We start from the raw sequence: 132,445 nt of genomic DNA, 5'->3' as shown, positions 1-132,445 counted from the left end.
AAATATGTGTCCCACTTTCCGATGAGGAAACTGAGGCACAGAGAAATAAAGTCATCTATTTCAAGCCATGAAACTGGTAGGTGGTGGAGTCATATTTAAAGTCTGGTCTGCCTGATTTCAGAGCTTGCCTTCTTAACCCCCATGTGGGAGATTTGCAAAGGTGGTGGCACATTCGCTTGGATGCCTGGTGATGAGATCCTCACAATATAACAGCATCTCCCCAGGTTTCTGGGCTCTTGAGGGTGTCACCAGGACTAAGACTGGACCTGTGGTCCTACCTGTTGGATGGATGGACTGAAGAGATAGGACATGGCAGGGAGAGGGGAGGCAAGACTGGGCCATGGATTGGAACAGATGCTGGATGGATGGATGGATGGATGGATGGACGGACGGATGGATGTGTGGGTGGATATGTGGATGGATGGGTGATGTATAGATGGATAGTTGATCAGGGAGGGAAGTCAACCTCACCTAGCTTTGCCTCTAATTTCTGGCTATGGAAATAGATGCTACTTCTTTTCTGTGTGTGTGGTCCTTGGACTGGAAGCATCAGCTTCACCTTGGAACTTGTCAGAAATGCCCATTGTCTGAACTACAGAATCAGCAATTCTGGGGGTAGAATCCAGCAATTCATGTGTTAACAAGACTTCCAGCTGAATCCAATGGCCATTAAAGTTTGAGAACCCCTGATAGAGTGTAATCATTAAGACCAGGGGAATCTCGGGGACTGCGGCTCAGACACTGGTATCTTGAGAGTTCCCCAGGAAATTGTAAAGCAAGCAAAACCCGTGAACCACTAGATTGGCTGGAGGGAAAATCTCAGTTTATATAAGTGAAGCAACTGCATCATCTGAATTTAGAATTTGCAGGCAGGGTTTGGGCAGGACTGGGGAGGCCAGGTGGGCAGTGGCCAGGAGGCGACAGATGGGAGACTGAATGTGAGAGAGAAACAGAAAGAAGGCTAGAGCAGGGAGCCTAGAAGTCTTTTGGAAAGAGACTCCTGGACTGGTAAATCCTCAGAGCCTGTGGAGTTGGTGGTGTGTGCGTGGGGGGAGTTTCCCTGAGTCCAGGCCCTATTTTCCTTGTAAGGGGCACCAAGTAAAGGGGCAGATGTTTTTGAAGAAATTGGAGCATGATGGAGGCCTTTCTTGGAATCTTAGGGGAGACATGGAGGGTTTGGGGGCTTCCAGGACAAAGATGATAGGTTTGCATGAATTGTCCCAAAACACACCATAGTAAATAGGGATAACAGTGGTACATAAAATGTGCAAAATGCTTTATACCTGTGATTATAGAGACTGCTAATGACGACCTTCTCCAGTATTGTTCCCCTTTTCCTGTTGATGAATTGAGGTTTCATTGCAACCATCAAGTCACCCTTGACCTCTCTCTCTTTCCTTCTTTTTCTCCCTTTGTCTCTGTTGCTCTGTCTGTCTCTCTCCCATACATTCATCAGCAAATCCCACTGGCTGTACTTTCAAAATGTTTCCAAATTCACCCACTTCTTTTTTTTTTTTAAGATTTTATTTATTTATTTGACAGACAGAGATCACAAGTAGGCAGAGAGGCAGGCAGAGAGAGGGGAGGAAGCAGGCTCCCTGCTGAGCAGAGGGCCCGATGTGGGGCTCGATCCCAGGACGCCGGGATCATGACCCGAGCCAAAAGCAGAGGCTTTAACCCACTGAGCCACCCAGGCGCCCCCAAATTCACCCACTTCTGATCCTCTTCTCACCCCCATCCTGGCCTGTCTGTGGTCACCTCCTGCCCAGACAATCACAGCACCCCCATCCCTGATCCCCACCATCCCGTCTGTGACTGTCTACATGCAGCCATAGATTATGTACCCTCTGTTCAAATCACCTGTTAAGCCTAACAAAGCCTTCTAACCTCATCTCCCTGTTCACCCCCCTTCTCTACCAGATGGCCTCATTGCTGTCTCTTGAATAAGCCCCTTTCTCCCTGTATGTACCAAGGCTCTTAGTTGCAAACAACAGGATCCACACTGGCTAGTTTTAGCAAAGACAAGTGATAAGAATATTGAGAGGTTCATGGATTCTTGGGGAGGGCAGGGAGACAGATTATGAAGGTAATAACCTAGGATAATCCCTAACTGCTCCATGAGTCTGGGAAGAAAAGTCCCATCCCTGCTGCTTAGAACCTCTGATAGTCATGACCAGACTCTAGAAGCATCCTTCACAACCTCCCCAAAGAACTAGAGGCTTCTTTTGCAGGGGCCACCAGATGACTGCTCTCCACTTTTGTGGCCACCTCCTCTTGTGGCTCACTTTTTTTTTTTTTAAGAACAAAACCCAGATTTGAGGAGGAGCAAGATGATGGAGGGGTAGAAGACCTAATATCATTGGGTCCCAGGAGTTCAGCTAGATAGTTATCAAACCATTCTGAACACCTACATATTCAACAGGAGATCAAATAAGAGCAGCAATTCTTTTTTAAAAATTTTTATTTATTTTTAAAAATTTCTTTTCAGTGTTCCAGAATTCATTGTTTATGCACCACACCCAGTGCTCCATGCAATACGTGCCCTCCATAATACCCACCACCAGCCTCCCCCAACCTCCAACCTCCACCCCTCCAAAACCCTCAGATTGTTTTTCAGAGTCCACAGTCTCTCATGGGTCATCTCCCTCTCCAATTTCCCCCAACTCCCTTCTCTCTGTCACCCCATATCCTCCATGTTATTTCTTATGCTCCACAAATAAGCGAAACCATATGATAATTGACTCTCTCTGCTTGACTTATTTCACTCAGCATAATCTTTTCCAGTCCTGTCCATGTTGCTACAAAAGTTGGGTAATCATCCTTCCTGATGGAAGCATAATACTCCATAGTATATAGGGACCACATCTTCCTTATCTATTTGTCTGTTGAAGGGCATCTTGGTTCTTTTCACAGTTTGGTGACTATGGCCATTGCTGCTATGAACATTGGGGTACTGATGGTCCTTCTTTTCACTACATCTGCATCTTTGGGGTAAATACCCAGTAGTGCAATGAGCAGCAATTCTAGGAGCAGAAAATCGACCACTTTCCAGAAGGTAGGATGTGCAGAGAAGTGAATCTGAGGCAACATAGGGGATGATAGACCACTGGGGGAGTGGCGGGCTCCCCACAAGTGGTGGAGCAGTGGAGCACAAAATCAGAACTTTTACAAGTCTGCTTCACTGAGGGATGTTGCTCCAGAGGCTAAGCAGGAGATGGAGCCCTCATGGGGACAGTGTGGTATCAGGACCCACAGGGTCACAGAAGGATTTGGGGTATCTGTGGGTGGCAGAGCTCCCAGGTATCAGAACCGGGAAGGCTGCTGCAGAGACAGAACTGAGGAGTGAGCTCTCAGCTTGGGTTTATCTTAAACTGTGATCCGAGGCACAGTTGGACCACTGCTCTTCGAGCAGGGACTGCACAACTGGCAGATCCAGGAAACTCACCTTCATCCTCTGGGAGGAGCAGTGGTGGCAGGAATCTTCTGGGTTTGGAGACTCCAAACAGGGTGGTGTGCCAGAGACAGAAATGCTAGGTCACAGGCCAGGTAAGCTCAGAGCATGGTGGGAGACCAAGGAGATGGGAGGGATTGATGGCTTTTCTCTGAGGGCGTACTGAGGAGTGGGGCCAAGCTCTTGGCTCCTATGGAGACAGCGAGGCCACCATTTTCATTCCTGTACTCCAGAGCTCTATGGAAAGTGTTCAGGGAACAAAAGCTTCCAAGAGCTAACCCGAGCAGATTACTTAGCACGGCCCCTGGCAAGGGTGGTGCAATTCCACCTTGGACAAAGACATTTGAGAATCACTGTAGCAGGCCCCTCATGCAGAATATCAGCAAGAACATCCAGTCAAGACCAAGTTCACCAATCAATAAGAACTGCAAAATCTCAGAAATATGGGAATACAGCATATGAAATTCATAGCTTTCCCCCCATTATTCTTCAGTCTTTCAAAGTTAAATTTTTTAATTTTTATTTTTTCTTATTCTATTTAAAATTTTTTTCCTCTTTCCTATTTTAACTTTTAACTATTTATCTTATCAATACCTTTAAAAAAATCTTTTAAAATTTTCATTGTTATACTCATATCCTATCCCTTCATTGTAATTAGCCTTATTTTTTGTATACATACAGGTTTTTCTTTCCTTAAAATTTTGGGATACAGTTTCTTCTTCTAACAAATAAAAAATGTACCTTAAATCAAGTGCATGGCTTTGTTCTAGTCTCCAGCATGATCACATTCTTTCCTTTTTTTTTCTTTTTTCAACCAACTTCTTATTAATTCCTTTTTTAGAATCTTTTAAAATTATCATCTTTACACTCATATTCCACCCCTTCATAGTGTTTACCCTTATTTGCGTGTATATATATATATATATATATATATATATATATATATAAGTTTTTCTTTCTTTCTTTTTTTTAAAGATTTTATTTATTTATTTGACAGACAGATATCACAAGTAGGCAGAGAGGCGGGGGGGGGGGAGCAGGCTCCCCACTGAGCAGAGAGCCCGATGTGGGTCTTGATCCCAGGATCCTGAGATCGTGACCAGAGCTGAAGGCAGAGGCTTAACATGCTGAGTCACCCAGGTGCCCCTCTTTTTTTCATTCTTTAAAATTTTGGGAGGCTGTTTCTTCTAACAGACCAAAATACACCCAAAATCAAGTGTGTGGTTCTATTCTATTCACCAGTCTATTATATACATATATATTTTTTTTTTCCTCCTTTTTTCTCTTCCAAGGTCTCTTCCGATTTGGTTAGTGTATATTTTTCAGGGGCCATTGTTACCCTTTTAGCATTTTATTCTCTGATTCATCTATTCTTATCTGAATAAAATGACAAGGCAGAAAACTCACCTCAAAAAAAAAGAACAAGAGGGGCGCCTGGGTGGCTCAGTGGGTTAAAGCCTCTGCCTTTAGCTCAGGTCATGGTCCCAGGGTCCTGGGATTGAGCCCCGCATTGGGCTCTCTGCTTGGCAGGGGACCTGCTTCCTCCTCTCTCTCTGCCTGCCTCTCTGCCTACCTGTGATCTCAGTCTGTCAAATAAAAAAAAATAAAAAAAAAAAGAATAAGAGGCAGTAATGAAGGCTAGGGACCTAATCAATATGGACGTTAGTAAGATGTCAGATCTAGAGTTCAGAATGATGATTATCAAGGTGCTAGCTGGGCTCAAAAAAAGCATGGAAGATACTAGAGAATCCCTTTCTGGAGAAATAAAATCCCTTTCTGGGAAATAGAAGAACTAAAATCTAACCAAGTTGAAATAAAAAAGTCTATTAATGAAGTACAATAAAAAATAGAGGCTCTTACTGCTAGGATAAATGAGGCAGAAGAGAGAATTAGTGATATAGAAGACTAAATGATGGAGAATAAAGAAGCTGAGAAAAAAGAGAGATAAACAACTACTGGACCAAAAGGAGAGAATTCAAGAGATAAGTGACACTATAAGACAAAACAATATTAGAATAATTGGGATCCTAGAAGAAGAAAGAGAGAGAGAGGGGCAGAAGGTATAGAGGAACAAAGTATAGCAGAGAATTTCCCTAATTTGGCAAAGGGAACAAGCATCAAAATCCAGGAGGCACAGAGAACCTCCCTCAAAATCAATAAAAGTAGGTCCAAAAAATAGTAAAACTTAAAGTCTCAGTGACAAAGAGAAAAATCCTGAAAATACCTTGGGACAAGAGGTCTTAAACATACAATGGTAGAAATATTAGATTGGCAGCAGACTTATCCACAGAGACTTGGCAGGTCAGAAAGGACTGGCATGATATATTCAGAGCACTAAATGAGAAAAATATGCAGCCAAGAATACTATATCCAGCTAGGTTGTCATTAAAAATAGAAGGAGAGATAAAAACCTTCCAGGACAAACAAAAACTGAAAGAATTTGCAAACACCAAACCAGCCCTACTGGAAATATTGAAAGGGGTCCTCTAAGCAAAGAGAGAGCCTAAAAGTAACAGACCTGAGACAATATACAGTAACAGTCGATACAATGACACTAAATTCATATCATTCAATAGCTACCCTGAATGTTAATGGGCTAAATGCCCCAATCAAAAGGCAAAGGGTATCAGAATGGATAAAAAACAAGACCCATTGATATGATGTCTGCAAGAAACTCATTTTAGACCCAAAGACACCTCCATATTTAAAGTGAGGGAGTGGAAAACAATTTACCATGCTAATGGACATCAAAAGAAAGCTGGGGTGGCAATCCTTATATCAAATAACTTAGATTTTAAGCCAAAGACTATAATAAGAGATGAGGAAGGACACTATATCATACTTAAAGGGTCTGTCCAACAAAAATATCTAACAATTTTCAATATCTATGCCCCTAAATGGGAGCAGTCAATTATATAAACCAATTAATAACAAAATCAAAGAAACATATCAACAAGAATACAATAATAGTAGGAGACTTTAACAATGCCCTTGATGAAATGGACAGATCATCTAAACAAAAGATCAACAAGGAAATAAAGACTTTAAATGACACACTGGAACAGATGGACATCACAGATATATTCAGAACATTCCAACCCAAAGCAACAGAATACACATTCTTTTCTAGTGCACATGGAACATTCTCCAGAATAGATCACATCCTGGGTCACAAATCAGGTCTCACCTGGTACTAAAAGACTGGGATCATTCCCTGCATATTTTAAGACCACAATGCTCTGAAACTAGAACTCAACCACAAGAGGAAAGTTGTAAAGAACTCAGATACAAGGAGGCCAAAGAGCATCCTACTAAAGAATGAATGGGTCAACCAGGAAATTAAAGAAGAATTTAAAAATTCATGGAAACAAATGAAAATGAAAACACAACCATTCAAAATCCTTGGGACACAGCAAAGGCAGTCCTGAGAGGGAAGTATATAGCAATACAAGCTTTTCTCAAGAAACAAGAAAGGTCTCAAGTACACAACCTAACCCTACACCTAAAGGAGCTGGAGAAAGAACAGCAAAGAAAGCCTAAACCCACCAGGAGAAGAGAAATATCAGAAGAGAAAGATCAGAGCAGAAATCAATGAAATAGAACCAAAAGAACAATAGAACAAATCAATGAAACTAGGAGCTGGTTCTTTAAAAGAATTAGTGAGATTGATAAACCCCTGGCCATACTTATCAAAAAGAAAAGAGGAAGGACCCAAATTAATAAAATCATGAATGAAAGAGGAGAGATCACAACCAACACCAAAGAAATACAAACAGTTATAAGAACATATTATATGTTATATGCCAGAAAATTTGACAATCTGGAAGAAATGATGCATTCCCAGAGACATATAAACTACTAAAACTGAACCAGGAAGAAATAGAAAAGCTGAACAGACCCATAACCAGTAAGGAGATTGAAGCAGTCATCAAAAATCTCCCAAAAAACAAGAGCCCAGGGCCAGACAACTTCCCAGGGGAATCTACCAAACATTTAAAGAAGAATTAATACTTATTCTTCTGAAACTGTTCCAAAAAATAGAAATTTAAGGAAAACTGTCAAACTCATTTTATGAGGCCAGCATTACCTTGATCCCCAAACCAAAGAAAGACCCCATCAAAAAGAATTACAGACCACTTTTCCTGATGAACACAGATGCAAAAATTATCACCAAAACACTAGCCAATAGGATCCAACAGTACATTAAAAGGATTATTTACCATGACCAAGTGGGATTTATTCCTGGGCTGCAAGGTTGGTTCAACATCCATAAATCAATCAATGTGATATAATATATTAATAAAAGAAAGAATATGAGCCATTGATACTCTTAATAGATGCTGAAAAAGAATGACAAAGTACAGCATCCTTTCTTGATTAAAACTCTTCATGGTGTTGGGATAGAGGTTACATACCTCAATATCAGAAAATCCATCTATGAAAAACCCACAGCGAATATCATTCTCAATGGTAAAAAACGGAGAGCTTTTCCCCTAAGGTCAGGAACACAGCAGGGCCTAAAATTTATATGGATCCAGAAAAGACCCCAAATAGCCAGAGGAATGTTGAAAAGAAAACCAAAGTTGGCAGCATCACAATTCCAGTCTTCAAGCTCCATTACAAAGCTGTAATCATCAAGACAGTATGGTACTGGCACAAAAATAGACAAATAGATTAATGGAATAGAATAGAGAGCCCAAAATGGACCTTCAACTCTATGGTCAACTAATTTTTGACAAAGCAGGAAAGAATTCCAATGGAAAAAGGACATTCTCTTCAACAAACGGTGTTGGGAAAATTGGATAACCACATGCAGAAGAATGAAACTGGACCATTTCCTTACACCACACACAAAAATAGACTCAAAATAGACGAAAGACCTCAATGTGAGACAGGAATCCATCCAAATCCTTGAAGAGAACACAGGCAGCAACCTCTTCGACCTCAGCTGCAGCAACTTCTTCCTAGAAACATCGCCAAAGGCAAGGGAAGCAAGGGCAAAAATGAACTACTGGGACTTCATCCAGATCAAAAACTTTTGCACAGTAAAGGAAACAGTCAACAAAACTGAAAGACAACTGACAGAATGGGAGAAATATTTGCAAATGACATATCAGATAAAGAATTAGTATTCAAAATCTACAAATAACTTATCAAACTCAACATGCAAAGAACAAATAATCCAATGAAGAAATGGGCAGAAGACATGAACAGACATTTCTGCAAAAAAGGCATCTAAATGGCCAACAGACGCATGAAAAAGTGCTCCACATCACTTGGCATCAGGGAAATACAAATCAAAACCACAGTGAGATACCACCGCACAGCAGTCAGAATGGCTAAAATTAACAATCAAGAAACAACAGATGTTGCCGAGGATGTGGAGAAAGGGGAACCCTCCTACACTGTTGGTGGGAATGCAAGCTGGTGCAGCCACTCTGGGAAACAGCATGGAGGTTCCTCAAAAAGTTGAAAATAGAGCTACCCTATGACCCTGCAATTGCACTACTGGGTATTTACCCTAAAGATACAAACGTAGTGATCCTAAGGGGCACGTGTACCCCAATGTTTATAGCAGCAATGTCCACAACAGCCAAATTATGGAAAGAACCCAGATGTCCAACAACATATGAATGGACAAAGAACATGTGGCATATATATACAATGGAATACTATGCAGCCATCAAAACCCCCTGAAATCTTGCCATTTGCAATGACATGGATGGAACTAGAAGGTATTATGCTAAGTGAAATACATCAATCAGAGAAAGACAATTATCAATTATCATATGATCTCTCTGATATGAGGAATTTGAGAGGCAAGGTTTGGGGTCATGGGGGGTAGGGAGGGAAAAAATGAAACAAGAATGGGACCAGAGAGGGAGACAAACTTTAAGAGACTCTTAATCCCAGGAAATAAACTGAGGGTTGCTGGGGGGTGGAAGGGGAGGGATAGGGTGGCTGGGATACAGACATTGGGGAGGGTATGTGCTATGGTGAGTGCTATGAATTGTGTAAGACTAATGATTCACAGACCTGTACCCCGAAGCAAATAATACAGTATATGTTAATAAAAAAATTACTAAAATCCTAAAAAAAAGAACAAAACCCAACATTCACTGAGTATTTATTATCTACCAGCTACTGTTAGTGACTTCATTTAATTCTTACATTCACTACTTTAAGTAGGTACTATTATCATTCCAATTTTACAGAAGAGGAAACCAAGGATCTTCAAGGTGAGACAACTCAGTCAAGGTGAAACCATTTGTTTTAATTTTTTTAAAATTTTATTTATTTATTTATTTATTTAGAGCATGAGCAGGGGTCAGGGGAGAGGGTAAGGGGAAAGGGAGAGAAAGAATCTCAAGTAGACCCCACACTGAGCACGGAGCCTGAGGTAGGGCTCAGTTTATGAAACCTGAGATCAAGACCTGTGCTGAAATCAAGAGTCACACACCTAACTGATTTAGCCACCCAGGCAGCCCACGGTCAAAAGATTTGTAAGTGGCAAAGCCAGTCTTCAGACTCTAGTTTGTCTCCTGCATCTCATTCTCCCTAGCTCTACCTGACACTGTAGTACGTGTTTTTCAGTAACCACTTTATCAAGATATAATGCACATACCATATAATTCACCCATTTCTAGTGTACAATTCCATGGATTTTAATATACTCACAGAGTTGTGAAGCCATCAATTTGAGAACATTTTAGAACATTTCATCAACCCCTGAAGAAATCCCATATGCTTTAGCCTTCACTCCTCATTTCCTCCCAGCCCCCTCTCCCTACACAGCCCTAGGCAACCACTAATTTACTTTCATCTCTATTCTAGACGTTTCATACAAATAGAATCATATAGTATGTCTGTATCTGGCTTCTTTGACTTAGTATAATGTTTTCAAAGTTCATGTTGTAATGTATCAGTACTTCATTATGTCTGATTCTGTATTCCATCCTATGGATATACCACATTTTGTTTATCCATCCATATGTTATTTGGTGGACTTTTGGGTTGTTTCCACTCATTGGCTATTATGGATAATGCTGCCATGAACATTTGTTCAAGTTCTTATGTGGGTATATGTTTTCATTTCTCTTGGGTACTGTGGCTCATTTTTGAACCCAAGCTTTTGGGGATGTCCCTGATTGGTGCAGTCCAGGTCACACGTCTATAGAAATTCTTCTTAAGATACAGAGAATCTGGGAGTGTGAATTTTTGGCTCACACTCATAATGAGGTGAGGTGAGCTCACCCCTGGGTGAGCCTTGAGGAAGGCTCAGACTCATAATGTGGCAAATTACCAAAGTCTGGGAGAGCATTTGTGTAGGCTTTAAGTTTATTGATTCTTGGCTCCAAATTCCCTCTTTTTGCTTGCTCTTTGATAATGGAGCTGGGCCTTGGTATTTCTCCTTGGCCAGCCAGGAAGTTGTTCAGCCTGGCTTGTAGAGGGGGCTGGAGGGGCAGTGGAGGAGAAAGGGGCTCTCTTTCTTCGTTCTAGTTGCTAGGGTTCTTTTCTCTTCACTGTCTGGTCCCCTGTGGTTTCTCCAGGCCACGTTTCTGCCAGGAACAGCTTTCTCCGGCTTCCATGTGCTTCTCTCTTGACTTGGGTGGCAGTAGGGTATCTGGGAGCCTCAGGCAGGATAGGCTGTGCCCTGAAAGGTCACTGGTTTCACACTCTCCCCTCAGCCCCAAGCATATGTGTGCTGGGGAATGAGATGGGATGGGGTGAGGGCTGTGGAATGGCTGTCTAATGACCCAATCCTAATCCCATACACCTGGCCTGGAGCTGCCTTGGCCACACCACACACAGAAGAAGTATGCCAGACCCTGCTGATGGTGTCCCCTTTCATTCCCAGCTCCATCAGCACTTTCACAGTCCCCAACTCCCTGTACAGCCTCTCACCAGCCTTGGCTTGTGTGCTCCCTGAGTGCGGTTCTGCCCCCATGATGACTGTTGACCAGCTCTGACCCTGGTGGCCCAGAGTACTCTCCACCATCCAGTGGTAGAGGCCTGAACCCCTCTTCAGTTTGTCCTTCCTTGTGTACTCCTTCTCTGACCTAGGGTACGCTTCAGAATTCTCATTCCATCTTTATAGTCACTCTCTTACCATCGAGCCCCACATTGGGCTCTATCTCATTACCTTGAGACCATGACCTGAGCCAAAATCAAGAGTCAGATGCCTAAACGACTGAGCCACCCAGGCACCCCAATGCCTGGCATTTTATTTTATTTTATTTTATTTTTTTAAAGATTTTATTTATTTATTTGACAGAAAGAGATCACAAGTAGGCAGAGAGGCAGGCAGAGAGAGAAGAGGAAGCAGGCTCCCCGCCGAGCAGAGAGCCCGACGTGGGGCTCGATCCCAGGACCCTGAGATCATGACCTGAGCCGAAGGCAGAGGCTTTAACCCACTGAGCCACCCAGGCGCCCCTGCCTGGCATTTTAAATAATAATTTCAAGTTGTATTTCCAACAGAGACTAGTAGCTATTTTTTCTACCTTTATGTAGATTTCTTAAACTTTTTTTTCCCGTATCTTTATTAAGTGTGTCAGTCAAGTTTCTACCAGAATCAGTAGAATCTATCTATCTATCTATCTATCATCTATCTATTATGTAGAGATTATTGTATTCCAAGTAATTGGCTCAGACAGGCAGTGATGCTGTAGTCCACAGGCAGAATTTCTTTTCCTGCAGGGAAGAATTCTCACCCTCCTCCACTCCACCACTTAGTTTTGCTCTTAATGCCTTTCAGCTGATCAGATGGGCTCACTTGCATTATTGCAGATAATCTCCTAGACTAACTGATTGCAGACTTTAATGACATCTACAAAATAGTTTCAGAGAAACACCTAAATTAATGCTTAATTGAATAACTGGAAACTATAGCCAAGTTGATTATAATTTACATACAATGAACTGTACACATTTAAAATGTATTGTTGCATCTTGGCATCTATAGACACCTGTCCACTCCCTTCCCCAGACATCAAGAGATCTGCTTTCCATCATTATACGTTAGCTTGCATTTTCCAGGATTTAATAACAGGTATTTGTGGATGAATGGATGATTCCCGGTGAAGTGAAGTAACTTGCAAAACTCATACAGCTAGGAAGTGGTCATGCCAAGATCCACACCCGCACCTGCAGGTTCCTCAACTCCGCAGCCTGTCTCCACTGCCTCCCCCATGCAGGAATCTCCTGGGGGCGGAGAATGTCAGCTCCTTGAGGGCAGGGACTGTCTGATCCTCTGATTTCTTTCTTTGTTTTTTTAAAGACTTTATTTATTTATTTGACAAAGACAGAGAGAGAGAGAGCACAAGCAGGGAGAGCAGCAGGCAGAGGCAGAGAGAGAAGCAGGCTCTCCGCTGAGCAGGGAGCCCAATTCGGGGCTTGATCCCAGGACCCTGAGATCACAACCTGAGCCAAAGGCAGGTGCTTAACTGCCTGAGCCCCCCGCCCTTCTGATTTCATTCTTTCCTCTCCTTAGCTTCCTCTGGGACCTACAGGACATGGCACTTTAATAAGTGGTTGATGAATTTAATTGTCTCTTCTCTGTACGTTTCCTCACGTCCCTTCCTATGTCTCTGCCTGTTTCAGTTCTCTACTGATACATAGCAAATGACCCCAACACTCTGGATAAAAACAAGAGTGACTTATTACTTCTCAAGGTTCTAAGAGTCAGCTGAGCCGTTTTTCTCCTGTACTCACTCACTCACCAGGCTGTTGTCAGCTGGTGGGCTGGGTGCTGGGGTCAGCTGGGATGCTCATCTGGGTGGGTCTTTCTCTCATGGAGGTCTTTCACCATTCAGTAGTCCAGATTGGGCTTTCTTGCAAGGTGACAAGAATATTTCCGACACACAAGCCCTTGGCAAGCTTCTGTGTTAATGCTCCAATGGCCAGAGCCAGTCATGTGGCCAAGTCACGGTCAGTGTGGGAGGAGACCATACAGGGGCGTCAGGGTGGTGCGGTTGCCGCTCAGGTCAGTCCACTGCCCTGCCCTGGGGCTCCCCCTTGTTTATGGAGTAGAATACTTTGCTCTAAGAGAAAGGACTGAGGCCCCCGATGGCCTGCTACCTGTTAGCCGCGTGACCTTGGCCAGGAGACTCAGCTGTGCCATGCCTCAGTGTTCACGCCTGTAAAATGGGTTAATGTTCATCCCTTCCACAGAAATTAGATAAGTTCATGCAGGCAAAATTCTTAAATCAATGCCTGGCTCCTAGACAGCCCTCGATAAACATTGCCGCTGTTATGCTGTCCCCATCCCTTCCGGCTGGCATGCTAGTGTCCACGGGAGCTATTGTATCAGCTGTGAATTATACTTGACTGTTAGAACAGAGACCACCTGTAAGATAGAGGTCTGTTTCTCTCCCACGTGAGACAAATCCAGAGGCGGGGCTAGTAGTTCAGCCCCACAGGCTTGTAAGGGATGCAGTGGCTTTCAGCCACCTGCTCAGCCCATTTACAGGTTATCACTGCGGCTCCAGGAGCCTGAGGCACATTCAAAGCAACAATTACATCGGAGGAGTAAAGGGGATGACGGGCACCTGCCAGATGACTAGTCCCTTTAGGAAACTTTTCCGGAAGTCCCGCCCCATGGCTAGAGGGTTGGGTTTTTTGTTTGTTTTTCTCTTTCTTTTTCTTTTCTTTTTTTGGTCTTAGCTATCCTAACTGCAAGGAAAGCTGGTTGATATCTTTTAGCTGGGCGCTAAATTGCCACCTGCAATTAAATGGGTGTTCTGTTACTAAATAAGTGGAGAACGGATACAGCCTGGGCCACTAGGAGTCTTTACCACACACCCCTGGCTCGATGGTGGCTCGACGGTGAGGGAGCCAGTGTGAGTAGACCAAATGGCAGGTCGATACGCCCTTCCCACTAGAATGTCAGCTCTAGGAAAGTAAGGATCTTTGTGTTTTGTTCACTACTCCTTAGTCATACCACCAGTAAGGCCTGGTACACAGCAGGCACTCGGCAATGCTGAACAAATGGACCTCTGGCTAAGACCCCCGAGGAGCAGAAAAAAAACTTACAATTGTTTGAAACACAGTAGAGGTTGTTGTTTTTTTTTAAAGATTTTATTTATTTATTTGACAGACGGAGAGCACAAGTAGGCAGAGAAGCAGGCAGAGAGAGAGGAAGAGAAGCAGGCTTGCTCCTAAGCAGAGAGCCCAATGCGGGGGATCGATCCAAGGACTCTGGGATCATGACCTGAGCCAAAGGCAGAGGCTTTAACCCACTGAGCCACCCAGGCACCCCCATGGTAGAGGTTTTAAAAGGAAATACTTATTGGGGTGCCTGGGTGGCTCAGTGGGTGGAACCTCTGCCTTCAACCCCACGTGGTCGTCAGGGCTCTCTGCCCAGCAGGGAGCCTGCTTCCCCTCTCTGTCTCTGTCTGCCTACTAGTGACCTCTGTCTCTGTCAAATATATACATAAATAAAATCTTAAAAAAAAATAAAAGGAAATACTTATTGATTTGCCTCTAATATTTTATTTTGAAATTTTGCACTCTTACAGAAAAGTGATAATAGCAGGTACAGAGATGTTCCTAAGCCCTTCCCCTAGATTCACCAGTGTTAACCTTTTACCTCCCTGGGGCACCTGGGTGGCTCAGTCGGTTAAGCCTCTGCCTTCTGCTCAGGTCATGATCTCGGGGTCCTGGGGTCGAGCCCTGCATCGGGCTCATTGCTTGGCAGGGAGCCTGCTTCTCCCTCTGTCGGCCACTCCCCCTGCTTATACTCTGTCTCTCTGACAAATAAATTAAAAAAAAAAAACAGCTAACCAAGCCACTTTACCTTCCTTTGTCTCTCTCTCCCACTCGAAAGCAATTGCAGCTATCACAGTACTCTACACCTCATTGCCTCCTGTGAATCTCCTCAAATCAAGGACATTTTCTGACACGAATCACAGTGCTCCAAAATTTCAACATTACGGTAACAGGACAACACTATATTATTTAGTATGCACTCCATATGCAAACTTATCCAGTGATACCCATAATATTTTTGTCCTTTAAAACTATTTACAGTTTCAAATCCAGGATCCAATCCAATCAAGGACCATGCAGATGTTGATGACACGTCTCTTTCTGTCCTTTTTTTTTTTTAAAAAGATTTTATTTATTTATTTGACAGACAGAGATCACAAGTAGACAGAGAGGCAGGCAGAGAGAGAGAGGGAAGCAGGCTCCCTGCCGAGCAGAGAGCCCGATGTGGGACTCGATCCCAGGACCCCGAGATCACGACCTGAGCCGAAGGCAGCGGCTTAACCCACTGAGCCACCCAGGCGCCCCTCTTTCTGTCCTTTGATCAGGAGCCGTTCCAAAGCCTTTCTGTTTTGTTTTATTCTCTTACGACATTGACGTTTTTGAAAAGTCCAAAGCTGGTTGTTATACAAAAAATTTTGGCTTGGATTTGTCTGATTGTTTCTTCATGATTTAAATTCAGGTTAAATGTTTTTGGCAAGAATAATTCAGAGATGGCGCTGTGTCCACGAGGAACATGATTTCGGTTTGTCTCCTTTTTGGTGACTGGGTTAAGACGAAATCTGGCAGGTTTCGCCCTTGTAAAGACTTCGTTTCTTTCTTCTAATTAATACGTCATCTGTGGGATGCTACTGGAGACTGTGTGAACATCTTTTTGCCTCAAAATCTTTTCGCCCAAAGGATGAAAATTGATTGGTGATCTTTATTTGAATGAATTATTCCATTGGTGGTCCAAAATGCCTTGAAGAGTTTGAAATACCAGTGATGGTTCAAACAGAAACAACCCGGATTTTCATGGAGAGAAAAATTTTCAGCTCTCTGGAGTCCTTCGACAACAATGTAGAAATAAATTTCTCTTGCTTTTTTTTTTTTCTTGAATTGGTTTTGTAGCTAGATTCCCCCACATCCTGAATCTATTTGTCCATCTGTCTCTGTCCCCTTCCTCCCTTCCTTATTCCTATTTTCCCCTCCCCTGACTCAGAATTCCTTGGAAAGACTAGCCAAGAGTTGCTATATTTTAGTGTTTGGGGAAGTCATTAAACTTAAGTGACCGATGAAGCTTTGGGGCCATAGACAGGCAATGAGGATATGATGACGCGGGTGATAGTGAACGTTTACTGAGCACGGATGACGTGCTGAGAATGATTCTAAGTGGTTTATAGATATTAAGTACCTATATTTTCAACAACCTTATGAGCTAGGCACTATTTTTATCTACCTTATTTCAGAGGAAAGTGAGGTACTGAAAAGGGAGATGATTTGATCAAAGACACATATACCTAGTAAGTGGCAGATCTGGGACCTGAATCCAAGTGATCTCACGCCAGGTTATCTTTCCCACTCTCTTTAACTTTAACAAAGAGACTTTGCAAAGAGAAAGACTTTGAAGTGGCTAACAGATATCTTGCAAAAAGACCGATATTTGTATCAGTCAGGGTTCATTTGTAGGAGGAATAAACCCCGGTAGCTATTCTAAACAAAAAGGGTTCGTAGTAAGATTCAGGCACTTACTGTGATGGTTAATTTTATGTCAGCTTGGCTGGGCCATGGTGCCCAGACATTTGGCCAAATGTGATTCTGGATGTTTCTGAGAGGGCGTTTTTGGATGAGATTAACATTTACATCCATTGACTTTTGAGTAGAGCAGATTGTTCTCCATAACCTGGGTAGGCCTCATTTAAAGGCCCCAAGAGAACAAAAGATGCCCCCCACCCCCGCCGCCCCGCGAGCAAGAGAAAAATTTCCCAGCAGTTTTTTAGACTTGAACTGCAACCTTGTCTCTTCCCAGGGTAGCCAGTTTTCCAGTTCACCATGCAGATTTTGGATTTGCCAGTTTCCATATGTGAGCTGATTCCTTAAAAAAAAAAATCTCTAAGGGCGCTTGGGTGGCTCAGTGGGTGGAGCCTCTGCATTCGGCTCAGGTCCTGATCCCGGGCTCCTGGGATCCAGCCCCGCATTGGGCTCTCTGCTCAGCAGGGAGCCTGCTTTCCCCTCCTCTCTCTCTGCCTGCTTCTCTGCCTACTTGTGATTTCTCTCTCTCTGTCAGATAAATAAATGAAATCTTTTTTTTTTAAGATTTTATTTACTTATTTGACAGAGATTACAAGTAGACAGAGAGGCAGGCAGGGGGCGGGGGGAGCAGGCTCCCTGCTGAGCAGAGAACCCGATGCGGGCCTCAATCCCAGGACCCCTGGATCATGACCTGAGCAGAAGGCAGAGACTTTAACTGAGCCACCCAGGCGCCCCAAATAAATGAAATCTTAAAAAAAAAAAAAAACAAAAAACACCTCTCTTCATATATATATATATATATATATGTATGTATGTACCATATACATATCACAATAATATATGATAATTATATATATTAATACCTCTATATCTATAGATCACCTATTGGTTCTATTTCTCTGGCAAACCCTAATACGCTTATAAAATCACTCAAAGGCCTGGAGGAGAAAGCTGTAGGCTTGGCGTCCAGGAATGACCTTCTGGCAAATTCTGCAGAGTTTGCCCACCAGAGAGCTCCTACTTCTCCCACAACCAGGGAATTCAGGAGACTGTTGTGGGATTATTGAATTCAGGAGCAAATTGGGAGGACTGATTGTTCATCTATAGTCTCAGCTCCAAGCTCATTTGTCTCTGCTCTGTGTGTGCTCCGTGCTCCATGATTGTAGGGCTGAAAACCGACACACTGCATTTTCCTGAACTCTTTGCCATCTTCTGATTAAGTTCTGCCAAGGAGAGGGGCGCCTGAGTGGCTCAGTGGGTTAAAGCCTCTGCCTTCGGCTCAGGTCATGATCCCAGGGTCCTGGGATTGAGCCCCACATCGGGCTCTCTGCTCAGCAGGGAGCCTGCTTCCTCCTCTCTCTCTGCCTGCCTCTCTGCCTACTTGTGATCTCATCCTGTCAAATAAATAAATAAATAAAATCTTAAAAAAAAAAAAAAAGTTCTGCCAAGGAGAGAAGAAGGGAACAGCAACTTTCTTCTTGCTTCTAGCTCAGATCAGCATCCTTACAATAGCAGCCTGTCGTCGCTAGGGTTCCTAAAAAGAAGGCCAGGGTTGCCCTCAGGATGGATACCTGTGGAAGGGAGGGGGAATGTAGCAGGATTGGGCAGGGGAGACATGGAGCTGTGATATATTCCCAACAAAGACAGCCCCCCGACCCTGCGGCAGCTGTGGATGGTTTTTCAGAATTGTCTTGAGTTGGGATGAGCAACTGGGGTCTTTAGACCCCCACATTTATCAGTCGTTGGATACAGGCTGCCTGTGGAAGGAGGTGTGAATTTAGGCAAAACAGTTTTCTTTAACTCAGGCAATTCCCAAAGACATTGACAGACAAGCCCTCCTGGCACCTGGAGAAGTTCTTCATTCTTGAATGGTGTTCTGGGTCATTTATCATAACACCCACTGCACGGTGGAACACTCTAGCTCCAGCTGTAATACTGCAGCGGTCCCAGTACTAGCTGCTCTGTAGCTCCTAAAACACACTGGTAGTCCAATATGCTGTGTGCCATGGATGGTCAGAGAACCAGCTCCAAGTTCTCTCCTCTGAGCCTAGGCACCTGTAGCAGGGAGCTCCCTTCAGAAGTTGGAGCAAGAGTGGCCATCGTGCCTCCTTGGAGGTTTGCAGGTTCCAGCACAAGGTATCGATAGTCTGAGAACCCATCCAGTGGGGACTTGTCGCAAAGATCCTGGATTCTGGGAGCACCATCTGTCTTTGTTCCTTCAATCCTAGAGGTGAGAGCTGTTTTATTCCATTGCTGATATTTGGGTTACTCTGGTGTTCTTTTTTTTTTTTTTCTCAGTCAGCTTTCCAAACACCTGTGCGACCAAATCTCTGAATTTAAACGCTGTTACTTGAAATACCTAGAGTAGTTCTATTTTCCTGACTGAAACCTGATGAGTAACACTGCTCCAGTTAAAAGAAAATGTGGGATCATGAGGTTATCACCGGAACTGTTGACTTCAAGAGTGTGCCCTGTGGTTGGGACTCCGCGGTTATGAACTTGTCCCAGGGCTTCTTGACATCTGTGAATCTTGAAACTGGGGATGCTGCCGTGGAACAAAATGAAAACAGCGGGAAGAAGGCCTGCACACCACTTCTCATGCTCTCTCTCTTTCTCTCAAATAAAGAAATAAAATCTTAAGCAAACAAAACAAAAAAAATAGGCTGCTAGATTTGGGGTGCCTGGCTGGTTCTGTCAGTGGAGCATGTAACTCTTAATTTCAGGTGAGTTTAAGCCCCACACTGGGCTTGCAGCCTGCTTAAAATTTAAAAATTAATAAATAAACTGCTAAATTTATGTGGTGGTTTGTTAGGGCACCAATAGGAAACTAATAGAATAAGAGAAAAAGACTCTCAGATAGGCATTAACCCTGCCGGATGATTTCTGTGTTTGTCACCATCTGCCTGCAGGGGAGAAGCCAGCCCAGCTTGAGAGGTTCCTGGGACTGAGGCAGGCCAAGCCCGGACATGCCCTGGCAGTCTGATCAGGCTTCCATCCCTATTTTGCCTTTTCCAGGATGTCCAGAGTAGAGTCGTAGAGTGTCTGTGACCCTTTTCTGACTTATTTTGAGAGTGCTTAATAAACAAGAAAGGGCAGGAGGGAAGTTACCATGCAGCAGAGGAAACTTTAGAAGGTGATGGATATGTTTATTATTTTGACCGTGGTGAGGGTTTCACAGATGTATTCATAGGTCAAAATTGATTAAATTGCAAACTTACGTTATAAATATCTGCAGTTTATTCTATGTCCGTGATACCTTGGTAAAACCATATAGGAAAAATAGACAAGGCTAAGGCATGAAAAGAGAAACCATAGATGGGGAGAAAATATTTGCCAGACAAGGATCTGATAATGGCCTTTCATCTGGAATATATTTTTTAAAACTTGCAACTCAGTAGTAAGACAAATGAGCCAATAAAAATGGGCAAAAATGTGGAACAGACAGTTCCCCAAGGGGAATATGTGGGTTGCAAAGAAGGAGATGAAACCATGCTTGTCATCGTTAGTCATTAGGGAAATGCAAATTAAAATCACAATGAGATTAAAGAGGGCACGTGATATGATGAGGGCTGGGTGTTAGACTGAACCAATGAATTATTGAACATTCTATCAAAAACTAGTGATGTACTATATCTTGGCTAATTGAATTAAAAAACAGAAAAAGGTTAAAAAATAAATAAAAAATAAAAAGGAATTCCCAACATTAAAGAAATAAATAAATAAAAATAAAATCACAATGAGAAAAAAATAAAAAGGAAATCACCATGAGATACCATTACTCACCCAGATGAATGACTGAAATCAGAAAGACTGAAAATACCAAGTGCTGGAGAGTTCAAAATCAACAAAACTCAGTGAGGGCTGGACCTGGGTTCTCTTGGTCATCACTGTGTCCCACTGTCACACAGGTCAGGGCCTAGCATAGAGCAGGTACTTGGTAAATGTTTACTGAATAAACGAATGAAGTACTTTGAGAGGATTTTTTTAAAAGTAAGTTCTATACCCAATGTGGGGTTTGAACCCACAACCCTGAGATCAAGAGCCATACCCTTTACTGCCTAAGCCTGCCAGGTGCCCCAAGAAGACATTTCTTGATGATGACTAGAGTCCCAGGGCAACTGGCTGCTCTCTTCTGGGGATCCTCCAAGATAATGTCCCAGCTCGGGGGTGATGACTTCATAATAGTTGTTGTTGTTGTTGTTGTTTTTTAAGATGATTTATTTGAGAGATAGAGTGAGAGAGAGAGATCATGAGCCAGAGGAGGGAAAAACTAGCAGGAGAAGCAGACTCCCCAATGAGCAGGGAGCCCACTTTGGGGATTGATCCCAGGACCCTGGGATCATGACCTGAGCCAAAGGGAGACGCCCAACCGACAGACCCACCCAGGCGCCCCGTACAATAGTTGTTACATTCCTTCATTCATTAATCATACTTTCCTGACATCTACAGAGTCCAGGCTTTGGCCCTTGATCCTGGAATCAAATGTGGCCCACCATCCCAGCCCTCTGACAGCTCAGAGGCCACATTAACAAAGAGCCCACACATGGGGTGAGTGTCATGTGCAAAGCGTGGAGGAAGAAAAGCAAGGAGTGACTTACGGATGGGTCCCGTGAAGGCTTCTCAGAGGAAGAGCTGATCTTGTTAAATCTCAATGGATGAAGGAGAATTTCCAAAGCTCCCCAAGGACAAGGTCTTATCAATACACCCCTTTTTTTTTCCCCCTTTTACATGCCTGCCGCCTGCAGGGGTGAGAAGGCTAAACTCCCATTTCTCAGACTCCCCTGCAACCAGGATCTGCCTTACATTTGGGTTTGTCCAATCAGAGGCACGCATACGGGATGTGAAAGAATGGCGGGCGTGAGGCGGAAACTACTCTTCTCCCTGCTCCACCATCATGGAAGGGTTGGCTTTTCTGGGGTGGTCTTTCTGATCAAAGCCATTTCCTTTTTTTTTTTTTTTTTAAACATTGTATTCATCTATTTGACACAGAGAGAGGAAGAGAGAGAGAGAGCACAAGCAAGGGGAGTGGCAGGCCGAGAGAGAGAAGCAGGTCCCTGGTGAGCAGGGATCCCAATGCTGGGCTTGATGCCAGAACGCTGGCACTATGACCTGAGCTGCAGGCAGATGCTTAACCGACTGACCCACTCAGGCGCCCCTGATCATAGCCATTTCCTGAGGGCGGTTGTCCATCACTGGGACAGATTCCCAGTTGTGTTGCCTTCCTGAACATGGCAGTGGAAGCCAATTCCTAATTAAGCAGGCAAGGTCCTGATCAAAGAGAAGAAGTCAGCCCTTGAAAAACCTGTCTATGGTTTGGCTCCTGAAATTGTACCAGGATGGTCAACACAGAATCTGTTTGAAGATCTTTTTCTTTAATCTGACGTAGAAAGAGAGTGCGAGAGAGAGCGAGAGAGAGAACACAAGCAGGAGTGGGAGAGCCGAGCAGGGAGCCTGATGCGGGGCTTGATCCCAGGACTCTGAGATTATGATCCAAGCTGAAGGCAGACGCTTAACAAATGAGCCACCCAGGAGCCCCAGCACAGAATCTATTTGTTCTGATATTTTTGTTAGCCATTTAACATCTGATAATAAGGCCCTTTCTGCCACAATTAACTAGCCTCGGTCCTGGTCTCTGTAAGGAAAGGTGTGAGATCGTTATGGCTATTTAGCAAATCCCCCACAAACTTTGTGGTGTCAAATAGAAATTTATTCTCTCGGGACACCTGGGTGGCTCAGTGGGTTAAGCCACTGCCTTCAGCTCAGGTCATGATCTCAGCGTCCTAGGATTGAGCCCTGCATCGGGCTCTCTGCTCGGCGGGGAGCCTGCGTTTCCCCCCTCCTCTCTCTGCCTGCCTCTCTGCCTACTTGTGATCTCTTTGTCAAATAAATAAATAAAATCTTAAAAAAAAAAAAGAAATTTATTCTCTCACAGCTCTGGCAACCAGAAGCTCGCCATCAATATCACTGGGCCAAAATCAAGGTGTGCTCCCTCCGCAAAGGCTCCAGGGGAGATTCCGCCTTGCCTCTTCCAGCCTCTAGGGGCTACCAGTCTTCCATGGCTTGTGGCCACATCACTCCCATCTCTGCCTCTGTGGTCATATCACCTCCTCTCTCTCTCTCTTTCTTTCTCTCTCTCTCTTTTTTTTTAAAGATTTTTAAAAAAGTAATCTCTACACCCCAGTGTGGGGCTCAAACTCACCACCCTGAGATCAGGAGTCGAGGCTCCACCGACTGAGCCAGCCAGGCGCCCCGTCTCCTCCGCTTTTGTGTGGGTAATCTCTCAGTGTATCGCACTTACAAGACACTTGCTATGGCATTTAACTCCCCCCGCCCCCTCATCCAGAGTAATCTCATCTCTTCTTTAATTTAATCACATTCAGGAAGACTTCCCCACCCCAGTAAGGTCACATTTCATTTTTTAGCCTGTCACATGGAACAATGTAGGACCTTTCTTAGAGCACCTGTTTCGCCTCAAGCCAGATTCCCCTCATCATCCACCCGAACTGGATCATCATGAAACACTTTGTCTCTTTCTTCCTCTAGATTCACTCTCTGCTCTGTCCTAGGTCTCAGAATCTGGATTGCACCAACGAGGACTCCCTTCCCTTCTGTCTTCCAGCCGGAGTTGGCCATAACCACTCCCTCCCATGTCCCTTCCAGTTTGGGAATGGTAAGTTTGCGGCCATTGGCTGGGCCTGGGACTCTCCCTTTGTTGGTTACCCTTAACCACGCCCTGTCTCTGATCATTGCTGCTTAAGTAAGTCCCTTCCCTCATTTGACTGTGACATGGGTGTGCTACAGGGATCCTGGTTGACACACAGTCACATAGTCATGCCTACTCTGATCCCTAGCAAGAGGAATGGGACTCCCATGATTGGTTTTAGGTCAATCAGATTCGGCCAAGAATAACGTGGGGGAGGGGATCTGCCAAAAAGACACGAGAAATATTTTGTCAGGCTGGGAACAACTCTGTCTCCTTTATCCATTTTGGAGCTAGGACCCTGAGATAATGCTTCCTCCTTGTTTGGCAGTTTATATGTTAAAGCTTTTCTTAAAGTAATGGTACATTGATTAAGTATGGAGTCCTTACTTGTGCCAGGGACTGGCAGCTGACATGACTTAATGTTTTTAATTCCCACAATCAACTGGTGAAGAAAGATATTGGGACTATTTTATCCATTGGAAACTAAGAGTTGAAGTGACTTGCCCAAGGTCACACAGCAACTTGGTGAGCAGACTTGAGATTCTAAGATCACTCTGAACTCAGAGTTCATTAAAAAAAAAAAAAAAGATTTATTTATTTATTTGAAAGAGAGAGAAGGGAAGGGGCAGAGGGAGAGAGCCTTTTTTTTAAAGATTTTATTTATTTATTTGACAGAGATCACAAGTAGGCAGAGGCAGACAGAGAGAGAGAGAGAGAGGGGGAAGGAGGCTTTCCGCGGAGCAGAGAGCCCGATGTGGGGCTTGATCCCAGGACTCTGGGATCATGACCTGAGCCAAAGGCAGAGGCTTTAACCCACTGAGCCACCCAGGCGCCCCGGAGGGAGAGAGTCTTAAGCAGACTCCACACTGAGGGCTCAGAGCCCTACCTGGGGCTTGATCTCACGATTCTGAGATCACACCCTGAGTTAAACCAAGAGTCTGACGCTTAACCAACTGTGCCATCCAGGCACCCCAGAGTTCACATTTTTAACCACTACGATCATACTATCTTCTTTATCATACTGGAGACACTTCTACCTATCAGGTCGAGTACTCATTGCTTTGCATATATTATTTTGAATCCACAAAACGTATGAATACATCTCACCATCTTTTCTGCCCCGCTGAGATCTAACTCATCATCACAGCACACCTAGACTCCCTTATCCACTCCTAGGCATGCCAATCCCCTCTCCTCTTACAAGGCCAGAATGTTAGACGCATACATTGGAACAGCGGCTTCCTTGCTCAAAAACCCTGCCGGGACTCGCTGTGTATCCTCCAGGAAATCCAAGTGCTTTGAAGATCTCACAGACGCCGTAGGACCTGGCCCTTGTCTACCTGGCTAACCTTGCTCCCAGCATGGAGCTCTGGACTCCAGTGCTAGCCTCCTCTTTGCTCCTCCAACTGACGACCAGCTCCTTCCCCAGTCTGGAGCTCCTTGAGGATAGGGGCTGCAGCACAGTACCCCAATACATGGCAAATAACTGACAACCAGGAAACAGCATCCACGCAGAATGAGTGTGTAACTGAATGGGTGGATATTGACAAATGCATCTTTAGAAGAAAAGTATCACTAGGCTATTTTCAGATGAAGAACCTAGAAGTCAGAAAAGGCTAGTATGTTACTGAAAGTAACTTGGCAAATAAATGTCCCATCTGGGTATCAGATTCAGGTTGGCCTTCCTCCTCTTCACACCACCTCCAAATGATTGCTCCCAGCTAGTCAGTGTAACACCATTTAATAAGTGAAAATAAACACCTCAGTGGGGAATGGGTGAAAACACAGGTACACAGGGCATACAGACAGGAGGACACATAAATAGCAGGATCCAAAAAATATCACAACAAGGGGGAACTCTGACGTTTGTGATCCCCCAATCCCTCAAGAAATGAGACCAGCTTGGGTGGGGAGATAAAAGATTCAGATTCATAGAATCTTTTTTTTTTTTTTTTAAGTAAGTGCCACACCCAGCGTGGGGCCCAATAGAACTCATGACCCTAAGATCAAGACCTGAGCTGAGATAAAGAGTGAGAGGAGGCTTAACCCACGGAGCCACCCAGGCGCCTGAAATTCCCAAATTCACAGAATCTCAAAGGAGGTGTTGAAGGTTCAGATCAGAGGTCCAGCCCCGTTATGGTGAGAGAACCCAGGACAATGGCATGAGTAAGACTGTCTCTGGGTACTTGGCAGAAGGGGGTGGGGGGTAGGGAAGCAAAAGACTGTCAGTGGCCAAAGTGGACCGAGGTTTGAAGTTTCTTCCTGAACAACCTTGTAAAGATAATAAGGCAATGCATCCCGCGGAAATATCGCTGCACCCCGGGGGAACTCGGTCTGGTCTTGCGAAAAACACCCGCCCCTCTGGCCCTCAGGGCAGGTGGGTAGAGGTCCGGCCAACGCACGCTGAGTCCCCGGAGCCTCAGTGCCCACTGGCTGAGACACCCGCCTGCCAGGGGGCCAGCAGAAGGCAGCCCCCCGCAGCCGGCCGCCTGCAGACCCGCGGGTCCCAGGTAAAGCCGCCGCGGGGATCAGAGACAAGGCCCCGAGTTCGCCACCAGCTTCAGGTCCCACGTGAGCAGGCGCAGGAGGTTGAAGATGACGCTGGCTTCGTGGCACCAAGGCGAGTCCTGGAACCCGGGAAGGAGGCGGAGCCGGGCTGAACCAGGAATTCCCTTTCGGGCAAAGTCCCCTCCAAAGTCCCCTCACCGCTCAGAGTCGGAGCTCCCAGCCCGCCTCCACCTCCCACGGTCCTCCCTGCGGTCTAACTGCCCCACCGCCTGCTCCACTCACAGCTCTCCGTGTTGGGGGACGCCTCCTCGGTGGCCGCAGGGACTTCCTCCACGAGCCCGGCCGGACCAGCTCGAGCTGCAGGGGGGACACGAGGGCCATGGAGACGGCGAAGAAGCGAGTGTCCCGGCCACTCGGCCCGCGACCCTCCCAGCCACAGACCAAAGCCCGGATCGGGGGACACCGACACCACGCGAATCGTGGCTGCGGAACAGACCCGCCAAGCGGGTGGGCCTGGGCTGGAGGCCGGGGGCGCAGAGAGAGCTGGGAGGACCCGAGGGGCCGGGGGCGCGGACGGCACTCACGCAGGCCCCCACGTCCCGTCGCGCGGCCGCCAGCAGCTCCAGGGTCGGGCCGGTGCCGGGGAACCGATCAGGGCTCGGCAAGCGGCTCAGCACCGCCTGGGCGTCCGCCAGGTCCCGGACCACAACGCGGAGGCGCGCGCACGACTGCGCGGGGAGCGGACGCCAGTTAGCGAGGCCGTGCCCCCTACCCGCGCCGTCCCCCATCCCCCGCGACGGCTCGCCCCCCTCACCCAGGGCCGCGGACGATCCCTCCTGGGGCGGAACGAGCAGTTGCGCGGCCTCCAGCTCAGCGTCTCCTCCTCCTGGGGGACAAGGGCCGGCGTGAGGCTGGGCCTCCTCGCCAGGCCCCCGAAGCGCTGCGGCGGCGGGGATTCTTGCACGTAGAACGCGCCTGGCCGGGACGGTTGTGCGGATTGTGCACGGAACCGCGCCGCTCTTCGCAAGGCGCGAACGCTGGCTGAAGGCACCCCGCGACGCTTGGCCTCGCGCAGCCAGTCCTTTGGTCCGACGTGGAGCCCAGCCCGCCTGCAGGGGGCGCCCTCGGGGCACTGGCCCAGAGGCCGGGTCGGTGCTCCCGCCCGCTCCCCGCGGCGGCCCGCAACATCTGCTGCTCAGAGTCCTGGCCCGAGATCCGAGCAGCCCTGCGGGGCGCTAGCACGCTAGAGCGCCAGGGCCGTCGCACACCGGGACCAGCGGCTGGGGCCCGGCGGGCCCTCGGGCTCGGGGGACCGGGTGGGGACGTCTGGGCATCACTCACGTAGCGGTCCCTCAGCGCCTTGACGGCCGCCAGCGCCCTGGGGTCCAGCGAGCGGTAGTGGGACAGGAGGCAGCGCCGGGGCGTCGCCACGCCGGGGTCCGCCGCCTCGCCCGCGGTCACCAAGACCCACAGCGCCACGGCCATGGCGGCTCCGCCCCTCCGCCCCATCTCTGCTCCTGCAGAAAGCGACGGACGGCAGACAAGACGCCCAGCCCCTGCCTCTGCTGGGCCTCGCACACCGACTGATGCTCAGAGCTCGGGCGCCTAGCACACGCGGTGGCGGTGGCCGTGGCGGTGGCGGTGGCGGGAGAGACCAGGAGCCCGGAGACCCCCTCTCTGCGTCGGCCTCTCTGCGCTCGCCGCTCCCCTGCGAAGTGCCCTGGGTGCCTCCCTGGTGCGGCAGCGGGACGGGCCTCCCACTGGCCCCGGCGTGGTGCCCACCTCCGACAGCGGTGCCTGCGCCCTCCATGGCGGCTTTATGTGTGCGGCGGAGACCCGGTGAGCCATCGGGCTTTCCCGCATCATCCGGTTAAGCTTTCCGAACGTCAGCGCTGGCGGCAGGCCGGGTGGGATGCCTGCCATGGGGCGAGGACTTTACCCACGCGGGGTACCGTGCCAGCCCTGACTCTGCCCCAAAGTCTGCCACCAGTTCTGGTCTCCGTCCCATTCCGTATCTCATCTTCTTGTCATAGCCTAGGGGTCCTCATCTCCGTTGTATATATGTTATAGAACTGTATAAACGGCTGTGTAACAATCAGCCATTGTATAGGCTTACTGTGTCCTAGATCCTGTTTTAAGACATCCATACATAGGGACGCTTGGGTGGCTCAGTGGATTAAAGCCTCTGCCCTCGGCTCTGGTCATGATCCCAGGATCCTGGGATGGAGCCCCACATCGGGCTCTCTGCTCAGTGGGGAGCCTGCTTCTCTCTCTCTCTGCCTGCCTCTCTGCCTACTTGTGATCTCTGTCTGTCAAATAAATAAATAAAATCTAAAAAAAAAAAAAAAGAAAGAAATCCATACACAGGTGTCACCTTTTTGGAGAGAGATTTTATTTATTTATTTGAGATAGAGAGAGAGCATGAGTGGGAGGCAGAGGGAGAGGGAGAAGCAGGCTCCCTGCTGATCAAGCAGTCCGATGCAGGACTCCATTTGGGGACCCTGGGATCACGACCTGAGTGGAAGGCAGACGCTTAACTGAGTGAGCCACCCAGGCACCCCAAGGTGTTACTTTTAATTCCTCAAAAAGCACTCAGCAAAGGATGTCTCATTATTACCCCCGTTTTGTAGATCGGAAAACTGAGGCACAGAAAAGTGAAGGAACTTTTCCAAGGTAGGCAGTACCTGACAGAGGCCGTATTTGAACCTACACAATGTCCAGCCCCAAGGCTTTCTCTCTAAGCCAGTAACTGCCCCTGCATATCTGATTCAGTTTCTCCTCTCTCTCCATCTCCATTCACCTGGTTCCATTCCTTCTTCTGCGCTCTGTAGAGGCCTCTCTTGGCTCTTGTTCCTGTTTCTGTCTCTGATTTTGTCTAGCTCCATATTTATCTCATTCCTTTTTCTAGCAATCATCCAGCCCGGGACTCCTCTGTCTGTCTGTCTGTCTGTCTGTCTCAACCTCCTTGTTTTAGTTTAAAAATAAAATCTACTTCACCTTGGAACCACTGTTAAAAAAAAAAATCTACTACTTTTTCTGATAGCAATAGTAATACCAGTTCATGGAAAATACAGAAATGCATAAAGGAGAAAAAAAATACTTTTTTTTTTGTTTGTTTTCTCCCCTCAGCCTAACTCTGGACCCATGTTTCCAACGTGTAGCTATTTGATATCTGTTTATTTGTGCATATGTTTCCTGATTACCAAAGTAGCACATTTGAAGATTCAGTCAATGCAAAAACACTGGACTTGGTGAGTTAAAGGAGGTCTTTAATCCCACTTCCTGGAAGTGATTCTTTTTAACAATTAGCAACAATTCCATGTGCTATCTCCCCTCCTTGTTAAACACCCCCCACTTTTTTTTTCTTTCTAGAAATCATTTCTCCTAAACTGAAACCAGGCTGTACATGGTTTGGTAGCTTGTTTTTTTTTTTATGTCTTACCATTATCTCTCATTTGCATTTCTCCACATCTTTAATGCTACTGTACCAGTTAGGGTCCCAGCTGGAAACAGATGGCCCAATCAATTTAGGATAATTTGAGGTGGGTTTAATACCAGGAGAATTTACAAAGGGTTTGGGTGGTAAAGGTAAAGGTAAATGACCAGGGGCAGTGCAAGGCCTTGGGGCCCTGGATGGGGGAAGGTCTGTCCTCCTTAGGCCCAGGGGAAAGGGAAAGGGGAGGGAGTGGTTGTTTGACCTGGGAAGGAGAATCTTGTTAGCAGGATGGACAAGTGTACAAATTGTCATGACCCTGCAGGGAGGAAAGCCGGGAATTAAATATATTCTCACGTCTCAGAGAATAAATACTCTCCTTTCCTCTCCCTGGGCCTTCTATGAGGCCTCCAGTCGGCTGCACCCCCATGGAGGCCCAGCCTCCTGGGATGTGGCAGCAATGAGGGGGAGCAGTCAGTAGGAAGAGTTAGGCTGGAGGGGCAGTGGGAAACATCCCACATATAACACTATTAAGGCTTTCATTCTAATGGGATCATTTAGTAACCAATCCCCTCCTGGTAGGCATTGAGGTTATTTCCAGGTTCTGGTAAAGCCATGGTTCTCCAGGCTGGTGAGAGGGAGGTAGCAATTTTTTCATTCTCTTAACTGCTGAAGTTTTTAAGTTGAATAAAATTTACCTGCTCAATTTTTTTCTTTTGTGGGTTGTGCTTTCATTGTATCGAAAGTCATACCAAATTCAAAGTCCCCTAGATTTCCTCTGTGCTGTATTCTAGTAGTTTATAGTTTGCACTTTATATATTGAGATCTATGATCCACGGTGAATTACATGCGGAGTTATCACGCAAATGAGGGGCTCAGGTCATGATCCCAGGGTCCTGGGATAAACCCCTTGAATTGGGCTCCCTGCTCAGCAGGAAGTCTGCTTCTTCCTCTATCTCTACCCCTCCCCCCACTTGTGTGTGTGCTCTCTCTCTCAAATAAATAAAATAAAATAAAATAAGAGTTGGTTACTTAACTGTCTAAGCCACGCGGACACCCCTGTTCATTGTTTTTTTTTTTTAAAGATTCTTTTATTTATTTAAGAGAGAGAGAAAGTTGGGGGAGGAGCAGAGGGAGAGAATCCTCAAGCAGCCTCCTGGCTGAGCACGGGAGCCCAACCAGGACGCTGAGATCATGACTTGAGCTGAAACCAAGAGCCAGATGCTCAGCGATTGGGCCACCCAGGCACCCCTGTTCATTGCTTTTATGCAGGAAAACCACAGACTTTTGTATGTTAACCTTGTGTCCTGCAACCTCGTTATAATCATGTATTGGTTCAGAAATGTATTTTTATTTTTATTTTTTTTTTTTTAAAGATTTTATTTATTTGTCAGAGAGAGAGGGAGAGAGAACAAGCACAGGCAGACAGAATGGCAGGCAGAGGCAGAGGGAGAAGCAGGCTCCTGCTGAGCAAGGAGCCCGATGCGGGACTCGATCCCAGGACGCTGGAATCATGACCTGAGCCGAAGGCAGCTGCTTAACCAACTGAGCCACCCAGGCGTCCCTATTTTTATTTTTTTTAAAGATTTTATTTTATTTTACTTTGACAGAGAGAGAGAGATCACAAGTAGGCAGAGAGGCAGGCAGAGAGAGGGGGGAAGCAGGCTCCCCGCCGAGCAGAGAGCCCCAGGACCCTGAGATCATGACCTGAGCCAAAGGCAGAGGCTTAACACACTGAGCCACCCAGGCACCCCCAGAAATGTGTTTTTAATGCATAATATAAAATACACATGGCTATGCAGAAAACTCATTATATTGAAACCCAATTGCCAAAACATAAAAGCAAGTTTGTAATAAGTAATGCACATGCCTCGTTATCAATGCATTAAGTAATAAGATACTGCAATAGGGTTTAACAACCACTATCCTTTTGAGGTGGTAATGAGAGTAAATGATATGTCAAGACACGTGTCACATCTGTAGCAGACCGTGAAAATATCTGATTTCTTTCAGCAACAAAGTCACAGTTTCTGCTATTACCATTGTGGTTTGTTGCTTACATTCGTAATGGAAAGACATGCTAACTTTCATTAGAGAGCAGTGAAAACGAAAACGCATCTTTTTCTCATGCAAGTTCAGCCTCCCCTGAGTCCTACTGTGGGGGTGATCTGCGGACCCCAGGTTAATCTAGACCTGCAACAGTTAAATAGAATGAAACAGATCTATATGTGTTGACACGGAAGAATCTTCACGACATCCTATAGAGTGAAACGAAGTTATATGGCTGAACAGTGCCTCTGGCGGGGCACTACCTTTGTTCAGAAGAACTCACACGTGCAAACGCAGTTCAGTGGAGAAAAATAGCCTTTTTCACCAACGGAGCTAGAGCAATTGGACATGCACGAGCCAAACAGTGAACCTTGATCTACACTTCACACCTAAAATAAAAGGAACTCAAAATGGGCCACAGACTTAAATGTAAAATACAAAGCTAGAAGACTTTTGCGGGGGGGAAATCACCAAAAACACCTTTGGGATCTAAAGCTTGGCAAAGTTTTTAGGCTTGACACTAAAGACTCAATCCGTAAGAGGACAATTGATGACCTGGACACGACTGAAAGCTTTTCCTCTGCAAGAGACCATGTTAAGTGGACGGAAAGTCGAGCTAAAGTAAAGACTGGGAAGAAATATTTGCAAATCACCTATTGGATCGAGGACTAGTACCTAGAGTATACAAAGAACTCTGAAAACTCAATAGTAAAAACTTAAACAGTCCAGGGGCACCTGGCTCCCTCAGTGAGAGGAGTGTGCCACTCTTCATTTCCGGGTCCTGAGTTCAAGGCCCATGTTGGGAGTAGAGATTACTTAAATAAATAAAACTTTAAAAAAAGTTAACAGTCCACATGGGAAATGGGCAAAAGAGACATTTTACCAAAGAATATACACAGATGGGAAATAAGCACACGAAAAGACCGTCTATGCCATTAGCCATTAGACAGATGCAAATTAAAACCACAGTGAAAGAAAAAAAAAAAAAACCACAGTGAGATCTCATTACACAGCTATCAGTATGGCTAAACCAAAAAATAATGACAACATCAAATGCTGGTGAGGTTGTAGGAGAAAGTGATCACCCACCATTGGTGTGAATGTAGAAATGGTACAGCCACGCTGGAAAAAAGGATTGACAGTTTCTTAAAAAACTCAACATGCAACCACCACATGACCTAGCAGTTGTGTTCTTGGGCATTTATCCTGGAGAAATGGAGACTTATGTTCCCATAACATCTCCCATGTGAATGTTTATAGTAGTTTTACTTGTAATAGTCAAAAACCGGAAACAATCCTGATGTCCTTTAACAGATGATAGTTAAATAAACTGTAGTGTATACATATCATGGAATACCATTCAGCAATAAAAAGGAACACACTCGGGACGCCTGGGTGGCACAGTCCGGGTAAGTGGTTGCCTTCCGCTCAGGTCATGATCCCAGGGTCCTGGGATCTAGTCCCGCATTGGGCTCCTTGCTCAGCGGAAGCATGCTTCTCTCTGACTCTGCCTGCTTGTGTTTTCTCTATCTCTCTCTAACAAATAAATAAATGAAATCTTTTTTTTTTAAGATTTCATTTATTTATTTATTTGACAGAGAGATCACAAGTAGGCAGAGAGGCAGGCAGAGAGAAAGGGGGAAGCAGGCTACCTGCTGAGCAGAGAGCCCGATGTGGGACTGGATCCCAGAGCACTGAGATCATGACCTGAGCCGAAGGCAGAGGCTTTTTTTTTTTTTTAAAGATTTTATTTATTTATTTGTCAGAGAGAGAGGGAGAGAGAGCAAGCACAGGCAGACAGAATGGCAGGCAGAGGCAGAGGGAGAAGCAGGCTCCCCGATGAGCAAGGAGCCCGATGTGGGACTCCATCCCAGGACGCTGGGATCATGACCTGAGCCGAAGGCAGCTGCTTAACCAACTGAGCCACCCAGGCGTCCCGAAGGCAGAGGCTTTAACCCACTGAACCACCCAGGTGCCCCAATAAATAAAATCTTTAAAAAAAAAGAAAAGGAGCACACTCTTCCCCCCCCCAATTTATTATTTTTTATTTCTTTTAAAAGGAACACACTCTTGATACACAACTGTCTGTGTAAAGGTCCAGGGAATGATACCGGATGCAAAGAGCCCATCACCAAAAGTTACACACCATAGGATTCCATTTATATAACACTCTTGACATGACAGAAGAACACAGGGGCGCCTGGGTGGCTCAGTCGGTTAAGCCTCTGCCTTGGGCTTGGGTCATGATCCCGGGGTCCTGGGATCAAGCCCTGTGTGGGTTCCCTGCCCTGTGGGGAGCCTGCTTCTCCTTCTCCCTCTGCCTCTCCCCAACCTCTTCCTCTCTCTCTCTCACTCTCTCTCTCTGTAAATCTAAAATTAGGTCAAAATAAAGAAGCTTAATCAACACAATTATGCACAAATATTATATATTGTCTCGGGAGCTGTATGATGTATCTCAAAATGTATAAAAAAGGTTTTCAAACATATATATCCCTAGTTGATTAATAGGGGCATATCTCTGGGGAGGGCATGGGAACTGGGGAGATGATCCTTGGAATACTTAATCTCATCAATAATATTTTAGTTTCTGGGGCGGCTGGCTCAGTCCATGGAGCTTTCTGACTCTTGTGGGTTTGAGTTTGAGCATCACGTTGGGTGGAGAGATTACTTAAAAATAAAATCATTAAAAAATAATATTTTATTTTCTTACAAGGAGAGGGGAATTCTACTTGAGTAATTAAAAATTTAAACCAGCTCAGAGCGTCTGGCTGGCTCAGTTGGTGGAGCATGCAACTTTTGATCTCCAGGTCATGAGTTCAGGCCCCACATTGGGTATAGAGGTCGCTTGAAAATAAAATCTTAAAAAAAAAAATTAAAACCAACTCATTGGTTATGGGGGAAATGCTAGCTCATTGATACCTTAATTCCTGGTGGGATGAAAACATTTTGAGAGCTTTTTAAGAGGTAGACCTGTTGATTTGACCTCTAGACCTGCGGATATGGCCGAGTAAAATGCTGAGTTTGCCCTCTGCTGAAAATCTCTATTTACCAAATCTTTTTTCCAGCCTGTACTGGGCCCACAGACACTGCATCTGTGAGTCTCCCCTGCCCTCTGGCTTATGGTTGGGTTCAGGCAACAGGACGTGCTGGCAGGAGATTGAAAGGAGGAGGTGAGCAAGGCTGGGGTATTTATTCTCTGTCCTCCTGATGCCCTCCCTGCAGGGCTGAGGTCTGACAGTGGCAGCATTTCTGTTCCTCTACCTACAGCCTTGCTATGATGACCCCAGCTTTCCACGTTACTAGCCACTGGATGCAACGCCATCCCTTGTTGCTTCCCTTAACCCACCCACTTCGGCCCAGATTACACATTTGGGTAGGTCACCTGCTTCCTGTATATTTCAATTTTTTTCCTGAGTTTTTTGCACTGGGAGTTTTATTGAGATAACTGTAGCCCTGAATGCAGTTGTCAGTAATAATACAGAGAGGGGCGCCTGGGTGGCTAAGTCAATTAAGTGTCTGCCTTCAGCTCAGGTCATGATCCCAGGGTCCTGGGATTGAGTCTGGCAATGGGCTTCCTGCTCAGTGGGGAGTCTGCTTCTCCCTCTGCCTCTGTCTCTCCTCCCTGCTTGTGTGCTCTCTCTCTCTCTCTCTCAAGTAAATAAATAAATAAAATCTTTAAAAAAACCCACAAAAAACCTTTCTATTAGGTTGGTATCCATCTTAATCCACTAGGCTGCTTTAACCAAATACCACAGAGTAGGGGGTTCATGAATGTCAGAATTTATTTCTCACAGTGCTGGAGACTGGGAAGTCCAAGATCAGGTGCCTGCATGGTCACATGAAGACCCTCTTCCTGGAGGCAAAGTTCTCACGGGGTAGAAGGGAGCTTGGGAGCTCTGTGGGATTGCTTTCAAAAGAGGACTAGCCCTGGGGCGCCTGGGTGGCTCAGTGGGTTAAGCCGCTGCCTTCGGCTCAGGTCATGATCCCAGGTCCTGGGTTCGGGCCCCACATCGGGCTTTCTGCTCGGCGGGGAGTCTGCTTCCTCCTCTCTCTCTGCCTGCCTCTCTGATTACTTGTGATTTCTCTGTCAAATAAATAAATAAAGTCTTTAAAAAAAAAAAAAAAAAGAGGACTAGCCCGGTTCATGACTTCCTCACCTCTCAAAGGGGCCCCCAACCAGTACCATCATCTTTGTTGATTAGGATTTTGACATCTACATTTTAAGGGGACAAATATTCAACAGTATTTTTTTAAAGATTTTATTTATTTATTTGACAGAGAGAGATCACAAGTAGGCAGAGAGGCAGGCAGAGAGAGAGGAGGAAGCAGGCTCCCCGCTGAGCAGAGAGCCCGATGCGGGGCTCGATCCCAGGACCCTGAGATCATGACCTGAGCCGAAGGCAGCGGCTTAACCCACTGAGCCACCCAGGAGCCCCAAATATTCAACAGTATTAAATGTACTTTTTACCGTACATCTTCGAGCTCAATAGCCCGCGTTGCGGGGCTCAGAGCTGACTTACTGATTGTCAAGAAATGGCATTTGCTACATCTTCGTGTCCTATCCCACCGCGCTCCACTCTTCCTGCCGTCACCAACTTTACTTGTAGTTCTTCAGCCTTTGAAGGCATGTGCCGGCCTTTTAGCCCCAAAGTGTATGTCGGTTCAGAACACCTTTGGTGGCCAGTAGCCAAAACCCCAACTCAAGCTGATTGGAGCACTGGACAATTTATGGACTCATAGAACCAGAACTCCAGAGTTTAGGTGATGTTTGATCCTGGAGAACATCACGAGCCTCCCAGTTTTGTTTTGTTTTCTCTTTCGGGTCTCCCTTTCACAGGTGGGAAGGCTGTGTACCCTTACAAACTTCTAGATGAGTGCCAGCGGCTGGCCTGGCTTTACACTTCCTTCTTCTTCAGTGGGTAGAAGACAGCTTCTTTCCCCAAGATGTCTGAGACTGAGATTTATTCTGATTGGACTGGCTTAGGTCACATGTCCATAACCAACCCAATCACTGGAGCCAGGGAGACAACTGAGGCAAATGGCAGCAGCCAGGTCACATTCTCCATCCCAGAGATGGGGGGAGGGAGGGATGCACATCCTCTTCCCAAAACCATCTGACTCTCCAACTGAAACGGGGAATACCAGGATGGGTAAGTAATGGAAGCTTGGAAAGTATGCTGCATGGGTTCCTCAAGGGGTCCTTTCTAGAATTTCCCTCATGATTTTTTGGAGTCCTTACATTTCAGCCATTTTGATGTTTCTTTTTTCTTTTTCATCTTTTTCTTTTTTTTCCACTTTTGGATTAGCGTATTTCACTGCTACTGTCAAAGTGCAGAATTTTTTAAAAAATCAAGAAGATCTAAGACCTTGTTTCCTTTCTCCCACCCTCTCCTCCAAAAAACAAAAACAAAAACAAAAACAAAACAAAACAAAACAAAAAAACCCATGATTTTCTTGCTGTATTTTCCTCTCTGCAAATGCCAACCAGGACTCGATGCAGGAGGGCTGAGCAGAATTGGTCATGTCGCTCCTTCTTCCATTTCTTTCAAACCCCAAGGGCACAGGCTCAGGAGACAAGGTGTGGGTGGTGGATAAAAGGCAAAATTCAAGCAGCTAGAGAAGGCTGACCAGCATGGGGTCGTGGGCGAGCTGGGGCCACGGGGGCCGGTTCTCCATCCCCTCGGGTATGGTGGGGCCCTGCAGGGCATAGGCCAAGGTGGGGGAGGGGGGCTCCCTCGGAAAGCATGGACTCTCACCCTCTGGGGGTGGCTTGTGGCCACCACCTGGTGCTGCGGGCTGCCACCTGGGAGGCCCTCAGGTGGGCGGACAAACGCACACACCATAGCCCAATGTCAGCCCATTTTGATGTTTCTTAAAACATCTATGCCTTTGGGGGGCCTGGGTGGCTCAGTGGGTTAAGTGTCTGCCCCTTGATTTCTGCTCAGGTCATGATCTCAGGGTCATGAGACCAAGCCCAAGTTGGGTTCTGCACTCAGCCCCAAATCTGCTTGCTATCCTCTCCCTCTCCTCCTCTCCCCCTCTACACTCCCCCCACAGTGTTGGTGTTCCCTTTCTCTTAAAAAAAAAAAAAAGGCAAGACAAAAACCTCTATGCCTTTGAAGAAGACTTCTGCTGAAAAAACAAAGTAATTTTCTCATAATGCTGAGAAAGACCTACATCTGAAAAAGTCATGACTTGCCTGTAATTATCAGCATTCATTAATGAATTTAATTATAATGAGTTAGATGGGGTCTCATGGTTGAACTTGCTGAAAATATACCTGAACTATTCTGTAGATGGGCAGATCAGTCTCTATGGATGAGTGAAGGTAGAACACCACTGACAGTAACACGATTGGGGGAGGGGGGTCCCAAAGCCACATCTAGGAGCTGTATGAGCTCAGGCAGGACCCGTAGCCTCTCTGCATCTCAGTTTCCTCATTGTCAAAATACCAGCTAACAAGAGGACCTGTGTCGAAATGCTCCTGAGGAGAGTAAAGCAGTAAGTACAAGAGTAGAGCTCCAAGTGGGGTCTGGCAGATGGGAAGTGTTCAGTACAATTCAGCTAATGATGACTATTAACGGTGATTGAAAAACTCATGTCTGACCCTCCACTCTTCAACAGCAAACTCACATTTAAAATCAGTACAGGAATGCCTATCATTTAATAGCCGACTCAGGAAGGAATGAGGAAAAGCCAGAGAGAACACAGAGGGGAGTTTTCAGAGTGAGAGAGAAAGATAACCTGAGAAAGACAGGAATGGAAGGACAAGAAGAACCTGCCTGTGGGGCACTAGACGCCCACAGTGTGAACTCCCCACGAGGGCAGGCACTTCAGTGGGGAGGCCTGACACTCCTGTCTTTGGGAAGGGAAGAAGTGGTCTGTTTTCAGGTCATTCCTAGAGTGCAGAAGAAAGACCAAGGCAGGCGGAAAAGACAAACAGCTGTCCAGAAGACAGACAGGAGCAGTTGGCTCAGGATAAAGTGTTGGGGCAGAGTCAGGGCTGGCACGGTACCCCGCGTGGGTAAAGTCCTCGCCCCATGGCAGGCATCCCACCCGGCCTGCCGCCAGCGCTGACGTTCGGAAAGCTTAACCGGATGATGCGGGAAAGCCCGATGGCTCACCGGGTCTCCGCCGCACACATAAAGCCGCCATGGAGGGCGCAGGCACCGCTGTCGGAGGTGGGCACCACGCCGGGGCCAGTGGGAGGCCCGTCCCGCTGCCGCACCAGGGAGGCACCCAGGGCACTTCGCAGGGGAGCGGCGAGCGCAGAGAGGCCGACGCAGAGAGGGGGTCTCCGGGCTCCTGGTCTCTCCCGCCACCGCCACCGCCACGGCCACCGCCACCGCGTGTGCTAGGCGCCCGAGCTCTGAGCATCAGTCGGTGTGCGAGGCCCAGCAGAGGCAGGGGCTGGGCGTCTTGTCTGCCGTCCGTCGCTTTCTGCAGGAGCAGAGGTGGGGCGGAGGGGCGGAGCCGCCATGGCCGTGGCGCTGTGGGTCTTGGTGACCGCGGGCGAGGCGGCGGACCCCGGCGTGGCGACGCCCCGGCGCTGCCTCCTGTCCCACTACCGCTCGCTGGACCCCAGGGCGCTGGCGGCCGTCAAGGCGCTGAGGGACCGCTACGTGAGTGATGCCCAGACGTCCCCACCCGGTCCCCCGAGCCCGAGGGCCCGCCGGGCCCCAGCCGCTGGTCCCGGTGTGCGACGGCCCTGGCGCTCTAGCGTGCTAGCGCCCCGCAGGGCTGCTCGGATCTCGGGCCAGGACTCTGAGCAGCAGATGTTGCGGGCCGCCGCGGGGAGCGGGCGGGAGCACCGACCCGGCCTCTGGGCCAGTGCCCCGAGGGCGCCCCCTGCAGGCGGGCTGGGCTCCACGTCGGACCAAAGGACTGGCTGCGCGAGGCCAAGCGTCGCGGGGTGCCTTCAGCCAGCGTTCGCGCCTTGCGAAGAGCGGCGCGGTTCCGTGCACAATCCGCACAACCGTCCCGGCCAGGCGCGTTCTACGTGCAAGAATCCCCGCCGCCGCAGCGCTTCGGGGGCCTGGCGAGGAGGCCCAGCCTCACGCCGGCCCTTGTCCCCCAGGAGGAGGAGACGCTGAGCTGGAGGCCGCGCAACTGCTCGTTCCGCCCCAGGAGGGATCGTCCGCGGCCCTGGGTGAGGGGGGCGAGCCGTCGCGGGGGATGGGGGACGGCGCGGGTAGGGGGCACGGCCTCGCTAACTGGCGTCCGCTCCCCGCGCAGTCGTGCGCGCGCCTCCGCGTTGTGGTCCGGGACCTGGCGGACGCCCAGGCGGTGCTGAGCCGCTTGCCGAGCCCTGATCGGTTCCCCGGCACCGGCCCGACCCTGGAGCTGCTGGCGGCCGCGCGACGGGACGTGGGGGCCTGCGTGAGTGCCGTCCGCGCCCCCGGCCCCTCGGGTCCTCCCAGCTCTCTCTGCGCCCCCGGCCTCCAGCCCAGGCCCACCCGCTTGGCGGGTCTGTTCCGCAGCCACGATTCGCGTGGTGTCGGTGTCCCCCGATCCGGGCTTTGGTCTGTGGCTGGGAGGGTCGCGGGCCGAGTGGCCGGGACACTCGCTTCTTCGCCGTCTCCATGGCCCTCGTGTCCCCCCTGCAGCTCGAGCTGGTCCGGCCGGGCTCGTGGAGGAAGTCCCTGCGGCCACCGAGGAGGCGTCCCCCAACACGGAGAGCTGTGAGTGGAGCAGGCGGTGGGGCAGTTAGACCGCAGGGAGGACCGTGGGAGGTGGAGGCGGGCTGGGAGCTCCGACTCTGAGCGGTGAGGGGACTTTGGAGGGGACTTTGCCCGAAAGGGAATTCCTGGTTCAGCCCGGCTCCGCCTCCTTCCCGGGTTCCAGGACTCGCCTTGGTGCCACGAAGCCAGCGTCATCTTCAACCTCCTGCGCCTGCTCACGTGGGACCTGAAGCTGGTGGCGAACTCGGGGCCTTGTCTCTGATCCCCGCGGCGGCTTTACCTGGGACCCGCGGGTCTGCAGGCGGCCGGCTGCGGGGGGCTGCCTTCTGCTGGCCCCCTGGCAGGCGGGTGTCTCAGCCAGTGGGCACTGAGGCTCCGGGGACTCAGCGTGCGTTGGCCGGACCTCTACCCACCTGCCCTGAGGGCCAGAGGGGCGGGTGTTTTTCGCAAGACCAGACCGAGTTCCCCCGGGGTGCAGCGATATTCCCGTGGGACGAGATGTCAATGATCCTCCAGGCGTCTGGTATGGCTGGAAGAGGCGATCGATCATGGAGTCTGCCTTGGTCACTGACCCCCGCCCCCCCCCACCACCACGTACCAGCGACCCGTTTCTCCTTCTGTGGTTACCAGAACCCCAGAGGTCCTCTTCCAGGACAGGTCCCACTCCGGATTTGGATCTTCAGCTCCCACTTCGAGATTGTATTAATCTATGACTCTTGAATCTCCCCAGCGAGGAGGCCCCATACATTCCCTGAGGGGTTTGGTAGGGAAAGGTCCTAAAGTTCTTAAGTTATTGTAGTTTTTGGATTCTGTTACTTATGGATGTTTTGTATTTGCAAAATTCCTGTGTTTATGTGCCATTCTGTCTGCTGGTGTTATGTATTGTCAGTTATTAAACATTATTGCATTTTCGTTGGTTGTTTCCCCTGTGACCATTTTGGGGTGTACTGTTCAGTAAAAATGCTGAGCCAAGGAGATCAGGTAACTTGAATTTCAGTTCTGACCTTGCCATTTAATTATGGAGTAACTCCAGGCAAATTCCTTCTCTCTGAGCCTTGGTTTTCTCATCTATACAATGACATTATTATACTGTCCTTGCAAGTGAGTAATGTACATTGAAATAGTATTTATAAAGCTTCCAGGTGAGGTCATAGTGTGGTCTTAATAAGTGGTCTCCATTAAAGAACCACATACACATAAGTGCACAAACAATTGTACTTTTTTTTTTTTTTAACTTGTCCAGATTTGTGGGCTGGCAATCTTTGTTGCTAACTGCATGCCTCATTCTCAAGGTCACACGGCTATGAGGGTAAAAGCCAGGTCTGAACCCCGGACCCTTTAGTTCCAGGGTGTGGAAGTGCTCTTAACCACCCCACTGAACTGCCTTTGTAAGAAAAGCAAGTATGAAGTTTAGGAATTTTGAGATAAAATGTCAGTTTTCCGAATTCGTGGTTGAGATGCAAGGTCTTCTCCCCTGATGGAAGGCCCTGCAATTAAATTAACAGAAATTAACCAGTGCACTGAAAGATGAGTTGGGTACATCCCTGCTCTTGGTTTTGAAACATTTTTATATGTCAGAGCTCAACGATTTTTCCCAGCTGAGGACTTCTCTCTATCCTGTCTCTAGAGTTATGAATGAGGGAAAGTCAAATGTCAAAAAGGACTCAACTCCTTCTCTCCCAAAAAATTCATCACCTCCAGGTCCAGAGGATCTAGCAACACAAAGGTTAGAGACTATAGTGGATACCATCTAGGTGCAAGACAAAATTCATTACCATCCAGTCCTCATCAGTTACTTGCTGTGTGACCTTGGGCAGGTCTCTTAACCTCTCTGAGTCCCTGCAGGTTACTTCTTACTTACAAGGTAGACAAAGCCCAATATGTGCTTGGCGTTAATGTAGGTATTCAATTCTACATTGTGGCAAAACCTCTGTGACCAGGTGAGACATGTAAGTGCTCAAGAAAATGGGGGTGTCTCTGTTTTCCTTTTGCACGACTGTTGCCTTTACCCACAAGGCTCCTCCCTTGGATCTTCACATAGCTCCCTTCCCCACTTCCTTTAGGACTTTGCTCAAATGCCATTTTCTTGGGCCACCTCATGAATATAAACTCCCTCCTGCTCTCTGCTCTCATCTCTGCATGATGTCTCCCCCCACCCATTTTCTGTTTTCTGACATAATACATACCGTTTGCTCCCCACTCTCCAACCCCCCCCCCCCCCCGCCCACAACACTGTCTGTTACACCTCTCTAGTAATGAACTCTGTGAAGGACTGTTTTATGTATGTTCCTTTGTTTTCTGTGCTCAATTCCTGGCACTTTGGACAGTGCCTGGGACTGAATAAGTACTCAGTGCATAAATGAAGGCATTTGTCACAACAGAGCTGATTCCCTTGAAGGTCATGGGCACACCCCAAATCCTTAGCAGAGCGTCATAGTCCTGGGTCCTTCCATGCCTGGACAAGGAAAGATGTTCGTGGAGGCTCTCCTCCTCCCCCTTTCTCTCTCTGTAAATAACAGGTGGGGACAGGGGACAGGTGGGGGGAGAGCTGGGGTCCTCTCTTAATTCTTGGCTGTTTTGCTTTTCTGACTCTCTCTTCCTGCACTCAGCACCCTTCCCCCTCCCCTACACAGCCTCCCTCTTGGAAGTGCCAAGTTCTTTGTGGCACCAGCCCCTAAGGGTGCCTTTTCCCTCCCTTCCCTGCATGAGGGCATCCCACAGAAAGGGAAGTCCCTCTGGGCCCCTCCCATCCCAGGCCTGAATCTAACCCCTTTCTGGCACCGTGAGTCCTCCTGGCAGGGCTGGAGCTGCCCCAGCCCTGACGATTCATCTTCCGAACTCACCTTCAAGCAGGTAAACACTGAATCAGAGTTCAGTTTCTCTTTCGCTCCCACTCCCGAGGCTCAGCTGGCTCTGGGCTTTCCCGGGCTGGGGCCTCCCCTGGTGGTGGATGTCAACCTGGGGCTGTGTTTTCACTTTTCCTACATCAGCTGGAGTTGCCCATCTGTCCTGGTTAAAAGCTGCACCATGGGGCTCAGGCAGGAGTCACACAGACGAAGCTGGAAGTTCAGAGACGCAGACAGGACAGTCTCCAGGGTTCCAGAGGAGGACACTAAAGTCAGAGACACCCACCGAGACTGAGTGAGGATCCCAGGCGACAGCCTCGAAGGGAACATCCGGATTCTCCTATTGGCTGAAGGAGAGGAGCATCCAGGAATGAAGCTGGGTGAGCCCCCTAGCATGGCCCGTGACCCTCACCTCACCCTCAGCGCCTGATGCTCCCTAACCCCTCTCCTTTCTGTCCTTCCGCATCACAGATATGGCCATGGGCTGCCTGCCGGTGCTGATAGCTATGGTGCTGACCCGGACGGAAGCAGTTCCTGGCCCCAATCCTCTCGGGGTCTTCCCCGATGCAGGGGGCTGCCACTTGGCCCAGTTCCAGTCTCTGTCCCCGCAAGAGCTGCAGGCCTTCAAGAAGGCCAAGGACACCTTTGTGAGTTTCCTCACAGTCCCGCCTCCTGTGGGCTAACCTTCCCCTTGCCCCCCACCTCTCTGGGTCACCATGCTGCTCTCCCCCAGAGGAGGACATGCACCCTTCCCTCGCTGGGCTAACCTCCCCCAGGCCCTTGGTGGGCAGACTCAGGGCCCCCCCGGGGTCGAGGTGCTTCTACCCTCCTTTTACAAGTTAACTTCATTTCCTCCTGCTGTTAGCATCATCTGGTCCTACTGGATGTTCTCCCCTCTGTCCCACCTACTGGGGGCTGACCTCTGCCTTTGCTCTCCAGGAAGAGTCACTCTCCCTGAAGGCTTGGAGCTGCCGCCCCCGCCTCTTCCCCAGGACCTGGGACCTACAGCAGCTGCAGGTAAGGTACAGTGAGGCCCACCTCTGCCCTCCCCTGCTCCTCCTCTTCTGGCTCCTTAGGCGGCCCCTTTTTCTCCTTCCCACGTGTCCCTCTCCTCGTTCTCCCCCACCAGCACCACACACGGCTTCCCCTCCCTGAGCACACTGGCTGTCCTCTCACCTGTCCCCTGTCAACTTTGCCTGGCCCTTCCTCAGTCCTCCCCATCTGTCCTCTCTCGTGTGCAACTCTCACCTGTCTCCGTCTCCCATCCTCAGGTGTGGGAGCGCCCCGTGGCCCTGGAGGCCGAGGTGGCCTTGACCCTAAAGGTCCTGGAGACCATGGCTGACAGGTCCCTGGGGAGCATCCTGGACCAGCCCCTTCACACGCTGCGCCACATCCAGTCTGAGCTCCAGGCCTGCGTGAGTGCTCAGGGCACCTGGGTCCTGTCTGCGCTCTGACCGCCTGAACCTCCCCCTCCACCATAGGCCCCCGCCTCACACACCACCCTCCTCTGCCCACAGGTGGAAGCTCAGCCCCCAGCAGGACCCCGGCCCCGAGGCCGCCTCCACCACTGGCTGCACCGGCTCCACGAGGCCCCAAAGAAGGTGGGTGACTAGGGAGGGCCAGTGTCTGGGGACAACTGGGAGCCCAGATGATGGACAGCCAGTGACCCAGCCGTTACTCCCCATAGGAGCCTCTCGGCTGCCTGGAAACCTCTGTCATGTTCAACCTCTTTCGCCTCCTTACCCGGGACCTGAAATGCGTGGCCAGTGGAGACCTGTGTGTGTGATCCCCGAGACCCACCTGTACCTGTCCCGACATCCCAGATAGTACTTATGCAGCAGCCACTTTTCTTAATGTATTGCCACCAAATCATTATTTATTATTTATGTGCAGGGATTCTCAACGTGGACCCAATAAAATGTTTATTTTTCTACTTTGTATAAAAGTTTTGCAAATAAAAAAGTGAAAGAAATAACCCTCTTTGTAGTGTGGGATTGCGGGTTTGCGTGGAATAAGTTTTTAGGTTTTTTTTGTTTTTCTGGGGTTTTGTTGTTGTTGTTTTGGTTGTTTGGGGTTTTTTTTTTTTTTGCTGCAATAACCAATTATCACAAACTTAGCTCCAAACAAGACAGATCTCATGGTTCTGCAGGTCAGAAATCCTGGTGGGCTTGGTAGTTCCTTTGCTGTGGGTCTCACAAGGCTGAACAAAGTGCTGCTGGCTGGATTTTTATTGGGGGGCCCTCTGGGAAGAACCTGTTTCCAAGCTCATTCCAGTTGTCTTGCCATTGCGAGACAGAGGTCCCTATTACCTTGAGACGTTGTGACAGTCCATCCTTAGCTCTTGGTGGCCTCTTTCCGGTCTTGGTACATGGGACTCTACATCTGGCATCTGGCCCCAAACTCTGGCATCTGACACCTCAGGTCAATGACTATGGTTTTCTGTTTGAGTTCGAGCTGTCCCTTGCCGCTTGCACAGAGATGCCTCCCAAGGGGAAAAGCCATATAAACTTAGATCTCACACAGTGCCTTTAAAGATTGAATCCTCTCCAGTTTCTGTCTGGCTCTGGTTTCTCTCTAGTGCCTCCAAATAGTTGTTTTTAATTTTTAAAGTTAAAAAAAAATTATTTTGGCAGGGAGGGGCAGAGGGAGAGAGAGAATCCTAAGCAGGCTCCATGCCCAATGCAGAGCCTGACATGAGGCTTGATCTTATATGACCCTGAGATCATAACCCCCGCAGGAATCAAGAGTCAGACACCTAACAGACTGAGCTACCCAGGCACACCTAAATGGTGGCTTTTTTAAAATTTTTTTGTGTATTTTTATTTTTTTAAAAAAGATTTATTTATTTATTTTAGAGAGAGAGATTGGGAGAGTGGGAGGGAGTGGCAGAGGGAGAGAGAGTCCTAAACAGACTCTTCACTGAGAACAGAATCCGACACTGGGCTCCAGCTTGTGACCCCAAGATCGAGACCCTGATATCATGACCTGAGCTGAAGCCAAGAGTTGGACACTTAACTGAGAGCGCAACCCAGGTAGCCCTAAATAGTTGTGTTTTGGGGGCACCTGGGTGGTTCAATCAGTTAATCATCTGCCTTTGGCTCACGTCATGGTCCCAGAGTCCAGGGATCGAGCCCCACATTGGGTTCCATGCTCTGCGGGTATTCTGCTTCTCCCTCTCCCACTCCCACTCCCCTTGCTGGTGCTCTCTCTCTTGCTGTGTCTCTCTCTGTCAAATAAATAAATAAAAGTTAAAAAAATAGTTGTGTCTTTAAAAAAGACTTTATTTATTTATTTGTCAGAGAGAGAGAGCACAAGCAGGGGGAGAGGCAGGCAGAGGGAGAAGCAGGGTTTCCACCTGATGCAGGACTTGATCTCAGGACCCTGGGATCATGACCTGAGCTGAAGGCAGACACTTAACTAACTGAGCCACCCAGGCATCCCCTTACATAGTTGTTTCTTAAAAAATAACTTCCACTCTCTCGCGCGCATGCGTGCGCTCTGTCACTAGGAAATAAATAAATAAAATCTTTTAAAAAAATCATTTTGTCCAGAGTTGGTAATTGTTGTCTGTGCAGAAGGTAGTCAGTACCCTCTCACCTGTCCCTGTCCCATCCTTTTCCCTTTGTGGTTCACCCTCAGGTGAATGATTCCACTTGGGTCTCTCCTGTGCCTGTAGACACATGTCAGCTGGGCTTTGATTGATCTGAAGGTTTGACGGACTTGGATGCCATTGACAGCTCACTCATACGGCTGGCTGAGAGCTCAGCAAGGAATGTTGACCAGAACATCTGCAAGTGGCTTCTCCACATGACTCAGATTTCTCCCAGCACTGCAGTCCCTGAACAGCTGAACTTCTCACAAGGGAGTTGGCTGCCCTCCAAGCAGTGTTTAAGGGACAGGAAGTGAAAGCTGAAGGCTAGTTAAGGGCTATGTCCAGAAATGACACTATATTCTACTGGCCCCAGCTGTCTCAGGCCCTGTCCATATTTTAGAGTATAATGAAAAACAAAACTCACTCTTTTTTTTTAAGATTTTATTATTTATTTGACAGATAGTGATCACAAGTAGGCAGAGAGTCAGGCAGAGAGAGAGGGAAGCAGGCTTCCGGCTGAGCAGAGAGCCCGATGCGGGGCTCGATCCCAGGACCCTGGGACCATGACCTGAGCCGAAGGCAGAGGCTTTAACCCACTGAGCCACCCAGGCACCCCTAAAACTCACTCTTGATGGTGGAGTAGCAATGTCACATTTCAGTAGAGCATGTGGGATAGAGATATTGCTGGGAAATACAATTTGACCACAATAAACACAATCCTGAGCTATTTCCCTCCGCACAATACTCTAAGACTGCACGATGCTGTGTGACTGAATGTGAGTGTCTTCTCAGGGTCCATGGCTGCCCAGTGCCCAGAGGAGTCAAAAAAATCCAGACACTTCCAGAGGTTTTATCTAACACGAGTGTTAGGGGATAGGAGACCGATTAGTATCGCTCTCCTTAGTCCTGAATCTGTGTGATTTCTCTCACCAAAGCCATGCAGGAGAATGGTCCAACTCTACCAACACACACACACATTGTGTGTTCTTTGTTTTGTCAATGTTGACAAAATTGACATGAAATATAATAATAGAACAAAAAAGAACCATTCTGTTTTATAACAATAGCAAAAAGTTAGTGAAAGTTCACAGTGGATCCAGTCATATTGTAAGTGCTGCCCAAGGGTAAGTCCTTAAATTCACACAATAATCCTATGTTGTAGGTACCATTATCAGCACACATTTTAAGTCTAGGAAAGGTGAAGGACAGAGAGGTAAATAGCCCACTCCATGCTACACAGCTAATAAGTTAGGATTTGAGACAAATTATTCTTGATATACTCTTTTTTTTTTTGAGAGAGATAGAGAGAGAGAGCGAGCGAGCAGGCTCTCCCATGGTGGGGGGAGGGGCAGAGGGAGATGGAGAGAGAGAGAGAGAGAATGGTAAGCAGGCTCTATGCTTAGCACAGAGGCTCATGAGGTTCTCGATCCCATGACCCTGATATCATGACTTGAGCCAAAATCAAGAGTCAGACGCTCAACTGACTGCCATGAGGTGCCCTCTATTTTCTTCTTAGGCCTGCATACTGAGCTAACCCATTCATGGCCCAAGCTCAGCCTCTGCAGCCATAGGTGTAAACAAAGGACTAGGCAGCAATGCACCAGGAGAGATGACCTGGAAGCTGGGCCCGCTAGTTCACAAGCGGACTTGTACTCTGGTCTTGCCTGTGCCCGATCTTAGATGTACTACTTCCATCTTACAACAAACGGCTGCTTGGATCACCCGGCCTTAGGATCTTGTGGGTCAGGCAGCTCATAACTGGTCACGTGATATCCCGAGGCCCTGCACTTCCTGTCTGCTGTGACCCAGCAGCATGCCAGGCATTGCTTTATTAATGGAGTGTACTTTGTTGTAGATGCCCTGACCTTGCTCCAGAACCCTAGTGGGCTCCCATTGTGATTCTCCCATTGAGGTTTGTATAAATGCCAAAAGAGGTCTTTTCTTACCACATCCCTCAAGTTCCATAGGGTCTGTTGGGTCATACTCCTCAAGAGACAGAGGGGCTCACACCACAGCCTGGACCTCCTGCAGAGTGCTGTTCTGTTCTGCACCCCACTCAAAGCTGATACGGTTCCCTGCTTGTGGCTTGGAGCATTATTCCCATTTGCTGTCCCCTGAGCCCAAATGTGCCTAACCAGCTTTGTGTCTTTTTCTTAGCAGAGAGAGGTGTGAGTAGCAATGGTTTCTTTTGAAGGGGGTGTCCTGACATACCCCAGGCCACTGGACCCCTCCACACTTGACCCATGTAGCAGGTGCCTGCAACTTTGAAGGGTTTCTCCTCCACTCTTGGGAGGATATTTTCCAATGTACTTTCACTTCTTCCTCTTACAATCGGATTAGCATATTGCTGTCTAAGAGTGAGCCAATGTGACATTCTGGTCCAGATGGCCCAGATCCTTGCAGTTACAGTTATGGCAGAGGGCAGGATGGCTAACATATCCCCGGGGCCATATTGAATGTGCATCTTGGCCATCCTGAGTAAATGTGACCTCCCTCTGATCCTCCTTTCTGTAAGGGACAGAGGGATCATATTTGCCAGGGCAATGGTCACATATCACACAGTGAGGCTGTGTTAATTCTCTCTGGCAAAGATACCCTGTCCAGCAGAGCAGCTGCAAATTGGGCTACTATTTGATTAAATCTGCACTTCCACTGTCATCCACCACCATCCAGATAGTTTTTTGAAGAGGTCAGGCAAGTGAACTAAATGAAGGTATGATGGGGACCACCATTCTTGCATTTTTCATGTCTTTGAGGATGGCATAGCTCTCTGCCATACTCTCAGGGATGTGATTTTTTTTTTTTTAAACTGTGATGACTAGGATGGGAAAGGGCCAGTTTCAGAGGCTTCTATTTGGTCTTTCCCCATTATAACAGCTCTAGGAGGGAGGTCTGGGTCAGGATTCCATTTGTCAACTGCCTCTATATGTCTCCCTGACTCTAGCAGAAGGGCCAGAATGGCACTCTGGGTCCTCAGCATTGGTATTAATTCAGACCCTGTGTTTCACAGCTATCAAAAGATCTGAGTTTTCCCTTTAACCAGTGCACTGTTAACCAAAGTAATTGCCATTAGCAATGGTTTCCAGTAAATGTTTAACAACTGGCTCTCTGAGAAGAGCTCTAATTTGCAGCATTTTCCTATTTCTATCATGTAAGTACAACAGCTATGGCTCACATCAAGCTGCCACCAAGGCATGCCTGAGCACAGAGTCTGGAAGAGCTGTCCAGCAGGACATCATCATCTAGGATTTCTACATAGAAATAATAGACAAAGCACTTTACTTCCCTAGGGCTGTCATAACAGAGTCCCACAAACTGTGTGATTTAAAATAGCAGGAAAGTGTTGTCTCACAGTTCTGAAGGTTGGAAATCCCAAATCAAGGTATCAGCTGAGCCATGCCAGTTTCCCTCTGAAAACTTGTAGAGGAGAATCCTTCCTCACCTTTTCCAGGTGCTGGGCGTTTCCCAGCAATCCTTGGCATTCCTTGGGTGCACCACTGTGATCTCCCATAGCTGCCTTCCCCCTCAGTTTCTCTTCCTCTTCTTCTCCTTCTTCTTTTTAAAGATTTTATTTATTATTTGACAGAGAAAGACACAGCAAGAGAGGGAACACAAGCAGGAGGAGTGGGAGAGGGAGAAGCAGACTTCCCACTGAGCTGGAAGCCTGATGTGGGGCTCGATCCCAGGACCCTGGAACCACGACCTGAACGAACCAACTGAACCACACAGGCACCCCATTTTGGTAAGATTTTAAATTTTAAGTTCATGTAATTTCATGTTTCTAATGGCTTTGCTTAATGATAGACTTGCAAAATTCCTGAAAATTTAACAATTGGCTCTGGTATGTTGATACAAACCACACCATGGGTTGTGGGTCCCTTTAAGGAAGGACTTTCCCTGAGTCTCCAGAACTCTTAGGAAGATCTCCTGAGTCTGTCTTGCATTTCATCTGCTACCAAGGCAGAATCTCGCTTTCAAGTCCTGCCTTGAGTTGGTGATTCACCATCTGAACCTGTCATTCTGGCTCAGGATACTTCCTCTTTCACTGGTATCTCATCTTTGCTCATCACAGGTAAACATTTTAACTATTGCACTGATTAGCATGCTAGGTGTCTCCACACTCCACCTGCTCCTGGAGATGGGGTCCTCATTGCCAGCCAAACAGCAAGTGTCTCTATTCCAAAAGCCCATTGCTGAGTCTGCTTGATAAGACCACTTTTGATACCAGTGGCCTTAGATTAGATTTCTGGAACACTTTGACACAGAATTGCAGGCAGAAGGCTTATTGGGAAGAATCATTAAATTCTACTCCTGAGGGGCACCTGGGTGGCTCAGTGGGTTAAGCCTCTGCCTTCGGCTCAGGTCATGATCTCAGGGTCCTGGGATGGAGTCCCGCATCGGGCTCTCTGCTTGGTGGGGGGCCTGCTTCCTCCTCTCTCTCTCTGCCTGCCTCTCTGCCAACTTGTGATCTCACTCTGTCAAATAAATAAATAAAATCTTTAAAAAAAAATTCTACTCCTGAAATGGATATTACATTAAATGTTAACTAATTAGAATTTAAATAAAAATCTAAATGAACAACAAAAAAGAAAAAAAAAGAAGACTGATTGGGGAGAGCTCTTGGGAGGTGCACATGAAAGAATATGAGGAAGGAAGGACTGTGGAGGGCAAGCTGCCCTTTAAGGCAGTTCCACAGAGATGTTGGCCCATCCTACAGAGAGCTCTGCAGCTGAATTGGCCCTTCAAAGTTGTCCCAAATAGCAGCTGAGATTGAGGCTTTGATATCTCTATGTTGGCCAATCACTGGCCATGGCCAATGCCCTATTTTTGAGGCAAGGCAGTTCATTGCAGCTGACAGTATTTCCTTCTTGAGGGGTGTGGCCAGGAGCCATCAGCAGCTGCATTCCCAACAGCTGGGGCCTAAGTGTGCAGGTGCTGAAGAAGTGATTTGGGTAGAGTGTTAAAGTAACCATGACACAGACTAAGATTCAGAGCCTCATCTTTGCATGGCCCCTCCCAGTCTGGGGGGGGGGGACTTCTCCATGGGGTTACATGGTTACCTGTTTTTGTAAAATAAGCAAAATAAAATCTTTTTCTCATTGGGTTTCCTTTTTCTATGGAGATAACGTTGACATATACCATTATATTAATTTCAAGTATACAACTTAATGATTTGATATTTGGATATGTTATAAAATGATCACCTCAATTCATCATCATTCATACTTAAAATTTTCTTTCTTTTTTTTTTAAAGATTTTATTTATTTTATTTGACAGACAGAGATTACAAGTAGGCAGAGAGGCAAGCAGAGAGAGAGAGGAGGAAGCAGGCTCCCTGCCGAACAGAGAGTCCGATGCGGGGCTCGATCCCAGGACCCTGGGATCATGACCTGAGCCGAAGGCAGAGGCTTTAACCCACTGAGCCACCCAGGTGCCCCTAAAATTTTCTTTCTTGAGATGAGATCTTTTAAGATCTATTCTCTTAGCAAATTTCAAATCTTCAATAGGGTATTATTAGCTATAGTTACTGTACAATAGGTCCCCAGGAATCATTTATTTCATAACTGGAAGTTTGCACTTTTGATTACCTTTACTCTTCTTCGCCACCCCTATACCCCTTGTCTGTCTCTGGTAACCATCAATCTGTTCACTGTGTCTATAAGTTGTTTAGTTTTTGTGGGCTTGGTTTTTTTTTTTTTTTTTTTTTTTTTTTAGCTTCTACTTATAAGTGAGATCATATGGTGTTTGTCTTTCTTGTCACTAAGCATAATGCCTTCGAGGTCCTTCCACGTTATCACAAATGACAAGATTTTCTTCATTTTTGTGGCTGAGTAGTATTCCATTGTTATCTATATGCTATACCTTTTTTACCCATTCATCCATTGATAGACACTCAGTTTGCTTCCATGCCTTCACTGTTGTAAATAATGCTGCAATGAACACAGGGGTGTATAGATCTTTTGAGTTAGTGTTTTCTTTTCCTTTAGATAAATACCCAGATGTGCAATTGCTGGATCATATGGTTCTATTTTTTTTTAAGTTCTATTTTTTTCAAGTTTTTTTTATTTATTTGACAGAGAGAGAGATTACAAGTAGGCAGAGAGGCAGGCAGAGAGAGAGGGGGAAGCAGGCACCCTGCCGAACAGAGAGCCCAATGTGGGGCTCCATCCCAGGACCCTGAGATCATGACCTGAGCTGAAGGCAGAGGTTTTAACCCACTGAGCCACCCAGGTGCCCCTTGGTAGTTCTATTTTTAAATTTTTGGGGAGGAACCCCCATACTGTTTCTCATAGTGGCTGCATCCATTCAGTTTTTCAAAAGGAGTCCCTAAATGCTGTGAGCTTCAAGTCCCACTAATCCCAGATCTGCCTTTTTGAGTGAGAGCAACTCCAACGAGTCAATTCACGCTGAACAGAGTTTGCATAAAGGTTGAGCTGCTGTAACAAAAAGACCCTCAAAGTAGTGGATGAAAAAAAAAAAAAAACCCACAGAAGTGTAATGCTCTACCACCCCACAGACCCAAGGGGAGTGATCCAGCTAGCAGGGTGTTTCCACTCAGTCTTCTAGGGACCCATTTTTTCCCTGCTCTACAATCCCCTGAGGGCAGGCATTCTTACCCATTTTCATGCATTGGACCTCAAGACAGACTTGCAAAGCTTCTCAAAATAAAATACACAGGACAAAGAAATCCAATTCTTATTGCAATGCAGTTATCAAAATATTTTTAAAAACTGCGATATAGTAATTTATGTGCTTCTTCACTAATGTGTTAAATAAAAAGCCACTCATGGCAGCTTTAATAGCTACTTTAACTTAAAAGTAGAGGTGATCATAAATAATATTTCGAGGTGCCTGTTAGAAGATAATGCAATAAGAAAATATCTGAAAATATCTTTCGGTGACAAAGGCACAAGTTCTGCCAGCACCACTGTGCTTTGTTGCCACCATTGTGTGGTGGACTGAAGAGTGGGTCTCAGAGATGTTCCTGGTCCCAGGAACCTGTGACTATTTTCCCTTACACAGTAAAAGAGGCTTTGCAGATGTGATTAAGTTAAATGTCTTGAGATGGGGAGATTATTCTGGGCTGTCCAGGTGGACCCAGTAAAATCACAGTGGTCCTTTTTTTCTTTTTTAAAAGATTTTATTTATTTATTTGTCAGAGAGAAAGAGAGAGAGAACACACAAGCAGGGGAAATGGCAGACAGAGGGAGAGGGAGAAGCAGGCTCCCCGCTTAGCAGGGAGCTCAGTGAAGGACTCAATCCCAGGACCTAGGATCATGACCAGAGCCAAAGGTAGATGCTTAACCAGCTGAGCCACACCAGGCATCCCCACAGGGGTCCTTATAAGAGGAAGGCAGGAGGGTCAGAGTCAAGAGCAGGGGAAGTGCCATGGGAAGCAGGAGATTGGAACACTGTGGGGAAGGAAACCCGAGTCAAGGAAGCCAGGTGACCCTCAATACTGAATAAGGCAAGGAAATGGATTCTCTCCCGAAGTCTCTAGAAGGAACCAGCCCTGCCAACACCTTGATTTTAGACTTCCGACCTCCAGAACTATAGTAGCATAAATTTGCAGAGTGTTTTTGTTCTGTTCCTTTGGTTAGGCAATTTCTAAAAGTTTTCACTGTGAAGAATACACAGAAGATTTACCATCTTGGCCATTTGTAAGTGGACAGGTCAGTAGTATTAAGTATCTTCACATGGTTGTGCTACCCATCTCCAGAACTCCTTCATCTTGCAAAACTGAAACCCAGTACCCATGAAACAACAATTTCTCCTCCCCCCTCCCCCAGCCCCTGGCAACCACCACCCTACTTTCTGTCTCTGTGAATTTACCAACTCCAGGTACCTCCTATAACTGGAATCCTACAGTATGTTTATTTTTGTGACTGGTTTATTTCACTTAACATCGTGTCCTCAAGGTTCATCCATGTTACAGCTCATCATGTGTCAGAATTTCCTTCCTTTTTAAAAGCTGAATAATGGACTGCCTGGGTGGCTCAATTGGTTAAGCACCAGACTCTTGGTTTTGGCTCAGGTCACAACCTCAAGGTCATGAGACCAAGCCCCATGTCAAGACCCACAAGGGGCTCCAAACTCCGTGCTCAGCAAGGAATCCATGGAGATTTTCTCACTCTCCCTCTTCCTCTGCCCCTCTCCCCAGTAAATAAAATAAAATCTTAAAGAGACCTGAATAATATTGCATTGTATGTATGGACCACATTTCATTTGTCCAGTCATCAGGTGATGGAAAATTTGCATTGTTTTAAGTTGCTAAGTTTATGGTAATCTGTTACAGCTCTGCTCTGTCAAACACATTCTTCACTAGTTCCCACTTGCCTGGTTTTCTTCCTACCTCTCTGGTGCCTTCTTTTCAGTCTTCTTTGCTGATTCATCTTATCATCTCCCCACTATAGACATTGGAATATACCAGAACTCATCCTGGCCTTTATCTCTTGTATCCATGATGCGTTCATCTATTCTCATGGCTTTAGAGCCTACCTGACCTCTACAGTCATGGCACTTCGGGACAGATTGAATTATTGGTGCAAATTCTTCCAATTCCCTGCGTCCATACCCTTGACACAGTCTCACTGAAGACAGAGTTTACTTCTCTGCCTCTTGATTTTGGACACAGCCATGTTAATTGTTAAGCCAATGGTATATATCTAGAAGAGGTAATGTGTCAGTTCTCAGTCTAAGCCTTAAGAAGCCTCCTGTGCTTTGGTGATGGCAATTAAAGCTCTCCTGGCTTGCTGCTGTCCCTCAGCTTGGCCTCAGACTGGAGCCAGATAGACCCACAGCTTAAAGCAGAGCCACCCAGCTGAACCTGGTCTGAATCTACCAACCCCAGATATCTACTGACATCTCCAGCTGGTCTGCAAATGCTGGGCTGAATCTACCAACCCCAGATATCTACTGACATCTCCAGCTGGTCTGCAAATGCTGGGCTGAATCTACCAACCCCAGATATCTACTGACATCTCCAGCTGGTCTGCAAATGCTGGGCTGAATCTACCAACCCCAGATATCTACTGATATCTCCAGCTGGTCTGTAAATGCTGGGCTAAGTAAGTGATCATTGTGTTTTTGAGGTTTCTGTGGTTGCTTATTACACAGCACAAACTGATTGATACAACTTGCAAACTTTGATCTTCAGACTTCACTCCAGGACTCCAGGCTTATACATCAGATTGACCACTGAACAACCTTATTTAGATGTTCAGTGGACTTCTCAAACTTATCATACCCAAAATGTAACTCCTGCTCTTCTCACTTAAAACCTAGGGGCATCTGGGGCGCCTGGGTGGCTCAGTGGGTTAAGCCTCTGCCTTCGGCTCAGGTCATGGTCTCAGGGTCCTGGGATCGAGCCCCACATTGGGCTCTCTGCTCAGCAGAGAGCCTGCTTCCCTTCCTCTCTCTCTCTGCCTGCCTCTCTGCCTACTTGTGATCTCTGTCTGTCAAATAAATAAATAAAATCTTAAAAAAAAAAAACACCTAGGGGCATCTGGGTGGCTTGGTCAGTTAAATGTCCGCCTTTGGCTCAGGTCATGATCCCAGGTTCCTGGGATTGAGCCCCACGTTGGGCTCCCTGCTCAGCGAGGAGTCTGCTTTTCCCTCTCCCTCTGCTGCTCCCCCTGCTTGTTCTCTCTCTCGCTTGCTCTCTAAAATAAATAAATAAATCTTTAAACCTGTTATTTCTATAATCTTTCTCAACCCATTAAATGGCAGTTCATCTTTCCAAACCCCCAGGTGAAAGACCTTGGAATCATCCTTGGCTCCTTTCTTTTCTGTCATTTCCCACATCTGGTTAGCAAATCCAGATGTAAGTATGTGCCGAATCTGATCATTTCTCATTCTCTCCACTGCCCCTACCCTAGTCTTGTCCACCTTCTCCCACCTGGATCATGGAAGAAGCCTCCTCCCTGAGTTCCCTACTCCTGCCTCAAATCCCCAGTCTGTTCCTCATACACAGACAGAGGGACCCTGTGAATACCTGAGTCAGGTCAGGAGTCTCCCCTGCTCTCTCCTGGCTCCATCTCACTCAGAGTAAAAGACAAAGTCCTTATATAAGGCTCCATATGACCTGCCCCCATGACCTCTCTGACCCCTTCTCTTCCCCTCTCTTCCTACCTCTCTGCATTCTGCCCACACAAACTCTTTGTCATTTCTTAAATACTCTTTTGCTCTGGCAGTTCCCTCTTCTGGGAATCCTCTCCCCCCAGCATTGCCATAACTGCCCTCCTTCCCCTCCACAAGTCTTTGCTCAAATGCTTCTTCCTGAGGCTTCCCTGGCCACTCATTCAAAATTGTTCCCACCTTGTTCCATGCTCTCTGCTTGATTCACTTTTCTCCATTGCAGGTACACCCTCTAGCATTCAGTCATTACATTTATTTTATTTTGTTCATTGCCTGTCTTCCAAAATGGAATATGATCTCTACGAGGGCAATGTTTTTTGTCTACCTAGTGAAGCCAATTACCCCCCCTCCCTGGCCCCGGAATGTGAGTGGTATGACATGTCATTTCTGTGTGCATTGCCTGCTTTTTACTATGACCAGAAATTGACAACAATCCAGGTATTGTCTGAGTATAGACAGTAGCAAGCAGAGCCCCAAACTGACCTGTGATGAGTGCACAGCATGAGAAAGAGATGAACCTTTGCAGATGTCAGCCCCTGAGGGCTACTTGTCACTGCAGCAAAACCCAGCCTCTCCTAACTTACAGGTTATTGTCACCAACCCACTGAGTGTCTATGAAGAGTAAATGAGAACATTGTGTGTGAGGCCTTTGTCAGAGAATTTAGCACATAGTAAGTGGGCACTATTACTGTATCACTTTTATTATTGCTACTGTCATGATTTTTAATTATACTACTACTACTTTGGGGTATATTAACACCAATCTAATCTAGCCCTTGACTCCTGGAAGTCCCTTCCCCTTGCTCCCCATAATCACTTTTTTAAAAAAAATTGAGGTACACGGGCACCTGGGTGGCTCAGTTGATTGAGCAACTGCTTTTGGCTCAGGTCATGATCCTGGAGTTCCGGGATCGAGTCCCACGTCAGGCTCCCTGCTCCACAGAGAGTCTGCTTCTCCCTCTGACTTCCTCCCCTCTCTTAATCTCTCTCTCTCTCATTTTCTCTCTCAAATAAATAAATAAAATGTTTTAAAAATTGAGGTACAACTGACATATAACATTATGTTAGTTTCAGGTATACAACATAATGATTCAACATTGGTATATATTGTGAAATGATCACCAAATAAGTCTAGTTAACATCCATCACCATATATGGCTACAAATTTTTTTCTCTTATGATGAGAATTTTTAAGATCTATTGTCTTAGCTACTTTCAAGGTATGTATGTATGTATGTATGTATGTATTTTTAAGAGAGAGAGAGAATGAGCTGGGGGACGGGCAGAGGGAGAAGCCGGGCAGTGGGGGAGCGGGGAGCTCAATGAAGGACTCAGTCCCAGGACCCTGGGATCATGACCTGAGCCCAAGGCACATGCTAAACTAATTGAGCCACCCAGGCACCCCTGCAACTTTCAAATATGTAATACAGATTATTAACTGTAGTCATCACACTGTAATTACAATCCCATGACATTTATTCTATAACTAGAAGTTAGTACCTTTTGACCCATTTCACCCATTTTCCCAAAGTCTACCCCAGCCTCTGGCAACCACCAATCTGCTATTTCTATGAATTTGGTTTTGTTTGTTTGTTTGTTCTTTCTATATTCCACATATAAGTGAGATCATCCAGTGTTTGTCTTGTTCTGACTTACTTCACTTAGAACGATGCCCTCAAGGCCCACCTATGTTGTTGCAAATGGCAAGATTTCCCTTTTTTGTGGCCAAATGACATTCCATTGCATGTATGTACTGTATTTCCTTATCCATTCATCCACTGATGGACACTTAGGATGCTCCCATGTCTTGGCTATTGTCAGCAGCATTGCGAGGAACAAGAGGGTGCAGCTATCTTTTTGAATTGGTGTTTTGTTTTCTTCAGGCAAATACCCAGAAGAGGAAGTGCTGGATCTATAATCACTTTGATTCCCTGGAAGACTTTAGCCAACACCCCATTTCTCAGGGGATCTCCTGCTCCAGTAACTTCTCCTAGTGAACATGAGCTCTTTAGGGCAAGGTCACTATATTCATTTCCTATGGCTAATTAATCACCACAAACTCAGTGGCTTGCAACAACACGATGTACTCTCCCACAGTTCTGGAGGCCAGAAGGTGAAAGTGAGATTTCAAAGGCTACCATCAGGTGTCAGCACGGCTGAAATTCCTCAGGGATGATTCAGGGAAGAATTCATTTCCTTGCCTTTTTCAACTTCTGGTGGCCACTTGCCTTCCTGGACTTGTGGCCCCTTCCTCTGTCTTCAAAGCACATCACCTCAATCTCTGCTCGGGTCATCACTTCTCTGGAGTCACGTCTCCCTCAGCCGCCCTCTTACAAGGACATGTGTTTCCAGTTAGGGTCCACCCACATAATTTAGGGCAATCTCCTCTACCTGAAGATCTTTAATGCAATCACATCTGCTAAGTCCCTTGTGCCAAATAAGGTCACATGCACGGCTTCCAGGATTAGTACCTGAATGTGGCTGGACGCCATTAATCATCCGACCGCAACCCACCTACTCGCTACCATACCCAGGCTGTGATTAGGAAGGACTGTATTTTTAATTCTCCTGCAGATCTGGGTCCTAACTGACTCTCTGTCATCCCACGATCTGCCTCTTACCCAAGCTTTTTGACCATACCTCCATATCTGTTCTTTCTTTAGTAATAGGAAACTTAGACCTGTCATTCCATAAATGGCTAACCTGGGTTAAGACAGCTTCCTGCGTCATCACGTGCCCACCTGCAGCTAAGTTCTGACAGCAGGATATAGAGAACAGTATCCTGTGGTACTTCTGGTGAGGCATTCCTTCTTCCTCCCTCCCTCCCATCCCACCTGGGATGTGGATGTGAAGGATGGAGCTCAAGCAATCATCTTGGACCATGAGGAGGAAGCCACATACTGGTGATGGAGCAACAGTATGGAAGGAGGTTGGGTCCTGACACCAGAGCCCTAGACAGCTTGGGTGGTTCCTCTCTTCCTACAAGAGAGAGTATTCCTCATTGATAGTAAAACTCAATGCTAATCTGTGCTAGCAGAATAATCATCCCCCATAGATGTCCATGTCCTAATCTCCAGTCCCCATGAATACGTTATGTTACATGGCAAGGGGGGTTAAGTCTGCAGATTGAACAAAAGTGCTAATCGGGGCACCTGGGTGATTCAGCCAGTTAAGCGTCTGACTCTTGATTTCGGCTCAGGTTGTGATCTCAGGGTTGTGAGATCCAGCCCCGTGTCAGGCTCCGTACTGGGCACAAAGCCTGTTTAGGATTCTCTCTCGGGGCGCCTGGGTGGCTCAGTTGGTTAAGTGTCTGCCATTGGCTCAGGTCATGATCCCGGGTCCTGGGATCAAGCCCCACATCTGGCTCCTTGCTCAGCGGGGGGCCTGCTTCTCTTTCTCCCTCTGCCTGCCGCTCCCCCTACTTGTGCTCTATCTCTCTGTCAAATAGATAAATAAAATCTTAAAAAAAAAAAAAAGATTCTCTCTCCCTCTCCCTTTACCCCCAACCATCTCTTAAAAAAAAAGAAGAAGAGGGGCGCCTGGGTGGCTCAGTGGGTTAAGCCGCTGCCTTCGGCTCAGGTCATGATCTCAGAGTCCTGGGATCGAGCCCCGCATCGGGCTCTCTGCTCAGCAGGGAGCCTGCTTCCTCCTCTCTCTCTGCCTGCCTCTCTGCCTGCTTGTGATCTCTCTGTCAAATAAATAAATAAAATCTTAAAAAGAAGAAGAAGAAGAAGAAGAAGAAGAAGAAGAAGAAGAAGCTGCTAATCAGCTGACTTTAAAATAAGGAAATTATCCTGGGCTATCTGAGTGAGTCCAGTGTAATCACAAAGATCCTTTGAAGTGGGAGAGAGGACAGAAGAGCGAGTCTGAATCAGAGAAAGGCAGAGAAAGGTTTGAGGATGCTACGTTGCTGGCCTTGAAGGAGGAAGGGGTCACAAGTCAAAGAATGCAAATAGCATCTAGAAACTAGAAAGTGCAAGGGGATGGACTGTCCTCTACAGAAGAATTCAGCCATGCAGACACCTTGATTTTAGCCCAGTAAAACCCATTTTTGATTCCTGACCTCCAGACCTGTCAGATAATAAATCTGTGTTTAAAAACCACCAAGTTTAAAATCATCTGTTATGGCAGCAACAGAAAACCAATGCGTAATTGATTCAGGATTCTTCCCCTGTATCTTTCTCTGTTTTTAAGGCCTCTGATTAATAATAATAATCAAAACCCACACCAACACTAACAGTTAACGTACCCAGCACTTTCTGTGTGCCTGCCACAATCTCAGCATGCTACATTTATTATTCTACTTAAGCCAAAAACACTCCTACAAAGGAAGTGGAAAGCCTTGAGTACAAATGTGAGAAAAGAAAAAAGGTCAAATATAAGCAAACTAAACATGTATCTCAAAACGCTGGGACAAGAATGGCGCGCACATACAAAAATTCAAAGTAGAATGAAAGAAAAGAATCCGAATGCACAATAGATACTCTTATTGACGATCAAATTAAAGAAAACCACATATCCAATAGAGAGGAATCTACACAGCTAAACATGAATTATTGTCGGTAACTTGAAAAGACTGATGATAAAACGGCTGTAATTGTATCTTAAAACTGATCAAGAAAAAAAAAAGAATGTACCAACGACTAATGTAAGCAATAAAAAGGGAAACCTAGCTATAACTAATTTTTGTGTATTATCCCCACTTCACACACGAGGAAGCAGGGGGCACGTAATTGGCAGAGCCGGGATTTGAACCTGGGCTCTAGCCCGCCCCGTCCAACCGAGGAATCTCCGTGCTCTGGCGCCACCTCGCGAGGGCTCCCAGCCTCCCCTAACCCTGTGGGCGACCCGCGAAACCCCGCCTAGCTTCCGGCTCCGCGGAGGGTTCCCCGCGCACTGTCAACTCGCGCCCGCACCTGCGCCTGCACCCGCAGCGACTCTTGGGCCAAAGCTGTTCAGCCCCGAGGAGTTTCAGACTTCGCTTCCTCCACAGGCTTCCTTCTGAAATTTCACTGGAGTTTTCTCTTTCAATCGCAACCGCTCCCCAGCGTCTCCCTGGCCTTGCCCACCTCTGAATTCTTGCCACGCCCTCCTGGTGGCAGGTGCCTGATTTACCGCTGTACCTTTGCTACCTCCGTCTCAGCTAGGGGGGGAGCCACTTACTCAGTGACTCTGCCCCATCCCCCCGCCCAGCCCCCAGCAGCCTGGCAGCACCTGGGAGCTCGCAGGAAATGCAGAACCTAGATCCTTAACCCAGACTTGTTGAATCTGCATCTGTATTTTAACAAGACCCTCCCCGCCCCCAAGGGGTTTGCGGCGCAGGGAAGGGGAAGAAGCTCTGGCGGAGACCACTAGGGGGCCATGGGACCCGGGGAGACATGAAAACAGGGCGCCTCACTTGGCGCAGGTGTACGTGCGTATAAGGTCTTCAGCTTCTCCTGAAGTTAGATGATGACCGACCTTTTTTGTCTGTGTTAGAGAAGATTCAAGTTCATTTGAGGTCTTTGGTATCCAGGCGCTGTCTTCCAAGGCTCCAGCTGGGACTCCCAAGACATGTCTCTTTTTTCTACTGCTAATGGGATTTGTTTTAATCAGGAAAATTATATGAAACACCATGTTACAGGAGATGAGCAAATTGAGGTGTCACTACAGAAAATTCTAGATGCAATAAACAATCAGTGACATAGGAAATCTCAGAAGACCAACACCTCAACCCAGTGGTTCTCAAACTCCAGCAGGCATCGAATCCCCAGGAGGGCATTTAAAACTCAGATTGTCGGGCCCCACCCCTAGAGTTTCTAATTCAAACAACTTGGGTGAGGCTGAGAATTTGCATTCTTTTTTAAAGTTTTTAAAATTTATTTTTGAGTGAGAGAGTGCGCACAGGCAGAGGGAGGGGCAGAGGGAGAAGCGGACTTCCTGCTGACCAGGGAGCACAATGCCCAACTCAATCCCAGGACCCTGCTTGACCAGCTGAGCCACCCAGGCGCCCAGAAGTTCCCCAGCAGATGCCAATGCCGTTGAGCTAGAGACCACGCTCTAGAATCACTATTTCTTTTCTTTTTTTAAAATTTTATTTATTTATTTGACAGAGAGAGATCACAGTAGACAGAGAGGCAGGCAGAGAGAGAGAGAGAGAGAGGGAAGCAGGCTCCCTGCTGAGCAGACAGCCCTATGCGGGACTCGATCCCAGGACCCCGAGATCATGACCTGAGCCGAAGACAGCAGCTTAACCCACTGAGCCACCCAGGCGCCCTAGAATCACTATTTCCAAACCACACAGTAATGGCTGCTTTGGAGGGTCCCATTAGCCCTTAAGGATTATATAGAAATGACCCCATTCAGTGCCATATTGATGCGGAAGTGTGGTGAGTTCCCATGATCCGGTGTGAACTTAAGTACTGATCTGAATATTTTCCCGTGTTTATGCAATAAACCGCATTTTCATTGAAACTATGTGCCCCCAATATTGTTGTTGATGTTCGGGGACTGTCCTAATTCAGACAAATACTTTCTTTTTCTGCTAGTGGCAATTTCACGCGCATACCAGTCACCTTTTTTTTTTTTTTTTTATGGTGTCCTGGAAGAAGTGGCATTAAGGTTGTATGATCTGAAAAGAAGATATTTTCCTTATTATACAAATCACATTATATCAGCGGATATTAAAGAAACCCTGGTATTCTTCCCTGTGTATTCCCAGAGTCCTTTGCCATGCCTGTTTTAACTCTTTTCACATAGTGTTCGAAATTATTGATTTACTGTCTGACTTTCTCAAAGGCTCATGAATTCCTCAAGGGCAGGACATTCTTCCATTTTTGGAAGAAAAAAATGGAAAAAAAGGGGGAGATGTTTATTTTTCTACTATTTGCCCAGTCTGTGTTAATAAACAGTAACAGGACTGCTTCTGGACAAAGATGCCTTGTGGGTGCTCCTGCTGGCACGACAGATGTGTGTATAGGGTTTTGTGCTTTTGAGATTTCATGGGGTGTGGGGTGGGAGTGGTGGAGGGCTGGGGGCCTGGGTTGATGGTGGATGTGTTTCTGTAGGGGGTGCATTGTCTGGGACCGTGTTTCTCTTGGACTGTGTAACAAGCGTGTGTCTGCACTCAGTGTGTGCGGTTCTCTAGGACTCACGAGTGAGACTCAGTGACTGTCATTGGCAGACTGTGTCACAGTGTGTCCCTACCCCCTGCCCATGTATGTGTCCCTTGATTGAGGATGCTGTGCGCTCGTTCTGGGTCTCCATGTGTGCTGTGGCCACCTGCATCCTGTGTTTCTGTCCCTGGGGCTTCTCCCTAGCAGGGTCTCCTTGCTGTCCTGAATTGTCCCAGTGTCTGAGGCTCACGGCCCTTCCCAACCACACCGCACTTACCGGTCTCCATCCCTGAGTCCGGAAATGCAGAGCTGGGAGGGTGAGGGCTCTCTGCCCTGAGGTCAAGGAGGCAGGCTGGGAAGTTAGCGGCTGGAGATTAGATTTCTTGGGCTCACAAGACGGAAGGAGGGAGAAGGATCCAGGTCTGGTTTGGGACAGAGCCAGGCCAGGATCCAGGATCTGGAAATCATAGAAGAGTCATAACAGTTCCTGTTTCCAGAGTAACTTCCAGGTACCAGGCCCTGGACTTGGTGCTTTATGCATTTATATCGATACTGTTTTCTTTCCATATTAAATATTAAGTATTTATATTTATGAATAACAATGATGTGGATTGTTCCTAATGTTTATGAATAATATTTTATCCTGTCAGTTATAGATTTCTTTTTTTAAGGATTTTACTTATTTGAGAGAGACAGAGCACGAGCAGGGTGGGGGAGGGGCAGAGGGACGGGAGAGAAATCTTCAAGCAGACTCCCTGCTGAGTGGGAAGCCTGACATGGGGGCTGGATCCCAGGACCTTGGGATCATGACCTGAGCCAAAGTCAGACGCCAAACCGACTGAGCCACCCAGGCGCCCCAGTTCCAGATTTCTTTATATAGTTTTCTAGTATCGTTTTCTGTTATCCCATTGAAGGCAGGAGGAGACCGAAGCTCAGAGAGGTGAGTTCACTTGCCTGAGGTCACTCAGCAAGGTGACAGAGTCAAAATTTAAACCTACTTCCAAGTGTTTCCAGCCTTAGGCTCTTTGGAACCGCATGACCCTGGCCAAGGCAGGAGACAGCGTCCAGGGGAGGAGGAGGGGATAACAGCAGATCGTTGCTGATGTGTTGTTCTGCTTTCCACTTACTGAGCACCACACTAAGGGCTGGCATAACAACAGTGACAAATACGCACAAAGCGCTCAGCAGGGGCCCTACTAATAGCGCTGTCATGTGGATTAACTCACTTACCTCCTATACCAGTGTCCTGAGGTGGATACCACATTGTCTCCCTGGGGCCCGGAGGTGGAGTCAGGTGCGGACAGCTCAAGGAGGAGTTGGGATTTGGCCCCAGGCAGCCTGGCTCCAGAGGCTGTTCCTTTATTCCCCCTGTACTTTCTATGATCCCTTGTAATCCTCCTAACAACCCTATAGTACAGGGAGAAAATACCACCCATTTTACAGATGAGGAAACTGAGGCCCATATTTGGCCTTACCCACAGAACCACAGACTTGGACCACTGTTTGTCTCATTGGTTCATCCATACCTGACTCAATGCTCATCTGGCAGGAGGCCAGGAACTTCGAGTCTCCAAAGGGCCCTGGCTGGGGTCCCAAATGCCCAGCTCCCTGTCCCACTCTGAGGTCCCAGCCTCTCAGCCCTTCTTGGGCTGGTCCTCAATTTTTTCCTTTGGCTTGTGGCATATCTGCTCACTAATTGGTAACTGTTTATTGTGCATTACAAGAATTGTCTAGTCTGTGTTTGTTGCTGTACAAAAAGTTTACATTTTATACAGTTCAGTAGGTCCTCTGTTTCTTTTATAAATTCAAGATTTCCAATTTTGTTAAGAAAATCCCCTGGCTCCTGAGAAGTGGGAGTAGGGGGTGCACCCTCTTCTTCCTTCTCTCTCCCCCTCCAAAGCTTGTCTTTCTTGGAGGCCGAGCGGGGCGGGGGGATTGTTTGATATCTTCTTGTCAATTTGTAAGCACTCTTTATATATGATAGCTATTAATTATATCCTGTCCCAGTGTTGCAAATGTCCCCCCCAAGCCTTTTGTACATTGCCTTGCAGTGGTTTTTAAGAGTTGTGCAATTGTCTATTTCACAGATTCTGGGTTTCCAGCCTTGGTTGGGAAGCTCTCCTGCTCCTGAGGGTAGTGTGATCTCTGTCCTCATCTCCTCCTCTCCTCTCCTCTCCTCTCCTCTCCTCTCCTTTCTCCACTCCCCTCTGGGGCCTCTCTCTCCTTATCTCCAGCTTCTCCTTTCCCAAGATTCTGTGTCCCAACGGGGGACTTGCCCAACCTGGAGACCCAGCCCCTCCCCCTCCGCCTCCACCTCCAATGGCATCTCCTTATTTGGAAAGGGGGTTGTTCAAATCCCTGTGGGTTTTTAAGAGCTTTTCTTACCTATACTATTAACCCTATGTTCCCTTCTGTATTGTAAGAGACTCGTCCTCAAGTCCTGTTAATTGACTTTCTTTCCTTTTTTTTTTTTTTTTTAGATGTTTGCCACGTGAAATCTTAAGCTGCTAAGCTGTACACAAGTATGTCCCTCATGGGTTATTGACTGTGGGTCTCCGACGTAGGTGAGGAAGGTCTCCCCGCTCCGGGGAGGGTTGTGGGGGGTGGGGAGGGCGTCCTTATCTCGCAGCTTCTCCCTTCCCACGGGCCAGGCTCATAAAAGCGCGCGGGGACGCGGCCTTGCAGTGTCGCCATGTCCCCGCTCTGCCCCCTGCTGCTGGCCCTGGCCCTGGCGGCCGTCCCTGGCGTCCGAGCAGCCTGCCCGACGCCCGCGGACCTCAAGAAGCCCGAAGGGACGCGCACGTGCGCCAGGCTCTACGACAAGAGCGACCCCTACTACGAGAACTGCTGCGGGGGCGCCCAGCTGTCGCTGGAGCCAGGCGCCGACCTGCCCTTCCTGCCCTCTGACTGGACGAACGTCGCCTCCTCGCTGGTGGTGGCCCCGCGCTGCGAGATCACCGTGTGGTCCCTCCGCGGCAAGGCCGGCAAGACGCGCAAGTTCTCGGCGGGCGCCTACCCGCGCCTCGAAGAGTTCCGCAAGGGCATCTTCGGCGACTGGTCCAACACCATCGCGTCGCTCTACTGCAGGTGCCCGCCCGGCCCCGCCTCCGCCCGCAGCTTCTCCTCCGCGTCCGCGGCGCGAGCCGGTCCCCCAGACCCCTTGGTCCCTGACCCCCACTGGGGGTCCCTAGGACCAATCTTGGAGATCCCCCTTCTCCTACCTGCATCCCTTCCCCCAAGCCCATGCCCCCTCGGAGCTCTCGCACCCAACTCCGGGATTCCCACACTCAGAAGGGACCCCACCCTCTAGCCCTCTAGCCTCCATTCTGAGAGCACCTGCCTCCCACCTTCCTGAATTCTCCACCTGCCGACCCACCCAGAGCTGCTGTCCTAGGCCTAGCTTGCAGATGGGGAGCCACCATTATCACCCCAGAGCCCCCAGAACCAAACCCAGTCCGTCCCAGATCCCGGAGCCACCAGAGCCAGCTCTGGGACTCCCAGACTCTAAACTGACCCACCCTGAGACCCCGTTCCAGGAACACCCTATCTACCCTCATGTTCCCTCCCCACAAGCTGTTCTAGATCAGGCACAGCCCTGGAAACCAGCCCCAAAGTCCCTGTTAAGGTTCTGGAGCCCCCAGATCCAACTTTGGGCACCCCCACCCAGCCCACTGTGCACTCACATGTGGGAGCTCACAGAACGTGGGACCCTAAATCTAGTCCTAGTACTCTTCAAAACCACATCACCTGTCCCTCTCCCTCCACAAGAGCTCCAAGGGCCCCCAGGACACCTAGCTCATGAGCTTGGAGCCCAGCCCCAGCCCTCCACCCCATCTCAGCCTTTTAGAACCGCCCCCTCCCCCACTCTGGATCTCTGAGCCCCTAGCACCCCCCCCAAGTGATCATTTTTATTCTGTTGCAGGTGTTACTGATGCCTTAGGGATACTTCTTCTCCAACCCCCACAGCGTGCAGAGCTTCTCATCTGGCCTTGTCTCTGGGGTCTGCTGAAGTCCCCAAGTCCCAGGAGGAGAGAACTTTCTGCCTGTCTCCCGAAACCCGCCTTCCCTGCAATATAGCCCTTGTGATGTTATCCCTGTCTGCCATCTACTCATGCTTGGGACCCAACTCCACACAGGACAGGGGTGGGGTGGGGGAGAGAGCAGGGCGGTCAGGCCTGCATCAGCCTGTACCTGGGACAATGCTGGAGGGGGGTTCATACTCAGAGATTCCGCCATCCGTTTAGGTGGGCACAAAGATATACATCCACGGGACATGTGTGCGACATGCAGTGATACCACTAAAATGCTTCCCTGAACTTTTTGGTAGAGAACCCTTCCCTGAATCCCTGAATCCCTCTCCTCCCCACAAGCTGTTCTGCCTACCAGGGACCTCCAGCTCCATCTCAGGAGTCAGGCCTGGAACATCAAGAGGCAGTCAAGGACCCTGCCCCAGGCTAGGACCAGGGTCTCATGCTGGATCTGGCCAGAGCCCGGGACTTCGCAGTTGTTACAGATTTTCAATCTCTTCCCCCAACACATGAAAAAAATTGTAGCTCAAGTTTATCATCTGTTCCACCACCATCCCCAGCGATTATGGCCCTTGATAGAGATCTTGATGGCTTTGGGGGGACTCTGGAGGAATGGGGGGTCTTGTGGGGAGGAGAGGTATGGGGACCAGCTCTGGGGGAGATGAGAATTTGGGGTTGGAGGGGGAAGGGGAATGTGGAGAGCATCTGAGAGGACAGAATTGGAGCAGAGAGGTCAGTGGAAAGGCCAAGAGGCTGTAAACTGGGGCTAAGTAAAGAGACCAGAGGTCGTGGCGGGAGGTGCACACGGCACGGGTGTTGCAAGGTGCTTCAGGATAAGGGTTACAGGACGTGCCTGTGGGATATGAACTCAGTGTCATTCTGAGAAGCAAAGACCAGGGAAATGCTCGGCATCCTCACGCCTGTGAACTTATTCGCCAATTAGCAACGATTTACGAGGCACTTTCTTTTTTTTTTTTTAATAATTTTTTTTCTAATTTTTAATTTATTTGATAGAGAGAGATCAGAAGTAGGCAGAGAGGCAGGCAGAGAGAGAGGAGGAAGCAAGGCTCCCTGCTGAGCAGAGAGCCTGATGTGGGACTCGATCCCAGGACCCTGAGATCATGACCTGAGCTGAAGGCAGAGGCTTAACCCACTGAGCCACCCAGGTGCCCCTACGAGGCACCTTCTGTCTGTGGAGCACTAACTTGGGAAGAAGCGGTTGCTGCCCTCAGCCCTCACAGGGCTCAGAGAGCACAGAAGAAATGCCAGTCAGCCATTCAAGGGGGTGTGAAGATGTCAGGTGGGAAATCAAGGGCCAGGCAGGAAGCAGGGGCCTGGGGGGTGGTAAGTGACCAAGGAGAAGCTGAAGGGTCATGAAGGTGGGAAGGGAACAGGGGGCGGGGGTGCTTCTCCACACATCGGGGAAGTGTGTGAGACAACAAGGCAGAGCTAAAGGGCCAGGGAAGTGCTAAGGGCCAGGGACTCCTGAGGGTCAAGGAGGTGCTAAGGGCCAGGGACTTCTAAGGGTCAGGGAGGTAAAAGAGATGCTAAGCTGTCCAAAGGGATAAAGGAACAAGAAGATATTAAGGGGTCAGGGAGATGCAAAGGGTCAGGGAAGTGCTAAGAGATCAGGGAGGTGCTGAGGGATCACACGTTATGGACCAGTGAGACAAAGGGTCAGAACAGGCTGGGAGTTGGACAGCCAGTCACTCCCTGAATTGCACAGACACGGAGGAGTCTGTCACCCTTGTCCGCCGCAGCCCGCCAGGCTCCCTCCGGTTCTTGGTCTTGTGCAGGAAGTGAACAAAGCGCACGCCAGGGCCGTACTGGCGGAAGACGTGGGACACCTGCAGCGGGGTCAGGGAGAAGTCCCATCAGGGATCCGGGAACCCTCCTCTCCTACCTCCGCCCTCTCTGAGGTCTTGGGACATGGACACGTGGCCAGGGTTGGTGGCCAGGGCAGCGCCTCACCTGGAGCCAGTGGCCGGGGGGGCCCCGTCCAGAGGATCGGGGGGCCACGTGGTGTTGCGCGATGACTGAGCGGCGGTCAGCTGCCAGCAGCCAGACGTGCAGCTCGTAGACACACGTGTCTAGCCGGCTGTCCTCGTACCTGGGGGTAGGGTCCAGACCTTCAGCTGCCACAGCAGCTCCCGTGTCCCCACCTCATCCCCCAGCCCTAACACCGTGCGACACACGCTCACTGGCTTCCACTCTGTGCACCCGGGATGGCTAGTGTGGGCAACACAGCCCTGACCAAGGCGGCCCCCCACAGTGCCCCTGTGGGAGTCATATAGCCTGGTGTGGGAAGCAGACCTGTCACCAGACAGTGACCATCCGGAACGCTAAGGGCTGGGATTGGGGGAGCCCAGGGCCCTGGAGCATACGGCTTCTGAGCCAGCTGGGGGCTGGTCTGGGAAGGCTTCCCGGCAGAGCCACGTATAGCAGAATCCCAAAGGATAAGGAGGAATTTATCTAGAGAGCAGACGGGGAGAAGCATCCAAGAATGAAGGAACGATGTCCAGCGAGGTGCATCTCACAAACTGGAAGTCTCAGTGGGAAGGACCTAGAACAGTAGGCGGGGCTGGATCCTGCCATGACATGAGGGTCTTGGTGGCAAGCTCACACCAGGGGAGGACAGGTGAGGCTGGCGCCCTGGGGAGCCCTGTGCATGACCCTGCGGGGCAGGCGGATTGGGCAGAGGCGCATACCAGTCCATGACCGTGATGTCTGGCTGCTCATCGTCAAGGAGCTCCTCCCACAGGCCCTCGGACAGAAGGTCCACACACTGCTGCTTCACCGTCCAGCTGTGAGAGAGGCCATGGGGAAGGTGAGGTCTGGTAGTTGCTAGGATTCTTGGGAACAGGAAATCTCGATCATAGTACCCTCATGGAGACACCAAGGGCACCCATGGATGGGGGCTGAGCACTTACTCCCCCCTTATAGCCTCAGCTCCCTCCTTTCCCCCCTGAATGCCAGATGGTCTGAACCCCATGACGCACATGAGCAAAGTGGCTCAAGAAGGGAAGTCACTTGCTTAAGGTTAAGCAGCAAAGAAGTGGCAGAGCGGGGCTCCCAACCCAGGCATGTGTGACTCTGTCCCACCCAACCTGCAGAAGCAGGGCTCAGTTTAATGGAGGGCAGATGGTGGCCTGGGTGCCTTCCCCTCCCAGGGAAGAGGTGGAGAAGAGTAACAGTGACAGCGGTTATTTATTGAGCACCTACTATATGCAAGCTGGGCCCAGCCAGATCCTGCACTGTGTTTTAGGAATGTTCTCTTTTATGACAAACCCTGGGTACGGAGCAGGAAACTGAGGCCCAGAAGGGCACAGAGGCAGTTTCTCCAGGCCCTGAGGTGAGAGACTGGGGCAGGGCCCCAGTGGTCTCCGCCACCCACCTGCGGTCATGCTGGAGCTTCTCGGTCCTAATGTACCAGCCGTGGAAGTTGCCTGGCAGGTGGAGGAGCAGAGGGTTAGAACCTGCCCATTCGCAGGGCCATTCACACCCCATGGGCCGAGCCCGCAAGCACTTACCCAGAGTCTCCAGGGGCTGCTGGGTGGGACCAGTAGGGGGTGCTGGCTCATAAATGTTGATGCCTGAAACGCACCGGGGGAGCGGAGCCTCAGACGGGCTGAAACTGCCTCCAGCCCTTCAGCCTGGGCCTGACTCCCTCCCCCCAGGGCTCTGCTGGAAGGGCGGGAATCTGCGCCAGGACCAACCTGCCTTGGCAGGGGCGTGTGAGTCAGGGCCCGGGAGAGTCCTGAGAATGTCCTGGGGCAAAGGAATGGTGCAGTGAAGAAGGAGGGAAGGAGGACAAGGAGGAGGGGTCCTGGTGAGACCGAGATAGAGGGACAGAGCGAGAGGCAACTAGAGAAAGAGACAGAAATACATGTGGAAGGAGGCAGGGAGAGAGAGGCTGACAGACAGAATGAGAGAGAGAGAGAGACACCGGGAGAGACAGGGACATATGACATAGAAAGAGAAAGAGGGTGATGCGGGGCAGGAAGAGAGAGCCCCAAGGAGACAGAGGGGGACACAATAACAGAAGAGACAGGAAAGGGTGTAGAGAAACAGGTTGAGCCCAGGGAACAGACAAGAGGGAGCAGACAGAAAGATGAGGAGACAGACGGTCTGAGCGAACTGCACGTGGCAGAAGGTGAAGACTGGGCAGCGGTCTGTCGGTGCCGCACCTTCCCGCACCTTCCCGCACCTTCGGGGTTGGGCGAACGTAGCAGGTTGCGGTAGAGCGGCCGCCGCAGGAAGAGCAGCTTCCAGGTGAGGCGCGGGGGCAGTTCCAGGCTCCCCCCCGGGGGTCTCCACTCCTCCAGCAGCAGCTGCCGGGCGTAGGCCTCCGTCGGCTGCTCGGGCTGGGGGGTCCCCGGGGTGTCGGGGGCAGAGGGGGACGGCGGCGACGGCGGCGGGGGCGGCGACGGCGGCTCCCGGGGGCTGGCGGGCTCGTCGGCCTCCATCCCTCTTCCGAGAGCGGGTCGGTCGCTTTCCTCCTCCATCCGTGGGCTCCGGGAGACTGTCCCGGGCTCCTCCGCAGGCTTGGGGTTAACTGGAGGCGGGAGGGGCGGGGCGCGCCAGCGGGCGTTTGAAGGGGGTGTGTGTTAGGGGAAGGCTCTGGGCCTCCAGGCCCTCCACCCTCAGACTTAGGAGTCGGGGTCCCCAGGTCCCTGCTCTGTCGGACCAGGAGCGCAGGTCATCTCTTCCGCCAGGACCCAGGAGTCCGGGTCCCCAGCCCCTGTTCGGTTTCCCAAGCCTCCTGCCCCAGTTTGGCCAGGGCCCGCTGAGGCTCAGGCACTGGTGGGGGGATGGGGTGACCAAGGAGCTGATGTCAGGGCTCCCTGCCCTCAAATGAGGTCCCTCCCCCTCATTAAGATCCGGAGTGGCAGGATTAAGAGGCTCATTAAGGAAGAGCCCCTCTTGTCCCCACCCCCACTTTCATCCAGGGGTAGGAGGTGGGGGGAAGTCCTGTCTCTGCTGCTTCCTCCTCTGCCATCACCTGGGACATGCCCTTGGGACCCTGACATTTCCTGTTCTGGAAACCGAAGTGGAGGGCAGAGAGACGCTCAGAGGCACAGAGATGGGGGGACACCCAGGGAGGCACTGAGATAGCCGCAGATAGGGGAGCAGTAACCCCACCTGGGTTTGGGGGGGTGTCTGTATCCCTTCCCTCTCCCTGGGGGGCTGGGGAAGAGGACACAGCTGCCAAAGTCTCTGTCCTCAGAGGTGCTGGTGATTTGGGAGTGAGGGATGGGGCAATGGTGGGGGCAAGAGGTCGGGGTGCGGAGGAAGTAGGGTGACCAGGAACCTGTAGGGCCAGATGCCCAGGGCCGCATCCTGCCCCGGCCACATCCCACACCCGGCCCAGCAAACACGGGCGTGGGGTTCCATGTGGATCACCCACAGCAAGCTTCATGGTGAGCGCTTTCTGGGTACTCAGTGTGTGCTGTTCTAGGTGCTTCCCAGTTCCAGGCATCCTCCAGCAACGGAGAGGGAAGTGGGAGCCACTCTTACCACACTTTATTGACCAAGGAAAGGTAACAGCAGACAGGCATGTGCGAACATGCGCTCCAGCGTCCTGCTTGCCCCCGCACCAAGGTTGTGCGGGGCGCTGCTTTTGTTCCCATTTTGCAGAGGAGGAAACAGAGGCCACCCTGGCAGGCCTGCTCCCTTGCTGCCCTAGATAACCCCCTTTGCTTTCAGGTGCGCTTCCTGCCCCAGATTCCTGCAAGACACAGACACATGCCTGGGACACTCAGAGTTGAGCTCACGCCCGAATGATGCTACTCATGTAATTGAGGGCTCCCTGTGGGCTGGCATGGTTCTGAGTAATTACCTCCATCTCCACATCCTCCCTAGGAAATAGATGCTATTGCCATACCCATTTTGCAGATGAGGAAACAGGCACAGAGAGGTTTAGTAACTCACCCAATGCACCCCAGGGCTGCAGCCCAGATGCCCCAGGAAGTCCCCAGGAGATGCCCAAACACTCACCCAGCTCAGAGCATATGCAGAACTGGAGACACTCCCCCGGCCACCACAAACACACAAACACACACCCATGGCTGGCCACCAGCCCACCTGTCTTGCCCATAGCCTCAGCCAGAGTAGCAGGAAGAGGGGTGAGGGAGGAGGAGGAAGGGCAGAACCAGAGCAGGAGTGTCTGATGAGGGAGTCAGTTGTCCCCAGGTCAGAATCCAAGGCAGGGAGTGGCCTGGAGCAAAGAGCGTGCAGAATGGGGTCTGCACCCCTCCACCTGGCACCTACCCCTCCCTGGCCTGCCATGGTTTCCACACCACATTTCCCATCATCTCTGGAATTCCTGGGGTCCTCACCCCCTTCTGTATCTCTCTCTCTCTCTCTCTCTCTCACACACACAAATGCACACACACACACTCACACACGCATCCACACACACGGATGCAGTCACAGGGCAGACCCAAGTAGTCACTCCCCCACTAAAACCCAGTACAGCTCCCCAGTGCCCTCAGGGGAATAATCCCTGCTCTTTGGCTGCCTTTGGAAGCCTGGATTTCTGGTCCCTGCTTCCCTGACCTGTTCTTTCCCATCTTTTTGCTCCCAAAGTTCTTTCTACCTGGAAGGACTTAACCTCTCACCTACATGCCCCCCACCCCAGACTCAGTGGTCCCAAGCTTTACAGCATGTCAGACTCACCCAGGATGCTCACTCAAAATGTGTCTTCCCAGGTCCCACCTGGAGTTGGCTTCGGTCCCTCTGGGCCCCAGAATGGAAAACTTAAGAAGCCACCTCTCCTGCACCTGCCATTCTATGGGAAATATTGTTATTTAAATCTGAGGAATCCGGGGCATAACCTGGGACCTGCAAAGCCAAGTGGATCTCAGACATTTCCGCCCCCCCCCCCCCAGCTTCAAGTGGCGAAGGTCCTAGCGTGGGGACCTGTTTTCAGAACAGGCTGAGACCCGGCCAACCAACATAGCACCACCCATTCTCATGGGTCACGAAGGATTCAGAGCATGAGCAATGATGGGACCACTTTGGAAAAGAACTTGACAATTTCCTATAAAACCAGATATCCAGGGCACGTGACCCTTGATCTCTGGGGTGGTGAGATCAAGCCCCATGTTGGGTGTAGAGTACCTAAAAAAAAACAAACAAAAACGAAAAAAACAAAAAGAGATGCCCTCCCATCCTGCACCACGGGGGCCATCCCACTGCTCCCTGGATTTAGTGAGAGATGGGAGTCTGTGTCCACACAGAGGAGCGCACACAACACTTCTCCCCACCAGTGCCAAACTGAGAACCGGGAGCTGGTGTTGGGCTCCCTGCTCTGTGGGGAGTCTGTTTCTTCCTCTCCCTTTGCTCCCCCCGCTCCCTGGCTTGTTGTCTCTTGCGCTCCAGCGCACGCACTCTCTCTCTCTCATGCTCTCAAGAAGTAGAGAGAGGAAGAGAGTGAGAGTGAGATCGAGAAAGGGCAGGGGAGGGACATACATAGGGCACAGACACCGGGCGCAGACATGAGGCACAGACACAGGGCTCGACCCCAGGACCCTAAGATCATGACCTGAGCCAAAGTCAGATGCTTAACCCACTGAGCCACCCAGGTGCCCCAGGAGTTCTGGCTTTATGGTGGTGGTTACATGGGAGAACATTTGTCAAAACTCACCAAGCTATACATTTGAAACGGGTGTGTTTTCTTGCATGTAAGTTATACCTCAATAAGGCAAAACAAAAAGAATACAGCAACTCTGTCTCCATACTAATAAGAAAATATCTTCAAGCCTATTAAGTGAAAAGAGCAAGATGTCCAACAGTGGGCCGCATAGGCTGCTATTCGTGTGAAGAAAAAAATAGGGACAGAAAACAAGGATCCCTAGTTTCCCATCCCTTTCTACCTCTTGTTCTTTAAACAAATACTTAAGTATTAAGGAATAATAAGTAATAATACTTATTAAGTAATACTATTACTTACAAGCCCTGTGCATCAGGGATATAATGGTGAAAGGACAGACAGATTCCTGTCCCCATGGGACTTCTGGGCTTGTGTAGGGAGGGATGGACTTCAAAAAGTCAGGGAGCAACTCGTTAACTGACAAATGGTATCAACGCTTTGGAGGTGAAGAACAGGCTGTGAGGACAGAGAAAAGGAGCCAGAAGCCTGTTAACTAGGGTAGTTAGGGAGGACTTCTCGGAGGAGGTGATGTCTGAGCAGAGACCTGAAGAAGGCAAAAGAGTTGAGCATGTTCCAGCAGGGAACAGCAAGTGCAAAGGCCCTGGGGTGGGACCAAGCTTAGTGTGTTTGGGGAACAGCAGGGAGGCTGGAGCAGAGGGAATGTAGGGGAAATGAGATCCACGAGACAATGGGGCAGCTCCTCGGTTTATCTTGGAGGTAGGTAAGTGTAATGCACTCTAAGTGAAGATGGGAAAGGAGGAAACATAACTCATCTCTGGCTGAGAGGGGGTCTGGGGAACAGCGAGGAAGGTGATGAGCCAGAAGGTGGCCAGGGCCAGAGTGAGATCATGGAGTGGCTGGTAGAGGACAGATTCAGGGTCTCCTCTTGACTGGCCTTGAGCGGTGGACAGAAGGTGGCCCCATTATGCAAGAGGGGAAGACGGAGGGCAGAACACATGGGATGGGGGGACAGGAAATTGAGCATTCCATCCAAGATGTGTTAAGCATAGGACATCCAAAGGGACAGTGCCAGGCAGTGACTGGATGTATGTGGCGGGAGTTCAGAGAGGTCAGGGTGGAGACACACCTGGGAGGCATCGCCATGTCTCCAGGTGAAGAAATGAATGAGCTATAACAGTAACAATAATAATAACAATTGTGGAGTGCTCACTCTGGGCCAAGCACCACTCTATGGTATTCCATGATTTTATTTTTATTTATTTATTTTTTTATTTATTTGACAGACAGATCACAAGTAGGCAGAGAGGCGGACAGAGAGAGGAGGAGGCAGGCTCCCCGCTGAGCGGAGAGCCCGATGTGAGGCTCGATCCCAGGACCCTGGGATCATGACCTGAGCCGAAGGCAGAGGCTTTAACCACTGAGCCACCCAGGTGCCCCCATGATTTTATTTTTTAAGATGATATTTTTAAGTAATCTCTACTCCCCATCATGGGACTCGAACTCACAATCCTGGGATGAAGAGACGCTTGCTCCCTTGACCAAGCCAGCTGGGCACCTGCGTTCCATGTGCATTAATCAAATGCGCCCACTATCGTAGGTATTGTTATTATTAAACCCACTTTAGTGTGAGGGAATGGGGGCACAGAGAGGTAAAGTGACTTGTCCAAGGTTACACAGTGCGGAAGTGGCCAAACTGGGATCTGAACCCTGACAGCCTGGCTCCCAGAGTCTGCATCCCTGGGCAGGGCAGCTCAGTTTGGAGTCCAGGCTCCTCACGCTAATGTCTGCCTCCTGGGGTAATCCCTCTTATCAGCCATCTGGCCATGGTTCTGCTCTCCTTAGAACCCTTCCAAGTAAGGTAGCAGTCACAGGTTCTGGGGGTTAGGATGTGGACGTATCTTTTTGGGGACCGCCATTCAACCCACAGTGGACACGGATCCCTCCGAGGACAGGAGCAACGTTTTGGGAGGCAGAAGAGCCTGGCTCCATGGTTCTCAAATTTGACTGGCTGTCAGAATCCTCTAGAAAGCTTGTTAATCACAGACATCTGGGCTCCAAACCCTGCTCCCACCCCCAGTTTCTGATTCAGTAGTTCTGGGGTGGGCCGAGAGATGATGCTGGTCTGGGAATCCCACACTAAGAACCACTGTCCTGGTGGTTCAGAGGGTAAGTTAGGCTGCCTGAGCTCAAACAGTCCCCACACTGACCCTGTGTGTCCTTTGGGGGAAAAGCTTCCCTTCTCCAAGCCTTAGTTTCCCATCTATAACCTGGGCTAACTCCTCCCTGCACAGGGCTACCTGCGGTGACCCACACTCTCTTCTCACTCATGGTGACCCAAATTTTGGCTGGTTCTTGACCCTCCAACTTCCTTTCTACCTCAGGGCCTTTGCACACATTGCCCTGGTGCCTACCAAGCCTTCCTCTCCATGCTTCTGTGGCTGCCTTCATCTCCATTCAAATGTCACCTCTTCATAACACACACCCTTCTGGCTTTATTCTGCCCGAGAATACAACCTTGCAATTGTTCATCATACATAAAAATACATCCCAGCCAAGGTCAATTTCTCACCCTCCTGCTATTCTCTAGCGTCACACCCCGTTCTTTCTTTCTTGAACTTAGTGTGATTTATAAATACCTATGAGTATGTGGATCTGTTCACTTGGTCATGAACTGTGTCATCCCATGAGAATGTCAGCCTTGCCAGGGCAGGGCCTTGGGCGGGTCTGGGGTTTTTTTTTTGTTGCTTGTTTGTTTGTCTGTCCCCAGCTCAGGTCTGACAAAGACTGGTTCCTCTGTTTGCTGAGCAAGGAGGACAAGAAGGCCGGTTCCAGGAAGGAGGGGAGGCTCTGTCTGGTTGAGAAAGCACGTCCAGCCTGTGAGTCTAGCTCCCATAACTTCCACTCCAAAACCAGTATGCCCCACTCCCCTCAGCGCCCAGTCCTACTGGTAGAGAGAGAATGGCGGGGTTCTGGAGGGCAGGCACCTGGGGGCTTTGGGAAACAAATAATGGGTTTTCCACCGGGGCTGCAGGGGGTTGAGGAAGCCCAGCCAGGTCTGGCCGGAGGCAGGGGATGGGAGAAAGAAAGATGAGCTGGGTTGGGTGCTGTCTTCCCCAAGTAGGAACCACAGGGGTCTGGTGGAGGAGGTGGTGAGCCAGCTTCATCCTACAGGGGGCGACAGAGAGGCAGGGATGAGGTTGGAGAGAAGGAGGGAAATGGGAGGGGGTTAGAGGGAAAGAGGAAGAGGGGACCGTGGTGTGGAGGAAAGCAAAGAAAGACAAAGAGAAAGTGACCAGGACGAGGTTGACGAGAGGCGGGGAAGAATCTAGAAGGTTAGAGACACCGAGAGGGCATTACCTGGGGCAGAGGGCAGGGCGGAGTCCAGCGGCAGGTCGGGGAGGAGACAAGACAGATGTATACCAGATAAATTTGCCCATATGCCAAATATAAAATATATACAAGATCTCTACTGTGGCATTGGTCAAAACAGCCGGCAGCCGCCAGCTTCCCGGCGTCCGGTGTCCGTGGTCTGGGACTGTTTCCATAACTCAGGGCTCACATGCCCCGTGGAGGATTACTCCAGCCACTGACCGGAGCGAAGTTGCTGTTGCCATTCCCAACAAGGAACCATCACCAAGACACAGTGTTAGGGAGGAAAAAGCAAGACGTAGAAGGATGTGGACATTATGCTAACATTTGTGCAAAGTGGGACACAATCTGTGTATGCATGTAGGTCTTTCCTGGTCCCTGGATACATTCCCGGAAGAAAATGCGAGAAACTTCTACCAGGGGCCACCTCTGGGGACGGGGTCTGAGAAGAGAAGCAGGGAATGGGGGAGGGAGGGAGGTTGATTTTGCAACTTAACCCCTTTGGAATCTTCTGCATTTTGCTCCGTGGGTTTGGGTCACTGCTCAAATACTAAGTGTGGTTAAGTGATAGAATAAGGGAGAGACAGAGAGAGACAGAGAAAGCCAGAGACAAAGGAACAGGAAGAGAAGGACGGAGGAAGAAAGGGAGAGGGTTTACCTTTGTTTAACCTGGCAGGGTCCCAAACTTCTGTAGATGTTGTCCCGACTCACTCCCACTCACTCCCAGCCTTCTCTGAGCTTCCTTTCAGGGTCCTGGCCCTGGTCAAGTTGACACTTTCCTATTGGGTCCTGTGGCCCGTCAGGTAATGAGGGGAGCCCTGCCCAGTCCTGGAGGCTGTGGCCTGAGGATCTGCAGAGATGGGGGGCGGGGGGGGGGAGTGGTGGTGGTGGTGGTGGTGCGTATGCTTGGGTTCCAGTCCCGCCTCTTCCCCCTGCCAGCTGTGTGACCTCAGGTTGGTGACTTCGTGTGTTCGTTCCTCAGTCTCCCCCACTGTGAAATGGGTTTGAGGAAAGTGCTTGCTTAGGGGACAGCTGCTGAGTGGGTGGTGTGTGTCTCCTAGAGCTGCCCTAAGGAATCGCCGCAAACCCATCGGTTTAGGGGGGCAGAAAGGTGATATCGCTCGGTCCTGGAAGCCCAAGTCTGAGATCAAGGTGCCAGCAGGGTCTTGTCAGCCACCTCTGAAGCTCTGAGGGGAGACTTCTTGGCGTCTTGGAGCTGCCGGTGCTGTTCGATCCACCCCGTAGCCCTCCCGTGTCCGCCTCCCCCGGGCGTCGCAAACGTCCCTCTGCTTTTCTTTTCGCCCCCCATTTTTTTCCTTAAGATTTTATTTATTTACTTGACAGAGAGACACAGCGAGAGAGGGAACACAAGCAGGGGGAGTGGGAGAGGGAGAAGCAGGCTTCCCACCGAGCAGGGAGCCCAATGTGGGGCTTGATACCCGGACACAGGGATCATGACCTGAGCCGAAGGCAGATGCTTAACGACTAAGCCACCCAGGCGCCCCTGCTTTTCTCTTCTAAGGACATTGCCGCCTCACCCCCAGCCAGATAACCCAGAGTGATTTCACATCGCAAAATCCTGCATCACAGCCTCAAGGCAAGGGCCCTTTTTATCCACCTAGGTTTGAATTTACAGGTTCCACATGGAGTGGCAGGGGCACCATTCAAAGCACGAAAGGGTTAAATGGGGTAAACTAGGTGCTCAGTGAAGCCCTGGACACTGTCTTACTATTTTTTTTTTTAAGATTTATTTATTTGAGAGAGAGAGGGAAGCGGGGAGGGGCAGAGGGAGAAAATCTCCAGCAGACTCCGCACTGAGTTTGGAGTCCTACTCGGGACTCAGTCTCACAACCCTGAGATCCTGACCTGAGCAGAAATCAAGAGTCGGAGGCTCAGCCAACTGAGCCCCCCCAGGTGGCCCTTACCCCCACTTACGATCTTGAGGTATGTTAGCTCTGCCCTTGATCTTGCTGGGCCCAGATACTGTTCCGCACACTGAGTTGGTTGCCTATCTTTAAGATTCAAGAACTGTCACATGAAAATGGGGATTTCTTGGGGCGCCCGGGTGGCTCAGTGGGTTAAGCCTCTGCCATCGGCTCAGGTCATGATCTCAGCGTCCTGGAATCGAGCCCTGCATTGAGCCCTGCATCAGGCCTCTGCTCAGCGGGGAGCCTGCTTCCTCTCTCTCTCTGCCTGCCTCTGCCTACTTGTGATCGCTGTCAAATAAATAAAGTCTTAAAAAAAAAATCACCTGGATAATTTTCCTTTAAATACCTGCAACCTTGCCCCAATCCACACCCTTTGTGCATAGGACAGACCTTCAGCATGACCTTCAAGGCTTTTATTCCTCCCGAGACTCCTCTCATGTTCATTTATTCTTCCTCTTTATTCCCTCTCTCTCCTCCTTTCCCACGGGGAGCCATTCTATTATGTAAATGAGTCACCTTTTTAAATCTTGAAAAACGGGTATTACAGTTTTATGTTCCTAATTTGTAATCGACACATGTGGCCTGGTATAGATCCTGACTTTACTTTCCCCATCACTGGTCTGGCTCTCCCTCCCCATGGGCACACTTGGTCCCCGGCTCCCGAGGACTGCACGGGAGTCCTTGGCGTGTGGCCCCTGTGTCTCCCATTTGCTGCCCTAGAGGGGACACACGGCACACAGGCCACCTCCAGCTCCCACCCCATAAACACTGCTGCAGTGAACATCCGCGTGTGTGCTCCCCCATAGGGTCCCATGATTTCTTTGGGAAGGGATTCAGGAGTGGAATTATTGCGAGATGCATACATGCAATAATTCATTTGACAAAACCAGACTCGAATCTTTACCAGGCTCGTGGTAGAAGGACAGCGTGTTGAAATGTGCCTTCCTCCGATTACCAGTAAGTTTGAGCCCTTGTGCACACCCTGATTGGTCTTTTGGGTTTTTTTCTTCTGTAAGTTGCCTGTTTATATTCTTTGCCCATGCTTCTATTTGGGTTGCTCTTTTCTCATAAAAAAAAAAAAAATCTGATACATGTTAGACTCTGAAAAAAAATTTTTCCCCTTTCTGAAGCCTATTACATTTGGCCATGATGTCCTTCTTTGAACAAAAGCTTTACATTTTCACAAGTTCAATTAATTTTTTTTTTTGACAGTTTGTTCCACTGGAGTTTTAAGAAGTCCGTCTCTGCTGCTGGTCATCAACTATTTTCCTTTGTCACCTTCATAGTTTGTCTTTTAGAGGATGTTTAATCCATCAGAGAAACTTTCTCCAGGGGAACTCAGATAATGAAAAGTTCTCATATCTAAACAGTCTAGTTAGTAGCCACTGGTTACATGTGACAGTGGAGGCTGTGAAATGTGACTAGTGCTACTAAGGGACCGAACTGTTTCATTTTATTTTGTTAATTTAAAATTAAATAGCCACATGTGGCTGGTGGCTACCTTCCCGGGAAGCACAGAGCTAGGGTTCTTTTGTCGTGATGTTAGGTAGGGAGCCCGTTTTCCTTTTCTCCAGAAAAATGAACCAATTTCCCCAACACTATTATTAAACAATCTATTTTTCCCTCCTTGTTTCACGGGGGCCAGCCTTGTCATATATAAAGTTCATCCTGAATAAACTTGGATTTGCCTCTGGGCTCTTCAGAGAAGCCCGGGGAGTCTAGTTTAATGAAGGTGGAGAGTCTAGCAGAGGTGGAGAATCACAATTCTACAGTATTAGAATTTTTAGTCAGACACACAGCCGCCGAAAATAAAGACTACGTTTCCCAACCTCCCTTGCTGCCGGGTGCAGTCACGTGACGGAGCTCTGTCCAATGAGGCAACGGCGCAACCGTCCCTAAGGGGGCGTGGCTGCCTCTTCTCGTCCTCAGGACCCATGATTCAGCCTGGGGTGTGGCCTGGGAATCTGCATTTCCATAAAGTTCCCAGGGATGCTGCTGGTCCGGGAACCACGCTTGGGAGAACCACTGGTCTGACTTGTTTCACTTACTCATTTTGAGTCTCTGTAAACACACCTCTGATCTACAGGTTAATACCTCCCGGGCTTCCCCTCCTGGGCCTTTGCAGCTTGGAGCACAGCGCCCCCTGCTGCCGCTGAGGTAACACTCACTACTTTGTGTGGGAGGCCGTGCGGTCAGTACCATCTGGACAAAGCCGGTCCCCAGGGCCATATCGCCGCTGGGGCAGGTGTCTGTTCTTGCTCCGCCACACTTGCCCTTCTGAGTGCGCTCTTGTCCCCCCGACGCCTGACGCGGACTCCCTCGCCAGCTGGGATCAGTGGGGGTATGGGGCCTCCGGGAGCGCTCTCTCGAGGCCACCCAAAACCATCCTTTAAACTGCAGTGACGGCGATGGAAGGTGACAATCATGGTTGAGTCCCCATGAAGCCGAATGTTGGCTCCTCCACCAGGTAATGACCTAGCAAGGGACCTCCTGTCGCCCCCCCCCCGGGGGGGGTGGGAGGGGGGAAAGATCCTTCACCCGCAGTGGAATGTCCTGGAGCGCCCCCAGGGGCCCAGGGAGGCGAGGCCCTCCGGTTGGGAGGGCGTGACTGTGTGCCACCCTGTTCTTCCTGGGTTGTGGAATCGCGGGCGTACCAGCCTCTGAAAATGAGTCGGGCTGCTATCCTTTCCCTGTTCTCTGGAACAGTTTGTACAAGGTAGGAATTGCGTGATCCTTCAAAGTCTGGTGGAACTCATTTGTAAAAGCATTCAAGCCCAGGGCTTTTTCTTTGGTGCGTGTGTGTGGGGGGGGGGGGGATGTTACTTTGGTCTTTTCTTGTTTTCTGTTTCTCCTTATACCCATTTTGGCAGAGTTCTTCCCAGAGCTTAACAACTCCACCCAGGCACCCAACACATTCAACATGGCAACAGCTGCTTCCCTGGGGATGTTTAGACCTCTGAGTCCCCATCTAGACAGAGCCTGTTGGTGGCCAGCCCCAGGCACAGACATGGCACCCCAGCTTTGGGGACCCAGGGCCCGTGGAGAGGCGTGCTCTGGAGTGGGCGCAGACAGTGTACCCGAGCCAGCATCTCCGCACGTCTCCCGCCCACACAGCAGGCGGAGGTCCCTGGTGCCAGTGGGTGGTGGGGTTTGCTGCTCACGCTGCACTTGTCCCCAGGGAGCTGCTGGTGGGGGGCCCCCCCACCTCTTGGGTTCTGGGGAAGACGCACACAGTCCAAGCTCACACCAGCCTGGGGTGCTCAGTGCCCAGAATACAGAAGCAGCACCGTCCTGAAGATGCCAGCCAATTCCTTTCTCCCCTTGTGGAGACCCAGCCTCAGCCTCCTGGGACCTCGATTTGGAGGGAGGGATCTGGCCTGTGGAGTATCCCTAAGGCTGGCTGTTCCAGATCCATCTGCCTCCGTCGAGTCCTCAAAAGCCCACCTGCCCACTGACCGATTCTCTGAACGACCCATTTATTAACATCAGTTCATCAAGGATCCTTCCTACCCACCGACTATGCTCAAGACAAACAACCTTTAAAACAAGATTCCAGCAAATCTCTGATTTGGCAAACTGGTTACTGCAGCACACGGACCCTGGGGGACTGGCTGTTTGCAGGCCAGGGGGTGAGTCTGGGTCCTGTCGGCGGGGCACTACGGGCTGCTTCGACCTGGGGCTCCCCACCCCCCAAGACATGACCCTTGCCCTAAGATGGACTGGAATCCTGGGGTTCGCCAGCCTGCCCTCTCTCCGTCCTTGAGTCCCTCCCCCAAGTCCCGCACCAAGAGGACCCGGACAGGGAGGGGCCGCTACACACACTACACGCACACGCAAAACAAGAAAACATTTTAATTGTAAAACTAACTTGAGGGAGGGGAGGGGAGAGTGGGGCCGCACCAAAGGGCTTGGAACCTGATTCTTCAAGCAGTGGTTCTGTCCCCGGTGCCGCCCCAAGGGGGCAGGGACCATCTGTCCCCAGGTTGGGACAGGGGCTAGTGTTATAAAATGACAATATAAATAGACTTCTAGAAAAGAGGAGGCTGTCCAGGTGCAGTAGTCATCTGCAGAGGCTGGGGATGGGCAGGAAGCCCTGACCCCCATCTCCCCAGCAAGCCACCAAGAGGGGGTGCAGGACTCGGGGAAAAGGCCACTCTTCAGACATTCATGATCGACCCCCCCAATGGCTCGGGGGGGGGCAGGGGGCTGCGCTGTATGTCAGGCAAGGCCTTAGAGACACCCACTCGCAGGCTGGAGGACAGAGCAGCTGGACCATCTGCACGGGTGTGTGTGCACACATGCGTGCACACACACACACGCGCACGCACACACACACACACGCGCACGCCTCTCGTAGTGTTCTCTCCACCCATAGCAGCCCCCACTGCAGATGATTTCCAGTGATAGGGGGGCTGTCTGTCCTTCCTGGAAGACAGGAAGACACAGGGAGGGACCATCCCGGAGGGTGGGGAGGCTGGGAACCCTCACTTGCTCCCGCGAGTCCCTGTGTTTTGTTTTGTTTTTTTTTTTTAAAGTCACAAAATCAAACCTGGAGTTCAGTAGTAGGGTCCTGCACGCTCCCCGACCGCCGACAAGGAGGGCGGTGCCACATGGAGTGTCTCCTGGGTGGGGAGGAGTGGGGGCCTCCCCGCGACTGGCCCGTGGTGGGACAGGGGTGACCCAAGGGGCTCTTTGGTTCAGGGACAGGGCACTGGGCCTCATCTGGTGCGGTTCTGGCGCATGAGGGGCACGATGCTGGCGGGCGGGCCCGCTTTGGCCAGGAACGGGTGCTTGAGCAGCTCAGCCGCTGTGGCCCGCTGGGCTGGGTCACGCACCAGCAGGCGGTCCAGGAAGCCCTTCAGGGAGGGTGACACCTGTGGGGAGGTGGGGGAGAGAGTCAGGGATGGGTGTGAGCACCAGCTCCGCTGCTCACTTGCCACTGGGCCCCAGTTTCCGCCTCTGTCAAATGGGCCGACAACATCCACTGCCTGGGGGTAGGGGCCAGGAGGGCCCAGGTGTCTAGAGCTTGGCCCCAAGGAAAGAAACATATCAAAGACCCCAGGGGCTCATTTCTTCTCCATTTTCAAGGTTTGCAAGGAGGTGACAGTGGCTGGGCCCCAGAAGCACCCCTCTCTTGCCAGGCGAGCCATCTACCAGGAAGGCTCCTCTCCCAGACCTGGCTATGCCAGCCAGCCGAGGGTCAACCACTGGGGGATGGGTAAGGGCTCAGGGAACCTGTAGGGGAGGGGGCGGGGAGCCCAAAACAGAGGGAGTGTCCCCTCCCCTACACCACTTGCCCAACCGGGGGCCCACCTTGTGCAGGTTTTTCAGTCGAGGTGGCAAGTTGTCCCGAATCATCTTCATGGCTTTGAGGGGGGGCTCGTTGAAGTAGGGGGGCTCCCCATCCACCATCTCGATCACCATCACCCCCAGAGACCAGATGTCTACCTGCAGCGGGAAAGGGACAGGAGGGCTGAGCTGGGCTCGTTGGGCCGGTGGTAGGAGAAGCCACAGAGGGGTGGTTGGTTCTGCCTTTGCCTCCTCGCTCCTGGAGTTCTTGGGCCCCAAACATCCTGACACCCAACTTGCCAGACCCACAAGCTCCTCCCCCAGGGAGCCCTCAGAAGGGTTCTGCCCACCCAGCACCCTCCCTCCCTCGCTCTAGGGAGCATTCGGGTCCCGTGGCCAGTTGCCTAAGCAGCATGGTTGGGACACAGTAATTGGCTCATGACTGAGCCAGTCAGAGCCAGCCCAAAGACTTTTACAGGCAATAGCCAGGAGCACCCCGGTACTCACAGGCAGGGGGATGGGGTCCCAGAGTTGCCAGGCCAGCTCTGCCCTGACTAGGGGAGCACCTGCCTGGGTGAAGACTACCCGGACCAAGTCAGGACTGGGGAGGGACAGAGCACAGGAACGCCGGGCCTGAAGCCTGTCACTTGCCCCTATGTCACAGTTCTTGGGACCCAGTGCTTTCAGGTTTTGCTAAAGCCGAGCGGGTTTTGTCAGCACCGGGCTGGGCTCATCAGGGATGGGTGCATACACGCATGCCTCCCTCCTCTCCCATAGGACCATCCCCAGTGACCCATCTCCCACACCGAGCCCCACTCCACCCCCAGCCCCACTCCACCCCCAGCACTCCTGCGGCTCCAGACGGTCACAGTGTAAACCTGTGCTGACAACAAGACAACCGGGCCACCGCCAGCTTACCTCTGGCCCATAGGGGAGGCGAGAGATGAGCTCTGGGGCCATCCAGTAGGGCGTGCCAACCAGCGACTTCCTCCGTGGTACCTCCTTGCTGACTTGGGCGCAGAACCCGAAGTCCGAGAGCTTCACCTGCAGCGGGGTGCAGGCAGTGGGGGGCGGTCAGAGGTGTCTACCTACTCAGTTCCCTGGCCTTGGATGTTCTGGGCCTCCACGGGGCAGCCTAGAGATTAGAGCCAGACCACTGGGTCCCTCTGCCTCCTCCCAGCAGGGGGCCCTTAGGTGTGTCACCTCCCCATGGGAGATCACACCGTGTGCCTTCCTGACAGGGTCTGCCCTGGGGCCTTGGGGTAAGTGGCCTGAGTCCTACAGGTTCCAAATGTTGCGTAGGGGGGCTGAGACCCCAGCTGGCTCCCAAAGCCCTTGCCTGGGCCCCGGTGTCCCTGAATGCAGCCCTGGCCCGGAGAGGATGACAGCTGTGACTTACTCTGCTAACCACCACATGCCCAGAACCACACATTTCCACCTGCTTGGGAGCCACGGGCCCCCTTCCGATTCCTGAGGATACGTGCGGATCTTCCCCATGAAACGTATGCACACGGCGTGCACACAACTTCAGGCTCACAGATGTCCCCCAAACACATCTGTGGAGAGCTTCAGGTGTTTGGGGATTCCAAATGAGACTCCCCATGAAAGAGAGCCCACCCCGACCCCTATCTCTGCCCAATGGCTTCACTTCCCTGGGGGAAGGCAGGCGAATCACCAGCGAGAACTTGGGGACAGTCAAGGACTCCCTCCCACTGAAAATCACGTCCACTCTTGGAGTAGAAATGCAGGTTCTGGGCACTGGGGGGCTCATCCGTGGGCCTGAGTCTGAGCCTCAGTCTAGAGAAGCGGAGACAGGAGCGGGGTCCACGGCCCACGGCCACATGCTCGGCTGGGAACAGCTTCTTGGTGGAGGAAGAGCCGCGGCCAACACCCCAGCTATCTCCTGGCCTCCCGGGGCCCAGTGCTCGACCATAGCTCCCGGCACCCTGGGCCAAAGGCGCAGCCTCCTCCGGCCTGGGCCCCTCCGTGACTGCGTGCACAGAGCCCCCCGCTGACTGGGTCTGATTCGGGGCTCTTGGCCTGAGGAGTGAACAAACTTCTTGCTCCTCAAGCCGCCGAGCTAGGGGTCAGGGATGGAGGGGAGCCAGGGAGAGGCAGAGGGAACCCAAGCCACCCCGCTCCTCACCCTGCCATCGTGGGTCAGCAGGATGGAGTCGCTCTTGATGTCGCGGTGGATAACTCCCTGTGCATGGAGCACGGCCAGGGCCTGAAGCACGGCCAGGCACACGGCGGCGATCTGCTCCTCGTTCATCCTGTGTGGGCTGGGGGTCAGGGACCGGAGGCCCGAGGGGAATGCCGCCCTCCTGGCCCAGAGACATGGCTCCCACCCCGAGGGGTCTGAGAGGACACAGTGGCCCCAGGGAGCCTGGGGTCTGGCAGTACCTGGTGTGAGTGACGATGTCGGTGAGGGCGCCGCCCTCCAGAAACTCCATGACCACCCAGAGCTCGTCCCCGACCAGGTAGCTGTTGTACATCTCCACCACGTTCTCGTGCTGGTAGTCCCGCATGATCACCACCTGGGCACCGGGTGGGGTCAGCACCGCCGGCCCCTGCCACAAACCCAGCCACCCCCCAAGCCTGCCTCCCGCCTCCCCTCCTGCCTGGGCTGGGGCCCTGCCACACCAAAGGCCCAGCCCACTTGTCACTCCCGCTCCTTGTCACTGTCATTTGTCACTGCCCTCCTCTGTGCCAAGGCCAGGAGACCCCAAAGGCAGCTTAAGGCCTGATGCCTGCATTGTGGGGGTTCACTGTCCCCATACCCCATTTCTGATCCTGCTCTCTGACCAGTCCTGAGCTGGTTGGTCTCTGAATGGCCCTGCTGACCGGGCCGGTGTAGGGAAAGGGGCGCAGACGAGAATGTCTAAGCACGGGGCTGAGTCCGCGAGACAAGCAAATACCAGCCAAGGGCAGAGTAACAGGCTGGGGGGATGGGTTCAGGGAAGAAAAGCCCTGACAGCAAAGCCCAGGGGGAGATAGGAACGGGACACTCACCGGGGTTCCGCTGAAGAGCCCACGGTGCGTCTGCAGCGCGGGGAGACTAGGGGGCCGGGGGAGGGGTTACAGGGAGAGCTGAGAGACCAGGAGGAGAGAGTTTCGACCACCTCCAGACCTGACATCCCGGGACTCCTGCATTGGAGTCCAGGGGCTGCTGCCAGCCCGGATTCCTCTGGGGAAGGAGCCAGGAGTTGGCCTTTGTAAAAATCTGGCAGATGCCACCGGGAACCCCAGCCAGAGACTGGACACAACCAAGGACCTAGATGGGAGCCAGACCTCAAACGCCTGCCAGAGGCCACGCCCATGTCCCGAGGACACTGACAGGTAGGATAGGGGAGCTGCAAGGGTCAGTAAGGGGGGCGGAGAGGCAGGCCGGCAGGCCCAAAAGAGCCCTGTAGCTGCTGCGTGGGGAACGCCAAGGGGTTACCCAAGAGGGGACGCCAGGGCAGAGCCGGCGGGAGAGGACGGGCCTGCACAGCAACTAAGGGGCTACGGTGGGAGACGGAACCAGGGGAGGGGCAGGGCTGGGGGAGAGACTCTGGGGGCTAGTTTGGGACTCGGTGGGTATGAAGGACCTGGAAGTCCCACGAAGGCGGGGCTGAGGGGCTCTGGAGTTGGGGCTCCAGAGAGGCAGGGGTGGGTATGGGGCAATGCGGGGCGGGGAGGTGACAGCCTGGGGACGTGTGAGGAGTAAGGAGAGGAGACAGGCTCAAACGTAGCCCTGGGGACCCTGGCGCTGAATGGCCTTCTCCCATCCTCACCCTTACAGGAGCCGGACCAGCATGGGCCTCCAGACCAGCTGGTAGAGGGCAGCAGGAGGAGGGGGAAGGCGGGGCCGGAAGGGGCTGGGAGGGCGGGCCCACCTCATTGAAGAGGAGCTCACGCCTCTGCTGCTTGCGCAGGTCCATCTTCTTGACCGCCACCAGCCTGCCCGAGCTGCGCACGGTGGCGATGCACACGATGCCCGTGGAGCCCTCGCCGATCTTGATGAAGTTGTCCAGGTAGGAGCGAGGGTCGCCAGGGTCCACTACCAGCTGCAAGGCAGCCCGGAACTGCTCGTGCGACACTCGCTGGGGTTCCCGCTGTGGCGAGCGGGGCCCGGGGGGCCCGGGGGCCGGGGGCCCGGCAGGGGTAGGGGCAGCGACAGGGCGGGCTGGAGGAGCCAGCTGGGGCTCAGAGGCATGGGGCCCCAGCACTCCTGGGCTGGGGGGTCCGCGGGCTCGGGTGGGAGGCCGGGAGGAGGAGGAGGAGGACGGGGGGACCGCCAGGCCCCCGGCCGATGGCCCGTTGGGGGCCAGGCTATGAGGCTCCCCCTGCAATAGAAAAGACAGGCAGCTGTTAGTGGAGGGGCAGGGGGCCAGCTCTGCTCCCTGTGTGGGAGAGGGGCCCTGTCTGTGGGACAGACACATGGCAGTCAGGATGGAGATGGACAGTGGGCTGGGCATAGGCTGGCGCTGGTGGGTAGGGAACAGGGGACATTTTGGACAAAGGGGCGGTGGGAGGTCCCAGGGCAGGGGGACTGGTTACCTGGACACCCCGGGCCGGGTGGTCCGTGTCAGCCCTCGGGTACGTGTTAAAGGGCCGACCAGCTGCCGCTTTGGCCCCACCAGCCAGACCGGCAGGTTGCGGGGTGCCGACGTCGGGCCCAGAGAGGGGGCGTTTGTCCCGGGAGGACTCCTGGGGTCCTCCTGAGCCCTCCCTGGAAGACTTGGGCCTCTTCTCCGGCCCCACCCGCCGCCTGTCACCACTGCTGCCACCCGCCTCGCTGCGACCGGCACCCCGGCCTTGGCTGCCCGCCTTCTCTGGGGCTGCTCTGGCTGGCTCTGCGGGCATCCCGTTTTCCTGGCGGGCACGGGCAGGTGGCGGGGGGCTGTCTCTCCGCAGGGAGTTGGAGCGCGTCACCGACATGTTCTCAAACTCGTCGAGTAGCAGCGTGAGGGCCCCATCCTTGGCGCCTTTGCTGCCCCGCACGATGGTCTGGGGTCCAGGGCAATGGCGGGATGGGGGCCGGGCAAGGAAGAGGAGGACACAGGACGTGTATCCGACACACAAGGACAGGACAACACAACACACACACAGAGACAAGACAGAGACGGAATGAAGAAATGCCATGGGGTGATGATGGGGCGGGGTGGGTGGGGGTGGCACCAGAGGGGCCCCTGCAGCCCCTCCCACACCCCCAAGTGGTCTGGTGCAGGAAGAAAGCTGAAGGGGTAACCTCCCACGGGTCAGGCTCTTGCCCCTGGACTGGCCAGTCCCCCTAAAAAGCGCCCCCGTCTCTCTCCCGTTCTCCAGCCTGGGGGCAGGTCTCTGCCTTGTGGGCGGGAGGGAAGGAGCGCAGAGCCCATGCCACCCCATAATCAGTCCTGGAGAGCTGCAAATTACAGGATGCTGGGCCCAGGGCCCGGCCTGGACTTCCTCCCTTGCTGCCCGCCAGGGCTGTTAACCCTAAACCCATTCTGTCCCCCGGAAGCCAAGGGTAGAGTACAGGGAGAGTCAGAAAGGACTGGGCCCAAAGTCCAGGAGCAGTGGTGGCAAATGGGAATTCCCACGTGGCCTGGTGAATGTAACATGTGCCCTGAATCCACCCACAGAATCCACCCAAACTTCGCCTGCCAAGCCCAGCACCCTGATCCTGGTCACGGCCACCTCCTCCCTCAAATAGAGTCAAGGCCTCCAGGAATACACCCCCATCTCCCATTCAGCTCAGGGCACACAAGCTTCCTCACTGCTCCTCAAACATACGAGGCACAGGCCCACCTCAGGCCTTTGCACTGGCTGTTTGCTCTTCCTAGAACATCTTCCCCCAAGTATGCCCTCAGCTCCTTCCCTCCTCTCCTCTTCCAGGCCTTTGCCCGAACTCAGCTTCTCAGAGGGAAGCTTCCGTTGACCACCCAGAGTCTAAAATGCCGGCCCCTAACACCCCCTATTCCCTTTCTCTGCAGCCCTAGAAACCAGCTGCCCTGATGCACCTGTCAGCTGACTGTCACCTGCCCCTCCTGTGACGTCCATGAGGACAACTTTTGTATTTGCCTGTTGTTCTGCTCTTGCTAATCTCAGTACCTAGCACGGTGTCAGGTATGTGTGCACAGCGTGCTCAAGAAACAGGGGCTGAGCCAGCGGGGGAGGGAGGTGGGCTGGGAGGGTGCCACAAAGAGCGGAACACGCAACCCCGGCCCTCTGCTCTCACTCACAGGCTAGCGGCGATGGGGGCCCAGGGCTGCCACACATCCTCAAGCCACGACTGCCTGCCTCCACAGTGCATGAAACCCACCTCCAGCCCACAGAGCCCCAGGGGCTGGCCCTTGTCTCTCCCTCCCACGCCCCGCCTCCTGGGGGCCTGGCTGCCTCCTTGCCTGGGCACCCTGTGAAGCAAGGTAGACAGACACCTGCTCAGGCCCTAGTGTTCGAATAAGAGGCCAAGAAGACTGGGGGCTGCGGGAGGGCCTGGGAAGACCTGGCCAAGGGGAGATTCCCAGCCAGGGGCAGCAAACACGTACCCACAGGGGCCCCAAGACTCTGCTAGTCCCCATGGCCCCTTGTGTGGCCCTTCCTGGCAGGCATGGGCCCAAACAGGACTCACGGCTGGCAGGCCAAGCAGGGGCTAGATTTTTGGGGGTCCCCTAGGGAGGCCACAGCCATCATGGAGGAGGCCCAGGGCCCGCTGGGGGACGGAAGCGAGGCAGGCGGGGTGGGGCCGGCAGGGACAGAGGAGCCAGCGCCCCGGCCTGCAGAGGCAGCTGCCACCCCCTCAGCCCCTGCAATTAGTCAGCAGAAGCCAGAAATACAGCCTCGGATGTGAAGTCTCCGCTGCTTTAAGCAGCAGGAAAGAGTTCAAAGTATTCAAAAGGCCTGCAGCAGAGGCACCGAGACCTCAGCGGGGCCGCGGGATGGAGTCCATCCTGGTGAGTGTCCTCGCGCTGGGCCCCGGAGATGTAAGTCAGCCGAAGGCCTGTCCCCCGCCGTGGGCCCGCTGACCAGCACACCCATCTCCATCTCCAGCCCCAGAACAACCCTGGCTGCGTGCCCCTGGCCCTGGGCCCTTCCTGGCTCCCACTGCCCCTGGGGTGAAGTCCGGCCTTGGAGGCTGGCTTCCCAGGCCGGGCAGGTTCACACCCTGCCACCAGCCGGCCTCACCGTGCCACGCCTGGGCGCCGGGACTGCACAGATGGCAAATGGGGTCTAAGAGCCTGGGCTGTGGAAACAGACCGTGGTTCAAACCCCAACGCCTCCCTTTTGCTCAAGATGGCCGGAAAACCGCCCCCCAAACCAAAAAGCCTCCAAGGCTTCCCATGGACTCTTTCCTTTGCTAAAAGGCTCTCCTTGCCACAGGACTCCTCCCTCAGCTCTCATGGCACAGCTCAGGTGTCCCCCTCCTCCACAAAGCTGGCCCAGACTGGGGGACGGGGGCAGGGGAGGCCGAGTCAGCAGCTCTCTGGGTGCCCCCAGCTTGGCCCTACCATGGGGATCTGTCCCTTGCCCAAGGACAATTTTCTGGTACTCGGGATGGGGCCACGGAGCCCAGGGAGAGGAGGACAACTCAGAGGCTGGTGTGGGGGGCTGCTACTGGGGTCAAGGTGGGAGTCAGTGTTGAGAGGCATGGGGAGGGATCAGTGGGTGGAGGGGTGAAAGGTCAGGACTGGGGCAAAGATTAGGGTAGGGCGTTGGGGTGTCTGTCTGGCTGTTAGTAGGAGGGGTCAACACGGAGGTGTTGGCCCCAGGGTCAAGCATGGGTTTAAGGCCTGGGGGCGCCGTGTGGGGTTGGTGTGGGGCAGGAGAGGCCACAGTGGGCACTGGCATACCTTGGGGGCCCCGGGCTGGATGGAGGTGATGCAGGCAGGGTCCACAAGGGGCTTGGGCCGGCGAGCCGACTCCTCAATCAGGCTCTGCCATTGGCGGGGCAGCCCCGTGAACTTCTGCTCGTGCTGGTCGAAGCCTGTGTGCACGCGGTGCTCAAAGTTGGATGGCGCAGAGATCTCGACCCTCTTCTTCTTCTTCCCGAACATGGCGCTGACGCTCTTAGCGCCGCGAGGGCGCAGACTTGGGCTCCTCTCAGCAGGCCTGTGGGAGGGGGCCGCTCACCAGAACCTGCCCATTTCTCTGGGCTCCTTGGGCCCTGCCCCAGTCCTGTCCCTCCTTGTCTCTTCCTTGGTCTCCCATCCCCCACAGGTGGCCTGAGGGACCCTCGAACAGGCTCCCCTGCTTAGCCCTCAGAGGCCCCTCCGACATGACCTGCACCTGTCACCTCTCTGCTCTCATGCCCCCTTTGCTCACAATGGTTTTCAAACCTCAGTGCCTTTGCACTGACTCCTCATGGAACACTCTTCCCTAGTATCCACACATGGCTCCCTCCTCCCACTCCTTCAGGTCTCAGAGTGGTTGGTGAATCTTTTCCTGACCGCCCCAAGTGAAGGAGGTGTCCCACTAGCTTTCCATCACAAAGCTTCACAGCACGTTTAACTCCTGAAAATTCTACTGTTCATTCTTGAGTTTACCAGTTGGATGTCTACACCCCACGCCCAACCCTTAGACTATCAGCACCAAAGGCCAGATCTCATCTGCCCAGTGTGCCCGTGACCTACCCCACCCCCAGTACAGTGCCTGGCCCGTAGCCCATGCTCAGTAACCGAGCGACTGTTCAACAACTGCTTCTAGTCCCTGTCCTATGCACGGCCCTTGGGAGCCTCACCCTAACACTCCCACTTTACAGACAAAGAGACTGAGGCTCAGAGAAGGGAGTTCCTCACCAGGGTGGCGCAGTGGGTAAAGTTCCAAGGTGCAGCGCATACTAGCAGACGCAACCACCCCTGCCTTTAGGCTCTGTGGTCTCCAGGTAGCACCTCGGCTGGTACCAGGCACTGTATAAATGCTCACCGAAAGCCAGTTGGAAAACCAAAGGGACCTCGGGGGAGAGGCACTGCTGTGTGTCCCCAGGGAGACCAGGGCGGTGAGGGGACAGGAAGTCAAATGGCCAGAGCACAAATCTCTCTCTGACACTCACTCTATGGGACCATGGGCAAGTGATGTGACCTCTCCTCCGTCACAGGACTGCTCTGAGGACTGACTGTGTTAACAGGAGCAGAGCAGGGCACGGAGCTCAGGCCCTGCTCCACTGTGGTAACTCCGGAGTGCTCCTAGCGGTGTCTGGGGGAGGGGGACCCCGGGTCCTGCACCCCCGTCCCACGCCTGGACCCCGGAGCCCCACAGACCTGGTTTGATGCTGGCTGTGCTAGACGTGCCCTCTGGCAGGTGACGGCTCCTCTTGGGACCTCGAATTACTCATCTGGAAGATGGGAAGAAAATATGCATGTATTCATTCGCTAACACCTCGCTTCTCTGTGCCCAGCCCTGTGCTGGTGGCTGCTTGTGATACGGTGGGGACCCAGACCAAGATCGCCTCCGACGGTCCAGGATGGTCAAGGCTGGGGTCAAGGAGGACAAAACCCAGCCTGAGGGATGGTAGGGTCGGGGGGCAGGGGAGGCTTCCCACAAGAGAGGCTGTGTGAGCGAAGACCCAGAGGATGAGGGGAAAGGCATCAGGCTGGGCTCTTTGCCGGCTTCAGGCTGGCTCCCCAAAGCCTGGCACGGTGCCCAACATAGGGTCAGCCCCAAATGCAGTGAGTCTTGTGACCTGAGGACTCTCTCGGGCGTCTGGGATGCTGTCCTCCAGACCCGGCTCTCCTCCCTCCCCATGCCATTCCGCCTTTCCACTGGGGCAGCTGTGTGAGGTCAGGAAAACTCGAAGCCAGCCCTGGCCCAGAGGCAGGACCATCAGTGGGTAGCCATCTAGGAGAACCGGTCCGGCAGCAGCCGCCCAGTTGGGAGGGGGTGGGGACCCAGCAGATAACCTGTCTCAACTGGTTGGGGCCTCCTGGGCAGCAGGTGGCCAGAGCCAGGTCCCGCCAGGGCTCCCCCAGCAGGTCCAGCTTCCTGTTGCTCTGGGGTCCCCAGCTGCCCGGATGTGGGGTACGGCGGCCCTGGCCAGGATGGAGGTCTCTTTGCCTCTGCCTCTGCCCCTCCTCTGCCCCCAACCAAGCCAGGAGCCCTTTCAGTGTCTCCCCCCATTCCAGCCCTTCCCTCCCACCTCAACTTCCATCCCCAGCCCCCCATCCACCCTGTTCTGGCTCCCGAGCCTCTCTGCTGCCCTCAGCCATCAGCCTGTCTCAAACGGGTCCTCGCCTTGTCCCCACAGCCAGACCTTCCCCTATCCTCCCACCGATACCCCACAGCTTCACCTCCACCTCCTTGCTGGGTTCCCAGAGGGGTCCCCACCTGGCACGCCTGGCCTCAGCCCTCACCTTGGCCTCTCTCACTCGGCCCTACCCATCCTCCACCCTGCAGCCCACAGCCCAAGGCACCAAGTCACTCGGGGAGTAGGATTAACCACGTGACCCCTCACTAAACCCAGGAGAGGGTGGGGCGACCCTATGGTGGGAGGAGCTCAGCACCGAGACCGGGTCGGGGTAGGCCGTGGGGCCCAGGACAGCCTCCTTAGAGCCCTCGCCCCCATAAAACCCAGGCGGCATCCATTCAGGCATCCACACACCGCACAGCCAGCCCCAGTGTATCCTGCCTTCGGGGCATGTGACCCCGCAGGGGAAGGGGATAGAGGGACACACCTCCGGATATTTGCCCGGACCACCCCCTTCCCTCTGGGCACAGCATGGAGGGAGGGACAAACAGAGGAACTGACTGTGTTTATAGTGCTCTCGGGCTCCAGCTCCACCCTGGGGCAGCCTCCAGCTCGGCGGCGGCGCCTCCAGCTCGGCCGGTGGTGCCCCCACCAAGTCCCCCACTCCTGACTCTACAGGGGCCCACAGTGGGGAAGGTGGGGCAGCTGTGACACAAAGCTAGGTGCCTGCACCAGGAGCATGGAGGTGGGCAAAGAGGGGGCGCAGGGGCTCCCCAGCGAGCTTGGAACCCAGGAGTCTGGCTGCTGTGTCCCGGGCCACCTCACCTTCTGTACTTGGGAGCCAAGCCACCTTGGGAGCTCACCGTGCAGCCTGTGGCCAGCAGCTCGGCCCCCTCATGCCTCAGTTTCCTCCTCTGTTAGGATAATGCCAGACCATGCTCCCTGGGGTTCTGAGTCACAGAACACAAGGCACTTGCCCATAGACACCCATCGAGCACCTACCGTGTGCTGGCCCCTCTTCCAAGCACCCCACCCAGAGCCCCTCGTCTCACCTGCACACGTGACCCACGAGGACGCAGCCACCGTGAGCCCCACATTATAGCCAAGGAGGAACGAGGTGCAGGGAGGACACACCACTCGCCGGGGGCCCACCGCCTGGCAGCAGAGTGCAAATGTGGCTCCAGGCCAGTCCTCAGAAATAAAGGCAGCGACGATCAGAGGGCCGTGCGCGCCGTACACTGTTGGCTGTCCTCACAACTGACCAACCCCAATTCACAGACCAGGAGCCTGAGGCCCGGAGCGAGGAAGCCCCTTATCCAGGGCACCCAGCATTCAAACTGCAGGTGGGCACCAGAGCCCTTGCTCTTACCTGCCTGGCTTACACTGAGGGCCGCAGGGACACCACTGCTTCTGTCCCCTTCGCCTCCAGGGCGACTTCCTCTCTCCCTCCCAAGCCCACACCCTGCCCTTCATTCTTTCTTTCAAGTTTATTTATTTATTTATCTTTAGTAATCTCTACCCCTGAGATCAAGAGTCACATGTTCCCTCCACTGAGCCAGCCAGTCACCCCCACACTTGCCCTTTTGGTCCTGCCCTGACCCCTCCTGGGGTTGAGGGTCCCCATCTCCTATCCGACCTGTCCCAGCCCCCCGAGGGTAGTGGGAGGCAGCCCAGAGTGGGGGTTCCTGTTCCCCTTCAGCAAGACAATCTGCAGGGGAAAAGATGGCCACACGTCCATCCCCGCCACCAAATGTACCTCTTCGAGGCTCAGCCCCAGTACTGACATCACTACCTCCAACCGCGAGGGACCCCACCACCCTGCCCAGATGCAGACCCTCAGCTCACAGACTCCCTGTGACCTGGGAGGAGCAGCTCTTCTCATTTCCATCTTGCAGATGTGGAAACTGAAGACCATGAAGGTGAAACCTCTTGCTCAGGTTACCAAGCAGAGCTGGGCCTGGAAGCCAGTTGGATCCACTACAGCATCGACCTTGTTAAACCTTCTGCTGGCCCCCAAAACCCGTCCCTGTGGCCCTGTGGCCCATATGATCTGCCTGTCACCTCTGCCCTTTGCTCGTTCTGCCCCAGCCACGTGGGCCTCCTTGCTGTTCTGCAAACCCTAGACACGTCCCCACCTCAGGAGCCTTTGCACTGGCGGTCACCCCCTCGCGGGAACTTCATTCTCACGGATCTGTACATGGCTCCCTCTCCTTCCTTCTACCCACGTCTGTCCTCAAATATCCCTGGCTCCAGTCCTGTCCCCCTTTCCCTTTGCACCTGTCATCCGTCTTGCTCCCTGCCATACCCCAATGTCTACAACGTGGCCCAGCCCATACCAGGCACTTGAGGAACCGCCGCTGAATGAACGCACTCATCTGTACCCACTACACTACACCCCTGCTCAGACACCTCCGGTTCTGCCCAGGTGGTCCTTGGGGAAACTCCAGGAGAGGGTGAAACAGCAACCTTAGACAGAGGGAATGGGGGGGGGGGACAGCGTGCAGCCACCAGCCAGGCCACAGATGCCTCTGAAGCCCCGTGTCTGATCCCACGAATGCAGGCACATTCCGCACCCTACTCTCAAACGTTCACTGCAATGAAGAAAAAGCCTTTTGAATTATTCGACATGGGGGACAGGACAGTTTCCAGCCTGTCCTAGCCAAAGCTGCCAAGTTTCTAGACATCCCTGCATTCGCTGGTTCCACCCTCCTGAGCGTTCATGGAAAGAAAATGATACCCACCCACCCCACGCCTGACTCTCCCCACCACAGAAATCCACTCTGGTGGAAGAGCGAGATGCACCTCAAAAGTCATCCGGGGAATGTGTGTGTGTGTGCACGTGTGTGCAAAAACTCCTTACCTTCCGTCTCCTCCCCTCCCCCCCCACCCCTCTGAAACAAGCTTGCTCCCCTGCAGTTTCGGGGAGCTGATGAAGGGGAACCCAGGGGCCCGAGAAAAGAGCAGGGGATGTGCCAAGATCAGTCTCCAAAATGAAACCCTCAATCAGGAAGGGGACCATGAAGGCAGGCCACTGTCCCCAGCTGGCACTCAGGGCTGCCACCACCGGTGCCCACCCCCCTTTCTATCAAGATTTTTTTATTTATTTTTTAAAGATTTTATTTATTTAAGAGAAAAAGCAAGATAACAAGATAGCAAGAGAGCGCACAAGCAGGAGGGAGAGGGAGAAGTAGGCTCCCTGCTGAGCAGGGATTCTCATGTGGGGGGGGGCTCCGTCCCAGGATCCTGAGATCATGACCTGAGCGGAAGGCAGAGAGGCTTAACCCCTGGAGCCACCCAGGCGCCCCTGCTAAGACTTTTACCTACTAGCTCAGGGAAGCCCCTTCCCACCTCAGTTTACTCTGTCTCCTGGGGCTGGGCTCTGACAAAGGAGGGGAGACTGGCCCCCAGCAGAATCCTCACTGCCCCCCTCCACCCCCCACACCTGTCCCACCTCCACACTTCTGCTCAGCTCTCAGGTGCCCATCTGTACAGCCCCTGCCTTCCCGAGTCCAAATCTCTCTCCCAGCCCCGCTGCCCTGAGCCTAGTTTCTCCAGGAGTCCCCAGGGATCTTGACCCCAGATGCCATCCTGAGCTTTGGGCCCGACAACGTGCCCGAGCCCACTCCTTGGCAAACACCCCAAAGTACCCCATCACACTCACACACCCGCCTACTGTCCGTAGCTACTGAGGGCTGCTCTCTGCCAGACCGGGGCTGGGGCTCCCAGTGGCGGTCAGAATGGCCAGAAGCATCCCAGCGCTTGTGGACAGAGCTCACATGGAGACAGTTGATAAATGAGCTAAATCAGAATATCTAGTTGAGTCAGAGGGTAAATGCTGAGAACATACACAAAGCAAGGATCAAGAAAGTGCTGAGGGACAGGAGAGGCTGCAAGTTTCAGTGAAAAGGTCAGGGAGGGCCTGGCTGGGAAGGTGACCCTTGAGCAGGGACCCGAGCGGGGGAGGGGCGAGGGAACCATGTGGACACCCAGGAGTGGGAAGATTCAGTGCAACTGTCCCCAGGTGGGGACGTGCTTGATGTGGTTAGAGCAGAGGAGGCCCAGTGGTGGGGGCAGATGACGTAGGGCATTATGGGCCATGCGGACAGCTTCGTCCTTTCCCCAGAGGGAGGTGGGGCCACACAAGGGCTCTGAGCAGGGGAGGGCTGTAGCCTGACTCAGGCAGCCACAGGCTGGACTGTGGCCACGTGGAGCCCAGGGAGGCAGAGGACGTGACAGCCGAGGGGCAGGCAGGACCACGTGGGGGTTCTGGAGGGAGAAGCGGGCAGGCTCTGGGCATGCTAGAACGGCCTAGGTGACAGGACTTGCTGACAACTGACACCATCTTCCATACTAGCCGCAGCAAGAGCGCCACGGGGGCAGGCGCTGGGTCTGGTCTTGCCCATCACCGCACCCCCAGTGCCTGGCTCGTCCTGTCTACCCTCTCCTGGCCCTTCATATCCCCTGATGCGTCCCGCAGTGATGAGTGTGCCTCACGCTTCCCACAAAGTCAGTGGCTCAGCGCCAGCGGTGGGTATAGGAGGTGTGTGTGTGCTTTGGTGCTGACTCCAGCCCAGCTTCAGGCCAGACGTGCAGACCAGTCCACCCTGAGCCCTCTCGACCGTCCTTAGGTGACTGGGTTGCGGGGGAGAGTCCTCTTCCTTCCTGTTTCCCAAACCAGAACAACACGGCCCGAGAGGGGAATTCACTGCCCAGGGCTGCCCAGCACCAGGTCACCAAAGTGCCCGTGCTGAGCCGCAGAGGCGGCCTTATCGCTGCCCCCTCCACTCGTGGTTTGCCAGCAGCCCCAGCACCAGCCAAGGCCTGTGCTCCAGACAAAGGACCCCAGAAGTTCATGGGACAAGAATGAGGGCAAAGACAACTCTACTGTCAATGACCAGAACCAAGATCAGCAAGGCTGCCTTGGTTAGGAGGGAACCAGAAGCAATGCTAAACAAACAGTTCTTCCAGGGCTTCTGAGGGGGATAAAGTTCCCCACTGTGCCCTACCAAGGCCTTGCCCAGCTGCGCTCTGCCATCCTCGGAACTCCACCCCTCCTCTCACTTCACTACACCTGTGCTGGCCTCCTACATTTTAGTCGTGGACACCTCAAGCTTGTTCCAGCCTCAGGGCCTTTGCACCTACTACTCCCTCTGCCCAGAGCTGCATGGCTCACCCTTTCCTGATATTTGGGTCTTTGTGCAAATAAAACCTTCCTAGAGAGCCACCTGGGTGGCTTGGTAGGTTAAGTGTCTGCCTTTGGCTCGGGTCATGATCTTGGGGTCCTGGGATCAAGCCCCACATCAGGCTCCCTGCACAGTGGGGAGTCTGCTTCTCCTTCTCCCTCTGTGTGTGTGCTCTAAGAAATAAAACCTCGTTAGAGAAGTCTTTCGTGAATCCTGACAAAATCTGCACCCCCACTTTATACTTCTCTGTGGCCTTTATTACCATCTGACATCACATAAATGCAGACTGTGGATCCCCTCTCCTCCCTGGCCCCCAACAAAGGCTCCCTGATAGTTGGAGCCCTTGTCTTTCCTGCTGTATCCTTGGCATCTAGAGCAGCAGACACTCAGCAAGTGTTTGTGGCACAAATGAACAATGCCAAGGCCAACTGAGCAGTCTGGACCCTGAGGAGGAACAGGCAAGGGAGGTGGGGGCGAGGGCAGACAGGCCCCCAGCGCCCGTCCCACACTGCCTGGAAGTCGGACCTTCATGCCTAAACAGGAACCGGTCCCAGTCCTGAGAGACCAAATCTAGCTCTTTGTGAATAAGCTGGCCTATGCTCCAAATGCCACAAGAGGTGCCCACCATTGATCCTATTCCTGGGTCCACCCCACCCCAGGGACGCCCACTCCAGCCACGCTGCCTCGGCTGGAAATGTGAGGATGTGGCAGCCCACTGTGGCTACAGGCAAGAGGCAAGTCACATGGCAAGAGATGTTGCCGGAAATCCACCAGTCCCCGTAACGCGTGAAATCCCACAGGATGACACAGATCCATGGGTCATCCTGGCCTTGGGAAGCAGCTGGCATCGGCAGTCTGGGGCGTGAGGAACAGCCCTGCCCTTCATGTTCTGGCCAGATGCGCGCCATCTCTCTGCACCGGGCCTTTGCACAGACCGTGCAGGGCAAGGACTCGGCAGAGAGATGTGCTGCCACCAAGTGGGTCCTCGCTACAGTTTACCCCGCTGGCACTACCATGGCCATTGTTGCTGCTGCTGCTGAATGCACAGGGGCAGGAACAGATAAACGGAAGAGGGCGCTGCACACACTTCTCTCCAGCCCAGTGCAAGGGTCCAGCCTTACAGTCTCTGCTATCTTACTTTCTCAGGGCTCCGATCTGAGAATGGGCTGTGCTATCTGGGAGCCCCCGAGAGGGCAGTGCCCGGGCCATCCCAGCCACCCTGTGTCCCCAGCCCTGCCCAACATGAGGTGGGGAGCAGCTCAGAAAGTGTGGCTAAATGAAGAGAAGGATTTCCTGGAGCCAGCTGGGCTGGTGCTCCGAGTCCCCAGGGAGGCTGGGTGGCAAGTCTGGCAGTCCCCGGCTCAGGTGCCTCCTCCCCATCCAGGCCCAACAGGACACAGACACAAAGGGCCCTGTTGGCATCCGTCACCCCCCAGAGGTGCCCAGGGTAGGGATGGATGCCACAATAAACCTGAGAGTGTGGGCGAGCCCCCAGGGACCAGGAAAATCAGATCAGACTCCATTCATTCTTCCCGAAGCAGGGCAGGAAGGTGGGGGGTAACAGGAAAGAGGGACAGCCCTCCTCCGCCATGCGACTCCCCGCTCCACACACAGATACACATGCGCACGCGGAGGAGTCCTCAATTCTGAAGCATGAGAAGCCACCGCAGCCACACAGCAGCCTTGGCCCAGAAAAGGACATCCCACCCTGAGCCCTAAGCCCCTCCTCTGGAATACCAGCCCCAGCAGAGCCCACCAGAGCCTTGTGGCCTCAGTGTGAGAATGCCAGGGAAGCAGTCAGAAAGAGGGGCCTGGCTCAGAGGAACCTCTCCCAACAGAAAGGCCAGAACAATCAGGTGGCCCACAGCTGGGTCTCTGAAGAAGCCGTGGACCCAGGACCCCCTCCACAAATGGCATAAAGACCCACACACAACCCCCTGATGCGCAGACTCCTGAAAGAGACCCGCAACACACACCGGCAATATACATGATACACACCAGCCACCAGCTCAGAACGCAGGCCCATGCGTGCATACAGCCAACCCCAGAGGCTCCCTAACCGCCTGACATGCCTGGAAAGGACCCCACACACATACCCGGGTATACTCCCCCAGCCACAGTGTTAGACCACAAGACCCACACACCCTAGATCCACACACAGGAGGAAAGGAGACCCCACAACAGACCCCGACACGCCCACCATCAATTCCTGGGTTATCCCAGTGAGGCACAGCCCCTCCGAGTCACCCCCCTTAGAACCAGACCCCAGGACTGAGCTCCCCCGGAGGCACTCAGGGACCTGGGCGGAGGCACGTGGTAAGTGCCAGCAGACGAAACACCTGCCTGGGAACACACGGAAACAGAGCGACCTGGCCCCTGGCTCTGACCAAGAAAGGGGTGGTCCCTGAGCATAGGCTGACACCCTCCCATGGGCAGTCCTCCCCTCTCCTTCCTTCCTCCCCCCTCTGCCCTGCGGAGGCCAGGGTCAGCTCACCTCCGCCATCCTCCTCCCTGGTCCTGGGGCCACCGTCAGTGGGAAAGGGCAGTGGACGGACAGGCTTCCAGCTGGCAGGGCAGGAATGGGGAGCAAGGGGCTCCCCTGGCCCTGGACGTGAGCCACCCACCTAGGGGAGCTGGCTGGCCCCACACTCTGGCCTCCCTGGCTGTGGGTGGTGCCTTGGCCCTGCCCTGGCAGGAGTTGGGCTGCCTGTGGCTCCAGTCCACGGAGGGTGAGGGCGGAGGGCGGAACAGAGGGAAGGAGGGGCTGAGCCCGGAAAGCCTGGGCCACCGGGCCACCACTGCCCTGGCAGAGGGAAGGGCTGGGCAGGGACACAGAAGCAGGGGACACAAACCTCAGCCCTTGCTCTAACAGGGTCCATCTCCCGCCAGCACCCATGCACCCCCAGGGCCAGACTTGGCGCCAGGAGCCAGGACATCAGGGGCCACACCACATGGGGCTGAGTGGCTGAGAGTGGCTGGCAGGGCGGCCAGGTTTGAAAAGTTGGGGCTGGGGGTGCTGGACAGAGGGAGGGAGCTGGGGGTGCTCTCTGATGAGGCTGGGTGGTTAGAGAGCCAGAGCTTGCCGGATTGCCCCCCCCAGAACCCCAAGAGGGTGCATGAAGGGGGCCTCTCCCCACTTCATCTCACTCTCTTATTAGACGCGGGGCAGGTCACAGTGGACCCCAGACGTAGCCATCTCCAGATGTGAAAGTAGGACTGGTGAATAGTGGAAACGGGGAGGAAGAAAGGTGGGGAGGGCTGGCTCTGTCTTGCCAGCCACGTCAGGATGCAACTAACCTGAAAGTGAGGGGCCCAACTCCTCAGAGAACTTTCCCTGGGCCAGGCCCTGCTCTTAGCACTGACCCGCTTTAAGCCATTTGCCCCCAGCAGGGCCCTTGAGGGACAGGTTTTTTAACAGGCTCATTTTACAATGGGGGAAACTGAGGCCCAGAGAGGTCCAAAGACTTGCCCAAGGCACCCTGCGGGGGGGGGGGGGGGGGTCTGGCACCAGGCTTCCCAGGCAGCTGCTCTGAGCATGAGGCTAGCTTGCCCAGAACCCCCATTCCAGACAGAGGAAGAAGATGCTCAGACAAGAGTCATCTAGAAGGGGTGTGCACACCCTGCCGCCCCTTTGCCTCACACCTCCCTCCCTCTCCAGATCTTACTTCCTCGGCAAAGTCTTCCCGGGCCCAGGTCAGGGCTCCCTGGGTTGTACTTCTCTGTCTGTCTTGCCCCTGACAGAGGACTTGGGAGGCAGGGGGGGGTGGGCCTGCCTGGTTCATCACCAGTCACCCTTCAGGGCCTGCCTCAGGCACCCTCTCCTCCAGAAAGCCCTCCCTGACACCAGGCTGGGTCTGGTACCTCCTCTAGACTCCATCCCAGGGCTGAGCCCTCCTGATGTCCGGCTCCCCTGTTCAGTCACACATTTCCTGAGCTCCTAGCACTTGCCAGGCGACTGGGAGGCCCTGACAGTTCAGTAGTGAGCAAACTAGACAGAACTCCTGTGAGCAGCAGGGACTAGGTTCTCAAGTTCTCACAGGCAGCCCAGGACAGGTGCCCAGTCGATGGTGAGCCCGTGAGAAGCAGCAAGTGGCCCAGGCAGGCAGGTGGATAAAGACGCCCGTGTCCTTCCCCCTCCCTGGCTCTGGCACCTCCACGGAGACCACTCCCACTGCAGCCAACTCCCTGAGGACTTTATCACTGGGACCTGGGATCCCCGGCTCCAAGGTCCCGGAAATCCTCCTCCTGCCTTCCACCTGCCCATCCAACCAGGGGCTCCCAGCAGGCCTAGGCTGGGCCTGGGGCTACAGCAGGGCAGGTCTAGGAGACCCCAGAAGTCCTAGATCCCAGGCCACTCCCTCCTCTCTGGGGTGGGGGGCGGGGAGTGCTGGTCAGGCAACCACCAGCACAGGAGCCAAGTGGGTGGGCCCCCAGACCTTCCCAAACCTGACAGGCAGGTTTGGGCTCCGGCTGGGGAGGCAGTCAGGATTGGGCAGTTTTGAGCCAAGGGAAACCAAGTCCCAAGGGGAAGGATGGGGGAGGGGGGGAGGAGGAAGTACTCTTTCCCCAGAAGTCGCAGTGGAAACAAGTGAGGGGTACTCCTGGGGGCCAAGCTTCGGGAGCAAGGAGAGCTTGCCCTAGGATCATCTCGCACCGGAACAGACAGTTTTGAAACTTTGTAAACATACCCCCAAACCAAGACTAAACCAATAAACCCATGTAAAGCTGGTCACTTGGCTTCTCAACTATTAACAAGCTGCCACATCTGGGCTCCATCTCTCCCCTCTTTCCTTTCCAAGAGAGCCTACACGTGCGTGTGCATGAGTGCGTGTGCACACACACACACTTACACACCTCTTCTAAGTACATAAATGGCAGCACACCACACATACTATTCTGACCTCGCTTTTCTCCAAAACAGTCCTTGGCTCCCCCTCACCCCTGCCCGGGAGGAGCGTAGCAGCCTCCAGTGGAGGGGAAGACACACACTGGGGACCTCGGGAATGCTCTACCAGGCACACTCCCTCAAACCTAGAAAAGCGCCCCCCTGGGTATGGAGCCGAAAGATCCAGCCTGCCTGCCTCGGGGACATGCATGGGGACAAAGATCCAGCCTGCCTGCCTCGGGGACATGCAGGGGGACGTTTCTGCAGCTCGGGCTGAATCAGCCAGAGAGACTGGAAAACAAGCCAAGTGCTGGTCCGAGGCGGACTGACGATGATCGGGGATCTCCTGGCTCCCCCGAATGGTGCATGACAGTGAGAATAGACGACCCACAGCTACAGGTGAATGAAACCAAAACGGAAGCAGGAAAACGTGAAAGGATACGTCTTGTGACTTTGTTTAGAAAAAGCTCAAGGCTAGACAAAATGAAACATACTGCTTGGGGCTGCGTACAGAGCTGACAAGACCAAGGGGAAGTGCAAGGCAGTGGGGGCCTCCAGAGTCAGGGGAGGCCCTGTGGGGGGAGGGAGTTTGGGGGGCTGGCACCCCCTGCTTCTTCACCTGGGGGGAGGCGGCTGCGTGGGTTTTCTCTCTAGAGTAACCAGTCATGCTGCACATTCATGATTTATACTCAACGTGCATGCGAACAGTTTAAAATTACAATGTTAAAGACAAAGAAAAAAGTATCTACATCTTAGTGATTTTCCAAGCCTACTCCTTCTCTGAAAGCGCTTGTGGTGCTGCTTGAGCAGCGGCGTGGAGGGGCGACTGTGCCTGGAGCTGGTCCCCACAGGGCCAGCTAGGTGGTTTCCGGCCTTGTGCTCTCACAAATGACATGGCCATGACACCTGTGCACAGATGTCACCTCACGGGTGGGCCAGCGTGGTCATGGGCCACGGGCCCAGAAGTGGCCTTGCTGCGGCCGGGATCATGACTGCCAAGCTGCCCAAGTGAGGGCTACCTGCCCCCACCCCCAGCCCCTTGGCCTCCCTGCCCAGGCCGTCCTTGCCTGCCAAGTGTCTCCACAAAGCCGAGTTTCCTCCAGGGGCCAGGGAGATTTTTGTAAAATCCAACTGATGTCCCTCTCCTGCTGAAACCCTACCAGGGCCCACACAGCTAAAGCCATCTCCTCTCCAGGGACCCCCCCACTCCCCAAGTTCTCCCTGCCTCTCCGGGCTCATTTCTTCACCTTCCTTTCCCTGGGTCCTGGGTGCCCTCGGCATGCAACCTTCTCCTACCACACCCCACCCATACTGTCCACAGAAACTCCAATGCTAGACCACCAAATGCCCCCAGGGTGGGGGGTGCAGCTCCGTCCCTGCCTGGCGGGGCCTCTAGTCAAGGATCCCACCAATGAAGTGTGAAATCCCAGCAGAGAAGGGCTCACTGGAGGGATGAGGGTGTGGGGGATCCAGGCCAGAGAGGGGCAGGAGCCAGCCAAGGGGCCGAGGACACGCCTGCACTTGGAAATACAACTCTGGCTGTCCTGTCCGCAGAGGACCAGATCAAGGTGGCTTGAGTGGGTGCAGGGACAAGTGACAGGAGGCAGCACTGCTCCCCGCAAATGATGAAGGCGGCCTGGACGGGCAGGACAGAGAGGGGGGTCGGGGACAGACCAGAGCTCTTTGTCTGCCAAGAAAAGCAACACTTGTTGATCAATCAGATATGGGAGCTGAGGACGAAGCAGGTGCCGAGGGTGACCCTGAAACCGGGTAAACCTACGGCACCACCTGCCACACGAGGAAGCCTGCGAGGAACTCCAAAAATGACAGGCCCCCGGGCCCTAGAACAGCTCGGTTCAGGAAGAGAAGAAGGTGGAGGTATCACCTGCCCCCGCTCCCCCAGCCACAGTAATGACACAGTGTGGATAAACACGCGGGTCAACGAGCAAAAGAGAGAGCCCACAGACCCCCACAGATATATGTGCTGCTTTTAAAAACACTGGTTTTTCTTCTTTCTTAAAACATACAGAATATTTATCATCTTAACCAATGGTAAAGCACCTAATTCAGCGGCATTAAAGACAGCCGCGGGTTCGTGCACATCACCGTCTATACCCGGGACTTTTTCAGCATCGCAGACAAAAACCCTGCAGCCACTGAACAATGGCTCCCCATTCCCTCCTGCTCCCAGCAACCCCCCGCCCCAACCTCTGTTCTCCTGACTCCGTGCACTTCCCTATTCTCGCTATCTCACGTAAGTGAGGGCTCATGAACACCTCTCCTCCGCCTGGCTTATTTCATCAGGCGTAACGTTGTCAAGGTCCACCCCATATTGTAGCGTTTTCTTCAAAAGCCCATTCATTTCTGGGGCTGAATAATGCTCCGCCGTGTCTGTCACATCCCATCTGTTGACAGACGCTGGGTTCCTTCCACCTCTCAGTTAGTGAATAACGCAACACGAACGCCGGTACGAGGGTCTGTCCAGGTCTCTGCTTTCAATGCGCCTGGAGGTACACCCGGGAGGAGGACTGCTAGGTGATCGCGTAGTTCTGTATTGAACCGTTTGAACAACTACCAGCCTGTTTTCCACGGTGGCTTCACCAGCTTAGGTGTCCGCCCACGATGTAGGAGGCTGCCAGCAATATCTGTGATTTTCCCTTTTTGGGGAACAGCCATCCTGGTAGGTATGAAGTGGTATCTGATTGTGGTAACTTACTTTTGTCCAAAAAAAAAAAGAAAAAAAAAAAAAAAGGTATCAGCAACTGGATGGAGGAAGGAGCGTTTTCCAGAGTGCTGGAAGCATGGATATCCACATGCCCCCAAACAGACCCTGATCTTAAACCGCATACTTTGTACCAACATGAACTTATGATGGAGGCACAGAATCAAATACGGAACTAAAAAATTTTCTGAAAGCAACCAACCAAACCAACCATCCAGGTCTTAGGCTAGGCATGGAGTTGTTCAACTTGATACCAAAAGATCCATAAAAGGAAAAATTAGTAATGCAGGCCTCATCGAAATTAAATTTTTTTTGCTCTGCAGAAGTCCACGAGAAGAAGGGGGGGAAAAGCACTATGGATTGGGGAAACAATATTTGCAAACTTATCTGACAAAGGACTAGTATCTGGAAGAGAGAAGGAACTCTTAAAATTCCATAGTAAAAACCCCTAAAAATCCAGGTAGAAAACAGGCAGAAGACACGAAGAGGTATTTCATCGAAGATGATGCCCAGATGGCAGATGGGCCCATGAAAGGAGGGGAGGCACCACGGGCCATGAGAAACGCGCAAGTTAAAGCCACGATAAGTTATCATTACACGCCCAGTCGAACAGCTTAAAATCAAAAACAGTGGCAACACCAAATGCTGGTGATGGTGCAGGGAAACTGGCTCATCTGCATGCTGCTGTGGGGGGATGAAAAATGGTAGAGCTAAACGGTCTGGCAATTTCTCTACACCAGCAACTGCATTTCTGGTTATTCGTCTCAGAGAAACAAAAAGCTATATTCGCACAAACAACCTGTATGCAACTGTTTATAGTGGCTTTATCTGCATCGCCCCCCACAGGGAGCTAGCCCAGATGTCCTTCAACTGGTGAATGGTTAGACTGTGGTACGTCCATACCACAGAATACTACTCAGCAAGAAAAAGGACTGAACTACTGAATTGGGCAATGATCTGGATGAAATCTCCAGAGAATGAAGCTGAGTTAAAAAAAAAAAAAAAAAGCCTCAATTTAATACCATTTTTTTTTAAATGTTAAACTTTTTATGCTTTATTTTTTATCCTAAATTCTCCTTATTGTTATAGCTCTTCACATTATGGTTGTGAAAACTGTTCCATAACACATCATATTCTTGAAATGCAGGATTATGAAAATGGGGAGTGGTTGCCAGGAGTCGGGGACATGCCAGGAAGGGAACGTGGCTATAAAAAGGCATTGGGAAGGATCCTTGTGATGGAATGTTCTGTCTCTTGACTTATATCAATGTCGTTATCCTAGTCATGGTCTCATACTAACTAGAGTTTTGCAAGATGTTACCATGGGGGAAAGAGGGGCGTTCTCTGTGTTATTTCTTAAAGCTGCCAGCAAATCTACAGTTATCTCGAAATAAGAAGTTTCACTTAAAATAGTAGTAATTTATGAAATACGCCAGACCCTTTCCCACCTTTTAGCCTTTGAACACTCTATTCACTCTCCCTGGAACACTATTCCACACACTAACTCTTGCTCCTCTTTCTGCCCTTGGGTCAGCTGTCTCCTCTTCCAGGAAGGCTTCCCTGATTTCCGAGGCCCAGTCCTCTGGGCTTCCTCCACCACAGCCGTGACAGTGGTCTGTGCTCCCCCTGAAGTTGCTCTGGGCTGTCACCACTGGTGCTGTGTCTGTCTTCATCACTGGACTGCAAGTTCCATGAGGGAAGAGCATGGCAGGTCACCAGCCCTTCACTGGGACAGGGCTGGAGGCAGAGGAATGAACAAGTGAATGGCAGTTAGGACAGTAATACCCACAGCTAGCACTCATGATGAGGTTTCTTTTCTTTTTTTTTTTTTTAAGATTTATTTATTTATTTATTTGACAGACAGAGATCACAAGTAGGCAGAGAGGCAGGCAGAGAGAGAGGAAGAGAAGCAGGCTCCCTGCTGAGCACAGAGCCCGACGTGGGGCTCGATCCCAGGACCCTGGGATCATGACCCGAGCCGAAGGCAGAGGCTTTAACCCACTGAGCCACCCAGGAGCCCCCATGATGAGGTTTCTAAGTGCCACTCTCTTTTAAGTGCTCTACGTGAATAACATATATATATATATATATATATATATATATATATATATATACATATATATATAAATAAACTTTATATAATCCCATTTATCATGGGGAAACTGAGCCCCACAGCGGGAAGCCACCACATGCCAAAGGTCACCCAGCTAGTAGGTGGCAGAGCCGGGAAGCAGACCCAGGCCTCCGCATACAGAGCCTTTCCAAGTATTCTCCATCCTGGAGGGCCTCTCCATGAAAGGCTGGACAAGCCTGGCTAAGAGGGTAAGCAGAGGAGTCCGGGGGGCAGGCCAGAAAGAGATCGTCTGGACCCTAGCCCCCATCCATTCCCACGTGGAGGGACAGGCAGACCCAGGAGGATACCAGAGCCCTCTTTATCCCTTACAGGTACTCAGGGGAGGACCCCTTATGTGTCAAGGGCCTGTGACTAAATCCCTTTTAGCGACCGGGAAAGCCAGCAGTGCCCTCTATCAGACAGAAAATGCCCACTGTCCCGTGAGGCGGCAGTTTCAACCTCCCAGAGTGCCCTCCTGACGCCCCACCCGGGCTGGGCTGCTTTCATCTGGCTGCTAGGTGGATGTCGTTCTGACCCACGCTGGGAACATTCCTACAGGCACAGGACTTCAGGCTCCGGTATCCACCTGGAGAAACCTTGAGAGAAAAACAGAGCGAGTGACAGCCAAGTGCTCGTGGTCTGGTACCATCAAAAGCCAAGAAACGTGGGAGCTGGTTTAGGGAAGTGCGGGGGCGGGGGGGAGGCGCGCACACCTGCAGATGGGCACTGAGGGCTCTAACCGGGGCAGGAGTGTTTTCTCCCGCAGTTGGGCAGAGTGCATAAGGAGGGATCCGCAGCTGGTCAAAGCCTCTAGGGCGGTGTCTGTCAGGTGACTCTCTGTCCCCCTGGGGGCACTGGACATCTCTCATGAGTCACCAAAATAGAGGCGACAATTAAAAGGAAAAAAGGGGGTGCTGAATTTATTTGCCAAGGCTGGAAAGAGCACATGAAGTAGGGGGCTTTTGAGGTGCTGGTGATGCCTATCTTCTTGATCTGGGTGGTCATTAGATGGGTATATGCTTGATCGTGATACTCATTCATGAAATTCAATGAGGAGTTACATACATTCTCCACGTGTGTTCTACCTGACACTTGTAGCAAACACCGGGGGCAGCAGTTCTGACAGCTGGGAGCTCTGTCTCTACACGCGTGTACCTTAAGTCTCTCTCTCTTTTGAGCCCTATCTCTCAGCGCACGCACACACACGCGCGCACACACACGCAGAGCCGAGAGCCGCGAACTGCTACCATCAGAACAGCAGTCCTCTTTGGACACTCACAGCTCTCGGCCTGTCTCCTACCAGGAAGACGGAGGCCTGGAAGCAGGCAGTCCTGGAGCCCTCCAACGTGGCCACAGCCCCATGCCTCTCCACATCCTGGGCACTCTTGTGTCCTGCGGGAACCACACTCCTCAAGGAGCCCATCTGGCCACAGGAACATACCCGTCCATGGTGTCTCCCTGCCCCCACCTGCTCCGGGGCCCCAGCAGCCCACCACACAGAGTGGAAGGAGTTATTTAAGATTTAAAGTGTCCCCACGGTAGGGGCGGCCCCTGGCTGGCTCGGCTGGGCCAGACGCTGGAGACACAGGTTGGTGGCGAGACCAGCTACAAAGCGTTCTATGCAGGCACAGTGCTGGCACCAAACAAGGCAGCGAGCAGGGGGCTGTGAACACCCCCATGTGGCAGGGGAGGAGACCAAGGTTCAGCGAGGGCGGGTGCCGGCCCCAGGTCACACAGTGTGTACTAGAGCCAGCAGTCCGTGGTAGGTCGGACCTGGACCCAAGTCCGCTCACTTAACCATGTTCCTGTCTCACTTGTCCATGCGCTCCAGGATTGTACTCTGCGCCCGCTGTGTGCCAGGCACAGTTTTAGGCACCAGAGACAGATCAGTAAAGGAGACAGTGGCTCCTCAGAGCTGACATTCCCATGGGGGAGATGAGACAATACACAAGTCAACAGAAGGGTGTGCAACCAGAGGGAGAGGACAGAGAGCATTGGAAGGGCCCCGAGGGGCATGATGCTGGAGTCAGACCAGAGGGCCGTGAGGAAGCCGCGTGGTGAGCCAGGGAAGCACGATCAGGGCAGAGGGAAGGGCCGCCGCAAAGCCCCAAGGACTGAAGCAGGCCTGACACGTGCCAGAATATGCAAGCAGCCAGCGTGGCCAGGAGGGAGGCTAGGAGGGGAAAGTGGTGGAGCTGAGGTCAAAAGAGGCCTGTGCTAAATGTGGAGGAACAGCGCGCGCCACTCATCACGCCCTTTTCTGTCCGGTCTCCATCTGCTGGAGTCCTGATCACAGCCCTCCGAGGGAGGTGCTGCCCCCATCACTGTCCGGAAGGGGAAGTGGGTGGGGCAGGGGAAAGCTCCCCAGGGCAGCTCTGGTGGCCAAAGACACAGCCTGGGCAGGAGAGCAGCTCTGTCCTGCAGGATAACCACCAGGCCAGCTGAAGCAGCTGGAGTCAAGGATGGGGTGGCTGAGGGGTGGGGGGCGGGGGGAGGGGCTCGTGGCTGAGGGCCCATGATCCCAGCAAAGCAGGAGCCCAAAGCCATGTACTCCTATGACAGACGGTTCTTGGAAGCTGGAGGCTGACACTCCACCCGTGCCTCCCGGGTGCCCCCGCAGTTCCCGACCCTCGGTCCTCAAGCCCCTGCTGCTAAGTCTGGTACCAGTCTGACCACAAGCAAGGGAAGCATTTTTCCCCACCTACTGAATTTTTTAAATTTAATGGAATTTACTTTATTTGATCTTACTTTACATTTATTTTTTTCAGTAATCTCAACACCCCACATGGGGCTCGAACTCACAACCCCAAGAGCAAGAGTAGCATGCTTCACCAACAGAGCCAGCCAGGTACTGCCTACATTTACTTCAAAAGTGACCCAGATACTAATGCTGACCTGAGGTTCATACACATAGCACCACCCGTAAAAGAAACAGCACCTGAATATGATCGAGCTTCCAGACCTGAGTCCCTGTTTAGGAAACACGGGGGACAGGGGCGCCTGGGTGGCTCAGTGGGTTAAGCCGCTGCCTTCGGCTCAGGTCATGATCCCAGGTCCTGGGTTCAAGCCCCGCATCGGGCTTTCTGCTCAGCGGGGAGCCTGCTTCCTCCTCTCTCTCTGCCTGCCTCTCTGCCTACTTGTGATTTCTCTCTGTCAAATAAATAAATAAAATCTTTAAAAAAAAAAAAAAAAAAGGAAACACGGGGGACAGAGGAACAAGTTGAATGACACCACAAGGATTCACTGCCTGGATCTCGACTGTGGAAAAGTCAAGGGGACGAAGTATGAGGGTCTTTGGCAGATACACAAGGCGAAAAGCAAGCACACAGAAAAACAGACACAAGAAATCCTACAGAAGACTTACGGGACCTGTCAACTAGACACGCCCGGCACAGACCTTGTCTAGATTCCAAAACAAAAAAGCACGCTGAAAAAGGATGATAAGACAACTGGGGAAACTGACAATCTTAAGGAATCACAAGTTCTTTTCTTCCCGCGACAACAGTATTGTGGGGTTTGTTTTCTTAGACTTTAATCTTTAACAGAAGAAAAATCTGAAAAATTTATGGCTCAAGTACGTGATGTATGGGAATTGTTCTGAAATAATCAGGGAGGTGGGGCTTGGGTTACAGACAGGAAAGCCTGGTCATCCGTGCTGACTGCGGGACACTGGGGACAGTGATGGGGATGTGGACGGGGACACAGACGTGGGGAAGGCATGAGACCATTCTCCCAAGCATGAATGAACACTTCCATTTATACAAACGTTTTCAACATTTTGCGAAAGGAAATGTGACCTAATTCTAGCAGCGAAGAGTTATGGATCACTCACAGGGTGAACCTTGGTTACTGAATCTGAACACGGGTCCTGCTCTAATAACGAACAGTGATCACGGTCAAGGTGACCATAATGACATAATGATGGCAGCAGCACTGTGCTGAGCGTCACACACGCCACTGACTCACTCATTCCTCCCAGTGACCCCGGGAGGCAGCAGGAACCTGTGGGAACCAATGTTGAGAAATGTGGGGCCCCAGGCCTGGCCCGAGGTCAGAGAAGGCGCTCTGTCAGAGCTGGAGAGGCCCCGATGGGCAGCCTTTGTCCCCGAGCGGGTGTGGGAGGGGAGGCCAGTGAGCCCTGCGAGCGGGGACGACCAAGAGCCCCGGCCTCACTCCCCCTCGTTCCCACAGTATCGGCTCCAGCAATGCAATATTCACATTTCAGCGTGTGCCTCCGCCAAGATTAAACCCTTGGCCACCCCACGGGAGCCTGAGATGGTGACCGGTCACAGATGACACCAGCAGACTTTTGGGCCCACGGAAGGATCTTGGGTCACAGGATCTGTCACGTCAGGGTCTGCCTGCATGGACAGCCCTCCCTCGAGGTCTCAAAGCTGGCCCCTGTGCCCCCAAATGTCAGCGGGAGGTGTGCCCCCGCCCCCACTCCAGGTGCCAGGAGAAGCAAGAGAGGCTGGCAAGGTGACACCGGCATCCTTCCCACCCATCCCCACCTCCCACCCGCTGTCCTGGGGTCTGTGGGAACCATCCCCTTCTGTGGCTACAGTGGGATCCTGGCTAACAGGGGAAGTGGGGCGGGGGCGGGGGGAGCAGGAGAGAAGCAGAAGTTGAGGGCAGGGGAAAAAGGGAGAGAGACAAAAGGCAGAGACATGGAAAGAGAGAAGAGAGGAGGGAGACAGAGAAGGCGGCCCACTGGGAACCTGGAGGACCCAGGGGCGGCAGAAAGGACAGCGGCAGAGGCTGCGCGGCTCCTGGAAGCTTCTGGGTCCCAGCTGCCTTGTCTGCAATGCCACCGTGTGCTTGTGGCGGTGATGTGGCTCAGTCACACTATGTCAGAAGCCTCAAAAAGTACCCCAAACATTGTGAAAGTGAATGTATATGCTGGTTTTGGAGGCTAGGGGCTCTCATCCCAGCTAGTCACACAGGAAGCCTAAAAAAAAAACTCAAAAAACCCAAAACCCCTGATCAATGCTCAGGCCCTACAGCCAGAGACTAGGCTTCAAATGGTCTAGGCTTGGGGTTCTGTATGGCGGTCCCCACCACGGGGAGGTGCAGGGGCCCCTCTGCCTGCCCACCCTCCCCCACCTCGGGCCACCAGGAGTCTGGGGCCTGCTGAGGAATCCAAGGAATGAAGCCTGGGCCTGGCACAGCCATCTCTGGGTCCCCTCCCCCTTCGCAAACTCCCAGGAGCCCATCCTGTGTCTGTCTGGTCCAGGCGGAAGCCTGCCCTGGGAAGGCATCAGCTGGCTGAGGTCTCCCAGTCCTGGATCCCCACTCCTAGCCTTTTCCTCCAAGTGCCGGTCCTGAACCCCTTCTCCTCTTGGGTCCCCTCCACCTCAAATGTTGGACCACAGCGCCCTGCCCAGGGGTCCCCTTCACTGAGTGCTTATCAGTGGTGGAGTGAGTGACCCTGACAGCCCACAAGGAGCCCGCAGAGCTTACCACCTGCTCCGGTGGGCAGGGGTGACCCAAGAAGGTTTCCCAGAGGAGGTGACCCTTAGGTCAAGATGGAAACTCGAGAGGAGAGCACTTAAAGGTCAGCGAGGCTAAAGTGCAAACAGACCGGGGCAGGGCCGGATCTAGCAGGGGAGGAACCAGGTTTGGGTCCTCTCCCCAGGCAGTGGGGAACACAGGAGGATTTCAAGCAGAGAAGGGGCCCCTACACTGCATGTGCTGACTCTGGCCACACATGCTGCCCTCCACCCTTCTTCTTTCACGGGGATGGAGAACACCAGCTGGCCCACTGGAAAGTGCCAGGGGATCCCCAGGTCCTGCCACCCCCGCGGGGTAGGGTCCTGGCCCTGGCTCCTCCCTGCCACGCTGTGGGGAGACCCCACCAGAGTTGCTTCCCACAGCCCTAAGCCTGTTCCCCAATAATTAAACCGTAAGCTGATTAGTCAAAGAAAACCTTTAATTAGCCCTTGAAATCATTCAGGAAAATTACAACCTCCTCTCTGGGCACCCTGCCCACCCTCTGCCAGGGACTAGGAGCTGTGCCAAGGAGGAAGCAGAGTTGGGGCGGGGGAGGGTAGGGGGCTCCTGCCCCTCATCTGAGCCTCACCCGGCAAAGGCAACCCAGGGAGCAAGGCGCCTTGTGAGAAGAGAAGGCACAGACTCCCTCCCCCAGCCACGTCACAAACTACCTCAGAATAAAGCCACTAAGCCACCAATAAGTGGGCAAGGAAGATGCTGGAAAAGTGTGGGACTCTCCTGAGACATCAGAGAAGACAAATAAATGGAGAGATGGACCATGTCCATCGACCGGGAGACTCAACGTTGCATCTGGGCGCATGACGAGATACATGTCTAATGCTGAAGTAGAACTGAAACAGCCCAGAATGGCCGGGACACTCGGGAAGAAGAACAAGCGGGAGTGCTTGCTCTCCCCAAGATCAAAGCTTCTTATCAAGGACAGAAGTGAGAGTGGGGTGGTAGTACGCGAACATGCCCGAAGAGAAAGAGAAACGGAACCAGAACCACTTACACAGACATGGGACCTATGATAAGGGTGGCCACGGAGAAAAGTCAGTCTGTTTTCATTACATGGTCCTTGAATGACTGGGGATCCAGGTGACAAATATGAAATTGGATGCCTACCTCACACCACACACACACACACACACACACACACACTATTCTAGAACAAAGAAAGGTGAGAGGCAGAATTATAAACCTCTACAGGATATGAGTGATATATTTGACCACATTAAAATTAAATGCTTCTATTCATCAAAAGCCACCATAAAGGAACTGAAAAGACTAGCAGCAGGCAGGGAGAATGACAGCAACTTCGAAACAAAGGCTCTCACGCAGAACCTAGGATTTAACTCAAAGTAACAAGTAAAAATGCAGATAGCCCGATGGGAAATAGGCAAGTGACTTGAACGGGCTCTCAGGGCTCTCATCTTCCGGAGGAGCTCCAGATGTTCCCGGAAGACAGGGGAAAAGCTGCTCCACATGACAGTGACCAACCGGCCACCAGTGAAATGCAAATGGCATCCTGAGGAGATCCGGCCAGATCTGCTCTGACCAGGCCCGGCTAGCACTCACCACTCACCACAGGTGCTACCGTTCCCCGTTCCCCGTCTGTGAAATGGGCTGAATGCTCAGAGCCCCCTTCTGGGATCCCAGGTGGGACTGGGCAGACGCAGGGGAGCGCTATGCGGGGCACTGGGCCTGGCAAGGTACAAACCTTCCACTAGTTTTCCCTACTAATCAGCCTAAGGAATAATCACTCCCCAGACCCAAGGTCATTTCAGGTCTTCCCCTTCCTCGGAGCAGGGATGCCCCAGAAGGCCGAGAGTCCAGGAGACAGACACCAAATGGGTAGCAACTGGATCTGTTTACCCACCAACCGCTGTGTCCCTGGAGGCCACGAAGGGCCAGGCACTCTGGAGTGTGCGTAGTAGAAAAACGAAAACAATCACGTTCATGTTTATACCGCAGGCCCTGGTCTAAGTATGTTAGGAGCAGAGTTTTGGAGATGCCCTAGAACACCGGAGTGGCCTCGATTCTAGAGAAGGACAAGCAAGACGTGGAGAGGCCCCGAGCGGCTGTCTGCGTTCAAATCCAGACCGCAGAACCACAGAGTCGAGGGCGATGCTAGCTACCCTTCAGTTCTGCAGAGGCCCCTGCGCTCTCCCCTCCCCTCCCTCAGCCAACTCCTGCTCACCCTTCCAGTGGCATTCCTCCTCACTCGGGGCAGGCCCACCATGCACCATGGCAGCGACACTCAGGGCTTATCACGGGCTCATTCATGCCCCCTCCCCATCACGCTCAGTCTGCCAGTGTTTACTGAGCTATCCTGGAGCATATAGATCAAGCTGAGGTTATAGCAAGGGACACAGTAAGGGTCCCCCCTACCCACCATCCCATGAAGCCAAGTTATGAGGGGCAGGGATGACAAGAAGCCAACTGACCCACAAATCATAACATAATGTAAGTAGCAATGGTAAGAGCCACAAAGAAAGTCAAGCCCGGGAAGGTAGAAAAGGGAGAGTGACCAGTCCCAGACCAGGTAGCATGAACCAAAGGCCCTGAGGCAGGCCCCAGCCTAGAATATTCCAAGAACAGCATGGCAGGAGAGGAGGGGATGCTGGCAGGAAAGCTGGGCCAGGACCTCATGACCCATCCCTGAGGGAGATGAAGCGACAGGAGGGTCCCAGCAGGGCAGCAATGCGATCTGACCCTAGCTCCCTCTGGCTTCATGTGAGGACAGACTGCAGGCGGGGGTGGGGGGGGCAATGGGGGGGTGAGTGGGGAGGCAGTCCAGGCTGGACAGACAGGAGGCTGGCTTAAGCAGTGGCTGCCACCAGAGGAGCTCTGCAGGTAGAGCAGGTGGCTTTCCTGACATGGTGGCTGCGAAGGAAGAGGACAAGAGGAGTCAAGATACCATGGGACTGCTGGCCCCATCGAGAGGATGGATGGTGCCTGTTAATGAGAAAGGGTCACCGGCAGTGGGGGAGATGGGGGCTTGGGAGTCCGGCTCATTTTACCTGTCTGCGTGTGGATCTGGGAGCAGGGTCTCGGTGTCCTGCCTGATAGAGCTCACAGAAGGCCACCCGTGCGCCCCCGCCCCGGCTTCCCTGGAGAATTCTCTGGAGAAATGTACGCACACACGCCCCGGACGTTCACGGACACTGACACCCGCACAGCAGGAGACAGAGAGATCAGCTCTGGGTTGTTTTCACACTAGAAGAGTACACAGCAACGAGGGGGGACAGACTACGGACACCCTCGGCCACGTGGTTGGACCCCGCAGACCAGGATCAAAGAAGGCAGCCATTTCTGTGAAGTTCAAAAGCAGGCAAGGTGGCATTCTGTAATCCAGGGATGCACGCCTGGCAGGGACTCTCCAGAAAGGCAGGGACACGGTGACCCCCAAGGTCAGGGTCGTGATCACTACTGATCACTACTGGGGCCGAGATCAAGAGGGTGGTGGGGAGGGGGGATGCGACTCCCAGGGTGCAGTGTTCGCTCTTCCCCTAAGCGTGGCGAGTGTTCGTTCATCGCACCCTGATGTTAAACCGACAAGTGCACTCAGGCCCATTTCCGGAGGCACGTTACACTTTGCAGTTATTAAAGGTTTAAAAGTAGAAGAATCATCAGTGTACACAACCATATATACACAATAGGGTATCTCAGAGTCAGATAATCCGGGGGGAGGCCGCCCGTGGAAGATTCACAGGAGGACTAGGCTGTGGAGGCCCTAGTGGGCCACAGAGGAGGGGAACCTAGGGAGAGAGGAGGCAGAAGTGCCTGGGGGTCCACCCTGGGGGAGATATGCTGAACAGCCTTGCCTTCCCACATGTCCTACTTTCTCCCTCTCCCTCACAAGGGCAGGACAGAGAGGGCAGTGAGGAGTGAGGGGGTAAGGAGGGGAGCAGGAGGAGGGCCCTTCCCATCCTGTGGGAGTGGCTGAAACCAGCCTGGGGAAGCCCGCTGGAAGCACAATGCCCCTTTATCGGGAGTTTCCAGGGCCAGGCAGGCCACCTGGGGTTGGGGGCTGGGAGGGCCTTTGAGGGGGCTCTCGGTCCCGGGACCCAGCCTTGACGCCCCCACCTGTCAGGTGCTCTCCACCAAAGCCCGGAAGGAAGACAATGGGGGACATGGGGAGGGAGAGCCTTCTAATTCCTCGGGCTAGTTTGGGAGTGGCAGAGGGAGTGACCCCTGGCAAGTCTCCCAGGGTCGCAATCCCCCACCCCCCACCCAACGAAAGAGGAATCATAGTAACACCTACATTCTGGGGTGCTGGGAGGATCCGATCAGTTAGCTCACAGGAGGTGGCCTATTAAATGCAATGACAGGGGCACCTGGGTGGCTCAGTGGGTTAAGCCGCTGCCTTCGGCTCAGGTCATGATCTCAGAGTCCTGGGATTGAGCCCCACATCCCACATCGGGCTCTCTGCTCGGCAGGGAGCCTGCTTCCTCGTCTCTCTCTGCCTGCCTCTCTGCCTACTTGTGATCTCCCTGTCAAATAAATAAATAAAATCTTAAAAAAAAAATAAATAAAATAAATGCAATGACACAGAATAAGGCAGTGTCAGCACTTACTATGCATTTTGCCCGAAAATGATGCCATATAGCCTCAAAACCACCCTGAGAAGGCACCATTAGCATCTCCATCCTGTGGATGAGGACACCAGAGCACAGAGCAGTGACCTGACTGGTCTGGAGCCACACAGCTGGCCTCAAGAGCCCAGCGCAAGGCCTCCATGGTGTCACACAGGTTAGGAACCCCAGGCTGGAGCCTGGTGGGCCTGGGTCCCAGGCCTGGATCTGCCCCTTGTTGGCTGAGGGGCTTCCAGCCCGTTCCCTGGTTTCCCCTTCTTGGGGCAAGTACAAATCCCACAGATGGCCAGCTCTGGGGAAAGGAAGCCCAGGGGGCTTTCCACACCACAAAGATGCTCCACTTCCCCACTGGGAGAACCTGACGTGGCCAGCAAAGGCCAAGGTGCAAACATGGGAAGTCGGGCTCCATTTGGGTAGAAACAAAAGGGGGCAGAGCATGGGGACAAACAGAAATGAGGGGCCGGGAACAACGGCTGTCTTGGGGAAGAGATGTCCTTGTCGCTGGATACTACCCTTCTGTGCTGTGCACAATTATTATTTAGGGGACGAGGTAATGCATGTGCACAGAGCAAAAATGTGCCTTCCTGAAATGAAAATGCTGGGAAAGAGAAATGAGGTTAATAACACCTCCTCCTCAGGGTCTCTGGGCAGAGCCGCAGAGATGATGCTCACAGGCACACAGCCCGCACCTGGCAGGCCGTGAGCCGCAGTATCACTAGAGGCTGGGAGCTGGCGAAGGGGAGGTTGCAGCCCAGAGGGGATATGGCACGAAAAAACGGAAATTGTTAAAATTGTTGAATTATTAAATTGTTACCACAAGCTTACTGTGTGCCAGGCGACTCGGGGAGCTCTTCCCTGCACGATCTAAGATCCTCTGGACGGCCCATTTAACAGGTGAGGAATGTAAGCCCACGGAGGCTCTGGTTCTTCCCCATGGACCTCAGCTAGTGGGTTGAGGACATGAGTGGGCTGCGTGGCCCCTGCAGAGAAGTCACCACTGCCCCTGAGGATGGTGGCAGCACCCAGGGAAAGGCAGGGCAGCACTAGAGGGCCCCGGGAGACAGGCTGCTGTGAGTGGTGGCTTCTGTCACATCTGCCATCGCTGGCTCCCCCTGGGACCTGGGAAAGCTCCCCTCTGACCCTTCTTGCCCGCCCCCCCAACACCTTCCTCTGGGCCAGGCATCTGGCAGAAAACAAGCCCCAGCCCCGGAAAGGGTGGCGGGGGCGGGAAGGGTCCCATTTCCCCGGCTGTGACTTGGAAGGAGGCTGTTTCCTGCTGGCAGCATCTGTGGCCTCCTGGCTCGGGTGATGGGACAAACAGCTGGTGGGGACACCCCGACCGGCGTCTGGCCAGGAAGTCTGGTTTACTGTGAGCCAGCCGGACAAGGAGGGGTGAGGCTGTGGGGAAGAAAAGTGAAGGGGTTTTGTTTTGGGGGGGGGGGCGAGGGAGGGAGGGACCCAGCGCCCAGAAACACTCCAGGTTGACCAGACCTCCAAGGAGCTTCTGTCTAAAAGAGGAGCCTGGGTCAGAACCAACTGGACAGGAAGTGGCCTTGTCTTATCCAAACCATTTCCAAATCACTGGGGGGCAGCCACCACAGGTGGTGACTCTAGAGTCTGAAAGCCTGGAGTTTAAGTCCTACCTCTCCTGCTCGCCTGCTGTGTAACCTTAGACGCGTCACATACCACTGTGCGTCTGTTTTCTCATCTCTGAAATGGGGATAACAACAGTACCCACCTTGTAGGTTGTTATGGAGATCAAATGGGTTAATACAGGTAAAGCTGGGGCGCCTGGGTGGCTCAGCTGGTTAAGCGTCCCACTCCTGACTGTGGCTGAGGTCATGATCTCAGGGTTGTGAGGTCGAGCCCCATTGCTGGGCTCTGCACTGGGCATGGAGCCTGCTGGAGATGCTCTCTGTCCTTCTGCCCCTCACCCCCATGTACACACGTGCATGCTCTCTCTCAAATAAAAATAATAAAATCTTAAAAAAAAAAAATCTATCGGTTAAGACCTCACAATCCTGGCAGCACACAGATCCGTTTTCCATCACTGCCCCCCTCATCCTATCCACCTTCGTCTCCTGCTTGGACCGCTGGAGCAGCCTCCCTGTGGGTCTCCCTGCTGCTGCCCCCATGATCCACTCTCCACATGGCAACATGGGTGATCCTTATGAAAGGGAAACTAGATGTTGCTGAAAGCCTTCCAGTGACTCCCCATTATACACGGAACACAATCCACGCTCCTTACCTCAGCCTGTCAGCCTTTGGCCTATCTGCCACATGTTCCCCACCTTCCCGACCTCGCTGCCTACTCTGCCACACGGGCCTCCTTGATAGTACTTGACCATCCCAAGCTCAATTGGACCTCAGGACCTTTGCATTTCCCATACCCACTACCTGCTCTATTCTTTTCACCTCCTTTTCTTAGGCCTGGCTCACTGCTGGGCTGTCATTGTCTCGGACGGGTCCCTCGCCTTTGTATACTAAAATCCATGCAGGCAGGGCTGGGGCTATGTGGGTCACCCATGGGACCAGTGGTCACACACGAAAAGAGTATAACAAGACTCTGCCACTCCCTTTCCACATTCCACCTCCTTCCTGCCCCCTTCCTGAGGAGGTTCAAGCCCAGGCCCACCAGGGAGCTTCTGACTTGGTCAGGGGTGGGGCGGGCCTCGGTACATGGTTCAAGTCAGTACAGTTTCCTTATCCACTGTCAACGCTGAGAGATGCCTCCCAAGGAAAGCTGGGTCAAAGCTGTGGTCACTGTCCTGGATGTCCTTGAGGGCAAAAGCCTGGGTGTGGGGGCTCTGTGGGTGTCAGGTCCCCGCCAAGCCCAACACGTGAACCATCTTCCCAGTCGTTCCCAGCCAGTCTGGAGGGGCCATAAGCCCACCATCTCGTGGCTGAGTAGACCACTTCAGCAAGGCCTATGGATTTGCCCCAAAGCAGGACATGGAGTGAGGGGAGCCCTGGAGCCTTGTGGGACAGCAGACTGGTACCACTGCCTAGGAGAACAATCTGGAAGGCACGGCATGTCCACAGTGAGCCACAAGCCCAAGACAGACTCTGGCCACAGTATACAAGGAGACATGCTCTAGAATGTTCAATGTGGCCTTGTCACAGTGTCCCAATGGGAAACCACCCCAATGTCCACCAACAGGTGACCAGGTAAGTCCTATGCGGCACAAGCACAAGAAGACATACTCACAGCAGAGACACTGAATTCTAGAGCTACACACACGTCCTCGCAGAGAGAAACGCACACTCGAATGCTGAGCGGAAAAGGGCAAGTCGTCTCCCAAGGCACCGCTTCCGTCAGCCGTCAAACTGTCGAACAGCGGTGGTCCCGCCTGGCTGGCCCCCGAGAACCACGAACCATGTACTGAGGCCTGCCCCACCCCCAACCAAGTCAGAAGCTCCCTAGCGGGCCTGGGCTGGAGCAATTTTGAAAGTTTTGACAGCAGTGGGGAGCCGGGACTGAGAGCTGCGGCTCTATCATCTGTGAATGAATTCAGAGGTCGTAACGGTAGGAAGACCTGCAGAGAGACAGACACACCAAATCCAAATCCAGCACCGGGGCAAGCAGGCAGGGAGCGGGGCCTTGAACGCCATCCACCCCGAGTCCCATCCCAGGCCAGATGCTGGAGGCGTAGGGGGGGTGGTTCTGTTCACTGAAGGCTTTACTTTTCCCCCCAATCTAAAATGTATCCTAAGGAACAAAAGTAGTAAGTAAGAAAGCACTTGCCTGAGGTCCCACGGCTGGGGACAGGGCAGGGACCTGAGTTCAGGTCTCCGACGGCAAAGCTGTAGCTGTGCTTATCTGCGCCAAGCCCGGGATGCTGAGCAAGCTGGCACCATGAGGAGGAGGCTGGGCCGGCCTCACAGAACTGCCTGGCAGTGTGCCCACCCGGTGACCCTGCCAGAGGCGGCAGGGGGTGGAGCGGCTGCCTGGGAGAGCCAGAAGGCAGGTGGAGAGGCGCCCTCCTCCATCTCTGAGGTCTTCCCCAGGCGACAGGACTAATGCCAACATAGCACAGAGCGGGGGCCAGGTCTGGGGTCACGCGCTTTCTGCTTTGCGCCCTCCCGGCCATCCCATGAGGCGGTCACTGTCATATCCATTTTTCAGAGGAAGAAATGGAGGCCCAGGAAGTAAAGAAACTGGCCCATGGTCACACGGCCCGGGAGTGACGGAGCTGGGTCTGAACCAGTCCCTAGCGCTGCCCCACCAATACGGGCAGCTACCCCTCAGCTCCGGCTCCCCAGGCCCTCCCCACCCCCAGGCCGGGCACCCTAGGGGTCCATATGTAGCTGTGGATCACTGGCTGGGGGTCTGGTTCCAGTCTGCTCCCACCAAGGGACGCCAAGAGCCTCTGGAGGCCAGGCAGCTCTGTGTCTTGTCTGCTGCCGGAGTCTCAGTGCCCAGCCCAGTGTCCAACATTCAACCACCAAACACCGTCCACTGGCCCCACAGTGCTCCAGGGGGGATTCGGGGAAGAAATAACATGGAGAAATTCCTGCCATATGGGGCCCACATTCTTGGGGCGGGGGGAGGCAGACAACACATGGTGCCCTGACAAACAAGGTAAGCACAAGTGCCTGGGGAGAAAACCAGACAGGGAGATAAAGAGTGTGTGAGGGACAGTGAGAGGCAGGTGATGCTAGAAGTGCTGCACGTGGGTGACGGTGAGTACGGGGCTGGGGCCAGGGAGAGGATTCCAGGCAGAGGCAATAGGAAGGTCAAAGACCCAGAGGGTGGCATATGCCTGCAGAGTTGAAGAATAGCAAACAGGCCGGTGGGGCTGGAACTTGAGAAGAGGCAAGGAGAGCTGTAGGAAATGAGGTGGGAGCAATTTGGGACCACCAGGAGAGACTGGGGTCTTAAGTACAGAGAACACTGGGCTTTGTACTGGATCCCACTCAGGGACACCCTTCCCAGTCAGAAGCCCATCAGACTCACTTGGACTCTGGGCCACCCACAAACACCCTACTCCCATGGGTCCATGAGAACTTCTCTTCCCAGATCACACCCTTCCATGGAGCCCAAAGACAATCCATTCCAGTCCAGGGAGTGGCTCAGCCTTGCCCAGGCCCCTGCTTCCAGGAACAGATCTTCCAGTCTCCAGTGTAACAACTGGGGGTTAGAAGCTCGGGAATCTGTCAGACCCAGCCTGGAACTGCCCGTGTTACTCTGCAGATGGACCTGAGCCTCAGTTTTCCTGTCTCTGAAGTGGGTCTACCCAGTACCCACTTCACAAACTTGTGGTATAATGAAACGAGAGCGCTGAGTGCAACGTTAGCCCTCATTAAATATTAGCCAGAATTGTGATTATTTGAGGGGCAGTAGAACATAGTACATCTCTGGGACCAGAACTTGAGTCTAAATCCCAACCCCACAACTTACTCATTAGATGACCCTGGGCCAACCGCATAAGGTTGCAATGAGGATTAAATATATGTAAAGCATTGAAATGACCTGACACATAGTGATTTATGAGTGTTTGCCATTATTTTCACTATTTGTGGGAGGGGGCTCCCCTTTGCCCGGCCAAGAAGCACCCTGATCTCTCTCTTGGGCATCCCTCCCGTCCTCTGCTGCAAAGCCTCCCGCTAGGGTTTTAACTATTGACCCCTCAGGTATAACATCCGTCAGATTGGGACCTTTGCCCCCTTTGGCCACGCCCCACATCTGATCCCTTCATAAGGCACACCCCCCCACCCCCAAATCTCATGCATCTGCTCCGCTGGCTGCCGCCGGTAAACCTCCAAACCACCGCCCCCACGGCTGCGATCTCCGACTCTAGGAAGCGCACCCTCCCTTCAAATGATTAATTTTGACCCCCATTTTCTGACACTCGCCCAGACCCCCTCGAACGGGCCCCACTTCAAATTTCGAACTTTGTGGTCCCCTTCGCCACGCCCCCCTTCGCTAGTATTACCTCCCGATCTCCCCTACACCACCGTCCCCAGCAGCACTGACCCCTGACCTCTCCGAAGCGACCCTTCCCTCTTCGAGTGAACTTTGACCCCACCGGCCCCGCCCCCTACTTGCGTGAACGCTCTCCCACCGCCGTCTCCCGGCCCTCCCCAATCCCCTGGCCAGACCGGTGATCCTACCGGCTCGGCGCTGCAGTCGCTCGCGGCCTAGCTGCTTGACCGGGAATTCCAAACCCTCACACCACCCTCAGCTCTCTTGCGCCGCCGCCACCGCGGCCACTGCCGCCGCCATGTTAAATCCCCAACGAACATCCGGGGCTTTCCCCCCTCGCCGCCCACCAGTCCCCATAGCAACGGGGCTGACCGGGCAGGGGGGCAGGGCCCGCTCAGGGGCGGAGCTGGGCCATTGACAGAGCCCGCTCCAGCCTCTGATTGGCGCAGATTGTCCAATCGGAGACCTTCGGGCAGAAAATGCCAAGCGGGGATTGGAAATTTTGGAAAGGGTGCGGGGGGCGGGGGGGGGTAAGCTGGCTCCCCGCCCAATCGGGTTTTTAAAGGGGAAATGACTATCCTCGTGTAGGAGTCCCACCTTACCCCAAAAAGAGTTTGTGGGATACGTGCCGCACACCTGGCCAAATGCTTTCTTTGCATTGTCTCACTAAATACTCACTAAAACTCTATCATATTATCAATACCCACTTTACAGATAAAGGAACTGAGGCTCAAAGGCATGAACTAGCTGCCTCAGGATTACAGGAAGTCGAAAATGAGTTTTGAACGACAGTCTGAGTCCAGGAACTTGACCTGGAACCAAGACACTATTTGATCTTAATCTTTTCTGTAAGTTTTTAAAAAGTAATTAATCCGTTAAAAAAAAAAAAAAGGAAACAACAACAAAATCCATAAACGAAACCCGGACATCCTCTCCTATGATTTCACTCACTGGGTCCCAGCTACCTTGCTCTTCCAGAAAAAATATCCGGAGCGCTCCCTCCTCTTAAGGTCTTTGGCTGTTCTTTCTGTCTGGGACAGACTCTTCCTCCAGGTATCCTGAGGGCTCTCTCCCCTCCCTCGGGGTTTTACTCAAATAGCACCTTATCAGTGAGTTTATTCCTTCCCACTCTAACTAAAGCGGCAAACATCCCTCTTGGAAGCTACTAACTCCCCCCACCCGTTATGGTTTTTTTTTTCATATTTTCCTGCTCTGATCACCTTCTAACAAACGAGATGATTAGCTCATTGTAATTTGTTTTTTGGTTGTTTCCTCTACAGAAATGTCAGCTCCATGAGAGCATGGGTTTTTGTCTGCCTTGTTCACCGTGCGTGCCCAGTGCCCTTGCACTACTGGCATGTAGATGGCCAACAAACATTTGTTGAATGGATGGTTGGGATGAGTCCTAATTCCACCCGCTCAAAGATACTGTTAAGTGCTAAGTGCATCCCCCCCCCCCCCCCGCCCCGCCATGCCGCTCCCCAGCACAGTGTCTAAGACATAGTAGCCATTTAATTAATGTCTGGGGAAGCAATGAATGAATGAGTGATGAGTCATTTTTTTCCTGTACATTTACCTACCTCTTTTGTTTTTTAACAGACGGGCACACATTTATAAAGAATTTTGCATGTTTCTAAAAACAAGGTCAGAAATCTCACCAGTAACCCTGCACGTCATTGTCTTCAAGAACATTAGTTTTCACGGCTGCATAGATGCCATTCTATCAATGAACTCTAGTTTGTTTAACTACCCTTTCTTATTGACCATCTAAGCTGTGATAAATATTTTGCTATTATAAATAATACCTCCCTCCGTCCCACAAATTCAAGCAGTTAAATATTTGTGCACACCTCTAATTATTTTCTTTAAATAGATTACCACAAATGGAACTGATGGGTCAAAGGAAATGGGTATATGTGTACAACTTTAAGATTTAATAATAGTAACAGTTCCCATGCAGGGAGCTAAGCTGTGTAATTTTAACATCAAGGGCTATGATTATTCCGGCTTCGCAGAGGAAACCAAAGCTTAGAGAAGTAACTTTATTTGCTCAAGGCGCACAAGCTAATAGGGCAGAGCCGGGGCTCATCCCCAGTTTTGACTCCCAGGCAAGGCTCTCGCTAACTGCCCTCTGCTGCCTCCCAGCGGCCTGAGATGCACATTGCCCAATTGTGCTACGCGGATCCAGTTCACTCTCCCCACCTTTTCGGGGGAACGTGCATTTAAAGTATCTTCGCCAGCATTAAGCGTTCTTGTTTTTGTGCTCTTTTGAAATCCGTATGCCTCACAGAGTCTTGTTGGTTTAAAAAGCAACTCTAGTAGCTGAGATGACAGCACTTTATTCAGGTCGCGGTGATGGGAGGAGGGCCAGGAGACACCCAGGCACCCTAGGAATTGTTCTTTAGTAATTATTTTTTTAATTGTTTTTTTAAAGATCTTATTTATCTACTTGGGTGAGAGAGAGAGAGCATGAGAGGGGAGGTGACTCCCCACAGAGATGGGAGCCCGATGCGGGACTCGATCTAGGATTTCCGGGATCATGACCTGAGCTGAAGGCAGTCCCTTAAGCAACGGAGCCACCCAGGCGCCCACCCCTAGGACTTGTTCTTAAAGGGGAAAAAAAAAGACAACGGTGTAAGCCTCTAGGTGAACAATACGGGTTTGAACGCCATCAGTCCTCTAGTAAACAGATATTTTTCAGCAAATTCAGTACAGTACTATAAGTGTATTTTCTCTTCTCCATGATCTTTCTTTAATAACATCTTTTCTCCAGGTTATTTTATTGTAAGAATACAGTCTATAATACATATAACATATGAAATATGCATTATCTACTATTTATGTTACTGGTTAGACTTCTGTTCACACAAGGCTATGAGTAGCTAAGTTTTAAGGGAATCAAAAGTTTAAAATATTTATTTATGTATTTTATTTTAGAGAGAGAGAGAGAGCTCGAGCATGGGTGGGGGCAGACGAAGAGGGAAAAAGAAAATCTCAAGGAGACTCCCCACTGTCACGGAGCCAGAAGCTGCTAGGTCCCACAACCCTGAGAACATGACCCGAGTCTACATCAAGAGTCAGGAGGCCTCAACTGACTGAGCCACCCCTCTACAACCTCATTTAATCCCCACAATCACCCCACGCACTACTGTTAGTCCCCTTCTGCAAGTGTGCAAAGAGAGAAACAGAGAGGTTAAGTAACTTCCCCAGAGTCACACAGGCAGCCTGGCTTCAAGGTCTAGTCTTCTAACCATTTCTCTTCTTTTTGAGAGAACAAATGCTTGGGAGATAGCCAATAAACACATGAATAAATAAGATAAGATAAGATAAGGTGATGAGCAGAGCTCGAAGTCTGTCACAGAATGCAGCTATGCAGCCGTAGAAAGAATGCAGAAGACACAGGACCCAGCACCCAGCGATCCCACTCCTAGGTATTTACTCCAGAGAAATGAAGACATATATTCCCACCATGACCTGTACAGGAGTGTCCATAAAGCTTGTTTTTTAGTTTTGGGGTTTTGTGTGGGTGTGGGTGGGTGTGGTGGGGGTTTTTTTGTTTGTTTGTTTGTTTGTTTTGTGTTTTATTTTTTGTGTTTTTTTGCCACAGCACTTTTTTTTCACAATCACCAGAAGCTGGAAACAACCAAAATGTCCATCAACTAGTGAAGAGATAAATAGATAGCAGTATCTGTATTCCAAGGAACACTACTTGGCATAAAAAGGAAGGAATTCTTGATAAGCTGGGCCTCATGGATGAATTGCAAATGTATTAGACTGCATGAAAGAAGCCAGTCTCCTGTGGTTCCATTCCTAGCATTCTGGGAAAGGTAAATCTAATCTATAGTGACAGAGGGCAGATTAGTTGTTGCCTGAAGCTGGGGGACAGAGGGGAAGGTGCACTGCAAAGGGACAGGAGGGAAACTTGGGTGGTGGAAATGTTCCATGTCTTGACTGTGGTTCTGGTTGTGGTTTCATGGGAATATACATGGGTCAAGACTCATGAAATTATACACTTCAAAAGGGTCCAGGTCATTGTATTAAATGGAATTATATTTAAAAGTTTTTAATGGGGCTCCTGGGTGGCTCAGTGGGTTAAAGCCTCTGCCTCTCTGCCTACTTGTGATCTCTGTCTAAGAAATAAATCCTTTAAAAAATAAAATAAAAAAATAAATGTTTTTTCAAAAATATATATCTTTTTATTTGAGAGAGAGCAGGGGAAAGGGGCAGAGGGAGAGGGAGAAGCAGAATTCCCACAGAGCAGGAGCCTGACTCAGCTGGATCTTGGGACCCTGGGATCAGGACCTGAGCTGAAGGCAGACGCTCAACCAACTAATGCACCCAGATGCCCCAACTTAAAAGTTTTTTAAATGCAGTAGAATGAATATGGACTTTAGTTAATAATACTCTATCAATATTGGTTCATTAGCTGTGAGAAATGTACCAGGTTTAGGTAAGATTTTAATAATAAGGGAGACTGGGTATGGAGTTTTTGAGAAGTCTGTATTGTCTTTGCAATTCTTCTGGAAATTCCCAACTGTCAACTGAAGTTTACTTTTATTTATTTATTTTTTAAGATTTTATTTATTTATTTGACAGAGAGAGAGATCACAAGCAGGCAGAGAGGCAGGCAGAGAGAGAGAGGAGGAAGGGAGCCTGCTGCGGAACTTGATCCCAGGATCTTGAGATCATGACCGAGCCCAAGGCAGAGGCTCAACCCACTGAAGGCACCCTGAAGTTTACTTTTAAAAAAAATGGAAAAGAGAGAGAGAGACCAGAGAAGATATTATGCCAATGTTAATTTATACGGGAAAGAAAAAGCAAGGTACAAACCTACCCATACCATATGATAGTATTTTCATTAAAAAAAAAAAAAAAGAAATCAGGGGTTATGAGGGAAAAAAGGAAAATGTTGAAAGTTACAAACTGTTAGGAATGGCACAGCCAGGAAATTTCTGGTTCTACTTTTCTACTTTATCCTTTATTGCATGGTTTGAATTTCTTCTTCTTTTTTTAAGATTTTATTTATTTATTTATTTAGAGCGCAAGAGAAGGTAGGAGGGGCAGAGGGAGAGAGAGAGAATCTTAAGCAGGCTCCATGCTGGGGCTTGATCTCAGGACCCTGAATCATGACCTGAGCTGAAACTAAGAGTCATATACTTACCC

The 132,445-nt window shown here is 51.7% G+C and overlaps 5 protein-coding genes across 9 annotated transcripts; 3 read left to right on the top strand and 2 right to left on the bottom strand.

The window, feature by feature from the left end:
* Positions 1–38,923: 38,923 nt before the first annotated feature.
* Positions 38,924–41,143, top strand: LOC125089987 (interferon lambda-4-like). Its single transcript, XM_047712523.1, has 5 exons — positions 38,924–39,260; positions 39,716–39,787; positions 39,874–40,017; positions 40,245–40,319; positions 40,483–41,143. The coding sequence occupies exons 1-5, from the start codon at positions 39,117–39,119 to the stop codon at positions 40,579–40,581; spliced, it is 534 nt and encodes a 177-aa protein (XP_047568479.1). The 5' UTR covers positions 38,924–39,116; the 3' UTR covers positions 40,582–41,143.
* Positions 41,144–43,638: 2,495 nt separating this feature from the next.
* On the top strand, positions 43,639–44,951 carry IFNL3 (interferon lambda 3). Its single transcript, XM_047711869.1, has 5 exons — positions 43,639–43,812; positions 44,105–44,182; positions 44,437–44,580; positions 44,683–44,766; positions 44,853–44,951. The coding sequence occupies exons 1-5, from the start codon at positions 43,639–43,641 to the stop codon at positions 44,949–44,951; spliced, it is 579 nt and encodes a 192-aa protein (XP_047567825.1).
* Positions 44,952–65,843: 20,892 nt separating this feature from the next.
* SYCN (syncollin) lies at positions 65,844–68,080 on the top strand. The gene is made up of 2 exons (XM_047712525.1): positions 65,844–67,076; positions 67,912–68,080. Exons 1-2 carry the CDS (start codon positions 66,682–66,684, stop codon positions 67,919–67,921), a joined length of 405 nt encoding a protein of 134 aa, XP_047568481.1. The 5' UTR covers positions 65,844–66,681; the 3' UTR covers positions 67,922–68,080.
* Positions 68,081–69,196: 1,116 nt separating this feature from the next.
* Positions 69,197–72,745, bottom strand: NCCRP1 (NCCRP1, F-box associated domain containing). Its single transcript, XM_047712524.1, has 6 exons — positions 72,225–72,745; positions 71,548–71,610; positions 71,412–71,463; positions 70,726–70,821; positions 69,989–70,127; positions 69,197–69,864 (listed from the first exon to the last, which is right to left on the bottom strand). Exons 1-6 carry the CDS (start codon positions 72,520–72,522, stop codon positions 69,724–69,726), a joined length of 789 nt encoding a protein of 262 aa, XP_047568480.1. The 5' UTR covers positions 72,523–72,745; the 3' UTR covers positions 69,197–69,723.
* A 12,022-nt stretch (positions 72,746–84,767) lies between these two features.
* On the bottom strand, positions 84,768–127,625 carry PAK4 (p21 (RAC1) activated kinase 4). 5 transcript variants are annotated; one of them, XM_047711362.1, is made up of 10 exons: positions 127,471–127,625; positions 95,443–95,516; positions 94,036–94,294; positions 90,761–91,210; positions 90,097–90,546; positions 88,622–88,755; positions 88,365–88,491; positions 87,137–87,262; positions 86,243–86,377; positions 84,768–85,803 (listed from the first exon to the last, which is right to left on the bottom strand). In XM_047711362.1, the coding sequence occupies exons 3-10, from the start codon at positions 94,237–94,239 to the stop codon at positions 85,648–85,650; spliced, it is 1,782 nt and encodes a 593-aa protein (XP_047567318.1). In that variant the 5' UTR covers positions 94,240–94,294; positions 95,443–95,516; positions 127,471–127,625; the 3' UTR covers positions 84,768–85,647. The 5 variants fall into 5 exon arrangements, with proteins under 5 accessions (XP_047567318.1, XP_047567321.1, XP_047567320.1 ...); XM_047711365.1 differs by having other exon boundaries at positions 127,459–127,619; XM_047711364.1 differs by having other exon boundaries at positions 127,533–127,612.
* Positions 127,626–132,445: the final 4,820 nt, after the last annotated feature.

Source organism: Lutra lutra, chromosome 17 (genome assembly GCF_902655055.1).
Source record: "Lutra lutra chromosome 17, mLutLut1.2, whole genome shotgun sequence".
Classification (NCBI taxonomy): Eukaryota; Metazoa; Chordata; class Mammalia; order Carnivora; family Mustelidae; genus Lutra; species Lutra lutra.
The sequence above is the reverse complement of the archived record's forward strand: the minus strand, read 5'-3'. Positions and strand labels throughout refer to the sequence as shown.

What these genes read in the sequence shown, in the direction of transcription:
- SYCN (XM_047712525.1), top strand. Translation starts at nt 66,682, where the DNA reads ATGTCCCCGCTCTGCCCCCTGCTGCTGGCCCTGGCCCTGGCGGCCGTC.
- LOC125089987 (XM_047712523.1), top strand. Translation starts at nt 39,117, where the DNA reads ATGGCCGTGGCGCTGTGGGTCTTGGTGACCGCGGGCGAGGCGGCGGAC. An exon ending in AGGCGCTGAGGGACCGCTAC is followed by an intron (nt 39,261 to 39,715) that starts GTGAGTGATGCC and finishes CTTGTCCCCCAG; the next exon opens with GAGGAGGAGACGCTGAGCTG. An exon ending in GTCCCCCAACACGGAGAGCT is followed by an intron (nt 40,320 to 40,482) that starts GTGAGTGGAGCA and finishes CCCGGGTTCCAG; the next exon opens with GACTCGCCTTGGTGCCACGA.
- NCCRP1 (XM_047712524.1), bottom strand. Translation starts at nt 72,522, where the DNA reads ATGGAGGAGGAAAGCGACCGACCCGCTCTCGGAAGAGGGATGGAGGCC. An exon ending in GACATCACGGTCATGGACTG is followed by an intron (nt 70,128 to 70,725) that starts GTATGCGCCTCT and finishes CCCTACCCCCAG; the next exon opens with GTACGAGGACAGCCGGCTAG. An exon ending in CCCCCGGCCACTGGCTCCAG is followed by an intron (nt 69,865 to 69,988) that starts GTGAGGCGCTGC and finishes ACCCCGCTGCAG; the next exon opens with GTGTCCCACGTCTTCCGCCA.
- PAK4 (XM_047711362.1), bottom strand. Translation starts at nt 94,239, where the DNA reads ATGTTCGGGAAGAAGAAGAAGAGGGTCGAGATCTCTGCGCCATCCAAC. An exon ending in ACCCGGCCCGGGGTGTCCAG is followed by an intron (nt 90,547 to 90,760) that starts GTAACCAGTCCC and finishes TTTCTATTGCAG; the next exon opens with GGGGAGCCTCATAGCCTGGC. An exon ending in GACATCGTCACTCACACCAG is followed by an intron (nt 88,492 to 88,621) that starts GTACTGCCAGAC and finishes CAGCCCACACAG; the next exon opens with GATGAACGAGGAGCAGATCG.
- IFNL3 (XM_047711869.1), top strand. Translation starts at nt 43,639, where the DNA reads ATGGCCATGGGCTGCCTGCCGGTGCTGATAGCTATGGTGCTGACCCGG. An exon ending in AGAAGGCCAAGGACACCTTT is followed by an intron (nt 43,813 to 44,104) that starts GTGAGTTTCCTC and finishes TTTGCTCTCCAG; the next exon opens with GAAGAGTCACTCTCCCTGAA. An exon ending in AGTCTGAGCTCCAGGCCTGC is followed by an intron (nt 44,581 to 44,682) that starts GTGAGTGCTCAG and finishes CTCTGCCCACAG; the next exon opens with GTGGAAGCTCAGCCCCCAGC.